Below are 144,179 nucleotides of genomic sequence, written 5' to 3' on the forward strand. Positions count from 1 at the left end.
CTTTTTGATGAAAATCAAGAGTACTGAATGGGGCTACTCAGATGCATGGTGGAGTCAGAATTTAAACACTGGCATGCTGGGGTGCCTGGGTGACTCAGCTAAGTGCTTGACTCTTGGTTTCAGCTCAGGTCATGATCTTGCAGTTTGTGGGTTCTGGCCCCACATCAGACTCTGCACCAACAGTGGGGAGCCTGCTTGGGATTCTCTCTTTTCCTCTCTCTCTCTGGCCCTCCCATCTCTCTCTCTCTCTCTCTCTCTCTTCCTCTCAAAATAAGTAAATAAACTTTAAAAACAAGCAAACAACAACAACAAAACAAAAACCCACTGGCATGCTGTTTCTCATAAAATCCCCAGCATCCTCTCCATCATCTATCTCCTGAATGCCCTTATCCCTTCAGATACCAGACTTCCTATTGTAGGACAACCCCCTGGCCTCCTGTCCCCAATTTTCCTGTCTTCCCTCCATCCCTAGATCTTCCCATCCCACCTTTCCAGGCCACACCCAGAAACTCCATTGTTTCTTGTATTGTATTACACATAGCAATTTAGCTGTTTCTTTGTCCTCTCATCAATTCCCTGAAATAAAAAATCAAAATGGTGCATCAGATCTATTCAGTAACAAAAGATAGCTCTTTTCTCAAACTAATTTTCCTGCCTTACAGCAGCAAAGTCTTTTGGTGGAATCTTAGTTGGGACAAAATTCAGTAAAAGTCCATCCAAAGCTTATTTTGTGGGAGATGAGGGGAGGGGAGGTAACAGGTTAGATTTAGATCAGTTACAGATGAGCCGCTGTGAGCAAAGCATAAGAAACTATTGCCTCTTATATGGCATGTTTTTTAAAACAACGCAAACCAGGGGCGCCTGGGTGGCTCAGTCGGTTAAGCGGCCGACTTCCACTCAGGTCATGATCTCACGGTCTGTGAGTTCGAGCCCCGCGTTGGGCTCTGTGCTGACAGCTCAGAGCCTGGAGCCTGTTTCAGATTCTGTGTCTCCCTCTCTCTGACCCTCCCCCGTTCATGCTCTGTCTCTCTCTGTCTCAAAAATAAATAAACGTTAAAAAAAAAAAAAAAAAAAAAAAACAACGCAAACCAGAAAGCATTAAGATCTACCAGGAAAACCTATTCAAAAGTGCTTCATTCTTGTTTTAAGAAACAAAGTTTCAAAGGTACTTCTGAACTTTGTGTTATTTTGAAAGATTTTGTCAAATGCCTCTTGTCCAGTGTCTTAGAGTTTCGATGTGACATTAAAAATATTTGTAGCTGAGGGGCACCTGGGTGATTCAGTCAGTGAAATGTCTGACTTTGGCTCAGGTCATGATCTCGTCGTTTGTGAGTTTGAGCCCCGTGTCGGGCTCTGTGCTGACAGCTCACAGCCTGGATCCTGCTTCAGATTCTGTGTCTCCCTCTTTCTCTGACCCTCCTCCACTTGCACTCTTCTGTTTCTCTCTCTCTCAAAAATAAATAAACACTTAACAATTTTTTTTTTTTAATTGTAGTTTACAGGGGTGCCTGCATAGCTCAGTTGGTTCAAAGCAACTGACTGTTGGTTTCGGCTCAGGACATGATCTCCCAGTTGGTGAGACTGAGCCCTGCGTCAGGCTCTGTGCTGACCGGGTGGAACCTGCTTGAGATTCTCCCTCTCACCCTGTCTCTCTCTGCCCCTCCCATGCATGTGCTCTCTGTCTGTCTCAAAATAAACAAACTTAAAAAAAAAGAGAGAAAAATACTTGTAGTTATATTTACTCCATATGTAGTTATGGAATAACTAGATATAACGTTACATAAATATATAAGAAATATATAAGCAAGAGGAAAAGAAGGAGCAGGTGTAGAAGCAGTGTTGAAGGAGGTACCACCCCGTGGACCATGCTGAGAACTCCTGACCCCGAAAAGAGGGGTCTGAACAAGTTACCTGAAAAAGGTCAGCAAATAGAGAATATGGATTCCGTATGCAAGGATGCTACTGCTTGTAGCCAACTAAGTAGATGGGAAGGAATGAATTTTTTATATGTCCTAAAAATACCCCCAAACTCAGCCTGTCCAGCTGCCCATCCTGCACAGTTGCAGAGTCCTGCTCTGTGGTGCACTTTTATTCCAGAAGCCTTGGGGGTTAGAGGAGCAGTTTGTCTGCCGCACACTCCCCAAACTCCAGAAATCTTGCTATTCTGAGCATGAATGCCCCTGTAACCTAATATTTCTATTGAATTTATAGACTGATATTATGAATACATGTTGGGTAGACAGGCACGCGGCTGGGTTAAGGGTTCCTCCAACTATTGATCTCAGCACAATAAAGAGTAAGTGGTGCCACTGGAAATCTGATTTTTATGTGATGGAAATGTGCTGAATCATCGATTATAGTTATACCCCATGTGTTCCAGGGACATTTATAAAGCTGTGGGGCTAAATCAAATCAGACTTGGAGTGTATAGAGAAAATATTTGCAGAAAGCATCAGGGGGTCGTCAAAAATATGACTTGAAAGAACGTTCAGGGCCTTTCTGGAATAATGCCGTGCAGACCACAAAGGCATTTAAAATCACTTTGAGCATGCTTGCATTAACTGAATTCCTAGGAATCAAATGCAAAATAAATTATTTTGGTAACGTACTATATCAGGGCACAAAATAGCTTACATGCTACAATGTCTATGAATACCTTTAAAAAAAAACCCAAATACCAGGCGAATAGAATATGTCCCTTACACCCTTAACACATACACCTCCTATGAAAGTTGGGAGGATAAAAGATAATTTGATGGGTTTGGGAACAAGTAGGTTTTAAAACATCCTTTTTTTGGTGGGAGGGGCGCCTGGGTGGCTCAGTTGGTTAAACCTCTGACTTTGGCTCAGGTCATGATCTCATTGTTTGTGGGTTTGAGCCCCACGTTAGGCTCTGTGCTGACAGTTCAGAGTCTGGAGCCTGCTTTGGATTCTGTGTCTCCCTGTCTTTCTGCCCCTCCTCTGCTAGGGCTCTGTCGCTCTCTCAAAAATAAATAAATTTAATTTTTTAATTCTTTTTTTTAAATTAAAAAAATTATTTACTTTGAGAGAGAGAGAGCACGAGTTGGGGAGAGTCAGAGAGAGAGGGAGAGAGAGAATCCCAAGCAGGAACTGCACTGTCAGCACAGAGACTGATGTGGGGCTCCATCCCATGAAACCTGAGCTCATGGCCTGAGCTGAAATCAAGAGGTTGGACACTTAACCCACTGAGCCACCCAGACACCTCTAAAAAAACTCTTGACCTGACATTATATTAAGCAAGAAACTACCATATGAATGCCAAGGTATGGAAATCTGTACTTCCCATGGAGTTCTTAAGTGATTGATGATAAGGTATAAAGCTGGCAATGGAGAAGTAGTTACTACAGGAATGCAGATATTGATGATATAAATTTCATTGAGTCCTCAAATGTTATTGGAAAAGCCACATGAAGAAATCTGGTTTTGTTGTGAATATTTGGTACCTGTGTTTCTGATCTGTCAAAGAAAATGCGGTGACGCTCGCATGCAGGCCGATTGAGGTGATGTAGCACATTGCAAAGCCTAGCCACCCAGCATGGTTGCAAACATATTGTCAGGAATTATGTTTCTTTCCTGGATTATCTCACTTTATCAAGTAATGTAAGACATCCCTGGGGAGTGACCATTACAGTGCATAAGGTATTGGACTATGAACCAAGAAATCCATAGTTTAGACTTCACTTTCTATAACCAGACATATGACCTTCAGCAAGCCGTTTAATTTCCCTGGGCGCTTGGACTAAGTAGTATTAATAATTCCAGTTTATTATATGCCAATACTCTGCTAAGCATACTTTCTTATCTCATTAATAACCCTTGTAAGTAAATATACTCTCCATTGACACAAAGAAAAAAACTGAGGTTTAGAGATGTAAGAAAATCACCCAAGGTTCCAGAGCTAATAAAGAGTAGAAATGGGATTTTAACTGAGACCTGTTTATTCTAAAACTTATGCCCTTAATCACTGTGCCATACTGCCTTCCTGAAGGAGTACACATCTTCCAGGTTAGCTTGGTCACATAATGGTTAAAAGCATAGATTGAGACCCAGAAAGCCTGAGTTTAAATCCCACGCGTGGACGCTTAACTAGCTTTGCGACTTTCAGTAAGCTACTTACCTTCTGTGTGTCTCAATGTTTTCATCTGTAGAATGGGGAAAATAATAGCATCTACATCTTAAAGTTGCTACAAAATGTAAGTAACACATTTAGAAGACTCTCTGATGTATAAGTACAATATTAGCATTAACTCCTATTTCCTGTGACACAAAATTTATAGATATACATCAAAAAATGTGAAAAATACAATTGACTCAGTGAACAAATATTTATTAATATTTTAATCTAGTTTATAAACCTGTACCAAGTGTTTTTAGGAAACCTAACGGTAAAGAAATATTGGCACAGCCCCTATTCCAAACAATAATCATTCCACAGAGTGAAACTCCTATCCTCCCAGAACTTCCCTTTAAAGTGTTAATGGCCATACGGAATTCAAACTCCATGGGAGAAAGTCAAGTTCCCAAAGGGTGTGCTTTACTCAGACACTGATCACTATCAGACTGCACTTTCTCCTGCCTTTTTTCATGTATGAGTATGATTTTAGGTAAAGAACAATTAAAAAATATTTATTTAAATTCAAGTTAGTTAACATACAGTATAGTATTGGTTTCATGAGTAGAACACAGTGACTCCTCAGTTACTTATAACAAACCAGTGCTCATCCCTATAAGTGTCCTCCTCAATGCCCATCACCCATTTTCCCCACCTTCCAACCCCCATTAACCCTCAGTTCTCCGTATTTAAGAGTCCCTTATGGTTTGTCTCCCTCTCTTTTTTTTATCTTATTTTTCCTTCCCTATATTCATCTGTTTTGTTTCTTAAATTCCACATATAAGTGAAATCATATGATATCTATCTTTCTCTGCCTGACTTATTTCACTTAGCATAATACATACACTCTAGTTCCCTCCATGTTACTGCAAATGACAAGATTTCATTCTTTTTGATCGCCGAGTAATATTCCATTGTATATATACCACATCTTCTTTATCCATTCATCAGTCGATGGACATTTGGGCTCTTTCCATAATTTGGTTATTTTTGATAACACTGCTACAAACATTGGGGTGTAGGTGCCCCTTCGAATCAGCATTTTTGCATCTTTTGGATAAATATCTCATAGGGCAATTGCTGGATCACAGGGTAGTTCTGTTTTTAATTTCTGAGGAACCTCCATACTGTTTTCAAGAGTGGCTGCAGCAGTTTGCATTCCCATTATGATTTTTCCCCAATTTTTTTGAGGTATTACTAATAACTCAGGTATTTTGAGGTGTAACTAATAACTCTGACTGTTGCTTTTAAATGTGTTCTTTCATTTTAAAGATATTGTGAGTCTGTTTATTCATTATGACTTTTTTCCCCCTTGTGGCCTGGAAAGGATGCATTAATACTTCACAAGAACTTCTTTATATTTATAAAGTTTCCAAAAACTAAAGCTTCAAAGCCAAAGATTTTGAACTGGGGACCCATGTGTTATAACAACCAATACCTAAAAGCCTGGGAAGTTAATTCTATTCCCTTAAGTGAAAAGTAGTTCTTACTTAAAATCAAGAAATTAGTAATTTAACAGGAGGCATTTTCCACACAATTATGGCTGAGGTCTGATTAGAAGTGAAAATTGTGAATATTTGGAACAGCTTATGGAATATATATCTTAGAATCCCAACATATTCTCCAATAAACAGTGCAGCTGAGATCTGTAACTTAAGTGCAAAATAAAATTAAGAGAAGCATTTCTGAACTTGCCCAAGGTCACAGACTGACCTGGAGAGAGAATCTGGAAATCCTAACTTGATCAAAGTCAAGTGAATCTCCAAAATCCACCTGGGTATCACACATTGTATATACTGTGAGGGGATTTACTGAATGCCAGTGTCTACCAGGTATTTTTCTTCTCGATTGTCGTAAAGCAATTTCAGAGCCCTGAAACTTATCACCACTTTTAATTTGAGGACAATAAAATCTGTTGGGTTTTAATTCAGCAAAGAGTCCCTCTCTTCCCCCTCCCTGTGGGTGAAGTATACTTTTCTACTACATTGATGTTGAGCTTGGCCATATCCTTGATTTGGCCAAAAGGTGTTGTTAAGATATTCTAGCAAAGACTTGAACTGTGCTCTGCATTAGAGACATCTCTCTTCTGCTTCTGTCACTGCTAGGGAGCACTGTAACTTTGGCAGTCTACCTGTCTCAGAAGAATGAGGGTTATGTTGAGCAGACTACCCTGGTTGATGGTCACTTGAAACCCCAGTAATGAGTCAACTTATTCAACCTGTAGACCAGAAGCTTAAAGCATAGCCACCCCAGTTTACCCAAAGAAACGTGAGCATAATGATACATGTTTATTGTTGCATGCCATTGAGTTTTGGGGGGTGGTTTTTTTTATGCAGCAATAAAATTTATTTGACTTTAGCCAAAGTCAAAGTTAATATTTAGGGAAAGAAGATTTTTGCTTCCGTATTGCTTACAATCTTGTTGGGAAAAGAAGATAAACTCAGACCCATGAACAATAATTGATAACTTAGACTGTATAATTTAGACCATATGATCTCACAAAATTTCCACAAAGGAATGATTAGTAAGAGTTGGCATGTAGACATAGCATTTAAAATTGTAACAGAATCTAATATCTCTGCTGAGAGCACTAGAACTGTTACTTTAACATATATTAAACAGCTCTAGATTAGGGATGGGGAAACACGTGGGAAAAATGCCCTCACTCCCAAATCTTGAACCAATGACATGGATTCCAAATCAGTATGATAGTTATAGTCTTTCCTGCAGTGCCTGGAAAAGGTCTCAAAATCCTTCTCAAAGCTGTAATGTAGGGAATGACAGCTAATTGATTAGAGTTGGCATATGAGCTCAAATCTGTGTCTCCCTTCATCCTGGCAGAAAATCTATTGAGAGATATTAATTCCTTCCCTTTAGAAGCTAATATTCTAAAGAAACTTAGTAGAAAAACATATTATATTAGCCAGAAGTGTGGGAAATCACTAGTTTGGCTGAGAAGAGGGATACTGATCCTTTTGTAATAGAGCAAGATGCCTCACCTGGACAGGTTTACTAATTAACTAATTAATTAGTTAGTTACAAGCCTCTGCTTGCTAAACACTGAAGATGAAAAGGTAAATAATTCACAATCACTGTCTTTGAGATGCTTCAAGTCTAAAAGCAGTTGAGTAAACCACACCAAAGCACAACAAAACATGACTTTAGCAAGTGATGTGATTATAATAAGACAAGAATACTCAGGGAAGCGCTTGGCAAGGAAAACAAAGAGGTGAACCTTCTTTCAGCACTTCTGGGCTTCACAGAATCCATAAGACACATGGGGCGACCTTCCTTGGCAGAAATGAGCAAGCGTGCTATACCTACAATCCGGCAAAGGACAGACTCAGCTGCCCAGTTTAGCTTGTGTTGTGGAGGTTGGATGAAATAAGACAGCCCCGTAAGCACTGCTCCAAGAAATTCTCAGAAGCTGTTTGTGACGAACTGGAAAAGCTCCCTAGCATTTTCAAACTAGTTAAAAAAAATCTTCAAGAAATCCTAGCTTCTAAAGAAGCTTGGCTCTCCTTTGAGATTGTTGTATTTTCCACGTACTCATTCTCCCACCTAATGCATATTTTAAGATCAGAGATAAGGTCTGTCTGATCCTGGGTCATTATCACTTCTTTCAAACCATTGTTCCTCTATCTTCTGTCAAAAAGTCCTATTCCTTTGAGTCTCAAACATGGCCTGTTCTACCTTCCTGTTGTCATCATTTGCTATCTCACCCATGAAGCATTTAGTCCCTGGTTCAGTGTCTCCTGCCCCATGCCAAGTCTTGACACCATCTTGGGAAATGAAATGTCTAACGGACTTTAAATTGCTAAGCTCCACATAGGAAGCATGCGTCCCTTCTCTGCTCTTTTGTCCTGTTTTCTTCCTAGTCATGTTCTATGTTCTGCTTAGGGTGTACCTTTTAACAGCAAGCACAATGATGATTTCACTTTTCCTACTTAAAAGCCTTCTATTCTTTCCATTGCCCTTGGTATGTAACCCCAACTTCTTGAGTAGCCCCTCCATGATTTAGCTCCCACCTCTGTACAGTCTCTTATCAAGCTCCATAGACTCTTACATTCTCTGCTCTACCTGCATTGCACTGTTGAGGGATTCAAATGTCCTCTACTCTCTCACCTCAGGGCACCTGAACACGCACTTTCCTCTTTCTGAAGTTCTAATACCTCTTTCTTTTCCCAGTTCCTCGAGCCACCTTCAACCTTAACACCACTGCCCTCAGAGTGCCTGTACTAATCCACTAGATAGAGATGGCCCTTTTAATGTTTCTAAACTATTCCTTATATACTCAACTTCACAGTGTGTGTCAGACTTTACTATAATGAGTTGCTTAGTTGTGTCTCCTTTCTACGACGCTGGAAGTTCATGCAGTAGTGACCACAGGTATCTTATTCATCCCGATATCTTCAGTTCTTAGCATAATACCTGGGACGTGATGGAACAAACGAATATTCATCAAACAGACAATTATACTAGCATAGCCTTGGTTAGTTGCACTGCAACAGACCCCGTGGCTTCACACCTTCTGGACAGGTTAGGAGGATTCGTTTTGAGTCATAGGATCTATGCGGGATGTCAGTAGCAAAGAGTTAGGAAGACAATTCGAGGATAAATAGTGAAGGGACTTGAGTCCTGCCATCACTGCTGCTGGCAGTAAAGGCGATACCCCTCAGAGCACACCTTTTCTGAAGTGCTTTCACCTGAGTGCCCTCTTTCCAATTTATTGTTGACTTCCTAGCAAGGTAAGTAAGGAGAGCTAGCGATTGCTTGTGCTAAATCATTTCTGACTCTGTGGCATCCAGACACAGGGTATCATCTGCAATTACACTGGAAACTAAATGGCAACAATTGGGAGAAGATTTGATGTAAAGAGAACAAAGAAACTCTGATCTTTACTGAGGATGCATATGCCGTTGCACTTAAAATGAAAGCATTCATTACTACCAAACTCCAAAGAGATGGCAGGAATTCATACTAAAAGTGGAAGGTTAGAATCTGCTAGGCTGCTAGCGTCACTCACAAACACCTCTGTGATAAGAGACAACACAACGTGATAACTAGAGCAGTATTCACATGTATATCTCCTTTCTTGAAGAGCTGGGGAACAAAAGTTCATGTTATTATTCCGGTTTCAAATTAAAGGTGTAGTATTTTGACACCTAAACCCATGGAGAGATGCCTGGGAAATCTGATTTTTTTTTTAATAAAGTCAATCCAGAAAGATGACATTCAACCATAATGACTCCATTAAATCTGTCTGTAGATAAATAGAAGAAAATGAGCTTGAGGACAGAATGCACTGATTCACATAACAAAAGGCATGATTTAAGTAGCTTTTTTGTAAGGAATGTTGTGCTTTATATTAAAAAAAACAAATAGATATTTGGTATTTGAGTATGAGATTTTTTTTTTTCTATTGCCACTTATTTGCCTCTAGTTGCCAACAGTGCAGAGAAAGGATTGGCAAAATATGGAGCACATTGATAGAACACTTAAGTAGACAGCTTAGATGTTATCAAGATCAGTTTGCTGTGAGGCATATTCATGACTTGTGTAACTGCTGCTCCCACCAGGATTATGAACCCTATGTAGCATATTCAGCCTAAGCAAAACTAAGGATCCCTTCAACTATCTTGCAAACACTCATAGATGGATTTTTAGTTGTGTTTGGTGATGGATTTCCTACCCACACAGTTATGAATAAAAAGATCAACGAATGACCAAAAACTGTATGTGTGAGAGAGAGAAAGGGAGAGAGAGGAAGGAAGGGAGGGAGGGAGGGAGGGAGGGAGAGGGGGAGAGAAGGAGAGAGATTGTCTGGCAAAACTCTAACATCCTGACACTCTGTGACTTTTCAGTGAGTCTCCCCATCTCACCACCTTCTTGAACGAGCCCTCTTTTGATTCATTTCTTTGACATTTCCCTTTAACAAATCTTCTCCCTCTTTGTTCTCAATTCCAAAGCAAAAAAAAAAAAAAAAATTTCTTCTCAACCCCTCAATAGTCATCTACAGTGAGGAAGTAGATCTATGTCATACCCACTTATCCCTAAATGAGGTCCTGGAATCCCCTTCATCAGTAATAGACCGGAGTGTTTGTTATAAACACATATTCCTGGGTCTTACCCCAGACTTATGAAAGAATCCCTGGGGATATGTCTCAGGATTGTACATTTTAGACAGCCTCCTTTTGTGACTCTGATACACTCGACAGTTTCAGAGTGCTATGATTTGATAATGAGAGTGTAGATATAGGCTGGGCCATAGATGAGGCTTGGCCTGTTACCCAGGGAAGAGTTAGATTAACTCATAAGTGAAGCTTGAATTAGACATATAACAACAGGGGTGCCTGGGTGGCTGTCGGTTGAGTGTCTGATTCTTGATTTCGGCTCAGGTTATGATCCCAGGGTCATGAGACTGAGCCCCTCATCGGGCTCTGTGCTGAGCATGGAGCCTGCTTGTGATTCTCTCTCTTCCTCTGCCCCTCTCCCCATTTATGTTCTCTCTCTCTCTCTAAAAAAAAATAAATTTTTACATATATATATATATATATATATATATATATATAATAGTGGCTAATAACATTTATTGTTTAACATATCCCAGATACTGTTAAATATACTTTTTTCCATTTATTCTTTACAACTTGACCAATGAGACAGATGCTATCATCATCCCCACCTGGTAAATGAGAACACTTTCAGAGTTGAGGGTGTTAAATAATTTGGGTAAAGTCATACAACTACTGAAGGCTAACTCCCAACCCTTTTTTAATGTAACTGTTTCACTCTACTGTCTCCAAGAAAAAAAGAAGTAAAGATTTAGCATCTAGCTCCATCTCAAAGTCCTATACAGTCCAATACGATTATGTGATCTCAGCCTTGTTAAATTAAATACGTATTTAAAAAGAAAAAAGACTGACACAGCCTCTCAAAGGGAACTGTAACCCACTAACTTTTCCAGGTCATCTCTTGACCTTAGGTCTGATTGTTAAATACTCTAAAGAAAATATTCTAGATCAAAGTTTTCTTGTTTTTTTTTTTTTTTTTTTTTTTTAAGTTCATTTATTTTTGACACAGAGAGAGAGAGCACGACTGGGGAGGGGCAGAGAGAGGGAGACACAGAATCTGAAGCAGTCTCCAGGCTCTGAGCTGTCAGCACAGAGCCCGATGCGGGGCTTGAACTCACGGACTGCGAGATCATGACCTGAGCTGAAGTCAGACGTTGAACAGACTGAGCCACCCAGGCGCCCCAAAGTTCTCTTGTTTAAAAATACCTTCTTCATCTGTAATATTATACTTACTAATTTTTTTTCTCTACGATAATTCTTTTTTTTTTTTAATTTTTTTTCAACGTTTATTTATTTTTGGGACAGAGAGAGACAGAGCATGAACGGGGGAGGGGCAGAGAGAGAGGGAGACACAGAATCGGAAACAGGCTCCAGGCTCTGAGCCATCAGCCCAGAGCCTGACGCGGGGCTCGAACTCACAGACCGCGAGATCGTGACCTTGCTGAAGTCGGACGCTTAACCGACTGCGCCACCCAGGCGCCCCTCTACGATAATTCTTTTTGACAATCATTTATAGAAATGATCTATGTACCCATAATGAGTGTTAACTATGTACCAGTGATGTTAAGAATAGTGATGGTCAACAGTTTTAGCCAACACACTCAAATAAACAAATATGAACACTTCCATATGATGCTAAGTACTAATAAAGGAAAATATGCAAGGCTGAGATTAAAAAACAAATCTTAGTGAGACCAATTTTAATTAAGATGATCAAGAAAGTCTTCTTTTTGGAAAATTTTTTTAATGTTTATTTATTTTTGAGACAGAAAGAGACAGAGCATTGACAGAGGAGGGGTAGAGAGAGAGAGAGGGAGACAAAGAGACAGAGCTTTGACAGAGGAGGGGTAGAGAGAGAGAGGGAGACACAGAGTCCGAAGCAGGCTCCAGGCTCTGAGCTGTCAGCACAGAGTCCCACGCAGGGCTTGAACTCATCATGACCTGAGCCAAAGTTGGATGCTTAACCAACTGAGCCACCCAAGCACCCCAGTCAAGAAAGTCTTCTTTAAGGAGGTGACATTTTGCTGAGACCTATAGAAAGGAGAACAGAAGGAAATCATCCCATAGAGGAAGAACAGGAAATTCAAAAGTTCTGACATGACAAAGACCTTGCAGGCCAGAGGACCTGAAAAAGATGAGTGGGGCTGACATTTAACCAGCAGTGGGGGATAGTAGATTAGTTCTGAGACAGTATTGTACAGGAATGTATAAAGAACTTGGGTTTTCTTCTGATTGAAAGAAAAGCTTCTGAGGGGTTTGGTGCAGGAGGGCAACACTATTTAATTTACCCCTTAAGAGGATCTCTTGCTAATATGTGGAGCAGAGATGGAAGGGAGTGATAGACACTGAGAAGACAGTGGTCTCTTGCCGTCGTTCAGATAAGAAACGATGATGGTCTGGCTAGGGGATGATTTTAGAAACAGAGGATGTAGATGACTCTGAAATATAATTTATACATGTAATGAACAGGAAATGAAAATGGATTGAATAGAGGGCAAAGGGAGAGAAAAGAATCAAGGATGATTCCTTAGTTCCTGAATGTAGCACCCTTGAAAATGCTTAGATGGAACATTTAAAAATAGGGGATATATCTGGGGACAGGTAGGAAGAGTGGGAAAACAAGATTATAATAAAATTTAATAAAATTTGAGCTACACATGAGAAAATCAAGTGCAGATGGCCATTGGATATGCAATCTTGAAACACAAAAGAGAATTTTATAATAGAAATATAAATTTGAGAATACATAAATATGGGATTTTAGCCCATGGATGTGAATGAGATCATCTGGACACAGAGAAGGATTTAGGAGGGAGCCCTGAGGGGCCCCAGTATTTAGAGGTCATACTGAAGAAGCTAAGACATCAAAGAAATTTGAGAAAGAGTGACCCTAGAGGTAAGAAAAGAAAAAGGAAAAGAGGATGTTGTCATGGAAGCAAAGATAGGAGTGTGTTAGAAAAAAAGAAAATGTGGTCAAGTATACTGAATACAGGTCAAGTCAAATCAAGACAAATAATTTGTATAGTCAATTTAGCACTATGGTTATCATCAATGACTCTGACAAAAGCAGTTTCAGTGAAGTGGAAGAGAGTAAAAACAGATTACAGAAGGTCAACGAGTAATGCAAACAAAGCATGCTTTCAGAAAACTCTAGCGTAATCCAGAGCACAGAGTCCACACATTTGTGTTGTATAAAATCAGGAGTGCCATTACATTACAGGTGAATGAGATGACCTGTGTAATTGTCACAGTTGGCAGTTCCAACATAGCTGGTAGTTTCAATGGTCCAGCTACATGAGTAGTCCAAGTCCTCATTGCAATTTGCCACCATGGCAGGTGTACGGTCTTGTTTAAGCACAGACAGGGATGACTTTGAATCCTACGGCTCCCTGGATGACTTTGAGTCCTATGGCTCTTTGGGGCCCCCAGGACATCTGCAGTGCTTGTGCTGTCTCCTGATATTATACTAATAGAAATTGTGCTGGGAGGAGGTGCCTGGGTAGCTCAGTTGGTTAAATGTCTAACTTTGACTCAGGTCATGATCTCATGCTTCGTGGGTTCAAGCCCCACATAGGGTTCTGTGCTGACAGCTTGGAGCCTGGAGCCTGTTTCAGATTCTGAGTCTCTCTCTCTCTGCCCCTTCCTGCTTGCACTCTTTTCTCTCTCTCTGTCTCTGTCTCTCTCTCAAAAATAAATAAACATTAAAAACAAATTAAAAAAAAGAAATTGCACTGGGAGAACCCTGGGATTTGGTGCCCACCCTCCACCATTTTAATTCACATCTTATGATTTCCCAGCCTGGATGCTCCTCCCATTGTCTATTTCAAAGTAAAGAACTTTAGCTCATTCCCCTCTTGCAACTGTTGGTTGGTCAAAAGACATGAAGTTGCTAATTGCTTTATATAAAATTTGGAGTCATTGCAAATTTTATTGTATATAAAAACATTTTGCTACAAATGGTGACAGCTGGACTGGAGTCAAGAGAAGGTTTCTCATTTGTTTATTTTATTATCATTATTTTTTAAAGATAGATCTAGTGTAACACGTGCGATTGCTGATGGAAATGATCCAGTAGATGGTCCCTTCCGCAGGGACACAGAACTGTTGATGGTAAGATAGGTAGCAAGGACTGGTCCCATTTGCCAAGATGGCAGCCTGCTTGTCTGGATTTAGTGCAGAATATCTGATCCTGAAAGCACAGAATTTGTTGGAGGTAAAATTCCTGATCTAGGAAAAATATGGGTGTCACACAAGAGCAAGGGCTTAGGCTCATGTAACAGGAAGAGATCCCAGTTACTGGAACTGGGAAGCAAAGCAGAGGTTTTAAGAAACAAAGCAAAAGTTCGGAGGAAATAGATCAGAGCCAAATCAGTTTGATGTTAAACTTTTGGCGATATCACAAGGTTCAGTCTGATGTTAAACTTTTGGAGATATCAATCATGATTCCTGTTTTGGAGGCAACATGAGAGACCTATACCCCAAGGAAGGGCTAATTCAAGAGCTGGTGATTCAATTATCAAAGAGGTGGGCAGTAGAGGGACCCTGGGGCAAGGTCACATTGACTGTCATTGATATAAATCCTAATTTAATATCTCCACTTCTCTGTGTCCTGAGTACCAGCTCTGTGTCTCCTACCTACTTAATGAGATATCCCTTCCATCACTTCCTGTTCAACAGCTTAAAATTTAAATAATCATTTTCTAATTTAAAAAAGAAAAAAGATTCATCTGTTTCTCTGTCTTTAGTCATCAGAACTCAAAATATCACTTAAAATTATCTATCAACTCTACTCTTTCGGATGAAGTTTGAAATATTTACCATTTTTTCCATGTTGCATTTTATAATAAAATTTTAATTTTCCATCTCTCCTTTTGCATTTCCATTACCAAAGATGTGCTAAACTGTAGAATACAGGTTTTGTAATCCTACACACTTAGGTTCAAATATTCAGTCTATGATTTACTACATTTGTGATATTTGTATGACTTAAAACTAAATATACATTTGCTTGTCTTAAAACACAGATAATAACTGATAAGTTTTTAATGTTTTCTAAAGGTAATTGGCAAGTTGTATGTAAGATATGTAATGTAATCTAACACATACTCAATAAATATTAGTTTCTTCTTCCTTTCACAATTTATTCAGCATTTATAAATGGAATCAATGGTGAAATTCTATCTGTTCTGTCCAAATTCTTTCTACATTCATAGAATGACTTTGAGTAAATTCACATGCTTAAAATACCTTAGTCAAATATTTAAAAGATCTTCCTTGTCAATAAGATAATTCCTAACTTTAAATCCCCCACAATCTCATGTAAATTCTCACATTCAGCCAGATTTAGCTACCCACTGCCACTTACAAATATCATGGTACTTGAGTGTTCCTCACTGTTTCCCCTGTTTGGAATGTTCTTCCGAATTCTCTCAATCCAACAGAGCTCTATCCATCAATGCCCAACTCTAGTGCCTTTCATCCACAAAGCCTTCTGATTTCCCTCAACTTTTAATGAATGTTTCTCTTCTAAGATTAGCAATTGCTGTTTTGATTCCTCATATGTCAATTATATGTAGGGAGCCCTATTTGCAATGCTTCATAACATTATTATTTCTTATCTCATTCAGTGCTAGATAACTAAAATTACTCCTTCCTTTTGCTATACTTCATTCAGTACTTGTTTTCTAGGACTAGGCTTGGCTAAGACAGTGGACCACCACTGGTATAACTCATTTATTTTAAGTGCCTGAAGATTTTATCCACAGAATCTTACAATATCTGGCCACGTGCCCAGATATAAGGGATCATCATGGTCTTTGTCACACACCTTACACATACACTCTTTGACTCTCTCTCCCCTTGGGAATCATTGTCTCCTTTAAGGAAAATGTTTTCGATGTCAAGGAAAGGGGGGGGGGTGCGAAAAGAGAACAAAGAAAAGGAGAGAAACTTCTGTCCATAACACATGATTCAAGGAATGAACCATCAAATATTCAGACACTTCTATACCTTTAAAAAAAAAGTGTTTTTCAATTTTACCATCAGCCTTGAAGCCAATAAAGTAATTTTGAAAACTTTGCTTACTATATAGAAAGTTTCATGGAGGAAAAAATAGAAAGAAAGAAAGAAAGAAAGAAAGAAAGAAAGAAAGAAAGAAAGAAAGAAAGAAAGAAAGAAAGAAAGAAAGAAAGAAAGAAAGACAGTTGAAATGTTCCTGGGTAGTCTTCATAGTAGATAAGTTAATTTAGGCATTTATCCATTCATCCATTCAGTGTGTATTTATTGATCACTAACTAGGTGCTGAAGGATTTTGTTACAGCCTAAGTACAAAGATGAATTAACCCTTTGCCTTCATGGCTATTGGGAAAAATACATATTAATCAAATTATTTTACAAATGTGAAACTGCGATAGTGACATGAGCTAGGGAAGAGAGGTACACAGTGCTCTGGGAGTCCCCATAGGGGAGTGTAGTCCTGGTAGGGGGAGCACGAAGACTTTCTTCCCTTCATGTTCACTACAGCATTAGCTACAGTAGCCAAGATATGGAAACAAACTAAGTATTGATTGATGGATGAATGGATAAAAAGAAAATTGTGGTATGTATATCTCATGTATATGTACATTGTGTATGTATATGCATGCACAATGGAACATGATATAGCCACAAAAAAAAAAGAAATCTTGCCATTTACAGCAACATGGATGGATCTCAAGGGTATTATGCTGCATGCAGTAAGTCAAAAAGAGAACGATAAAAATAATACAATCTCTCTGACATGTGATTCTAAGACAGACAAACAAACCACCACCATCAACAACAAAACCAAGTTTATAGACACAGAGAACAGACCAGTGGTTGTCAGATGCACAGAGCAATTAATAAATGAGATAAATGGGACGTGAGTGAAGGTGGTATAAATGTATTTAAAAACCAAACAAACAAAAAGCCTTTATTGAAGGCTTTGTTGTATTTGGTTTGCTAATATTTTATTAAGAATTTTTGCATCTATGCTTATTGGGGATATTGGACTATAATTTTCTTTTCTTTTGGTATCCTTATTTGTTTTTGCTATCAGGGTAATGCTCGCTTCATAAAATGAGTTTGGAAGAGCTCCCTCCTCTTTTGTGTGTGTGTGTGTGTGTGTGTGTGTGTGTGTGTGTGTGTGTGTATGTGGTGGGAGGGTTTGAGAAGAAATGATAATTAATTCTTCTTTAAATATTTGGTAGAATTAAGCAGTGAAGCCGTCTGGTCCTAGACTTTGTTGTTGGGAGATTTTTGATTACTGATTCAATCTCCTTACTAGTAATCAGTCTGCTCAGATTTTCTATTTCATCATGATTCAGTCTTGGTAGGCTGTTTTTTTTTTAAGAATTTATCCATTTGTTCTAGATTGTCTAATTTCTTGGTTTATAATTGTTCACATTGATCCTTCGCATTTCTCTGGTATCAATTGTAACATTTCCTCTTTCATTTCCGATTTGTTTGAGTTCTGTCTCTATATTTTTCTTGGGGTGTCTGCTAAAGTCTTGTCAATTTTGTTTATCTTTTCAAAGAAAATGCTGTTAGTTTTATTAATCTTATCTATTGTCTTTTTTTTTTCTATTTCATTTATTTCTGCTTTAATCTTTGTATTTTCTTCCTTCTACTAACTTTGGGCTTTGTTCTTCCTCTTATTTTTTTTCCTTGAGTTCCCTGAGGTGAAAATTTAGGTTGTTTATTCAAGACTATTCTTGTTTCTTGAGGTAAGTACAGAGTGATTGCTGTTAATTTCCCTTTTACAACTGCTTTTGCTACATCCCACAAATCTTGGTATGTTATATTTCTATTTTCATTTGTCTCAAGGTATATTTTTAATTTTTTTTTTCAACGTTTATTTATTTTTGGGACAGAGAGAGACAGAGCATGAACGGGGGAGGGGCAGAGAGAGAGGGAGACACAGAATCGGAAACAGGCTCCAGGCTCTGAGCCATCAGCCCAGAGCCTGACGCGGGGCTCGAACCCCCGGACCGCGAGATCATGACCTGGCTGAAGTCAGACGCTTAACCGACTGCGCCACCCAGGCGCCCCTCAAGGTATATTTTTAAAATATTTTAAATTTCTTCTTTGACCTATTGATTGTTCAGTAGCAGGCTTTAATCTTTACATAATTATGAATTTTCCAGTTTTCTTCATGAAATTAATTTCTAGCTTCACACCATTGTGGTCAGAAAAGATACTTGATACCTTTCTTAAACTAAGTAGGAATTACTTAGATGAAGAAGTGTGGATTTTTCTAGGCAGAGGAGATAGCATGTGTGAAGGCCTATGATAGGATAAAGCATAAAAACTATGATGAGCCAAATAAAAGTCAGTGACAGTGGGTGGTAACGATGGTGAAAGAGAGCACAGGGCAAGAGTAAGCTGGAGAAATCAATGCCTATGAAAAGCCTTTCTGGCCATGAGGTGGCATTTGCTCTTATCCTAAGATCATGGAACCACTGTTAAGAGTTAGTACCATTGGGCACCTGGATGGCTCAGTTGGTTAAGTATCTGACTTTGGTTCAGGTCATCATCTCACAGTCTGTGGGTTCAAGCCCTATGTCAGGCTCTGTGCTGACAGCTCAGAGCCTGGAGCCTGCTTTGGATTCTGTGTGTCCCCCTCTCTCTGCCCCTCCCCAGCTCACATGTTCATGCTCTCATTCTCTCTCTCAAAAATAAACATATTTTTTTTTAAAAAGTATATGCTATGTAGGAAAGTAATACAAATTGATTTTTATTTTCAAAATATTGTTCCACCCTCAACATGGTGAATAGAGGGAGAGAATCTGGGCTAATTATTAGAAAACTATTCAATAATTTAGGCTGGAACAGGTAATGATGGGAAAGGAGGGGTAAAGATTGAGGTAGAGACAAGTAAAGGCATCTGTGATATTTTTGGTTAATAAAAAAAAATATATCAAAAAAGACTAACAGGTTTCTGACTTGTACAGTCTTCTATAAAAGAGTGACAGATAAGGTAGGTTGATTTGTTTGATATCTTGAAAATTAAGAAGTTCCTAATACATTGTATTTTATTGGTAAAATAGGAAGCAGATAAAAGTAAATGGGCAGTTTGAAGAGATCAGAGAAGGATTGAAATAATCGTGGAGGGTGGGTGAGTAAGTTGACAGGGGAAATATGGTATGATGTGTGAATAGTGTTGAAGGACCATGTGAGGCTCTGTCATAAATTTACAATGGAAGCCAGATTTTTGTGTTTGCGTTTGGCAGTGTGGGCGATCAGCTGTTCAGTGATAGACATGAAGAGAGTATATAATTTGTGTATTAGCTGTGATTAAGATTTAACTGTGAGTAACCGATATCAAAACCAAAACCTAACAAGCTCACAATGACAATAATAAGCAATGGAGAAGTTTTTTGTCTTTCAACATTCATTAAATTTAGGGACAGTCTATGTATAACTGTTATTGTGCTTCACGGTGACCTATCTGATTCATCAGGTATGTAGTTTACTTTCCCAGAATCACTGCATGAGACAAAGGGTTTCTGCATTTTCAATTCAACCATATGGTCTACTTTCTGTTGTTGTTGTTTTTTTAAAGGTTTACCCATTTCCATTGGTTGATATGTCTTTTTTTTTTTTTTTTTTTTTTTTTTTTAGTTTTTGTTTTTTGACAGAGAGAAAGAGAGAGAGAGCATGTGCACAAGCAGGGAAAGGGCAGAGAGAGAGGGAGACACAGAATTCTAAGCAGGCTCCAGGCTCTGAGCTGTCAGGGCAGAGCCCGATGTGGGTCTCGAACTCATGAACTGCAAGATCATGACCTGAGCTGAAGTCAGAGGCTTAACGGACTGAGCCACCCAGGCATCCCCATATGGTCTACTTTCTAACAAGCTGGAAAGAGAAAATAACAAGTAAGGAACACACCATTCCTTTAAAGACACTACCTAAAACTGCACACTGTAGTCACATGTCACATGGTCACCACTAGATGAAGGAGACGTTGTGAAGTTTGGTACTTATTCCAGATGTCCGTGTACTAAGACAGCATTCAATTTTCTGTTTCCAGGGAAGTGGGGAAACACAGATATTAGAGGGAAACTAGAAGTCATTTTCAGAGTTAGAGTATTCCAGAAAGATAATTTTTCAAGGTGGGTGGCAGTGGTAGTTGCAAAAGCAGCAAACTGGATAAATAAAAAGGTTGTGGCTGAAATGATGTTCAAATTGGAGTTTGGGAGGTGGAACAGTTATGAATAATGAAATAGGCCAGGCATGGGGGAGAATTTCCTTGAAAATGAGGTGAGGAATTGAGAGGCATGTTTGGATGAGTCAGGGAAATGGATGCTAATGTTGTTCCCAATGAGAGCGGCACTTGGAGTGGGGAGGAAGCTTGTCCCAGGTACCGAAGTTCTTGATGAATGAGAAGGAGTTATGCACGCATGATAAATGATAATAGTAGAGAGCAGAAGGGAATGATATAACTGAATGTCATGAGCCTTGAAGGGATAGGCTTTTAAAATTATATAGGGAGGATAATGATCTGAAAGCAGCAATGAGTAGCAAGGATGACTCAAGATCCATCTCTAGTTTGGTGATGTGAGATTTGAGAAAATAAACTGCCCCCACCTCAGAGGGCATAAAGGAAGTATACCTTCAAAAGATGGGCGGGTATAGTTAAGGTAATGAGAAAGAAAGTTTAACAATTGTGAAGAGTCTGTTAGTCAACGAGCTCCCATGTCACAAAGGGAGGGTTTGGGAAGTTTGGGGGAAGGTAGAGAACAAGATAGGGGAGGGATTCCGAGGACTATGGAGATGGTCACTGGGGAGAGGACCAATTGAAATATCTTATAAAAACAGTGGGGAGAGGAAGGTGCATGTTTTTTCTATCGTTACTTGGGCTTGGTGGCCAGGGGACTTCTCAATCTGGTGAGGTGATAGTAGACCCAAAAGTCAGAGACTCCATTTGCTGCTTAGACTGAATGAGGGTAGATTAAAAACTGAAGCCTCAAAGGGTGCTTGGTTTGGGTGATGGTGTTTCCAGAAACTTGGAGGCATCACTCATTACTGGTTTACTGATATTAGACCCAGTGAAACGACTCCTTACAAAGATACTTTTTAAAAAATAAATTGCATTTAAAAGGTTTTGTCTTATTACTAAAGTTATACATAGTTATTTTTTAAAATACAGACAAGCATCAAGAAGCAATAGCCACTGGCATTTTCATCTTTCTGAGCAAATTTCTTTGAATTTATTAAAGAGGAGGACAAATGATTTATATTGAAATACAATATATGCTAAAATTAATACTTTTGTATAAAGGTAGTTAAGTTTATTCAAAGATTTACCTTTTATATTATTTTTGGATCTCTTGCACTATCTGTGAACACTGTACGTTTAAACTTCAGTTACTGGACTCCAAACACAAAAATGTTACTATATTTGGGGTGCCTGGGTGGCTCAGTCACTTAAGCATCTGACTCTTAATTTTAGCTAAGGTCATGATCTCACGGTTGTGAGATCAAGCTCTGCACTGGGTGGGAGTCTGCTTAAGATTCTCTCTCTCCCTGACCCTCCCCTGCCTGCTCATGTGCACACACTCTGTCTCTCAAAATAATAATAATAATAATAATAATAATAATAATAATAATTACTATTTTAAGTGATTACCAGGATGTAGGATTGGCATTTTCCAGGTTGTTTCTCGTGATTTATTTAATATAGAAATAATGGTGAGGAATGCAACATCAAGGGGTTCCATTTTCTTTATAGTGATTGACTTTATGATGCAGCTTCACGGAATTATAAAAAGATAAAGCTGAAGTTGAAGTTAGAAATCACTGGGGCACCTGGGTAGCTCAGTCATTCAAGTGTATGACTTTGGCCCAGGTCATGATCTCACAGTTCTTGGGTTTGAGTCCGATGCCAGGCTCTGTGCTGACAGCTCAGAGCCCGGAGCCTGCTTCAGAATCTGTGTCTCCCTCTCTCTCTGCCCCTCTCCTACTCATGCTCGCTCGTGTGCTCTCTCTCTCTCTCTCTCTCTCTCTCTCTCTCTCCCTCAAAAATAAATAAACATTAAAAAAATGATTGCCTAAGTCTCTGTTACCTGATAGATGAGGAAACTGAGTCTCCAAGCAGGGTATGCCTTGTCCTCAGTCACTGAGCTAATTTGTGGTAAGAATGAACGTGGAGTAAAGGTCTCTTGTTTACAAAGACATTGCCCTCCACAGTCCCTCACAGCACTTTCTGCTACCCGCCAAGTCATATTGCTCTGAGTGAGGGTCAGTTCAGGAACAGGGCCAGCAGCAGGCTTCTGTCTGCATATAACCATCCACATGTATCATATGTCCTTCCTCTATTGCCTCAACTGCAGTGTGAATTGTTATAGGCAGATCTGATCTGGTGCAGCCTGTGTTCCCTCAGTACCAAGTATACTGTCACAGACACGGTGGACCTTCAATAGCGTTTGATGAATGAACACATAACCTAATAAATCCACTCTCTTTCTCCAGTTAGGGTGGGATTGGAACTTTAAAAAGAAAAAAAAAGGTATATTACTTGACTTGAAGAAGGCACTCTCAGGGAGGAGTAGGGCCGCTTAACCAAGGCTCAGAACGACCACCCTCCATGGTGTCATTGCCAAGAAGGCAGTTGCCGAGAGGATGTGCACTGAGGAGGAGGCTGCCTTGCGCACCTGACGTCAGTTTAGGGAGGACTCATCTCATTTATACAGAGATGGGAACACTCAGGTTAGTTTGACATATCTTTGAATGTTTTTATTATCTCTGTGAACCAAAGTTCTGAAGTGTATCAGGACTCAAAGCCAGCCTTCCGCTATGAATAATGAACTGAAATGAGGCCTTTTGTGTTGATTATCTGATGATTCATTCTAATATAGCAGTCACTTCAGGCTGTGCTGAAGAAAAAAAAATACAGGATGTGTTCAGGTGGCATTTTTGATTCATGGCCTTTCTTTTATGATTTATTATTCTGAGATACTCAATTTGAAAAGCAAATAGTTTGATACTAAGTGATATATTATTTTTCTTTAGTGTGAAGAAAGCCACGTTGACAAGCCTGGAAGAGAAGCTAACAGCGAGGGGGAGGGCTTTCTTCCCTCGCGATCCATCAGGAAGTGGCGTTGACTCTAAACACAAGAGACTTTTTGGATAAAAGAATCTTTTGTTGAAGCCTTTTGTTCCTTTAATAAACAATTTTGAATGGCAGCCTAACTAATGTCAAGCCCTTTACTGAGCTCGGTGCAAGAATTGCAAAGTAGAAAGCAGTCATGGCTCTAAGTGGTGATATAGAGCACATTACAGGAAACTAGTATAGCCCAGTGAAAAGGCCTCATAACAATTACATACTGAAGTCAAACAGGAATATGCATGGAAGGGAGAAAGAGCCAGAAAATGATCGTAGAGGGATAAAATTTCTCAGGAAAGCTTCAGAGGAGAGCAACAGGCATTGGACTTCAAGGGGGTCAAGACATGCACAGAAAGCTGGACAGTGGGAGATCAGGTGAGCAGATGTGCTTGTAGAATCTCTGGTGTATTGAGGTCACTTTCAGGATTCTAGAGAGAAGAGAATCAAAGCGAAGAATAGAGAAAAGAAGAGAATTATACAATTGTATTTACAATGTTTTAAAAGATCGAAAAAAATGAAAATACCTATTATTACCATGGAGGAGAATAAATACTGTGATAATATAAATTCTAACTAAGTTCCCAAAAGTCTTTTATGGACTTGATGTGGACAAGATAATATGATTGTAAAATTTATTTGGAAGAGCAAAGGGCCAAGAGTAGCCAAAAATTTCTGAGTTTTTGGGGATGTGGGGAGGGTTCTTGCTTTACTGGATACCAGGACCTCTTATAAAACTCTCATAATGAAGAAAGGTTATGAATCCAGGGATAAACAATTGAGCCGAGGAATAGAATAGAAAGCTGCCATCCAATTCACATCTTCCAGTGCCCATGTCAGAGACAGCCTATAATGTTGATTTGGGACAAAACTGACTGCAAATAGCAATTAAAAAATAAAATAAAACAAAACAAAGCTGAGGGGCACCTGGGTGTCTCAGTTGGTTAAGCATCGGACTTCAGCTCAGATCACGATCTCACAGCTTGTGGGTTCAAGCCCCACATCCAGGCTCTCTGCTGTCAGCACAGAGCCCACTATGGCTCCTCTGTCTCCCTCTGTCTGCCCCTCCCCTGATCATGTGGGCTCTCTCTCCCCCTCCTCTCAAAATAAATAAACATTAAAAAAAAAAGTTGTAAGTATGGATCCCCTGTGTAATGAGTTCTACTCTCTGGTTAATGCCGCTGATATAGATGCCATTCATTTAGCCAACCTTTTTCCCAATATACATTTCTGAGTTTTAAAATTTTTAAATCATTTTTACTATTTTTTTCATTTGATTTTAAATACATCATTTCCAATTTAGAGAAAGTGGTGAATGGCTTTACTTTGGACATCTCTAAATGTTACCTCCCTGGTGAAACTGCTCCTTGACTCCCTGAGGCCAAACAAGCTACTGTGCTCTCTGAGTTTCCCCGCCGCCCCCCCCCCCCATCTATGTAAGTACTTAACATCATGGAGTCCTTTTCTTTTTCTTTTTCTTTTTCTTTTTTTTTTTTCTTTTTTTTTTTTCTTTTTGTTAAGTCTTCCAGAGAGTAAGCTCATCAAGGGAAGAGGCACTGTCATTTTTGTGTCACTGGGGTCAGAAAGACTATTTGGTGCTATGGTAAGTATGCAATAATTATTTTCTGAATGAATGCAAGAATGAATGGATCTTTCTAAGGTGCTTTAGATGAAGTGCTTTTGGGATGCAGGGACAGGGCCTGGAACGCTATTTAGGGAACCATTTCCAGCAAGGTTTTATAATTTAGTGATAAAATGAGAGCGGCGGATGTTAAAGATCATACAAGTCAAACAAATAAAATTCAACTCATCCAGAAAACAATTCCTTTGCAAATGCAGGCATTTTTAAAGGTACATCATTTATTCTCAGTACTCAGCTGGCAATTTCAGAATAGTAAGAAAAAAGTTATATTTTATGTTGCTGCCTCAGCACAAAACACATTAATTATTATTTGTGTGAGCAGGAATAAAAGGTATCTTGAAAATTCCAACAAACTGATTTCTCAACGACAAGATGTGAACCAATTAAAATCAGATACTGGAAAGAAAAGTTTGGCAACTGCTTTTCAATAAACAGTTTTGAGAGGGCTTCCAGGAAAATGATACATGTACATCATTTGTTCCAACCTAAATAAGCTTAGGAGAAATGGAGACCTGAGAAGAATTTGCATGAACCAAGCCATGAATAGCCCACTGCATTGGTTTGGGATACCTTGTGAATTTCCACAAGGGACTTCTCCTTCCTTTTTCACATCACCAGTTTATTCACTTGTCCATTTATACTCCTCTCTACCCTACTGACTATATGTTTTTATTGAGTGAATGTGATAAAAGAACAAACAAACAAACAAAACAACATTCAGCACATTCTGTTTTTAGGCTCTATTTTTCCTTTCTAGAAACTTTTATTACCCAGGCATTCACTCTTTGCCAAGTTAATAGCTTATTTTTATAATTCAAAGATATAAACTCTAGATATACATTCTAAGTCCTTAATTTAGATAATTGGTATAGTTTGGGTATTAATTACATTATAAAGATATTTTTAAATGGTAATCTTAATTTGGTATGTTTTACTTCTCAATTTGCTGAAACATATCTATTATAAAAACATACTATTTCATGACCCTTCTGGATATCATAAACTTCAAAAGCATTGTATGGGGATATGAACAAAAATTTTGGAGGTTTTTGTGTTCTGGGTTTGAATTCTGCCTGGCTTTGAATTCTAGCTCAGTTGCCCACCAGCTTTTTGAGCTTGGACCCATTACTTAACCCCCCTGTACCTCTATTTCCTCATCTATAAAATGGTAAACATGTTAATTAAAAACTATCTACTCATAACATTATTTCAAGGTTGAACAATGTATTCTATGTGAAATAAAGCATTTAGAATAGAACCTAGTCTGTAGGAAACTTTGTAGGTATTTCTTTATCATTATTATTTTCATTGTTGTTATTATAGGCTTCTGAAGGGTGCCATACTGCCTTAACACACATAACATCTTCCAGTCTACTCACTACTTAAAAGCTGTCCAGATAGGGAACAGAGAGAACTATGGTAAAATCAAACATGACTGACTCATTGCAGTGTATCTATTTGAATACAAAGCCAGTGTTGTATATGGGTCACAGAAGCATATATTAGAAAGACATAGAGGGGAAAAGGGATAGAAAACCACCACTTACTACTTTTTCAGTATCATTGTGGCTAACACCATATAGTAAACTTCACATGTTCTACTTTGGCAGATAGATATACAATAGAGGTCAGCAAAAATTTTCCACAAAAGTCAACAGATTTTATATGTTTGGCTTTGTTGGCCATATCACCTCTGTTGCAACCACTCTAATCATCTGGAGATGCATCATGAAATCAGCCACAAACAATATGTAAACAAATAGGTACGGCTGTGATCCAATAAAAATTTACTTACAAAAAATAAGCATTGGCTGAATTTGACTCACAGGTTCCAATTTGATGACATCTGATTCAAAACATCACAGATACTGATTCTAATTTCCATCTATTGTGTTGACTATGCTTACTATGATTTGGTGCCGAGTAAATGGACACTGATATCAGTCTTTGTTTTTTTCTCCCTTAAGTTTCCTGGTTCCTATCCATGATCAATAAATTGATAAATCCAACTATGGGATTGGATTTTTGTTGGCTCCCTTTGTTTGCCTCTCCAGATCCACTCTCCACACTTCTATGTTCTTGTTGGGTTGGCATGATCATAGAGGCAAGGAAGGATATTGGGACTACATGAGTGGATTCCCATGTCTTCTGGCTTTCAGAGGGTTCAGCCAACAGAGATCCCATTTAGAGATCAAAGAAGGGAGGAGGGTGGGGTCAGGGGTACTTCTCTTAACTTCCTTCCTACAATGGCCAGAAGGTGGCTGTGCTCTTCTAAATGAACACTAGTCCTCTCAAGGAGGGCAATAACACCATAACACTCCTCTCTGGTTTCAGGAACTATTTGTTCACCTTATATCTTTGGGCTTCTCAGAATTAAGCCCTAGGTTACTAAAGTCTGCCTTGTGATTTCCCCCTCCATACCCTTGAAAGTAGTACCTTTGAGGATGACTTCTTCTTGAAAAGTCCTAATTTGAGTGTGCCATCAGTTTCCTGTGGGGACCTTGGCTGAAAAGGACTCTGTTTTCCAGAACCAGTCCCACAGGAGCAGTCTCAGCCCCAACATGTCATAGATAGGGTTTAGCATTTAATTTGTTACCAATCATCTCTGCAATTTGGGACTGGAGTTTACTCATATAGGTAGTCAATGTTGACTATCCAAGTCTGTGAGTCACATGGCATGCTGGAAAAGAGCTTTCAAGGCTTAGAAAGGAAAGGGAGTTAACAGAAAGTTAGCATAAATGTAGAGAAATGAGGGCAGGGATAAAGTCCTTTGGAGATAACAACCAGTAATCCAAGGCCCAACTCAGAAAGATCAACTTCAGCATTAGGCCAGGCTTTCCTATGGAGAGGAATTTGATCAGGTGAACAGAGCAAAGAATACAGCTTTGGTCCTGAAACAGAAGTCCTGGAATCTCAGCCCCAATATCAGGTGTCTGTTGTAGCTGGGTGGCTGAGTTAGTCCACAGGTCTGTCCTTCTGCCTTGCCTTGGAGTTGGTACGAAAGTTTACAGATGTAGAACTGTCTTTGTGAGGTTCCTTCAGTCTATTGGAAGGAATTTCAGAGCAGTCTCTAGTAACCGGAAGACACTACGTGGACCCTTTCCAGTTCCCTACATAACTGTGTTGAATCTAAATTCTTCACATCCCCAACTACTGGCTGGGGTCCTATCATATTCTAATACATAAAAACTACGATGCAAGAATGTCTGTTTTGTAACCTTTTCCCTTCAATCTGAGATGTATTTTTTCTATGTCCTTTCATTCATATTGGATCTCCTACAACAAATCCATTACCTTAGACTTGCCAGTTGTGTTTGTCTAGGCCAATTTATATCACCTACGTTAGTTGTCCTAGGCCAATTTATATCACCTACATTAGTTGTCCTAGGCCCACAACCCACAGCTCAAAGAAGGAGCTCTGACGAGCTGGTATCATGTTGACGAACTTTATGCTGCCCTTCCTAAATGCTTTCCCACTCTAAATGCCTTCTATCTTGAAGTTCATCTAGCTGTGCTTCTTGACCTTGACCTTGAAAAATACACACATTTAGACACACACACACACATACACATGAAATGCAAAGTGCTCTTTGATTTCTAACTACATTTGGTTAAAAGCAACCCAAAGGAAGTGTGAAGTAGTGAGAAATCAGAAAAGCATCTACTGAGAATCAGGATGCTGAGCCAGTCATGGTTTCAATCTCTACAAGGAAAAAAACCAGGTCCCAAGTGATATATGAAGAGTGGGAAATGTGCAAACTAATGGGTAGCTGGTTAAATTCATCTTCAATAATTCATTGAGAAATGAGTAGCAGAATAAAGTCAGAGAAATCTCAAAATGTCAAGAAGAGAGACCTATTAAATGTTTTCCAACTGCTACCCAAGGTCAGGAGAAACATTAGCTTGAAACCACGAAAGTCCTGGCTCCCTGGTTGCAATTTTAACAACCAGATAGTAGACCTTGTTCTTCGAGGTGTAGTCTCCATTTTTAGGGGAGTGAAAAGGAAACAGACCCAGAGATAAATAAATTTAATCCAGATTACTCTGGCCTTATCTGTTAAAAGACATTAGTCTAGTAGAAGTGGCCGTAGGTGTGAATTATTCAGTGCCCATATCTTTCCCAACTTTAAGGATTTTTTTTAAAGCTAGGTATCAAGACCATTAATAATTGATAAAGCATTTGTAAACCCTTAGCAAATGAACAGTCAAGGGACACATTAATAAAACATCTTTAAAAATCTCTGTCTCGTGGCTGATTCTCATCACGTTGTCCCAAAGCAGAGCAAACAGTGCTGCTCCTCCTGCAACTCAAAGCAAGGCACAGCATGCCTGCTGACAAGGTGAGACAGAGAGGGCAGAGGGCAATGCCTTTTAGGAAACCAGGACGGTCCTTTATACTTATCTGCATCCTTCCAGCTGATTCACGGACTAGCACCATTCCCCAAATAAATAGGTTCTTGGCCAAATTTTTTTTCTGCTGGGTCACTAAATACACATTTATAAATAGACCTCTTGACATTTCTATTTGCAAAGCAAACATTCAAGATCCTGGGGGAATTGGAGGGTTAGGCATTTAGGAAGGGCCAATGAAAATCTTGACCTTGAGGTTATTGTTCACATTCAGCTCAGGCCAAAGGAGCGATCAGGGTCACTGAATGCCATAGCTTTAAGGCAGTTACATGGTTTGGCTCATCTTATTTTTACTGGATAATGCAAAGGAAATAAAAATGTATTTTACTGACATGGCATCTTTCTTTCTAGGAATGAAGAGTTGTGCCAACCCAAGAAAGAACCAAGTATTTGCATATCTACCTGTCATTGCCCTGGGGCAGACAAGGGATTGTCAAAAATCTCAGCATAAATAAGATCAATGGACAAGAGTCAGGATTCCAGAGCAGGAGGGCAAGTGACAAAATCTCACAGAGAAAACTCCCCACCCAGGTATGAGCTGAGATTACCTAGTGAGGATATCTTCATCAGGTAATTTCCCCCCATCAAGTTTCTGAATGGTCCCTTAAGGGGTGGTGAATGATTTTTCATCAGTAGCACCCTCAAACATTAACTGAACACCACCTATGCATGACCATCATAGGCATTGAGAGTATAAGGATATTTTAGGACCCAGTCTATGCTTTCCTGAATATTTCACTCAGTTTGTGTGGCAAAGTTCATAGTAAACAGAAAAAGGATTTTTTTGACATGGCACAAAATTTCAAGATTATTAGGGTAGAAAAGAATCCTACTGGAGCACCGAGGTGGGTGTTTCAAGGGTCTATAATGGAGATAATTAGGGACATTATAGGATAATAAGACATCGATGCTCTCGTTCCTATACTTTATGGCCTAATTTATTTAGCACTGCACCTGCCTGGATTCCCATTTGTTGGTTCAGTTCTGCTCTGGCCAGGAGAAGGAGAGCCTTTTATTTGGAAGAATGCTAGTTGAGACAGAGTTTGTACTTTCTGCTCTCAATGCAGTGCAGAGTCTTTGGTTCATTTCTAAAAATGTACAGTGTTGTTAAGCTTCAATCAGAATGTCAAAAGGAAAATAAGGCCTTTTTTTTCCAGTATCATTTCCCCTGTTAATCCCTCTAGTTTGTGGTAGGGTTAGGGTTTGGGTTTGGGTTAGAGTAAGGGTTAGAGGTAGTGTTGCTTTACATTTTCCTTGTTTATAAAAGGAGGTTTCCACAATGGAGACATCTCCTCATTCTAGGATGCCCTCCTCTTCGTTGCATTGTTTTAATCACCCATTTATTTGTTCAACAAAGATCAGAGATAGATGCTCTCGTCTCCTCTAGCCCAGACCCATCCACTCTTACCTGGACTGAGGCCTCATCCTCATAACCGGTCTTTCACCCATCCTTCTGACTCTCCTACATTTCTTTTCCACACAGAATCATCTTGAACAATGAAAATCGAGCTGTGTAACCCTTCTGCCTAAGATCCTCCTTCCCACAGCCCACCGGGCTTGCATGCTCTGCTCCCTGGTGCGCATGTTCCAATGAAGCCTAGCTTCACCCACCACAGGCTTTCATTGTGGTTATAGTGCATCCCCAGCTAGTGACTACCTAAGGGGCTTGCTCTTTCTCTTTCTCTTCCCTAAAAACACCTGATCCCAGATATTGGCATCCTCTATCATTTCTTGTCATTCAAGCCTTGGCTCCAAAATCAGATTGGCCTTCCCTGCCACTTCAATCTACTGCTGCCTGCTTTCCCTCACATAAAATCCCTCTGCCTCAGGTCATTCTCTGTCATCGCCCTATTTTATTTTTTTTCCCAGAAATTACTGCTGTGTGCTAATATGTTTATTTGCTTCTTTATTTTTTTCTATCTTTCTCATCCCCACTTCCAATTAGAAATAAATCCCAAGAGATCAGGACCTTGTTGAATGGATGTTGGATTTGTAGACAGTGCACTTAAGACAGAGTTCCTATGCTTAAGAAATATACGTACCAAAGAAAATAGGGAGCCGACAAAAATAGCTTTGTCAAAGACAATGTGCGAAACGTATTATAGGTGAGGTCAAGCCATAGATTATTGGAGTTCAAAGAGATGGCTTGTAGCTGGAACGAATAGGGAAAGCTTGGTGATGCAGGTGATCTTTTGGTTAATTTATGGAAGGTCTGAGATCTGGGGTGATTTTAGAGGAGAGTGCTCCTCAGGGTAAAGCTTAGGCAAGTATTTTTCAAAACATGTAGATGATAAATCCCAAAATACTGTTGCATGAGTGAGGGAAGGGATACCAGACAAGGCAGCTATGGATTTTATCATTTCTGAAGATTTTATCATTTCTTTCATTATAAGGGGGGGGAAATGTTCCTCATTATTCAAATGCAGAAATACAAGGCACATTTTCTTGGGAATTGCAAAATAGGAAATAAATAACTGATTTTGAGAAAGTATATCCTTCTGTAAAAGGAGTAAGAGCACATGGCATCGATCTATCTATCTGTCTGTCTATCTTCTGACTACTGTGATAAACCATAATTTAACTTTCCAGGGACAAGAGATCATCTCTTAAATGACATTAGGGATAATTTCAAAGAATCTTATATCTGATTTTTTTTTTCCTTTCATCTTGCCTCACCCCAATGACAACATATATACTATTTAAAAAAAGTTTTTTAATCTAGAATAAATACATAATATCTGTGCTTATATAAATTAAAAAGCCTGGAAATTATTCTTTGCTACACATAAAGTTAAAACAAAAAGTGATCTCTCCTCCTAGATGGTGTTTAAGCCCCACCAGGATCCTGATCACTCACTGCCTATCCCTCACCCAGACGTTTGCTCGTGTAATAATCTTCTTCTTCTTGTAGCAACACAATTCTCTCCAACAGCCTCCTATATCCTTGTAGGCAATGGACTGTGTCCATCCCTATCGGCACAAAGGACACAATGAAAATGATCCAGAGGTACAGCATCTTCGTGCAAAGCCAAGGAAAGAGGTTTTGGCAACGACACAGTTCTAATTAGTTATGAGCACTGTCAGATGAATCACCCAGTTAGGCCCCTACTGCCACCTTGACTCTGTGCTGCTGTGGCCCAGTCATTTCCAAGGCAAAGTCCACCCAGACATTAAAATGAATAAGGAGGTGAATACTGCCTTTCAGTTGCCCAGCAGAAGAGTAAATTAAGAACGTAAACACACACACACACACACACACCAGAACCAGTGGTATTGAAGATTTCATCAGCTGTCTGACAAGAAGACATTTAATTAACTCTTGTACCTGTTTCTCCCTGCATGAGACAAACAAATCAAGGAGCTTTGGAAGAATAATTAATTCAAGATGTAAAAGTAGCATCAGATTAAAAAAAATAAAGAAGAAGAAGACGAAGAAACAGCCGAAAAAAATCCCCCCCAAAAAACCCAAAATGACAGACAGAAGCAGTAGGAGTCTAGAGTGTTTAAGTATCACACACGAGGAGCCGCAGGCCCCTTTGCCAAGAGTTTTGCCACCAAGCACCCTTCTGAGATCAGGACCCCGTTGGTCCCAATCCACCAAAATATATACACTAAACCTCAGAGTTCTAACACAGGGCCGCATCAGAAGGCAGCAAGTGTTCCATTTGAAAAATGCATTGGAGTCTAATAGTAAGTCTACTATCTCACCTTTGAAAGTGTGTGCATTGAGAATTATTTTCCCAATGGTGTGAATGGGTTTGCACTATTAGAGAACAGCCTTTCTCACTACTATCACATCAGTGATGCGTGCAGAGGGCCTGAGCCTCTTCCTCCACCTTTTATCAGTCTGTACATGGGAAATGAAGGAACTTATCTGATTGATGAATTTGGAAAATGTACCTGAGTGTGCTCAGTTCCACCCTCCTGCTTTCCACTTTTACACTGAACCTGTAGGCAGGAAGCTTCTATTTTCTGCTAGTCAGACCACCACAGGGGAAGTATTTGATTTTTTTCCTCCTATGATGGGAATAAAACATTAACAAAATCACTGTATCATAGATATTATATCGCATTCTCCAAATTGGTTTTTTTTTGTTTGCTTTGCTCTTTGTTTTTGTTTTGTTTTTCAGTATTAAAGCTACTGTTTGGTTCTCTTTGATGTCTATGTCTTTCTTTCAATTATTTTAGAATTTGGACACGGAGGATGAATGTATTTATTTAGTACCTCAAACACCCCTTTCCCCTACTGGGAGGAATGCTTACATACCATAATGATAATTTCAACAATTTTCTGTTTCCCTTTGTTACATTAATGGGGTCTTAATATCTTTTCGACTTAAGGCAAACCAGGGTAAAGTTAAAAGGAACAGTCACACAGCCAGAAATTATTCTTTTTAATATGCGTCAATTCGAAGTGACAAAATTGGAGAATTGTCTTAGGGGAGAATTCTCACACAGAGGGATGTGGGTCAGAGAGCCCTAGACGAATTTACAAGAAATGTCAGACAGAGAACAAGTTATTTTATTTCCTATAGTCTCCATCTATTATATTTCCATCAATAATAGTTTGGAGATTTTTTTTTTTCCAAAAAAAAAAAAAAAAAAAAAAAAAAAGAGCACACTAGCCAGGTCTCCTGCAATGAGAATCATTGCTTCCCTTGTGATCAACTTTAACCAAAGTTTGTTCTCCATTCCCTGAAAAGGACTTCACTCACTGTGGCCTCAGACTCTTCTGGCTCTGATTTTTTTTCTCCTCAAACACCCTGATTCAACTGGCTTTGCTGATTATGCCAGGCCATGTTTAGCTCTCTTTGTTCTCCTCAATAGATTTAGTACTTTGAATTGCCTCTTGAGTTTTAATCTTTCTCAGTTGGGGATGTTTCTCCCCCCCACCCTCATTTTTTAAAAAGTATATTTAGGGGCGCCTGGGTGGCTCAGTCGGTTGAGCGTCCGACTTCGGCTCAGGTCACGATCTCACGGTCTGTGAGTTCGAGCCCCGCGTCAGGCTCTGGGCTGATGGCTCAGAGCCTGGAGCCTGCTTTCGATTCTGTGTCTCCCTCTCTCTCTGCCCCTTCCCCGTTCATGCTCTGTCTCTCTCTGTCTCAAAAATAAATAAATGTTAAAAAAAAATTTTTTTAAAGTATATTTATTTATTTTTGAGAGAGAGAGAGAAAACAGAGAGAGAGAGAGAGAGAGAGAAGGAGCAGGGGAGAGGCAGAAAGAGAGGGAGAGAGAGAATCCCAAGCAGGCTCCACACTGTCAGCATGGAACCCAGTGCAGGACTTGAACTCACCAACTGTGACATCATGACCTGAACCAAAACCAGGATTGGTCGCTTAACCAACTAAACCACCCAGGCACCCCCATTTTTTTCTGTTTATGCACCTGACATGGACAGCTGGTAATAATCTACCCTGGAATGTAGCTCAGGTGAGAGTTTAGGCCTTCTATGTGCTTGGAAGTTTGCACGACTTTTACCAATTACCAGAAACTTTAAAAATATTGTAAAACTTCCAACAATACAAAAAGGCATATGTACAAGGTTAATCTTTATGAATGTAAAATATTGGAAACATCCCAAATGCCCATGCATATGAGAGGGATTAAATAAGCTATGGTGTATCTTCTAATAGAGAAGTATGCAGTTATCAAAAAGAATGAGAAAGATCTCTGCAAAGTGATATAAAGAAATGTTTTGAATAGATTGTTAAGTGAGGGGGGAAAAGAACACATGAATACCTATGGTATACTACTTTTGTGTAAGAAAGAAAGAGATATAAGAAAATATATATGCAGCTGATCATTTGTGCAAAAAATAAATACAGAAAGGATAAACCAGAAACTAGCAAGACTGGTTACCTAAAGGGGGAGAGCAGAGGGTGGGATTGGGGTACAAAGAATAAAAGGATGAGGGGAGAGTTGCACTTCTCTGAATATAGTTTTTGTTATAGTTCTGACATTTTGAGAATACCTGAAAATGAGAGAGAGAGAGAGAGAGAGAGAGAGAGAGAGAGAGGAAGGAAGGAAGGAAGGAAGGAAGGAAGGAAGGAAGGAAGGAAGGAAGGAAGGAAAAGAAAATCAGATTGCCAGAGGAATCCAAAATGGAATACAAACAAACGAACCCAACGTATTACCAATAAATGACATAGGTGCACTGAAATAAGTAGGGGAAGAAAGTAACTAATTCAAATAATTTGGAAAATAGCTTTTTAATTATATATCCTATAAGACTAAAGACAGAAATATACACAAATACTGCTCTCTATTTCATAAATTTGATTTTCACAAGAGTGAAATTGGTCTAGCAATTCCAAAACAGTTTTGTATATATCCAAAGATTGAACAAACAAGTGGTTATATTGTAACTAACAAGCACCACACTTCTCATTGTTCGAAAAGGGAGTTACAAATAAGGAAAGGCAAAATGTTAAGTTGAACTCTGTGGTGCTGGAATGGAGTTCCTACTTTAGAGGACAACAGAAATCATCACGAACTTGTATTTTTCTTTTAAAGATAAAGATGGACACATATAGTAATGTACATGTGTAAATGCAGAAGATCTATAGATAATTTACATATAATATGATTATAAAATTAATATATTAATTATATATGATACATTAATAATATATATAATTTCCTAGCACTATCTGCTGAGAGTACCTAGAAACAATTAATATATTAATGCATTAATATCATTTATATATTAATTCTATGCAATATTAGTAATTATGTTATAGTGCACTATAGTATAGTGTATATATATATAATTTCCTAGTGCTATCTACTGAGGGGACAAATACATACAGATATTGACTTGTAAATGCCCTTTTCCAACAAAAGGGACCAGGGGTCCTTGGAGAAATAACTGATTTCAAGGCTGGGGCAGGAAAAAAAAAAACTACAAATTGAGCCCAGAATACTCCTTTGTAGCATGAGAAAGTAAGGTAAAGTTGAAAAAGGTGAGAGCACGCTCAAATAGTACAGGGACTAATAACATATTTCCAAGGCCAAGTCTTGGGTAACTGAGCTACAAAATAAACAATAATAGCAAAAGGATATTAATTACAAAAGGAAAAGGGTAAACTTACAGTGGCAAAATGTGGGCCCCCGCCTTAACCAAATGATCAAAATTAGTATCACCAGTAATAATACACACTAATATCATGGGGCTCCTGTTACGATGCATTGAGACGAATACAACATCAGATTTGGCATTCTTGCTGAAAATGTATAACCACAATCTAATCATGAGGAAACATTAGACGACCCAAATTGAGGGATAGTCTAAAAATTAACTGATTAATACTATTCAAAAGAATCAAGGTCGTGAAAGACCAAGTCTGAGAAACTCTCACTGAATGGAGCATGTTAAGTAGATTTGAAGAGTAAATGTAATACAGAATCCTGAATTGGATCCTACACCAGGAAAAGGACATAGGTAGGAAAATTGATGACTTTTGAATCATGTGTTATAGATTAGTTAATAATCTCTGAATTTGAGTTGTCAATGTAAATTTCCTGATGTTGATAATTATACTGGGTTACAAGGTGTTAACGTTAGGGGAAGCTGGATGAAGGAACTCTGTTGTTTTTAAAGCTCTCTAGTGAGTCTGAAATGAAATAAAATTAAAAATGCTATACTTAATCCTCTTGTTAACACTATGTATAGATTCTATCATTCCCAGCTAATAAATGAAGATGGAAAGTACATATGTTTTTCTTTGTTTTAATTTTTTTAATGTTTATTTTTTGAGAGAGAGAGACAGACAGAACGCAAGTGGGGAAGAGGCGAAATGAGAGGAAAACACAGAATGAAGCAGGTTCCAGTCTCCAAGCTGTCAGCACAGAGCCCAACATGGGGTTCAAACTCATGGAGCGTGAAATCATGACCTGAGTTGAAGTTGGACTCTTAACCGACTGAGTCACCCAGGCGCCCCATAAGTACATTAACATTACTAAACAAACAAGGCTTAGACCCAAGTCTGCCTGACTAGTATCAACAAACTTTCCCAACATGGTAAATGGCTAAATCTTTCCATGGCTGATGAATTCTAAAATTGGATAAAATAACCATCATCTCTGTCCTGTCCTGTACCTATGGCTCGACATGCAATGGAGGGTAACATGTTCTTCCTTTGGAGGATGACAGGAGAAACCAGGAATAGTTGTGTAATATTGCAACAAAATGGAGATTGAGGAAATAAATACTTCAATATTTACCCCAAATCAAAAATCAACTAACCAAATTAATCAAAGGAATCTAAGTGCTCTACGTTAGGGTCAACAACTCCTTTTAGTGCAAGGGAAGTGGCTTGCCTACCTGACCTTGAAGAGCTAGCATTTTTTCAAGAGTCTGCATATGCTAGACCCTCTTCTTAGAGCATTATCCACAGTCTTACATTTCATCTTCACAATCCTCTGTGGCTTAGGAACGAAGCAGGAGTACATGTGATGGGGGAGGTAACTTGTCCACTGGGAAATTTGAATCCAGGCTTTCCATCTGACTTGCTGCACAAACTGCACAAAATGCTCTGTGTAAACAGAGAATGAGTGCATCTGACTATAACATGTTGCCCTCATCTCTTCTTCCTGTGGTCTCTTTGGAAACTCAGGATGCTTTTAGTACAAAATTATGACTGTGGATTTCTTGAAAAGGTCAGGCGGCACCCCTCAAGGTGCATTTTCCCATCCGACACCATGCAAGCATGTCTCTTCCAGCTCTGTCATTTGCTGCTATAGATTTCCTATATTTTCAATTATGTTCTTTTCTGGGAAGGTCAAATCAGATTTGAGGGTAATGAAGGGTTAATGAAATGATCTTGGCATAATTACTCAGTATAAAACATCTCCTTTTTAGTGGGTGGCCTTCGATGATTTTATTTGGGAATAAAAAAACAATCTCCTGGGGCGGCAGAGATAGAGCAGGGTGATAAAGGAAAGGAGAACTGCCTATTCTTCAGTGATTTTGATCATACGAGGAAAAGCATGTTACTTGTCAAAGGAACTGTTAGGGAACTCACTGAGAGATGAAAAGTGGAACCAAAAAGCCCCAACAACTACTTTGCTTTTCCTATTGCTCGGGAATACTTGGTATTTGTTTATTTAAAATAACAGCTTGAAGGGCGCCTGGGTGGCTCGGTCAGTTGGGCATCTGACTTCAGCTCAGGTCATGATCTCATAGCTGGTGAGTTCAAGCCCTGTCAGGCTCTGTGCTGATGGCTCAGAGCCTGGAGCCTACTTCGGATTCTGTATCTCCCTCTCTCTCTCTCTCTCTGCCCCACACGTGCTTGCTCTCTGTCTCTCAAAACTGAATAAACATTAAAAAAAAATTAAAAATAAATAAAATAAATTTAAAATAAAATAAATAAAATAACAGTTTGAAATGTAAAAAAAAAAAATCCTGGGTGATGCTAGACTTTGTTTTCTGCTCTATGCTTATTGTATATGGGGATCCTGGTCCTCCACTCTTGCCAAACCAACTTCTCCCCTCCTCGAAAGTGGCTTGGTAGTGATGAAACCTAGAACCCATGTAACTCCAATAAAGTTGAATTTTAGTTAAAAGAAAAACAGTAAAGCAGAAGGAAGATGACAATAATATGTGGGTTGTCTTGTACCCAAAGCAAAATGGATTTGCTCTGTCCTTAAGCTTTGTTACATAGCCATTTTGTGAAGGTTGTTCTGGTTGATGCTTTGCTTTTCTGAAGCAAAAAGAATCTATATAACTCAAGCTGCGAAAATCATTAGGAAAGACAAGTTTTTGGGGGGTTCTGAGTGTTTTTCCCCCAAGTATACAAACATGGTATATCATCACCAAAGGGGTGGATGGTAGAGAAACACTGGGTTCTGCCCTTAACTTGCCCAGACTCTTGCCAAGCCTCTTGCTACTTTCTTGACCACAAGCCTCAATGCGTTTCAGTCTTTACTTCTCACAGGCCCTATTGTTGTCTTCCTAAAAAGCAAAACTAATTATGACACTTCTCTGTGCAAAAGCATCTTTTGATTGCAATCCAAAGAATTAAATGAGAATTATTCAGATAGACATACAGGACCCTTGACAGCTATATTACAAATTTCCTTTGGAAAGCCTGTCATCTGAATAGAGTCTCCTAGGATTGACCCACCTGTTATCTTTTCCTTAGAAATGCCTTGAAGATGGACTAGGTTGAAGACCAGTAGCCTCTGACATGGCTTGGTAGGAAAAATACTGCCCGCATGTAAATGATGATTATTAGGTAAGCCAATGTGACTCCTTTCCTAGAGTTTGTGTTAGAAAATATATGAGAAATCACCAAATTGTCAGGAGAAAAGTAAGTGGACAGAGAGGCAGATATGATTTAATGGTAGAGGGCTCGAGAGATCTTTGGCTTTGCCTGGGTCTTACTGGCTCTTGGCCAGGTGGCTGACATCCTTGTCCATTTATTCCCATGTGTATCGTTAAACTCACCATAATTTAAGGTGACTCTAGAGAGCTGATTGTTACCCAAACAACACCATCACTACCAACTCCATATCCACCAACAGAAACGAAACGGTAATCTGACCTTAAAAATCACTTCACCTGGCACACATTTGTTCTTGCTTAAACTTCTAGAGTAAATGCCAGGTCCTTTGGTAAACCACACAGTTCTGGAGGCCAGAAGTCTGAAATGAAGGCGCTGGTAGAGCCATACTCTGTCTGAAATCTGTAGAGGGAGAATTCATCTTTGCTTCTTCCAGCATTTGCTGGAAATTCCCGTGCTCCTTGCTTGTAGATGTGTCACTCCAATCTCTGTTCCATCGTCACATAGATGTTTTCTTCTTTGTGTCTCTGTTCTCTTCTTACAAGGACACCACTTGTGTTGGATTAAGGGCTCATCCCCCTCTAGTATGATCTCGTCAACCACCTTTTTTCTAAATAAGACATTCTGAGGTCTTAGGGGTTAAGACTTCAACATATCGGTTTGGAAGGAAACAATTCAACCTGTAAGAGGAGTCAAAATCCCTGGGTAGAGGTTTTCATCCCCACCACCTTTGCCACTGTTCAGCTGTGTGCACTGAGATGAGTTAGTTTTACTCAGCCTCCCTTTCTTTTTCCCTAAATTGGGAATGCCTGCCCATTTGTAAACAGCAAGTAAAATTCTTTATCTAGAGGTTTCTCGTACATAGCAGATATTTAAATATTTTGGTGAAGACAGAATTAGTACAAGTGAACTTTATTTAACCCCCTTTCTTAACAATCCAGTATCTAGAAGGGGGAAGGAACTAGCATGAATTTAGGACCTACAATGTACGAGGCTCTTTAAGAAATTCCTTACATGTTATTTCATTTACTACAGTGTTGTAAAAAGAGAAAGATATTGTTACTCGTTTATACCTCCCAAATCAATCTTCAAATAGCTAATATCCATGTGGTACACACACACACACACACTTATATGTGTATACAGTTGGCCCTTGAACAATGTGGGTTTGAACTGTTTAGGTTTACTTACAGGTAGGGTTTTTTTTTTTGGATAAATAAAGTACAGTACTGTAAATGTAGTTTCTCTTATGATTTAATAATATTTTGATTTCTCTAGCTTACTTTATTATTATATACTGCTTTAAGAATATATCATATAATACATAACATTCAAATATGTGTTAATTGACAGTTTATGTTATTGGTAAGGATTCTGGTCAATAGTGGGCTATCAACAGTATGAAGTTTTTGAGGGGTCAAAAGTTATACACACATTTTTGACTTTGTGAGAGCTTTGGTGTCCCTAATCCCTATGTTGTGCAAGGGTCAATGGTATTTATTAAGATATCCTGATTACGTAGCATACAATTGGAAGTACCAAAATGAAAATGTTATTTCAGTTTCTAAAATATTTTTGTATTCCAGTTTTGTTCCAAGTAAGTCATTTGAGAAACTGTATAAATTCTATTCTGTTTATCTTGTTTCACTAAGACCTTAGAAAGAAAGAAACAGAATCCCAAAACTTTTGTTTGGTTCATGGCTCGGTAGAAAAATACAGCCAAAGACAAAATCATCTGAGCTCAGTTTTGAACCTGGAGTATCAGTGCCATTTGTGATGGATTTTACTTCACCGTGTGGCCCATGGAAGTCCCTGCAATTATTATAGCCCTTTCAGTTGTTGTAAAGGATGGGTGATTTTCCTGTTACAGAATGATTATTTATTTGCCCTATTACTTAGAGAGACTTGTGGGTGTAGCAGTAAATTGAAATCAAAATAATTTAAATGTCCTCTTTGTTGTTGATTCATCTCCAACTTCCAATGGACTGTGACAAGCATCGCAAAACCATTTGTGCCTCCCACATTTGTGTACATCCTCATGAGAGACAAATGGCCCTGACTATCTGGGTGGTTATAAATTGGATCTTTGTGTTAAGTGAGAAGGTAGGGACACAATATGGCCTAAGACAACAGCAGACTTGTACTAGATGTCTGGATGAAGCTAGAATGGTAAAAGCATTGTTTTATTTTCAACAAGATGCATGTGCATTGCACATAAAGCATTTTTTGACAAAAGATCATTTATGAAAGGCATTGCACTGCAGAGAATAAATAGCACAATAGAAGGAAATGAACCTGTCTGAAGTGCTAGTGTCTGTTTTTCCCCTTTAGAATATAAGAATGTTAGTGCAGTTGATTTTTAGACCAATGGGAGCTTGGCTTGTATGTTAATTTCACAATTACTCAAGTTTTTAAGAATCATAATTTTTAAAAGCTTCAAAAAAGTTCCTTTTGCTCATTTTCCTTTTCTGATGTCATAAAAGTCAATTCAAAATGTAAGCAGTAAGCAGTATATATCTCACTGGGCTTTCTCCTTTGTTTACATTCCCTCGCTCTCTGTGGCTATTTATATCCCATTCAGCAATTTCTCATTCACTTTTTATACCCATTGGTACTTTGCTTTCATGATTTCATATTCCTTCCTTCCTCAGGTTTCTCCTGCTGTAGACAACAGTCTCTTTCCTTAGCCATTTTTAGTTTATTATTCCTACCTGAATCCCTGATAATTTTTCATTCTTATCACTATACATGTAGTAGTTGGTTTTCCATCTGTCTCCCTCTTTTCCTCTTTTCAGGGCTTCCTAAAATCTCATCAGATGCTCATTGGTGAATTATTACCACTAAGAATTAAGGTGGAACACCCATAAATACCAATTGGCATACAATAAAAGAAGTATGGTGGGAGATTATCAGGGCTTCTGGTTAATTCTATCCCTCTTCATGACATACAAATTCCAACAAATCATCTGGTAAGAAAAGTCAGTCTCAGGGGCACCTGGGTGGCTCAGTCAGTTAAGCATCCAACTTTGGCTCAGATTAGGATCTCAAGGTTTGTGAGTTTGAGCCCCATGTCAGGCTCTATGCTGACAGCTCAGAGCCTGGAGCCTGCTTCGGATTCTGTGTCTCCCTCTGTCTCTCTGTCCCTCCCCCGCTCATGATCTCTCTCTCTCTCTCTCTCTCTCTCTCTCTAAGAATAAATAAACATTAAAAAAAGTCAGTCTCAGAATCTCCCAGGCACTAGGTAACGTTTTCAATAGAAGGGAATGGATGTGTTAAGCCTGCAGGTAAAGTGCTTGTTGTATTGGGAACTGAAAGCTACGGGGAGAAACAGGGCATAAAGCTACAGAGGTGAGGGGGCATATCTTGCAGGTCCTTCCAGGCCATTGGAAGTTTTGAATGGGTTCAGAACAAAACAGGAAGTTGTTAAAAGAGTGTAGGTAGGAGAATGATTTTACCTAATTCATTGCATTTTCAAAAGATTCTCCTGATGGAGAGGAATGATAAGATTAGAAGCCAGAAGATAGATGGTCAAAGAAAGTTAAGGGGTGTGAAAGAAGATTATGTTCATGAGTATTTGAAAGTATTTGCAATATAGTCCTAAAACTTTTTCAAACCAGGAAGTGTTTCAGGTATTTCCAGGTGTTTCCTTCCTTCCTTTCTTCCTTCCTTCCTTCCTTCCTTCCTTCCTTCCTTCCTTCCTTCCTTCCTTCCTTCCCTCCTTCCCTCCTTCCCTCCTTTCCTCCCTCCCATTTTTCCTGTTTTGGAGGACCTACTATTGTTATGAAGAGAAATCTCCAGAAAATTTGGGAAGCTGTAATGGTTAAGTGTGTCTCTTTTATATTCCCCAAGACTTGATGTCCTGCAGTTGGGTTATAACGATGTTCTCCTATGAACTTCATATAGATTACCAGTTCCAGGACATTGCTACTGTATTAACTACTATCTATGCAGCTTGTATTTGCTCATATAGTTTTGTTTTCATATTTGCTTTGATCCAATGTGGCTACTTCGGGCGTGCTGGGGAGACCTGGTCCTTAGTCTCCATACCTTTCCGCTGCAGCCCCCAGGCAGCATTGCTACTGCTTCCTGGCTTCCAGGGTCAGACCTGTTCCTTGTATGACTTAGCTCCTCCCACCTAACAGCACTTAGGAACCTGTATCTCTGTGTCACTACAGTCCTGTCATCTGGAAACTATTGGTCCAAACCATCCAATCTAGGTTTAAAAAAAAGGATCAAAGAGAAAAATCAGAAAACAAATCGCAGAGCAGATGTTGGAGGTGTTATGTGCATGAGCATAGTCAGGTTGACATCCTCCAGCAGAAGGTATACATTTCCCTATGATTATTCAGACAAACCATTCACTTCTTTTTTTTTTTCTTTTTTTTTTTTTTTTAAAGTGTTTTTTTTTTTTTTTCAACGTTTATTTATTTTTGGGACAGAGAGAGACAGAGCATGAACGGGGGAGGGGCAGAGAGAGAGGGAGACACAGAATCGGAAACAGGCTGCAGGCTCTGAGCCATCAGCCCAGAGCCCGGCGCGGGGCTCGAACTCACGGACCGCGAGATCGTGACCTGGCTGAAGTCGGACGCTTAACCGACTGCGCCACCCAGGCGCCCCACCATTCACTTCTTTATAGAAGCTCACGCCTTTCTTATCACCTCTGTTGAGTATGCCTTCTTCTATAATTTCCTTTTATCTTCATTGTCTTTCCAACGATCGCCAACCATAGTTCTTTATGAAAACTAGATCCACCTATCTTTAAATTCTCTTCCAGTGAAATTATTCTATTTCCTTGGAAATATCTAGAAGTTACCGATTTATATCCCAGTTGTATCCTTCCTGAGTCTTCTGCTTCAGTGTTTTACCTGTTGATTATATCTTGGCTAACTTAAGAGGACATCACAGATAAAGGTTTCGAGAAATTTTTTCATCTCAGCTTCCTGACATGTGATTTTTCTGACTTTTTCCCCAAAGCCTATTCTAGATCCTCCCTGCAATGGTGCAGATCCAATATACTGCAATAAGCTGTTTCCTTGGCATGTGTTTATTTATTTTTTTAAGAAGAGCAGCAGGTGTAAATCTCAAGTCTCATCACCATTGATGCTGCCATTTTCTGTCCATCTGTCTAATTGCTATTGACCATGGGAAAGGAGTTTTTGATTGAGACACAATGTAAAGTAATATTGATTACAGTAAATGAACTTTTCTGCAGTCACTGAGTCAATTAAGGAAAAAATATCTAGAGTTGCATCTCATGTAACAAAGTCCAATTTTCATGTCACTGACTCATAGCTCTGGTTCCTTGGCCTGGACCGGGATATCTGAAGTAAATCCCTTCTTTTGTTTAATATCAAAATCCCATTGCTCTGAGCAGAAGGATAGTAAAAAGAAGTCTGCACTCCTGCTGTTCAAATAGAACAGAAGGAAATTAGAACAAAAACAGATTTTACTTTTAATCCTTCAAATAAGAAGCTTTTCCACATGCATTTTTTATCAAAGCAATATACATTTTATTCTAGTTTAACAATCAAGAAATCCATATCAAAAGGATATCAGCGGTTTGCAGCTGGCGACACACTAGAAGGAGGCTCAACTCTGATTTTGCTGAGATGACTGATCATGATAGCATTGTAGGTGGATGAAGCACCTTTCCCCCTGAAATGCTTTATAGAAATCACTCCTGCCAGCTGTGACTGCTGCTGCTTAGGCCTCTTGGGACTTAGATGCAGTGACAGAAATGCCACATGGAGAGGGAATGTCAGGATGGAAAGCACAAGGCCACAGGACAAATATAACCTTATGGCGAGAGGCCCATTCAGGAGCAGGGAGAAGTTCTTCAGTTATATGTTACTTTGGAGACTTGAACTTGGGGAGATGAACATTTCCAACCTTGAGGTCTGCTACGTTAACCTATCTATAGAAATTCACATTGGCCTTTGATCCGGGCCCTCAGTGTCCCTGGGTTATAAAGGAAAAACCAGCAGGTTCAGACATAATATATCTCTTCTTCTATTTAAGTTTTATTAGATTTCTGTAGCAATTTATGCTGTGAAAACAAAATATAAATGAGTTAGAAGATTACAGTGCATTTGGGTACTCAATGCCTAGCAAATCTGTAGAGCATTATTACGTAAAATGTGTAAATCACTTTTAATAATGTATTGCAGCTTAAGATATTAGATTATCTAATTTTTTCATTTGAGCCCCAAGCTGTTAGATGAGATGGGAAGGCACGTTGCTATTATTATTATTTTGTATGTGTGTTATAGAAGTAAAAATTGAGGCTTGTGGAATTTAATCAACTTGTGCAAAACTGTGTAGGTAGCAATGATTGTTTAATACCAGATCCAGAGATGACTTCCTTTAGAAAGTGTCATCCATGATTGAGGTTAGTTACATTTTTGCCGACATGTGTCACCAAAATATTTCCCATGGAAAACCTTTCACTCCTATGCCAATGAGCCTCAAACTCCTAAGTGCTAAATATCTCCTTTCAAATACAGATTTTCTTGGTAATTGGTATCCTATGATTATTGGGATTTAATTTATTTTTTGAGTTTGTTTTAAAGTTCACATTTTATTATTTGAGTGATTTATATCATCTTTACTAAAGAATCCTATGCCAACATTAGTCAGGCAAGCTTTTAGAAAAATATACTCCTTGATATATCTATTATGTAGATTACTCAGTGAATTTCAGCTTTCTGGTTGCCAGGCCAAAAGTACTGGCAACATCTTAATTACATAATTTTATTGCTACTAATTTATTATAAGACAATAATTAGCATAATTATATCATCCTACTGAATAAATCAGCCACAAACCCCCACCCCAACTTTCTGCAGATATAATACGTGCCATGGTTCTAATATGAGAGTGTTCAAGCCTTTTACCAAGGCAATACATTATGTACTCTTGAGCACTGGGGGAAATAGGTTTAGGTAAAAAACTTCTCACTCACCTCACCACCTCTATAACTCTCTTATGAAGACGAAATCATGGTCATAAAACAGGGCTGTGTGTTTTTTTTGTGCTTTACGCCTCAGCACCTCTTTTGTGGCTACCTCTTATGTATGGTTGAGCAGGTTGGACACTGGGAAACTATACTTAAAAACCTTGTACCTACAGTGGTGAGAATATTAATTAATGTCATTCAAACACTAAGTGCTCTTTATATATTTTCTTTTCTAAAAATACGAAAGTAATTAAACAAGATAATCTAGGTGTTTGTTTTCATAGAATCAGTATTTTAGTGTGTGCGTGTGTGTGTGTATGTGTGTGCATGTGTGTTGTGGCTGGAGTAGAAAGATGTAAATAAATAATCAAGAAACTATTTTGGTAGTTAAGTGGTATGGTTAAAGTAAAATGGGATGATGTGAGAGTGTGACTTGAAAGCTCCTTTAGACTAAGTGTTCAGGGAGGGCATCTCTGAAAATGTGCCATTTAAGTTGATCTCTGAATGACAAGAATTATCCAGCCAAGCAATGATCTGGAAAAGAGCATTTCAGGCAAAGGGAAGAAGAAGTCCAAAGGCTGCATGAAGAAAACATGTGTGGCTGGGTGGCTGGAAGCACACTAAGTAAGAGGAACGTGATACTAGATAAATCCAGGAAGCAGAGAGGAGGAGCAGAATGTAGGTGCTCACTGATAAGAGTTCAGATTTCATTTTAAAAGCATGAAGGGGGGCGCCTGGGTGGCGCAGTTGGTTAAGCGTCCGACTTCAGCCAGGTCACGATCTCGCGGTCCGTGAGTTCGAGCCCCGCGTCAGGCTCTGGGCTGATGGCTCGGAGCCTGGAGCCTGTTTCCGATTCTGTGTCTCCCTCTCTCTCTGCCCCTCCCCTGTTCATGCTCTGTCTCTCTCTGTCCCAAAAATAAAATAAACGTTGAAAAAAAAAATCAAATTTTCTTCTAAAGTTGCTGGGAAGCATGGAAGAATGACCATCTGCTTTCCCTTTTAGAAAGAATCCTTGGAGATTAGTTAATCATTATGTCAGTTTTCCACTAATGTGTAACAATAATCACTAATGTGAGGACTTAAACAGAATTTGTTAACTCACATTTCGGTAGGTGAGAAGTCTAACTGGGCTTGGCTGGGTTTGTAGTGTTGGCTCTCACAAGGCTAAAAACAAGGGTTGTCCAGGATAAGCTTTCATCTGGGCGCTCTGGGGCATATCCAAAGCTATACCTCCTTGAGTAACATTATCAGAAGCTTAACATCAAAAGAGAGAAATCTATGTCACTGAGGTAATGTCACTAGCACTAAAGAAATAAATAAGCAAATAACAATAACAAGCCCTCAGCACTACTCAGAGTTGCCACAATATCTTATATAAAACATCCAGTTTCCATAAGAAAAGATGGCATATGCACAGAAACAGGAAAGTATGACCAGTATGCCAGAAAAACAAACAACAAACAAAAATCATGCAACAAAAACTGCAGGGAAAAGTGACCAGATGCTGTCTTTAAGAATTAAAAAAACAAACTTAAAAGTATAAATATATTTAAAGAATATTGTATTTAAAGAACAAAATATAATTATATTTTATATTTAAAGAACAAAAGGAAACATAATTAAAGAAGTAAAGAAAGGTATGATGGAGGGGCGCCTGGGTAGCTCGGTCAGTTAAGCTTTCTTCAGTGCAGGCCACAGTCTCACAGTACATGAGTTTGAGCCCCTCGTCAGGCTCTGTGCTGATAGCTCAGAGCCTGGAGCCTGCTTCAGGTTCTGTGTCTCTCGGCCCCTGTCTGCCCCTCCCCCACCCCTTTCAAAGATGAGTAAACATTAAAAATTTTTTTTTAAAGAAAGGTATGATAGGTGGGAGCAAAGCTGAGATAGTAACCTGAATCTATTAGAAATGTTATAGGCACCTTGGTGGCTCAGTGGGTTGAGTCTGACCCCTGATTTCAGCTCAGGTCATGATCCCAGAGTCATGGGATTAAGCCCCTCACTCCATGCTGAATATGGAGCCTGCTTAAGATTCTCTCTCCCTCTGCCCCTCCTCCACTTATGCTCTCCGAAAGAAAGAAAGAAAGAAAGAAAGAAAGAAAGAAAGAAAGAAAGAAAGAAAGAAAGAAAGAAAGGTTATAAAAGGAAGTTAATATATCGTAAGTCACAAACACATACCCTTTTCCCACTTGCTTTAAAAGACAGATAATTGGTGAAGTGATCATTATAACAGTGTATCATTCAATTTGTAGCATTACTAGATGTAATATGTACAATTATCCCATAAACAGGAGGAAAATGAATACAGCTATATAATAGTAATGTTTGTGTCTTACTAGAATTAAAGTACTGTAAATTTAAAGCTGATTCTGATTAGTTAAGATATATATGGCAAACTGTAGAGTGACCACTAAAAACCTAAATTTAAAAACAAGTGAAAAATATCACTAAAGAAATTTAATAGAGAATATTTGCTTAATTTAAAAAAAAGCAATAGGTCGTAAGAGAGGAACAAATAGACACAAGACACATGTAAAGGAAAAAGTAAAGCATCAGGAATGAATCCAACACTATAAAAAATAATGTTCAGTGTGAAAGCATTAAACAAAATCCAGTCAAAAAGCAGACTTTGTCAGACTGGATTAAAACAATAACAACAACAAAAAAATCAAAATCCAATTGCATGCTGCCCAGAAGAGCCACACTTTAGATTCAAAGATAAAAGTAGATTAAACGTAAAAGGCTAGAAAAATTGTAGCATGCAAACAGTAACCACAGAAAGATGGAGTAGCTATACTAACGTGAAACAAAGACTTCAAAATAAAGAATGTAACTAGAAATAGAGGGAAATTTATAATGATAAAAGGATTAATCTGCCAGAAAGAGAGAACAATTAAAAACACCTAAAAACAAAGCATCAATATACATGAAGCAAAAGCTTTATAGAATTGAGGGGAGAAATTGACAATTTATCATTCTCACAGGTGTAAGATCTCATCGTGATTTTGATTTGCATTTCCCTGATGACTAGTGATGTTGAGCACCTTTCCATATACCTGTTGGCCGTGTGTATGTCTTCTTTGGAAAAATGTCTAGATCCTTTGCACAGTTTTTAATTGAATTATTTTTGTTTTTGTATCTGAGTTGTGTGAGTTCTTTATATTTTAGACATTAACCCCTTATCGGATGTATGATTTGCAAATATTTTCTCCCATTTTTAAAAAAACATTTATTTATTTATTTTGAGAGAGAGAGAGCGTGCACACATGTGCATGAGCAGGAGAGGGGCAGAGAAAGGGGGAGAGAAAGAATCTCAAGCAGTCTCCGTGCTCAGCATGGAGCCCGATGTGGGGCTCCATCTCACGATTGTGAGATCATGACCTGAGCAGAAATCAAGAGTTGGATGCTTAACCAACTGAGACACCCAGGTACCCTTTTCTCCCATTCCTTATATGGATGGATTATATGGTATACAAATTACATCTGAATAAAGATGTTAAAAAAAGAAAAAAAGAACATATTTAAAAAGGGGAAGGAATAGTTAATGCTGATTCCCATGAACACTGAGTTCTAATATTTAGGATTATATAGAAAATTATTTAAAAATAACAACCCTTAAAAATTACACAGCTATAATTTCATCTAACTATTCCTTCTCCTGTGTGTTTCTTTGAACCTTCCTGCTATTCTGATCTATTTTAAATGGCCTCCAGACTATCACTAAAAAATTGGTGCCCAGAGTGAACACAATCATCAGGGTGGAACAAGTCTTTTCCTTCCCTTGTCCTAGATAATTTTCTTTTAAAGATACACTCTATTATCTCATTAGATCCCTGCTTCCTTTTCTAAATGCCCACAAAACACCCTTTCACAGAGTAGTTCTGAACTGTGGACCAGAATGCACATCAAGCTCATTGTTAGCAATTTAAATAAATTCACCTCTTCCACTTCTTGAAAATTGTATTACACATCCTCAATTTTCATGCATTCTCAAAGTTTCTTGCTTATATATCAGAGGCTTCAGTACCTTGGTTTCATTTAGAATAAAAGATGTTCTCAGTAAAACATTTTACTTTTCTAAGACTCAAATTCCCTCTTATCAATATGTATTATCAATATATATTTATTTTATCTATCTATCTATCTATCTATCTATCTATCTATCTATCTACTCATTCACTCATTCAATTAGCTTGATGATCATGTTCTTTGGAAGTTAAGGGCGAATTGATGAATTTGTCTTTATAACTTTTGTCCACTGTCATTGTATAATCAATGCCAAGCTGAAGGTCTTTCTTTTATCTTTTCCTTCATAAAATAATTTTTAAAGCCCCCCTTTGTGTTGGATTTAGCTAAAGCTAGAACTCATGTGGGCTTTGACTTTCTTATGCCATTTTATAATAATTATATAACATTATTTCCATCTTATTATTTTGAAAACCAGGTTTCTCCAAAAACTTTCTGTATAGTTTCCCTATTTTATTGTTGCCTGAGTTGTGACCTTTATCAGACTAGCTTGTCCCACTGCAAGCTATCTTCCTCATCACCTCTGGCTGAATAACGAGTAAGGACAACACTAGGTAACACTTATGTAAGGTACAATACGTGGTAGCTTCTTTCCACCGCATTTGATATGAACTATCACATTTAATCATTACAGCAAACACATAAGATAGGAGGAAGGGTGGGGTCATTGTCAAATTGGTAAATAGTTTGTTATACCAGATAAATTAGTTCTAGAGACCCACTATATTGCCTAAAACCCATAGTCAAAAATATTGTCTCTTGCACTTATGCTAAGGCTGAAAATCTCATGTTAACTGTCCTACCACAAACAAAGAAACAAGTGACCACAACTTTTGGGGACGATGGATAAGATGTCTACTTTCTTGATTGTCGTGATGGTTTCATGGGTGTATGCATACATTCAAGCTTATCAAATTGTATACATTACATATGTACAGTTGGGTGTAGATCAATTATACTGCAGTCAAATTCTTTAAAAATAAAGAAAAGGAGAAATGGTGGGAGACAGTTTGGATGTGGCCATAAGTAAGAGGGAAGAGTCAGAGATGACTCCAAGGTTTCTGTCTCATTCACAAGACTGGAATATATAGAAGTATAGAGTCAAACAGAGGAAAGCAATGATTTTAAATGTATTCATATTGAGCCTGAGAAAGAGATACACCAAATATTCAGACCACGAGGTATTGGGTTAAAAGTAAAGGTTCATATTTGTCTTGTTTAGCATCTAAATTTTATATAGTAGCTGAGGATGTAGGAGTAGACAACATGGACAAGGAAAATAGTGTAAACTAAGAGGGAAGTGGGCACATAGTACCTAACTATAGAAAGTATGACATTTAAGGGATGCTGGGTGGCTCAGTAGATTCAGCGTCCGACTCTTGATTTCAGCTCAGGTCATGGTTTCACAGTTTGTGAAATCAAGCCCCGTGTCAGTCTCTGTGTTGACAGCGGGAACCTGCTTGGGATTCTCTCACTCCCTCTGTCTCTCTCTGCCCCTTGCTCTCTTTCTCCCCGCTCTCTCTCTAAATAAATAAACATTTATAAAGAAAATATGATATTTAAAAGGTGAGGAAGAGATAGCTGATTATTTTAGTATAATTGATGAGAAGGTAGCTTTTTTTTTTTTCAATGAATGCATTGTATATCTAATGGTGGGACTGGAGACTTTATGCCCCCTCCCCAAACCATCTAGCCTCTTGGTGGGGAGTCAGAATCTGTGCTCTCCCTTATATCTTTGTTATATGCTGTCTGCTCTTGCACATAGGGGCCGACACAAATTGTGTTTGAAAGTGTGTCTGAACTAGTTGATTGCCTGTTCAACATTACTTATCCTGGACTTTTGAGATGTGATATCCTTCCTAAATTTGGCTGGAATAAGTTTAATTCCAGGATTTCTCTTTTAGCCATCTTTCTCTCATACTGGTCTATTTTCCCTGGCTTAAAAAAAATGCCACCCTATTTTAGTTCTGTTAAACTCTGAACATACTTTTTAGGAAATTACAGAGAAAGATTAATCTATTTGATTCTATTTTCTTGGAATTAGAATCTCTTGATTGCCATATGAAGATTAGTGTGTACCCGTCAACTTTGCTACAGGGTGACTGTGAACAATAATAACAAAACTGACACTAAAAATGGATGCCCTTAATCTTTTCGGTCCTTCTAGTTATTCCAGATATAAATTAGGTAAGTGGACTTGGAGCGTCCTTGAGATTCTCAACTGGTGACCTTCTCACTGAGCATAAAGCTTCCCGGATGACTGCAGCCACATTGATCTTTCTCTGGCTTAACTCACTTTGTATTTATTGTTAGCACAGCACACCTGCCAGTTACTCTCTGTAGTTCCATTCTTTAATTGCTCTGGTAACTCTATTGTCTGTTGTTGCTTCCTATCATGACTCATTAATTGTTTTATGTGTGTGTACCATCTTTTGCAACGGTTAGCATAAAATCTTCTTTTGAGGAAGAAGGATGTTTTAGACTTCTCTTGAATTCCAGAGTTTCGGGCATAATGCTGAGATAGGGTAGATACTCAATAAAGCCTTTTGATTTATCAATTGATGCATTGATTATCTACTACCATTATTGTAAGTCTATAGAAGGTCAAATAGAAGTACTGGCGATGTCTTTGCCCGCCTCATATGGTGCTGTGAGGATCAAAGCAGGTATCGGAAAGGAAATTACTGCAACGCTACACCACTATTATGAAGATAGATTTGATGATTAAGAGGAATTCTGTTGAAATTTTTCTTTATATTTTATAGAAGATGCGTTCTTGCCTCCTGCTTTGGAAATTCATCAAAGCAATGAAAAGAAACAAGTAAGTTTGAATGAGAACAAGAATAAGCAATAATAAGGGGCACCTGGGTGGCTCAGTCGGTTAAGCGTCCAACTTCAGCTCAGGTCATGATCTCACATTTCGTGGGTTTGAGTCCCGCATCAGGCTCTGTGCTGACAGCTCAGAGCCTGGAGCCTGCTTCGGATTCTGTGTCTCCCTCTCTCTCTGCCCCTCCCCTGCTCATGCTCTGTCTCTCTCTGTCTCAAAAATAAATAAAAACATTTTAAAAATTTTTTAAAAAGAATAAGCAATAATAAGAACAAGAATAAGCATTGAATGATTTAGATCTAGTTAGATGACTTTGGAGTTTTGTTCCAGAACTCCGGTCCAGACCTGAAGATATCCATGCAGGCTGGTTAGGAAATTGTTAACTGAAAATATAAAGACATGAAGTTTCTTTTATTTGTTCATAATTCATTAAAATACAGAAGGGAGCTACTTTTGATTTTGTTTTCAGGGTTTAGACACTTTCCCTTTATCATCATTAATAAAAATAAATCTTCCTTTAAGATCAAAGCAAGGACCTCGATCTGTGGATCCCCAAACCTGTGCAAAAGTGGCAGAAAAACACCACAGTGAATTGACAGGAGCATAATGGGATATTTTAAATGTTCAAAGTAAACACAATAATAGTTGACATTTATTGGACACTGTTTACTAGCTAGAGTTATATCACAGTTTCAACACAAAAGCAGGCTACCTTCTGTTCAGTGGCGTATATCATATATCCTTCATTTTGGCATGTATAAAAATCAAATACGGTGTGATAACTGGCATGAAAAGAAATGAGGATGGCACTATGAAATCTGACTCCAAGGTCTGAGAAGTTGTGTAATGCCCAACATGGGTACACATCCCATTAGCCAGTACTGGAGTTAAGAATGAAATAAGTGAAAGGATGCCCGGGTGGCTCAATTGGGTAAGTGTCCAACTTCGACTCAGGCCATGATCTCACAGTTGTGAGTTCAAGCCTGCATCGGTCTCTCTGCTGTCAGCACAGAGCCTGCTTCAGATCTTCTGTCTCCCTCTCTCCCTGCCCCACTCTCACTCACACATGCACGCTCTCTCTCTCTCTCAAATTAAAAAAAAAAAAAAGGAATGAAATAATCTTTTTGTCATTCATTCCATGTGTGTTATTTTTTCAGCTAGCTACTAAGTTGTTAAGGATTAAATACTAAGTTTTTTGAAACTACAATCTTCTTTTCTCTTTCCTTCTGTCTTCCTAATAAACTGAACCCATAGGTATTTTTGTTTGTTTGTTTTGTTTTTGTTTTTGTTAACATTTTGCCCAAGAGTATCACAGAAAATTACTGAGACATTAAGGGCACTGAGAACCAAGAAAGATTGGGAGCCTGTGGCCCTAATGCAATAAAATATGTTTGACTTGTTTATCTAGCTAAGTACTCCATAGCAGGTTCATTTTTTATTTAATTTCTTTACCTTCGTATGAAAGTTTTGAGAGATTTTTCACATGATCTATCTAAATATAATAAAATCTTTTCCATGTGTTCCTTATAAACCATCTGTGGAGGGGGTTCTGGTATATTAGGGTCACCTTTGGATGAAGAAAGTCACATCACCAGTGTTGGCCTTACTTTTCCATCTGCGAATGAGAGCGTGGATTATTCGATAACCCCAGTCTCTTTCTAACCTAGCATTGTATGATGCTTCAGATCTGGATGATTCTTGAAATACAATGATAGGATCATGCAGGTAACAGAATGAAGACAGCCCTCCACCTGTGGTTTAGGTAGAAGAGAAGGTCTTCTGTCCAGAAGCAATCACCTGCAGTTTGGATATATGTGAAGGTCGTACTGGTGGAGGTGTGTCCAACATAATGGATGCCAGAAGGAGGCCCCAAGTAAGTAGGTACTGATACCTAGCTACTTGAGATGGGGACAGCTGGACATCGTGGAAGAGGCGATTGTTTTCTACTTGCTAACGTGGCTTGGGTCTTGGAATTGCAGGAAGTGTTATGTACAGTGCAAGAAAATCACCACACTACTGACAGCCATCTACTCAGAACGCAGTCCTGTTCTTCCAAGCATGCTGCAATTCACGTCGTATGTATGAAGAAAAAGTTCAGAACCATGTTCCTTTGATATCTGAACACAAAGTCCCAGGGTACTTCCTTCCGGGAGGTAGATAACAGTTGAATTGTGCATGCAGACAGTCAGACAGTCAGGGTTGGCTCTCTAGATGTTTAGAGATAAAAGGGTCCCTGACCTTACTTTCCTAATATTGCGAAGGCTGCCTTTATGCACGAATAAACTCTTAATTACAAATTTGAAAATGCCTTTATCATCCTGTCAGTGCTACCTAAAGCAATTTTGAATGCTTTCTTGGATTTTCCCCCGCTTTGGTTAAAAACAAAAACAAAAACAAAAAAAAAAAACTCTGCCTGGGTGCAGTGTGCATTTCCTACCACGCCTCTGTCACCTACCATCCCTCTTTTACGCTTTGAATGGTTCTCTCATGCCTTCTGTGTATTGTATTAATATCTGTCACTTACTCGCCTCCTTTATCCTTTTTATCTCCATCTTCTTGGTTCCTCTGTGGGATGAACTTTAAATGATTGTTCCTCTTTTATTTTCCTCGCTCTGCAGTTTCTCTCTGATGTTTCCCTCTCGCAGTACTGTAATGTATTTATTGTTCCATGCACAACCCTTCTTGTTGCCGTGTTCATTTATTTTCCAGTAATCTTTATTAGATCTTTTAATTTGTAATTTTTTCCCAAGTCTTTTTAATCCCGTTTTATGCAAATTCTTTTTATTTAATGCTCTTAGCTTGCCTCCTCTTTGATCTTCCTTTGACAATTATATTACAGTTTCTTCTCATCATTTTTACTTTGTTTCCCCTTGATGTCTCTAAAATATGGTCTCTCTACTTTTCTTTTACTGTTTCTGTGATTCATACCCTCTGTCCCATCCCCCATTCTTGGCCTTGTAGTTTTAAATAATTTAGTCTCTCAGCTAATTGCTTTGACTCACCTACCTTCCTTTGTTTGAAAATAGTCCAAGACAATTGGTGACCCAGAATGGCTTTCTTAGTTATTTAAAGATCAAACTGATGTCCCTCAGCACCTAAAGCAACAGGCAGGGCCAATCCTGGGACAGAGATGGAGGTCACCTATGTGGGTTGAACAAGTTCAAGACTGGTTCAACTGCATGATTTTATAGGTCACCTTGTGGTGTATACCTTCAGTGGTTCTCTGTAGTAGCCCAAGAAAATTCACCCACAGCTTTCACATTCCGTCTCTCCACGAGAAGCTAAAGTCCCAAGTTTCTGACTCAGGCATAAGACCTGTACTTAACGTGAAGTCAGTATTTTCTCTGATCTCTGCATGAACTAGTTTGGGATAGAGAAAAACAAGAAAAAGCAACGGGCGCTTTTATATTCTATTTTTCTCATCTATACTTTTAAGGCTTGGCTGTGGCTTCTGTGTGATGCAGAATAAGTAGAATGCCAATTTGTCCCCTCCTGTAACCGAACGGTCCCTGAAGAATGTATAATTAGTTAAGAGCAGTCCATGAGTGAGTGTCCTCCAAGTAAGGGCATTGACCATTTTCCTCACCACTTCTAGGTGCAAAGGATAAATGTTCTTTGGGATGAGATGCCCAGAAAAGAGTACCACTCCTGGGTCCTAGGGGCTGGGAAGCTGATCCAGCCGTTGCTGAGTAAGAGTGGTAGAAAAAAGGACAGGAAATATTTGCTGTAGTGCTAATGTTGCAGGATTTTTTACCTCAGTACCCAGGGTTCACTGTCTCGCCAATTTGAAGAATGAAGAGGTGGACACAAAATGAACAGTAGGCAAAAGTTATTAGAGTATAAGGTCAGAAAGGAAGATGAGTACGAAATCTCTCTTTACAGACAGGGGGCATTAGAAAGTGAATGTCCATGACTCTAGGCAAGGGTCCTTGTTTTATAAGGTTCTGGCCAGCCCTCTCTTCCCTTCCGCCTCATTCCTTCTCAGGTCCTACCCTTATTGGCTGGATAACTGTAGGTGCTGGGTGGTCCATTCCTGATTGGCTGAATTCCATTGTATGAGGGGTGGTCTATGGCCATATCATTTCTTGTGGGTCATACATTTTATGGTCTACTTATTTTTAGTCAGGTCTTTTGTCAAATTCCAGAGGGGAACCTGAGGGGGGAAGTAGGTGGTGTGTTACATTCTTAAGAGGAATCTTATGCCTGAGGGTTTTTTCTGTGGTCAGACACTCCCAGCATTGTTCCAAAATAGGTGTTTTTCCCCACCCAGGGACCTCAGGTCCTAACCTTTCCCTCTCTGCCTATTTTATCCTATCTTCTATCATAGCATGGTGGTTGCTGCTGAGGCTCCTCTCAAAACACAAGGCACTTCTGGCACAGCAGCTTATTATGAGCCTGATAGTCTGAGTTTCTGCCTGAGTTACCGGCTGGGGGCTGTTGGGCGACACCTGTCATTTCTTTCTCTCTCAGTTTTCTCATCCATAAGATGAATTGGTTGCACTCAGTGAAATCTAAAATCCCTTTCAGCTCTTTCTCCCCTGTCATAATGCTTCAAATTCCACCATTAAACATTGATTTCTTTTGGTTTTTAAGGCTTTTAGGTTTTCAAGGATTGCCATTAAAATGCATACCTTAAGGGAGGAATAACACTTTAGAGTGTTTTTAGCCCATATGTTTGAAGGGTTTGATTGATATCCTATGGGACAGGTTATTTGGGAATAAGCTCTGGGTTGTGATCAACCAGGGAAAGGGGGTGCTACCAGGATCAGGAAGAGGTACAAATGGGGTGACAGAGGAACTGGCAACACACGAAAAGAATAACTAAGTGCTAGTTTCTTTGATGTACATTTCTCAACTCTTGCAGAGAACCTGGGATATAGTCATTACTATGTATACTTGAACTGAAGTTCAAAGATATGGAATCGTTGCCCTACAGACACATGGGGAAGAAGAGGAATGAGCATGGGCACCGAGATTGTAGGGTACCAGAGTCTGTGCCCAATATTCCCACTGCAGGGTGTTACTTGTTGCTTATTTTTTATAATGTTAGCTAGAGTGAGGACTGAAAACATAAAGTACTTCACACGGATTGTTGCATTCAGTCCTCAGTAGTGATCATTACATCTCCCAATCTTTGGAGCAAGATTCTGAAGTTCAAGTATTTAGTAATCTGACTAACAACACATAACCAGTATATATCAGGGAGAGATAAAATAGGTATATAATACATGAAGTATGTTTTGTAAGTTTTAACAAAGGCCCTAGCTCAGTACCACACTCAATCGCAATTGCCCCAAACTATTCCCTTCCATCTCTACTGATTAATCGATAGCATTACTCATAACTAATAATCTAAACATTAATCAATTAATTATGTTACTTGCTCTTTGGTACAGAATAGTATAAAGTAATTTGTCTCTTTCCTCATCCTTACTTTTCATCAGCAAAATCATTCCTTGTGGGCCTCTGTCAATTCAAACTGCCCCAATCTTTGATTTGGAAAACCAGGTTAAACATTCTGATTTGTTCATTTTCAATTTTATCAATTCAAAATTTAAAGAAGTGCTTTTTCAAGGGTCACTTGTCAAATATAAGTTCCTCAAACACTTGTTGATGAAGACCTAATCCATCTTTGGAGCCAAGTTTTATAAAGTTTGCTTGCTTTCAATATCACTGGATGGTACTGGATGAATTATGTTACTTTTCTGAGAACAATTTTCATAACTGTAAAAGGAGTTGTACTAGACAGTCTTTAAGATGCCCTGCAGCTCCAAAATGGCATGCTTTTCACCAAGACAAAACCTCCATTATTTATTTGAAAGATATTAATGGGAGGCCTATAGTTCGCCAAATACTGTGTGAGGCATGGTAAATACCATCATTAGCTCTTGTGTTATGGAACTGAGAATCTGCTGGAGAGCTCATTGTAGTTGAACAACAAAATAATTATCTATTCGGGTTAATATGGTGCTTTACATATTTTTTAACTTTATTCAATTTGAGAGAGAGAGGGAGGGAGGGAAGAGTATGTGTGTGTGAGCAGGGTAGGGGCATAAAGAGAGGGAAAGAGAGAGTCCTAAGCAGACTCCATGCTGTCAGCCCAGAGCCCGATGTGGGGCTCAGTCTCATGAACGATGAGATCACGACCTGAGCCGAAATCAAGAGTCTGAAGCTTAAGGGACTGAGCCACCCATGTAGCCCTCTTTACATATTTTTAATATTCATTGTGTTCCTTCCGTTGTCTCACACTGTTCATCCTATAACAGCATGTGTTTCCGCTGTTCCTCCTTCCCACAATCAACAGGCTCACCCTAAATCTGCACACTCTACAGGCTTCTCCAGTGCCCCCTTTCCAGACATGAAATCATAGGTAGAGGTGGACAATTGCAAATGGAATAGATGCTTGAATCCCTGATATGCATTGAGGGGTTTTCTGCTTGAATTTTATTTTGTATTATTTTTACAGCTTTTCAAGAAATAGATAACACTATTTTTAGTTTGGGAGTAGATGAGCTGGGGGAAAGTAATAGACAATTGCTGCAGTGAGAAATGGGGTGTTCTGGTGTGATGGACATATTCATTCGAGGTCTTTGGTTCCTCTACCCGTCACACTTTTGTACCATTTTAGTCTGATCACCATTAATTGGGATATAGTTGTCAGCTCGTTTAGAAATCTATAAATGCTGGGGTGCCTGGGTGGCTCAGTCAGTTAAGCATCTGACTCTTGATTTCTGCTCAGGTCATGATCTCATGGTTCATGAGTTTGAGCCCCGTGCCAGGCTCTGTGCTGATGGTGTGGAGCCTGCTTGGGATTCTCTCTTCTCCCTCTTTCTGCCCTCTCCTGCTTGCTTGCATGCTCATGCTCTCTCAAAACTAAAAAAAAAAAGTCCATCAATGCCTTGATATTTGCACTGTTTCCATTCCTTTATGAACCAGTTTTTCACTTAACATCCTTGATGCACATTCTCCAGGTTCCTTTACCTCACTTTTTGTTTCTTAGTAGTTTCTCCACTAGATTCTCCTGCTTTCCTTAGAGGGTCCCAGAGTTTAGGATATGCTGATAATCCTAATTTACCTCCCACCACCACCAGCACCACCCCTCCTAATATATCAAACTTCCTACTTAACATTACTACCTGAATGCTTCATAGGCATCTATTAGCATATATCAAATGCCTAACCCCCTCACATTCATCCTTAACTAGTGTCTGCCATCTTAGTTACCACCCTTTCAATCTAATTGCTTGGGCCCAAGATCTAGGAGTCTTCCTTTTTTCTTACTGTTCTCCCTCACTTACCACATCAAACCCATTAGTAAGTACCGTTGGCTCTACTTTCAAAAAAGATTTTGTGGATAGGATATATGACCACCTACCTCCATCTCTCCCACTCTGGTCCAAACCATCCTCATCTTTATCATGGACCAAAGGCAACAGCCTCCTAAGTGGTTTATCTAGAGAACCTATTTTTCTCATTATAGCCAAAGTAATATTTTAAAAGTCTATCATTTATTAATTGTGTCCCTTCTTACTCAGAACCCTCCAATGTTTTTCCATCTCTCATGGACTAAAATATGAAGTCTCTACCGTGGTCTTCTGGGCCATGTATGACTGTGCCCCCTAAGTGTTTCTTCTATCTCACGTTTCATTACTCTCTCCTTGGCTTGTTCCACTCTGACCTTACTGGTCCTTTTACAGTCCTCCCTATATGTTATCCCATAGTAACGGCTAATTAATTGTATGTATCCACTTGGCTAGACTATAGTCTCCAGTTACTCAAATGTTAATCTAGGTGTTTCTAGGAAGGTATTTTATAAATACATATCTACATATCTACATTTTATAAATTCATATCTACAATGAATTGACTTTAAGTAAAGTGCTTTAGCATTGATAATCTGTGTTGGCCTGGTTCAATCAGTTGAAAGGACTTATGAGCAAAACTGAGATTTCCCTGGGGAAAAGGAAATTCTATCCCTTTGTGGACTATAGCATGACTCCTGCCAGGGTTTCCTAATGGCCTGTCCTATGAATTTCAGACTTGCCTAGATAGACCTCATGATGCTATAAGCCAATTCTTTCTAATCTCTCTCGCTCTCTCTTTCTGTGTGTGTGTGTGTGTGTGTGTGTGTGTGTGTGTGTGTTTCTCTCATGGCTTTTGCTATTTCATCTGCCTAGCATGCTTTTTTTCAGATATTTATCTCATGTCCTTACTTTATTCAGGTCTTTGATTAGTTGTCACCTCTTCTGGGTGCCTTCCCTATTGACCCTGCTAAAACTGACCCAAGTGACTCCACACCAATCATATTCTACTTCCCTTAGTATTTTATTTTTATACTACTTATCACTACCTGAAACTGTATATTTATATCTTCACTAGGTTGTAAGCTCAGTGAGGGTGCAATTTTATCTGTCTTACACATTGTTATATCCTCAGTATCTGCAACAGTCTTGGGCACTGGAATATACAACAAATATTCATTGAGTAGGGAGGGACTGACTTACTCAAGTCAAAATGGTGGCCCCCAGATTAAGGAAATACCTAATAGAACAGAATGAAACTTTATTTATTTATTTTTTTTAATTTTTTTTTCAACGTTTATTTATTTTTGGGACAGAGAGAGACAGAGCATGAATGGGGGAGGGGCAGAGAGAGAGGGAGACACAGAATCGGAAACAGGCTCCAGGCTCTGAGCCGTCAGCCCAGAGCCTGACGCGGGGCTCAAACTCACGGACTGCGAGATCGTGACCTGGCTGAAGTCGGCACTTAACCGACTGCGCCACCCAGGCGCCCCAAGAATGAAACTTTAAAAGTAAGTGTTACTTCTGCCAAAATTTCAATCTTATAATGCTTTGCTTTCTGAAAATATGAAACAGGGGTGCCTCGGTGGCTCAGCCAGTTGAGTATGTGACTCTTGATTTCTGTTCAGGTCACGATCTCACAGTTCATGAGTTCAAGCCCCATGTAGGGCCCTGTGTGGGAAGTGAGAAGCCTGCTTGGGATTCTCTCTCTCCCTCTCTTTCTGCCCCTCCTCTGCTTGCTCTCTCAAAATAAATAAACTTAAAAAAAAAAAGAAAAGTTAATCTCTGCACTTTTCTCCGTGTTGTTTATCTACCAACTTTTATTTAGTAAAAATTTATTTAGAGCCTAGTATATGTTAGGAATGGTTCTAGAAGCCCAAAATAACCAACACAAGGGAGGACTTCTCAAAGGAAGTGACTTTTATTTATTTTTTTTTTTAATTTTTTTAACGTTTATTTATTTTTGAGACAGAGAGAGACAGAGCATGAACAGGGGAGGGTCAGAGAGAGGGAGACACAGAATCTGAAACAGGCTCCAGGCTCTGAGCTGTCAGCACAGAGCCCGACGCGGGGCTCGAACTCACAGACCGCGAGATCGTGACCTGAGCCGAAGTCGGAAGCTTAACCGACTGAGCCACCCAGGCACCCCAGGAAGTGACTTTTAAACTGTGACAAAGTCAAGTAAACAAAGAATAGGGGAAGTTGAACCAGAACATGCACAGAGGTCTGGAAATAAGAAAAAGCATACTGTTTGAGGAAGTACAAGAATATGAACTGGCTAAAGTATCGATGTTGAGAAAATGTATGCGTGAGGGTTATGGGGGAGGTGAATCTAATGAGGTAAGTGTCCACTCATGAACACACTTTAAACTTAGAAACAACTTTTTATTTTGTGGAAGATGAGAAGACAGTGGAAATGTTAAACAAGACTGATATGGTCACATTTGTAATTCAAGGAGATATCTTCAATAGAAGAGCAGAGATAACTAGTGTGATATAGAGTTTTTGCATCTGTGGCTGCTTTTCCTTAGACTTCTGATCATTAGTGGTGTCTTTGAACAATTTGTCCCATGGGTTTTAACCTTAGGTAATACAGAAATATATAATAATACCATATTCACCAACAACCAACAGAAATAAAGATGGCACATTGATTTCATGCAGCTGGATTTTGCCTCACCATTATTTATTCTAGCTGGAGATGATATAGTATATTTATATATTTTAAAAAAATACATGAAAAGGATTTGGAATTAGAATCCTAAGGTTGAAATCCTAGCTCTGCCTTGTGTTGGCAGATTTGATTAACTTCCCTCCTACTCCTCATGTATTCAATACAGCTTAGAAGAATACCTTCATCACAGGATAATTTTCAAAATTAAAAAATGGCAATTTACCTAATGAAAGACAAAATTCTTGTGAATACACAAGATATTGACATCGAGTAACCACCTTGTCACAATGGAAGCTATTGCTGACAAAAGGGTGTTTAATAATATCACACAGGGTGTCTCAGAGCACTCTGAAAATGGAGAGTCCAAGCAGGAAGTGATACTACCTGACAAAAGAGGTTTAAAATGCCACTTGTCACTGCAGGAAGCACTGAGAATGTTGGCTCTCCAGAAAGAGCAGGACTACCACAGGGATCATAGACTCTGATCATTCTGGTGTGGATTAGAGAGCTACAACACATCATGCCACTCCCAGTATGTTGGTGGTTGTGTTGGAAGAAAGTAACCCCTTCCATTCATATCAAGTGCAAATGAATTGGATTGTAAGAAATTTAGCTTGAACAAGTGAATGGAGCTCACTGGCAGAGGTCTGATACAAGTTCATTCCGGGGCACAGGCAATAAGGAACGGGCAAAATGGAAGACCTACAGGTAGAGTCAGACTGTTCAGACTGTCAGACATGTTCCTGAGTCAAGCCTGACCAAGTGGCTCTTGGCTTCCTGGTGAGAAACATCTGGAAAGTGACCACACACACACACACACACACACACATACACACACAGGATTACACTCACTTTATATCATTCCCTTCTATATTACCATTGCAGAATGTGAAGTTATTCACTTCTCAAAACATTTGATGAACTTCATGAAATCATATGGCAAAAAAATCCCTCCAAGAGGAAAAATCAGAGGAACATTTGGGGGTAATGGAAATGTATATTTTATGAGAGTACTGTGTACACAGGTATGTGCATATATAAAAGTTACTCATGCTGTTCGTTTAAGCTTTGTTATGTTTAACAGAATTTTAATTATGGAGGATAATTTTAAAACAATATCATTCTCTCTAGGTATTAAATGTATGGCTAGTTCGTTTGACTTGCCAGAACATACCTACTAAAGTCAAGATTCTGGTCCTCAAATGCACTAAACCAAGCAAGACAGTTCTCTGCTGCAACACTTACCTCAGCGTTATAGGGTTCTTGCTATAGAAGCACATTTGTGCTTGTGTGTGCATTATATCACACATGAGAACAAGATGTAATAGAGCCTTGAAAGTCTCCCCTTTCCATTTGCTTTTGCCCAGGCTTTCAGCATTTGTTAAGAGCTGCAGATAGTCTTTTTCAGCATTTCATAAGGCTCCCTTCCAATGGCCGGCTTCCTACTTCTCTTTTGATCTTGGCTGCCACGAGTGTATGCACACTGGTGCTTGTGGTTAAGTTGCTGCTACTCACACCTTCAAGTACCAGAACGCATGGAGAGCCTCGAGGGCCCCTGAGTGCCAGTGCAAAGCCCTTCCGTGATAAGTCTCCCTCTTTCCCAGAAATTCTTTTTCTCTTTCTTCAGCTCTGCCGAGGCCAGCTCAAGGCCAGGGCACTTGTGCACTGATGACAGATTGGATGGAGAGAGAAGATGAGAAGGGGGGATGGCAAAGAAGATGAACTAAGTTCCAAAACAGTGACTTTAATTGCTTTCACCTGTCAAAATAGAGCCGTGTGGAGGGAGAGCCAGGGTAAAAATGAACAATGCACTGTGTGTTCCCGAAACCAGCCCAGCAGCATCTAGTAATGGAATCTTTCATGATTTGAATTATTTCAGATTCTTCCATAAACTCCCCCAAATTATAACTTTGCATTGCCTAAATGTTTATTGAGGTTTTATCATGATAATGACTAACATTTATCTTGCACCTATAACACCAATGAGTCTCCAGGCAGTTCCAGAATGAAACATAAACTCTAAAATATAAACTAATTAGAGAAAATCCTCTGTCCCAACCAGATCTAGAGAAGGAATAAAAATGTACAGTAAATGTGTCAAGTTTAATATAGTTGGCAAGAAAAAGCATAAATACAAAATAACACCAGTACTTATAATGGGGGAGGAAAAAAACCTTACAAAAATGTAGTGTCCTCTCATTGTGGCTGTTAACGGACTGTTTAGGAGTCATCTGGTGGCAGATGTAGGAGTCGCTGCAGAGGAAATGCTTGAGGAGTGGTGTGGTGGAGCCGTGAAGCAGTCACAAAGTGGTGTATGCACAGTGGGTAAGCCATGGGCTTTGGATTTAGACTGGCCCGGTTGGCTGCTTTTCCCAGCCTCACTCCTGTCTAGTGCACTGCATTTAGAAATGTCACCTCCGTCTTTGACACTGGGTGTTATATGCAAGAGATGAATTATTGGGTTCTACTACTGATGCCAGGAATACACTGTATGTTAACTAACTTGAATATGATTAAAAAGAAGATCACCCAGCTCTTGACCATTTCACAGGTGGGGAAATGGTCAGCTTCCCCACCTGTGAAATGCCATCATTGTTAAGGGGTGTGTGGGAATTATGTCAGTGTCAATAATTACTTTTATTCTCATTCTGCCCCCTAACATTTGTGCCAAGCCCATAGAACCTTGAATACATTTCTCTTACTATACTAATCACATGTTCTCCTAACTGACTACTTTTATGTCTGTCTTCCATATCATACGGGGAGCTCCTTGAGGAAAGGACTTGGTTTTATGCAAGTTTGTATCCTTTGTGGTGAGAGCAGTGCCTGCTATGTGGTAAGTAATTTGAAAATGTTGGACCAAGAAAATTATTTCATGCCTAAATTGTTTTAAATAAGTTACTCATTCAGTTAATTAGTCATTTTTTCAGAGTCAAAGGAATCAAGATAACAGAATAGTTAATAGGTTTTATTATAAGAATTGATGAGCATATAAGTTTGATTAGAAAGCAGTCCCATTGGATGATGAAATAGTGGGGCTTGAGGGAGAACCAGAATGCTGCTAAGAGCTCTACACAGTTCTGGGGTGCCTGGGTGGCTCAGTCGGTTAAGCATCTGACTTCGGCTCAGCTCATGATCTCGTGGTTCATGAGTTAGAGCCCCACATCGGGTTCTGTGCTGACAGCTCAGAGCCTGGAGCCTGCTTCAGATTGTCTCCCTCTCTCTCTCTCTGCTCCTCCCCCACTTGCACTCTGTCTCTGTCTCTCTCTCTCAAAATAAATAAATAAACTTAACAAACAAACAAACAAACAAACAAAAAAGAGCACTACACAGTTCTGATGACAAGCCATCTTGTCATTCTTTCAGGACATCCTGTTCCCCTGACTCTGGACAAGGCGGAACTTTCAGAGCCACATCTAGAAATGCCAGCCTTGCGATGTTAAGACCCAGTTCTTTTCAGGGTCTACCCATTTCTAAGCTGAACCTACCCCCACCAGTGCTAACAATTGGAAACTAAAATAGATCACAAACAAGGCACAAGGCTAGAGATTTCCATTTGCCTCATCTAATGATATCCTCCAGAAAATTCCATGATATGGATATTATTTTCCACATTTTATAAGTAGAAAATAGGCATAGGAAGATTTAGTAAACTTCCTGAGTTTACATATGAAGTAAATTATAGAACTACAACTCAAATCCAGGTCTGACAGATACCAAAGCCCACATATACTCTTTTCTTAGTATCTTATTGTTGCCTCAGGGTAAATCAAGGCAGGTATAATTTATGAAAGGCAATGCTTTCTATAGAATACATTATTTTTGCAATGGGTATAAAAACTCATTCACCAAGTAAAGAAATGCAACTTTATTTTTTACATAACCTAATTTACATTAATTGAGCCCTATGTGTCACCAGTGGCAAAAACTAAATCCCAATTATTTCAAAGCCCCATTCATCTGATTACCCACCAACCCCATCTCTGAGGCTTCATCTTATGGTATAGGGTGGGGCCAAAGAGTTTATAGAAAAAGCTTGATTAGGAGAATGCAGCATCTGGTCCTGTGTTACTGGATATCTGTTACATGCACTGAGATGGCACTATTCATATTTGGTGTCTAAGTGGCAGTCCATAGAAATTAATCCTGGGGACTTCTTCATACCCCACACAAGACCTTCTGAATCTATCTCTCCCTCATTTCCTTTTATGTCTTCTTGAGCTAATGGGACACTTTTAGTTCTTCCTGTATCTCACTGCAATTGGGGAACTCTGGGAAGTCTCACATCTGTTGGCTTAGCTACTAACTCCCATCCAGCTGTCTCTAATTCATCGATCCCACACTAGGTTAGGCCTAAGGAACTATATGGGGATAATTATATAGCAAAAGGCAGTCTGGGGACAAAGGCTTGAATCGTCTTTTCACTTAGTTTCTCCCAGTCAATCTAGGATTTCCATCATTTCACCTTCACAGTGGGAACATTACTCAAGATATAAAAGGCAAAGATAGCAAGTCTGAAGAATAACAGATAAGGTGGGTACTTCTAAGTATAGTTACATTGTGCCCATTTAGATATAGAAAAGAAAGGACCATGGGGTAGCTTGGAGACAAATAACATAACATTCTCACCCCAACTACCCCCTGCTGGCCAATATGTATGAGGAGTAAGTGATCCTCAAGTGGGAGGGATCTCCTAGATCATGGATTCCTAAGCAGGAGACTACATTTTGGCTGCCTTGAGTCTTATGGGTTCATGGAACTATTACATAGCTTGTTCCCTGAATGTGGAGGATACCTTCTACTTTACATTTGGTCCTGACATCTAGAGCCTCATCTGAATGCACAACATCCTTCAAAATAACTAGGCAATGGGGTGAGATTTGGGGAAAAGGCTGACAATTTCCCCACAGCAAGGCAATTTAGCTATTACTGCCACCATCTTTCTTCCCTTTCCAAGTGGGAGCATGAGTTGGGATGAGGTTCAACTCTTGTACCCACTTAAGACAGCCCAGGAAGGGGATAGCCTAGACTAACATATCCTAAAGAATATATCTGCATCTTACAACCTGACACCAAAAGGCTGGGTCATTTCATTTCATGAAGGTAGAACATGGTTGATGATTAAACTTGGAAGTGGAGCTAATGACCATTTCATGTCAAATACATCCATCTACCGCTATTCTAAGCAATCCTCAAGTGGGAGGGATTACCTCTGTCTTTTTCTTCTTCCTGAGATCCTAAACCTATACGTTTTCATCTTTAAAAGTTATAAGTACCATCATTCATTTATTCACTAATTCTATAAACATTTATTGAACTTTTATCCCCCTGGATATTGTTCTTGGAAATAGAAATAGAGTGATGAACATAAAAGATAGGAGTCCTGCTCTTGTAAAATATATATGGTAGTATGGAATGGATATGAAACAGATAAAAAAGGATGAGATATTTTCAAACAATAATAACTATTATAAAGAAAATAAGCCTGGGAATTGGGATAGAAAATGAGAGAAATGGTGGTGTACATCTTTATATAGGGTAGTCTGGAAAGTCTTCAACAGTCATTATATACTCACAGATTTTCAGTGAATAGTGTAGTCACCTTCCAGAGGCTCTATGGATTTTTTTTGGAAATATCAATAGATTCTACTCCTCCCTGGACTCTTTTACCTTATTTACAAAACACTATCAAATATTGGTAGCTCATCTATGATTCATTTTCTGACATTTAATTATTGTTCATGAAATTATTTACCTGGATAAAGGGAAATAATGTAAAGGGATCTTAGAAATATTTTCTTTTGATATAATTATTTATTGGTAATAACACAAAGTCTGTCAGTAAATAAAAGAATTTGGAAAACACATTTGAAAATGAAAACAGTGAAAATGATAAAACAAAAATAGTTGCAGCTACCACTTATTGATCATTTATTAATGTCGAGCTCTATTGGAAGTTGATACTTTTTCCTGATGGTACAATAACCCTGCAAAGGAAGCATTGTACACACTTTATAGATGAGAAAACAGGTTCGGAAAGGTTTTGTTGTTTACCCAGATCCACACAGTAGGCAGTTGAAATGTTTTTATTCTCCCTGACACCAAATAGATGATATCTTTTCTAACACCAACAACCAATTCTCTGATATCAACTAGGTATCTAACAATTCAATTCTCATACTAACTATCTGGAATTAGTCCAGGTTCCCCAGTCCCATAAGACTCCCCTACTATCCACAAATGGAGTACCCAGGCTACCCACATTTCTGCTCAGTTTACCACATATTTGGGTTTTCCCGTGACCACTGCATCTGGTTCAATAATTTGCTAGGATGATTCACAGAACTCAGGAATGTACTTTAACTACTATTACTGGTTTATTATAAAGGATACCCTATGACTCAAGAACAGCCAAATGAAGAGATGCATAGATTTCATCTATGCTATGGAGTGATGTGAGGGTAGTGGGAAAGATCAGCTTCCGTGTCCTCTCTAGGTGTACCACCTTCCCAGTACCCCAACGTGCTCACCAATCTGGAGGCGCTCTGAGCCCCATCATTTGTGTGATTTTATACAGATTTCATTATCTAGGCATAGTTGATTGAATTATTGGCCATTGGGGATAGAATTCAATCTCCAACCCCTCTCCACTCCTCTGAGGTCCGGGGATGGGGTTGGAAGTTCTCATCAAGGCTGGGTCTTCCTGTTGACCAGCCCCCTCCTGAATCTTTCTTGGGACACTGACAAAAGTCACCTCATTAGCATAAACTCTTGGTATGATTGAAAGTGCTTGTTGTGAATAAAAAAGATGCTTCTATCACTCCTACCACTTGGGAAATTCCAAAGGTCGTAGGATTAGCTGCTGTTTGCCAGAAACCTGAGACAAAGACCAAATATATATTTCCAACTATATCACAGTGGTGAAGGCGGGAACCAAAGCCAAATACTTCTTCCACATTCTCCTTAGCAAACACACTGAGGGAGGCTGGGAAAAACATCGTTCACAAAAAGTATTGTGTTGCGCCTTCAACTACCAAAAACAGATTTACAAACTAATTGAAAGAAGCTCATTAATCACTTCAAGCAAGGTCCACACAAGTAGCAAACTACTCTAAAACTTAGTGGCTTAAAACAACCACATTGATTTTCTCCCAGTTTCTATGGGACAGGACTCCAACACAGGGTCCTATGTTCAGGGACTCCCACAGGCATGTCATCCAGGTGACATGGCGGCTGTAGTCATCTCAAGGATCAACGGAGGAGGATCCTTTTTCATGCTAATTCACCAAGTTAGCCTCAGTTTTCACTGGCTGTTGCCTGGAGGTCACTCTCAGGTCCTGGCCACATAGGCCTCCCCATAGGGTGGCTCACAGCATAGTGACTTTCTTCATCAGAGCAAACAAGAAGAGCCAGAGAGAATGTAAGCAAATGGCGGTCACAGACTTTGACAACCAAGTCCTAGAAATCACTTTTGTTCTACCATATATGTTAGAAGAAACTTACCAGGCTGGCCCACACTCACTACAAGGAAGCAGAGATCATCTTAGAAGTCTGCCTACTGCAGCATCATGTTTTTGGCCAGTAATTCTGTAAACCTTTGTCTCCTATTCTCATTTCCAGATATAGGACAAAGGTCACTGAGAGAGAATTGTTAGGAGGATAAACATCAGCATGACAGACGTCAGGAATCATGCTTCCATACATACTGTCTACTTAGAGGTGATAATAGGGAAAAAGATGCCCAGAAATGCTGACCTGACAGACTCCATTTGAAAACTTTTCTTTTTCTCTCCAGTTGAATTCGAGTAAGCAAAAACCGCCAAGTGTCTTCCAAAGTGCTTGAATTTCCCTCACAAATCACAGCTTAGACAGTCATTTTTGAAGATTGTATGTTTCTGATGTTTCTGTGTTGTATTTAATATGTCCTCACGCTATACTGAATTCTTTCGTCTTTTATTCTGTGGGGGAGGGGCAGAGAGAGAGGGGAATAGAGTTTCTGAAGCAGGCTCTGTGCCCACTGCAGAGAGCCCCACGTGGAGCTCGAACTCATGAACTGTGAGACCATGACCCGAGCCGAAGTCAGACGCTTAACGGACTGAGCCACTCAGACACCCCAATTGTGATGTCTTAACAAGAAATTAATCTCAAGTCTATGTCATTCTACTACGCTTTTCAAGGAATCTACTGAATTCTCTCTGCCACTGCCTGAAGAACAGGAACATTTTCCAGTATTTGATGGATACCCTCCTACCTCCCCCAGCTTAGAAAAGAAAAAATGTTAAAGCTTTCCATTCTATCCACATAATCAAATGTCCTTTTACTGATGTAATTACACCCTCTTCTGCTTGACTTTGACCTTTGCCTCTTTGTCATTCTCATTCTGAGAACTGAAAGCAAAACAAAACTGATGTAGATGCTGCTTTAGGATGTTGGGAAATAGTTCTACATAGTTCTAAGCCTGTCTCATATCTCCTTTAGCAATGTAGTATAGTAATTACATCTAAAAATCCACTGAGAAATAAAGAAAAAGGAAGTGATAGAGGGACAAAATCCTGAAGGGGTTGCTAGTTAATTGTCCTATGTTTCTCAAATGTCTCTTAAGATTTTTGAAAAGCCTCTGTCCCTAACCAAATCTACAAGACAATGTAAAAAGAAAGAAGTTCCTAAAAGACCTTTCATTCATTGTTTCATTCTTCAAATTTTTCAGGTCCCTACACTGGACTGTTCAACACTCTGTCCTGGGCATTAGGGATAGAGTGCTGAATGAGACAGATCCCTGTAGTCTGGAAGCTTCATACCAGCAGGAGAGTGCTTAGGGAATATCCCTCCCAAACAAAAAAGAAATATGTCTTGCCCCAGATAGTAACACCTGGTCAGGTGATCGATATTATACATACATACATATTCATATATCTGCCATGCAGCATGTTACATTATCTTGTTTCATATTCATTTAAATCTGGTGAGTTGGTACTCTTATTCCCTACAGTTTAAAGACAAGAAATGTAAGACTGATTTAAGTTGAGTAAATTCTCATAATCACTCAAAAAATTAAAGAAACATCTTAAGATACTTTAACCTCTCTTCTATGATTCCAAATCTCTTTCTTTATCGTGTGAGAATACCTTTGAGGAAAAGAGTATGCAACAAAAATTAAAATTATTTAAAAAAAATAAAAGAAGGAAAGAGAGAGACAAAAAAGATAAACTATGGCAAACAAGATTTCCTCTTTTTTTTCTTTTCCCAAAAAGCTATGTTGTCTCACCCACCAATTTTTTTTCCTAATAATGTCACCCATTTTCTTACCCACAAAAAAATTTGAAAATTTTCTCTCTAGAATTTCCTTAAGGAAAGAAACACATACACGACAGTCAAATGTTGGAATAAGTGTAGAGCTCATCTGTGAGAGAGGAGGGAGGAGGTACACATATCTAAACATCTGGCTTTCTTAGCATCCTTGGTTAGCAGCTTGTCTGCTGAAACCATTCATGATGTTTCCTAGGTATGGATTTAGTAATATAAGAAGGCAATAGAGAACTATCCTTTACAAAGTGAGCAAAAAACATATTTCCCTTGAAGAAAGGCTTCTCCTGAACCAACACAATGGGAGAAGTTCCCATCTTTCAAGACCCTGATAAGCGAAATGCCTTTGAACTCTCAACAAGCCTCAGCTGCTTTCAATTGTTTTGAGGACCCAGGCTGGAGCCAATCTACTACATCACCTCTCCTCTTTGGCCAAACCACTGAATATGGCAGCAATGCAGAATTCTAAGTAAAATCTCCAAATGACTGAACCTATGGCAACTAGAAGCAAGACAGAAAGTCAGGAGGGTTTCAAAATCACTCTCTGAGTGATGCTGGTAGGGGTTAGAGAATAGAGAGGATATATCAACTGCTAGTAGTGGTTAAGATGGTTTGAGCAATATGTGACTTCAGACAAGCAAAACATGAAAAACCTTCCTTTGATACTGATGTTTCTAGAAGCAGCTAGACCTCAAAGTCAGATAGTAGTCGCTGGAGTTCACAGAATCAAATTTACATATCAACTCATTGAATAACAGCATTTAAATTTTTTTAATGCTTATTTATTTTTGAGAGAAGAGAGAGACAGAGAGGTGCATGCATAAGCGGGGGAGAGAGACTGGGAGACATAGAATCCGAAGCAGACTCCAGGCTCTGAGCTATCAGGACAGAGTCTGATGCAGGGCTTGAACTCAGGAACCTCGAGATCATGACCTAAGCTGAAACTGGATGGCTGACTGAGCCACCCAGGGGCCCCAAATAACAGTATTTTAGAGGTAGAAGAGTTTTTGGTGATCACCTGATGTAGTGACTTTTTTTTAAATAATAAAATTTTTTTTCTTGATTTTTTTCAACATTAATTCAGCATTTAGTTTGTGTGGAGGGAGGTACTATTTTATTTAAAAAATATTTTATTGAGGTATAATTAACATACAGCGTTAAAATGCTTTCAGGTATACATCCTAGTAATTCAACAATTCCATACATTACTTACCACCCATCAAGATAAGTGTACTCACAATCCTTTTTGTCTATTACACCCATCCCCCCACCCACTTCCTCTCTGGCAACCACCGGTTAGTTCACCTATACGAGTGTTTTTTTTTCTATTCTTCATTTGTTTGTTTCTTTTTTTTTTTTTTTTAATTTAAATTCAAGTAGTTAACATACAGTGTAGTATTGGTTTCAGGAGTAGAATTTAGTGATTCACTTACATACAACACCCAGTGCTCATCCCAACAAGTGCCTTCCTTAATACCCATCATTCATTTAGTCCATCCCCCCCACTTCCCCTCCAGCAACCCTTAGTTTGTTCTCTATATTTAGGAGTCTTCTTATGATTTGCCTCCCTCTCTGTTTTTATCTTGTTTTTCCTTCCCTTCCCCTATATTCATCCGTTCTGTTTCTTAAATTTCACATGTGAGTGAAATCATATGTTATATGTCGTTCTCTGATTTATCTATCTCACTTAGCATTACACCCTCTAGGCCCATCCATGTTGTTACAATGGCAAGGTCCCATTCTCTTTTTATGTCTGAGTAATATTTCATTGTGTACATATTGTGTATATATACCACCTCTTCTTTATCCATTCATCTATCAGTGGACACTTGTGTTGCTTCCATATCTTGGCTATTGTAAATAGCGTGGCGATAACCACAGGGGTGAATATATCTTCTCAAATTAGTTTTCATTTTCTTTAGGTAAACACACAGTATTGGAATTACTGGATCATATGGTAATTCTATTTTTCAATTTTTTGAGGAACCTCGATATTGTTTTCCACAGTGGCTGCACCAGTTTGCATTCCCACCAACAGTGCATGAACGTTCCTTTTTCTCCACATCCTCACCCACACTTGTTATTTCTTATGTTTTTGATTTTAGCCATTCTGAAAGGTGTAAGGTCATATCTCATCGTAATTTAGATTTGCATTTCCTGTTGAGCATCTTCTCATGTGTCTGTTGGCCGTTGGTATGAATGCATTTGAAAAATATCGCTTCATGTCCTCTGCCCATTTTAATTGGATTATTTTTTATGATAAGTTGTATATGTTCTTTATATATTTATTTATATTTAACCCCTAATTGGATATATCATTTGCAAATATCTTCTTGTATTCAGTAGGTTGCCATTTTGTTTTATTGATGGTTTTCTTCACTGTGCAAAAGCTTTTTACCTTGGTAGAGTCCCACTAGTTTAATTTTGCTTATGTTTCCATTGCCTTAGGAGACATATCTAGAAAAATGTTGCTATGACCAATGTAAAAAAAATGCTGCCTATATTTTGTGTTTTTGTTGTTGTTGTTGGTTTGTTTTTGGGTTTTAGGTCTTCTGGGATCTTTATGGTTTCTGGTCTCACATTTAGATCTTTACTCCATTTTGATGTTTATTTTTGAGAGAGAAAGACAGAGAATGAGTGGGGGAGGGGCAGTGAGAGAGAGAGAGAGAGGGAGACACAGAATCCTAAGGAGGCTGCAGGCTCTGAGCTGTCAGCATGGAGTCCCACGCGGGGCTTGAACTCATGGACCATGAAGTCATAACCTGAGCTGAAGTCGCACACCTAACTGACTGAGACACCCAGGTGTCCCAAGATCTTCACTCCATTTTGAATTTATTTTTGTAGAGTGTAAGAAAATGGTCCAGCTTTATTCTTGTACATGTAGCCATCCAGTTTTACCAAAACTATTTGTTGAAGAGACTGTCTTTTCCCCATTGTATATTCTTGCCTCCTTTGTCATAGATTAATTGACCATACAAATGTGGGTTTATTTCTGGACTCTCTATTATGTTCCATTGATCTATGTGTCCATTTTTGTGCCAGTGCCATACTGTTCTGATTGCGACAGCTTTGTAGTACATCTTAAAATCTTGGATTGTGATACCTCCAGGTTTATTTTTCTTTCTCAAGATTGATAGGGATTGCATTAAAGGTGTACATTGCTTTGGGTGGTATGGATATTTTAACAATATTGGTTCTTCCCATCCATAAGTGTGAAATATCTATTTATTTCTGTCATCTTCAATTTCTTCCATCTGCATTTTATAGTTTTTGGAATACAAGTCTTTTACCTCCTGTAAGTTTATTCCTAGGCGTTTTATTATTTTTGGCACAATTGTAAATGGGATGTTTTCTTAATTTATTTCTGTTACTCCATGGCTAGTGTAAAGAAATGTAACATATTTCTGCACACTAATTTTGTATCCTGCAACTTTACTGAATTCATTTATTAGTTCTAGTGTTTTTTTGTTTTTTTTTGTTTTGTTTTGTTTTGTCTTGGTGGTCTTTAGGGTTTTCTATATATCATATCATGTCATCTGCAAATAGTGAAAGCTTTACTTCTTCCCTGTCAATTTGGATGCCTTTTATTTCTTTTCCTTGTTTGATGGCTGTGGCTAAGACTTCTAGTACAATGTTGAGTAGAAGTGGTGAAAGTCGACATCCTTGTCTTGTTCTTGATTCTAGAGAAAAAGCTCTCAGTTTTTCACCACTGAGTATAAATATCAGCTGTGGGTTTTTCATATATGGCCTTTATTATGTTAAAGTATGTTCCCTCTTAACCTATTTTATTGAAAGTTTTAATCATGAAAAGATGTACATTGTCCACTGCTTTTTCTTCATCTATTGAGATGATCATGTGGTTTTATTTTTTTCTTATTAATGTGATATATCATACTGATTAATTTATAATTTGAACCACCCTTGCATCCCTAGAATAAATCCTACTCAATTGTGTTGAATGATTTTTTCATGTATTGTTGGATTTGGTTTGCCAATATTTTACAGTTTGCCAATTGTTTTGCAGTTGTTTTTGTAGTTCTTTTCTGTTCCCTTTTTCTTCTCTTGCTCTCTTCCCTTTGTTGCAGGCTTTTTTTACCACAACACCAGGGATTTGTTGTCTTGCCACTTTCAACAATGAAGAGGTGGATGCAAAATAAGCAGCAGACAAAAGTGTATTAGAATATAAGATTAGAAAGGAAGTATAGTAGGAAAGCTCTCGTTACAGAGAGGAGACGTTAGAAAGTAAATGCCCGAGGACTATAGGTAAGGGTCCTTGTTTTACAAGGTTCTGGTCTCCCATTCCCCCTCCCCTTCCCCCTGTTCCTTCTCAGGTTCTACCCTTCTTGGCTTGATAGCTCTAGGTACTGGGTTGTCCATTCCTGATTGGCTTGTTTCCATTGCATGAGGGGTCTGTGGCCATACTTAGGTCTTGTGTAAAATTCCTGAGGGGAAACCTGAGGGGGAGTAGGTGTGATCTGTTCCATTCTTAAGTGGAACCTTACACTTGAGGGGGTTTGATGTGGTCAGACACTCCCAGCATTGTTCCAAAATAGGTGTTTTTCCCCACCCATGGACCTCAGGTCCTAATCTTTCCCTCTGCCTACTGAATCCTATCTTCTCCTGTCATACCTTGTTATCTGATGGCTTTCTTTAGTGATATGCTTGGATTCCTTTCTTTGTCATTTTTATTTTTTATTTTTTGTGACTATATTACAGGGTTTTTAAAAATTTGTTGTTACCATTGGACTTATATATAACATCTTATGCATGTATCTGTCTATATTAAGCTGATGGTCACTTAGGTTTGAACCCATTATAAAAACACTAAATTTTTTGTCCACCCCATCCAGGTTTTATGTATATGTTATGCTTTACATTCTTTTGTTTTGTGAATATCTTGACTGATTTTTATAGATATAATTGATTTTACTGCTTTGGTAAGTAAATAATCTATTACTTTTATTATATATTTTCATTTACCTGTGAAAATTTTTCCTTTCATAATTTTCTTATCCTGACTATAACCTTTTTCTTTCCACTCAAAGGATTCCCTTTAACTTTTTTTTTTTTTAAGTTTATTTATTCATTTTGAGAGAGAGGGAAAGAGAGAGAGAGGGAACAAGCAGGGGAGGGGCAAAGGGAAGGAGAAACAGAATCCCAAAGAGACTCCACACCATCAGTGCAGAACCCAGTGTGGGGCTCGAACTCACAAACTACAAGATCATGACCTGAGACAACATCAAGAGTTGGATGCTTAACTGACTACACCAGCCAGGCACCCCCCTTTAACTTTTTTTTTTTAAAGCCAATTTAGTGGTGATGAATTCCTTTAACTTTTGTCTGTCTGGGAAACTATTTCTCTTTCTATTCTCAATGAAAACCTTGCTGGGTAGAGTTTTCTCAATGGCAGGTTTTTTGTTTTGTTTTGTTTTGTTTTCCTTTCAGTACTTTAAACATATCATGTCACTCCCTTTTAGCCTGTAAAGTTGCTGCTGAAAAATCAGCTAAAAGCCTTATGAAGTTTCCTTGTATGTAGCTTTTCTGTTCTCTTGCTGCTTTTAAAATTGTCTCTTTGGGGTGCCTGGGTGGCTCAGTCGGTTAAGCGTCCGACTTCAGCTCAGGTCAGGATCTGACGGTCCGTGAGTTCGAGCCCTGCGTCAGGCTCTGGGCTGATGGCTCAGAGCCTGGAGCCTGCTTCCGATTCTGTCTCCCTCTCTCTCTGCCCCTCCCCTGTTCATGCTCTGTCTCTCTCTGTCTCAGAAATAAGTAAACGTTAAAAAAAATTAAAAAAAAATTGTCTCTTTATCACTGCTCTGTCATTTTTAATTATTATGTGTCTTGCTGTGGACCTCCCTCGGTTGATTTTACTGGGGGGTTCTCTGCGCCTCCTGGATCTGGATATCTGTTTCCTTCCCAGATTAGGGAAGTTTTTAACTATTATTCTTCAAATAAAGTTTCTGCCCCCTTGTCTTTTCTTCTGGGATCCCTATAATGCAAACGTTATGCTTGACGATGTTGCCGAGTTCTCTTAACCTATTATCATTTTTTGTTATTCTTTTTCTTTTTTGCTGTTCTGCTTAGTTGCTTTCCATCATGTGTCTTCCAGGACACTGACCTGTTGGTTCTGCATCCTCTAATCGGCTATTGATTCCACCTAGCGTATTTTTAATTTCAGTTATTGATTTCTTTATTACTGATTGATTCTTCTTTATATACTCTGTCTCTTTGTTGAAGGTCTCAGCTGAGATCCTCTATTCTTTTCTCAAGTCCAGTGAGTATCCTTATGACCATTACTTTGAATTCTTTATCAGGCATTTTGCTTATTTCCATTTCATTTAGCTCTTTTGCTGTGATTTCGTCCTGTTCTTTCATTTGGGACATATTCCTCTGTCTCCTCATTTTATTTAATTTTCTTTTTGTTTCTATGTATTAGGAAAGTCAGCTATATCTACTGATCTTGGAAGTAGTGGCCTTACGAAGAAGGGATCCTGTGGTGCCCTGTAGTACAACACCAGAGCCGGGAGCTTCAGGTGTGTCTCTAATGTAGGTTGCATTCACACCTCCTGTTGCTGAGCCCTGTTGCCTTCAGTCCAGTTGGCTGCAACGGCCCACTTCGACTGTTCTGAGCAGAGAGGACACTGTTTGGTCCCTGGGCTGTTAAGGGAGCCATTCTGGAGCTGCCACAGGCTTGTGCTTGGGTGGTGTCAGCAGTCAAACCAGGTGCTTGCCTTCAGCCCATCTGCTGGGACTGCAGTCACACTGAACTGCAGGGCCCTCTCCCTGTACAGCCCCCTGAGAGGCCTTTGTTGGTGGCCGGGCCCTGTAGTTAGATCAGGTGACTGTCTCCAGTCTGAGTGTTGGGGCTGAAGTTGCTCTCACCTGCAGGGTGCTCTACTTGCCTTGTCTCCTGAAAGGGTTTGTTGGTGGGCAGCAGTGGCAGACAAGATGCCCGCCCCCAGTCCATCTGTCAGTGCTGCAGGCACACCAAATGGCGAGGCTCTTTTCCCATGTTGCCCACTGAGAGGTTGACCAGATGCCTGCCCTCTGTCTGTCTGCTTGGGCTGCAATTACACTGATTAGCAGGGTACACTCTCTGTGCTGCCAGATACGGGGTCAGCTGCTGGGGCTGCAGGCACACCGGTGTGTGTGGTTATTTTCCCCTCTCCCCAAGGCAAGAATCGCTTTGGAATTATGCTGGTCTCTGCCTATGCCGCTCGCAGGGTGTATCAGGGCAGGAGCCACTTTGGAGGGATGCCTGCCAAATGCAGCTGGTTGGTTGGGATGGATCCACAGGAAAATGCAGGAACAGAGAACACCATGTTAGCAAGGTGAGTGGAAGGTGCGCACATTGGTTCCCACAAGGCTGTGGCTATGTAGGCTGGTGGGGAAGAAAGACACGGTGCCCACGAGCTCTTTTGTTCTTAAGGAAGTTTCCCTTCCAGTGCATGTTCTGGGATTAGTAAACAAATCTCCTTCATGTATACCCCAGGCACTTTCAAACTGCTACTTCTATGCTATATCTAGGCAGGTATTTGTTATGCTGGCTCCTTAAGGGTGGGAACTCAGTTTTCTATTGCCCTCTGGTTCTCCCAGAGCTAAGGCTCCTGATTTGTAAAGTACCTGGAGGTAAGCCCCGCTGATTATAAAAGCTTGTGAAATTAAGCCCCACTGGTTCTCAAAGTCAAGTATCTTTGAGACTTCTCTTACCAGTGCAGGGCCCCTGTGCCTGAGGTACCTGGTGTGGGGTCTGACCCTCTTGCTTTTTTGTACTTGTGGTGGCCTTCGCTTTTGGAGTTAGTCTTCGTCGGGGCTTGGTTCCCAACTCTTCTCTGCCCTTTTGGATGTGTCCTTCTATCTACAAATAACTGTTGAAAGTCTGTTCTGCCAGCCTTTGGGTCATTTTCTGAGTTAGTTGCACTTATATGGCTGTTATCTTGGTGTGTCCATGGGACAGGGTGAGCCTAGGGTCCTCCTACTGTGCCATCTTCCCAGAAGGAAAGGCAATAGTTTAGATGCCTAAGATATATCAATGGAAAAAGGAGTCAGTGAAGCCTTTCAGCATTAAGCTTACATCCTATCAAAGGTATGTGGGTAATAAGTAACAGACAACAAAAAAAGTATGTCAAATAAAGAAACGAATGATGGATAAAGAGAGAAGCGGTGTCGGATAAAAGGAACAGGATGTGCTGGAGCAAGTCATGGGTTGGCTTTTAAATCAGGTGGTCAAGGTGGGACTCATTGAATAAATGAAATGTTAGAAAAATATTTCAAATACTTTTTTTAAAAAGCCATATAGAATATTTGGGAGCACCTGGGTGGCTCAGTTGGTTGAGCATCTGACTCTTGATTTTGGCTCAGGTCATGATCTCACAGTTCCTGAGATCAAGGCCTGCATTAGGCTCTGCACTGAGTGTGGAGCTTGCTTGGGATTCTCCCCCCTTCCCCCCACCCTCCACTGCACCTCCCCTGCTTGTGCGCTCTCTCTCTCTCTCTCTCTCTCTCTCTCTCACTAATTAAATAAATGAACTTAAAAAAAGGGGGACACCTGGGTAGCTCAGTAGGTTAAACGTCCGACTTCAGCTCAGGTCATGATCTCACAGCTCCTGAGTTTGAGCTCTACCTCGGGCTCTGTGCTGACAGCTCAGAGCCTGGAACCTGCATCGTATTCTGTGTCTCCCTCTCTCTCTGCCCCTCCCCAGCTTGTGCTCTGTCTCTCTCTGTCTTGAAAATAAATAAACATTAAACAATTTTCAAAAAAGAAACATGGGTCCTGCATTGTTACATGAAAAAATTTGGAGGTGATTATATGTTTGATTAATGACAGAATCCATTAAACTCAGGCCTCTTGCCTTTCAGTCCGTTGTTCTTCCAGTAGCTACTAATGGTTGCACATTGTGTTCTTTAGAACTCTCTTGTTCCTAGACTTTGGCTTTGGTGGACCAGTTAAATCTCAAGAATCCTTTCAAGTTCTATGAGAGTATTACTAAATGCTAACTGGTCCAAGTAAGAATCTCTAAAAAAAGGTATATATATTTATATCTCTAAAAATTTTAAGAAAAAACCTGACAATAAAATAAAAAATATAATAAAAATAAAAACCATGGGGCGCCTGGGTGGCGCAGTCGGTTAAGCGTCCGACTTCAGCCAGGTCACGATCTCGCGGTCCGTGAGTTCGAGCCCCGCGTCGGGCTCTGGGCTGATGGCTCAGAGCCTGGAGCCTGTTTCCGATTCTGTGTCTCCCTCTCTCTCTGACCCTCCCCCATTCATGCTCTGTCTCTCTCTGTCCCAAAAATAAATAAATGTTGAAAAAAAATTAAAAAAAAAAAATAAAAACCAAAGAACAAAGTTATAACAACCAAAGAACACACACACACAACTACGGTCACCATTAATTCTAATAAACCATATATATTATGGAATATATATATTCCATATGGAATATATATATATATGGAAATAATCATAAGAAGTCAGCAGTGATTTAATCTCAGAATGAAGGACAGTCCTTAAGAAAGGACAGCTGGCAATTTGACACTGGCTCTTCTACATACGTATCTAAACTTGTGAATGTGTATGGCCCTTATTTTTCGAGTGTTACTTATCTCAGCAATGCCATAACAATGTCCTCACAAAAATTTTTACTTGCAGGGTTCTCTAAGCCATGGGTTTCTACTAAGGTGCACATGAGAAGAAAAAAAGATTGATATAACGTATCTTGCTTAGCCCAAGGATGCTTTCCTTCTCATCTTACACATCCCTCTTCTTCGGGTAGATCTACATCATTTTCACTCTGAAGAGGGAGCAGCTGTGTCTCTCTTGACAGCCAAGTTGGCTACAGAGAACAGAATGGTTGCCCTGGAGGCAAGAATGAGTGAAGCACCATTCCCTTGCGATCTCACACGGGCACCCTGCCATCATCCTCAACTTTAGAATGCTTCCTAATCTTTTACACTCAATTGTCATGACTAGTTGTTATTATTCAGTTCAATGTAATTCAAATGGGTTCAGAAGAATCCAATCACCAAGTGTTGCATGCCAGCTGTATCTCAGATGCTATACCTGACACCAGAACTTCTGGAAACCCCTTCTATTATGTAAATCATGCAACATGCTAAAAGAGGTCAAAGAAATATATATGAAGTGTTTGAAGAGCACAGAAAGAAACAGCTAATGTTTTGGTTGGGACAATAAGCACTACAGTGTTTGTAGTTGGTGTGGGTGACAGGAAGCATCGTATGAGAGAAGGTTATAGACGGGAAGGTATATCTGAGTTGGAGTTTGAAAGATAAGTCAGTGTTTACAAGACAGAAACACCTGACAGGACCAAGACAAAGCATGAGCAAAGGTGAGATATGGAATGGCACATGTGGGAGAAAAGAATAATCTGGTTTGTCATTAAAATGGCTGGAAAGGAGACTGGCCCCTGATGGTGAAGGCATGTCCATGTCATGCAAAAGAATTTGAGTCTCAACCTTGAGAATTTACTTTTTTTTTTTAATGTTTACTTTTGAGAGACAGAGAGAGACAGAGCATGAGGGAGGAGGGGCAGAGAGAAAGAGGGAGACACAGAATCCAAAGCAGGACCCAGGCTCTGAGCTGTGAGCACAGAGCCTGATGCAGGGCTCCAACTCATGAGCTGTGAGATTATGACCTGAGCTGAAGTTGGACGCTTAATGGACCAAGCCACCCAGGCACCCCTCATCCTTGAGAATTTTTAAGCAGGAGGGTGATGCAACCTGATCATTTTAGAAAATTCATTCTGGTGGCAAAGAGCGTGCTGGGTTTGGGGTGAGACAGACTAGGGGCAGGGAGAATAACTAGAATGCTGTTAAAGTCACCTGAGCAAGACACGTGAGGGTTCTGACGTAGGCAGTGTGGACAGAGAGGAGGAAAAGGTTCAAGAGGTGTGATCTTTTAATCAGCAAAGAGTAGCTGTAAAGGTCCAATCACCATGCCCCTCTGGCACAAGCTCCATTCTCTTGAAAATAGCAGTATTAATTTTGGTAAAGCAAAGCACCCTAGTAAAATGTAAAATATGGGCAACCACCTAAGGCTGCATCCTAGAATCACTGTGATGGGCAGTAAAAGCCATCCTCAGCCTAAGTCAGACTTCATAGAAATTCTTAACAGCAATAATAAAAATAATACAGCCCTCTAGAAAGCTAGAAATGTATTTGAACACACAGATTTTATTAGTCCCACAAACTTTCCATCAGGCTTCCCACATTGGATTTGTCAGAGCAGGGATGTGATGTGTCAATAAGCAGAGAATGTCATTAAGGTGAGAAAGTGGGTCTGAAGCTTGGTGTTTCACCCTGAGGTTTACTGGCTGAGATCTTCATGTTTATCCAAAACACCCTGGATTTTGTCTTGAAATAGGATTTGCCTTGCGTGATTTTTCTCTAGAATATTAAAGCTGTATATGCCAGAAACGCAATCTAAATCTTTGACTCCTTTCCATGCCCTCATTGTGTCCGTGAACATGAGATGCCAGGATTACCAAAGTCCCATGCCAAATGAGGAACAGTGGCAGCTGTCCCAACTCTCAATCTAGTGACTTTTCACTATGCTCTGCTGTCTTTTCAATGAATTCCTTCAAAGAATTTCCTCCCTTTGAAGACCCCAGCTTTTATGTCAGGTGCCACCCCCACCTTCCCAATGATTTAGTACCCAACGTGCTATTTCTGTTTCCACCCTAGTATTGTCTCCTATACATTCTTGCTTTAATTTAGTTATACTCCCTTAGGTTAGTATGGTTTTCCCTTGGCCTTGTCCTCTCCATGTTCATTTTCTCTATTTTGTTTGTTTGTTCATGTTTTCTATTTTGTTAAGAGGACCTGCTTTTTTCTCTAGCCCAGAGGCACTTCTACTGCATAGTGTTTACTACTTACAAGCACATAATCAGGACAAGCCCTCTGTGTTCTGCTAATTTAACAAGGCAATCCCTGATGGGATCTCTGTCCAAAGGTTTTATGTCACACCTGCCATTCTCTGTTCCCTTCGTCTTCAGGTTTTTCAAAATCAGAGGTTCTGGTCCCAGTGAAACAACCTAGACAGAGAGACTAATATTTCACTTTCTCTGTAACTTGAGAATAGGTCTCATTCCCTTCATTCAACAAATCATTTAAGCACCTACTATGTGTTAGGCATTGATCTAAGTTAAAGGGATATGTAACTGATGTAGCTGAACAAAATAGATGCAGGTTTGATTTGTTAGTGGGAGAGGTAAGAATTAAACAAGTAATGGCACAAGCATATGATTACAAAGTGAGAAAAGTATTATGAAATGTAACCAACATGTACAGGATAACTAACTTGGTTGCAGTACGGGATTCAGGACAGAGAGAAAAGTTTAAGGGAAGGTTTGTAAGAAAATAATATTCAAGTAGAGACCAAATGAACAATCCAGCTGAAGGATGGGAGGCAAACATCAACACTACAGGCCAAGGGAACAGTGTGTGTGAAGACACTGTCTAGGGCACAGTCTGGTTGTGTCTGAAGAGCAGAAAGCCCAGAGTGGCTGGAACCTTGCATAGATGATACCAAAAAAACACGCAGGACTTGGATGATGCAGGGCCTTGGTTGACACAGTAAGGTCTCGGGGTTTTATTCCAAGAATGGAACATTTACTGAGGGTTTTAAGAAGGAAAACAGCTAGATCAGTCTTTCGTTTTAGGAAAATTACTTCTAAGTTCTTCATGGAGAACGCAGGAGCAGATTAAGTAGGATACTGAGAACAGTCAAGAAGATACTGCTTAAGTTCTCTCAAGAGATAAGGGTGTCTTTGCCAAGGAAGAGTATCTTCATTACAAAATAGAAGAGACACTGACTGTGTATGCACGATGGTGCCCAGAGGAGTTTTGCAAAAAGATGGCCTACTTCTTTCCCCTCTCTTTTCTCTCTCTGCTCCTCCTCCTTCTTCCTTCTTCCTCCTCCTCCACCTCCTCCTCTTCCTCCCTTTCAATGTTGTAAACTGATTCCTTTTATACTTTGCACGTATTCTAATTCTACCACTGAAATAATCCATATGGTATTTAACCAATGATCTGAATGCAATATGGCTTTCAAAGATCGTGGGATAGTGGCACCATCCTGTGGCATACATCTTTATTCAGTGTCACACGTTACTCTAATTCTCATTTGATCCACAATTTGAATTTTGCTTTCAAATTATTATTATTATTATTATTATTAGTATTAGTATTAGTATTGGAATTTACCATTAGAAATGTATGAAACCTTTCTTCATGAAACCAATAAAATCAACAAAACACATGAAAACAAAAGAAACCGACAAATCCACAAAACACTGAGGAGGTTTCCCAGAAGGAACCTGTGATGCCAGTGCTAAAGTGAAAGTTATTTCAGAATTATTTATAAGACAAAAGTATGGAAGAGCTAGAAGACAGTTTAGAGGTCATATCCATGTCTTATTCTTAAAGAAGAGGAGACTAAAGTTCAAAGGAGAGTGACTTGCCCCAATCTCACAACCAGAAATAGCAAATTCTAGAATAAATATACATGTTTTGATTTTTGGCTAGTATTTATGTAACTATAATTCATTTATTTTTTTTGTTTGCTTCCTTCCTTTTTTTGTCTTTCAAATCTCTACCATTTCCACAAACTGTCACTGTTTTTCAACCATTGTGATTTCCACTGCAAAAATCCAGTAAGATAAGCAGTGCAATTTCTAACTAGTTGGCTAATGTTCCAGACTAATAACTTTTCCCATTATCAATTGAACTGAAACAATAATTTTCCTACACCAAGCCCAGCATTGTATTTGTACAGCCATATTTGACCATAAAGAAGGTACATTCAGCTGATTAAGATCAGCTTATAAATCCTCCTGTCGTCTGCTATTATTTACACTGAAAGGAAAGTATCGCTCGTTTCCTGTTCACCCCTCTTATTGCACACATGGATAGAAATATCATTCTTGTAGTCAATGAGAATTCAATTACACCAATTTAAAGACTTGTATTAAGAACGTAATGGACTGTTTTCTCCCTCTTATTCTGGAAACTCAGCTCATTTCCCACAGAAAATATAATGTGCTTTGTTGTTATTTGACAAGTGGCCTTTGTTTTAACCTTTAAACTTTACCCTTTTCCCATGCATACTTAATCTACACTTTTCCATTTAGTCATAGAAATGCTTCAAGGCAAATCTTTCCTTTGTTTTTAAGCCATAATTACTACTTTTCTTTTTATTAGCAATGTGCCAAAAATATAAACTGCAAAGATACATATATTGGTGATCTGGGGTCCTTGTTGCTTAGAAACGGGGGGCCTTAGCTGCCAAAGGCATGAGTAAAGGATCGTGTGCATTTTTCTGTAGTACAAGCCAACTGACTATAGAATTTATAGCGCTCACATCTTGCCCCTGCCCATGAGCTGGAAAGAGGAAGCTAAGAATCTTGCATGCTGCCTAGTCTTAGCAGTCTTTTGAGCAACAAACATACAGGTAATTTTTTGTTAGGTGTTCAAGGCAGCCTAGGCTACAGCTGACCTACCAGGCTCTCAGTCTGCAGCAAACAAATCGTCACTGTATCTCCATACTCCGTCGGCTCAGGTCGTGATTTAAAGGCATTTGATACACTCATCATAAAAGTTCAGAAATCTTTTCATGAGGAAATGCATACAATAGCTAGGCAATCAAACAGCCATCAGGAATTTGAGAAGGTTTAATTGGGATTTAGGACTGAAGGTGTTAAGGTATCAGGTGAAAATAATGGAATTGATCACAGAGAACCCTTACCTCATATCTAATCTTGGTTCCCAGTTGGTGTCTGCTGCCATATTAGACAGGGAATCGAAACACAAATCGTAGTACTGCCAAAGATGTATCCTCGCCGGCTCTAGTCCCTGTCCTCCCTGGCTCTGTCACCAGCGCCAGTTCCCTGTAAATAATAACAGAGGAAAGAAGCTAAAGTTGTATGTGGTGAAAAAGGAATGTGTGTGTATATGGGGATGCACAATTGGGAATATATTGAAATGAGGAAGAACAAGTGTATAGATTATGTTAATATGTAAAAAAACAACTGAGTAGGGGTGCCTGGGTGGCTTAGTCAGTTGAGTGTCTGGCTCTTGATTTTGGCCTAGGTGGTGATCCAGGGTTGTGGGATAGAGCCCTGCATTGGGCTTCACGCTCAGCATGGAGACGCTTGGGATTCTCTCTCTCCCTCTGTGCCTCTCTCCCTGCTTGTGCTCTCTCTCTCTCTCTCTAAAATAATATGTATATAATATTATAATAATTTATATTATATATAAATTATATAAATAATTTATATTATATATAAATTATATAAATAATTTATATTATATATAAAATTATATATATATATATATATATGACAGTAAACTGATTTCTTCATTGGTTATTCTTCAAGCCTTTTTAAGCCCACAAAATTTCCACTCCTGTAGAATTATTGTAACTCAGACAGAATTTTACACCCTGGGGATATACCTATGCTAGTGGTGTGGACTCTCATTCTTGTAATATATATATATTTCTTTCTTTTGCATTTCTTAGATTCAAGGTCTGCACATATGGCTTTTGACCATTTCCTTTTTTTTAAAGAAACCACATTTCCAAATCTAGAAAGTTAATATGAAGATACCCATTCTTCCCTTCTCCTTTTAAAATATGTAGTTGAATTTAAAAGAAATGAAATGCTATGGTTTTAAAAAGTGGAATACAAATACGAAAATGAAATTGCTTTTTTCTTTCAACTTGATTATTTCCAAAGCTAAGTCTTAAAAAGGACACTATGATGGAGACAAATTCATTTGCTTGCAGAATCAAATACAAAACTAAATATATCCTTTATCTAAATTAATATAGATTATTTACAATTTGTTCAAGTCTTAAGAGGAAATGGGGCTACTTTCCCTAAGGGACAAATCTTTACTTAATGTGATCTTGGTTTCTATTGCAATTGATTTCTGTGTTTCTGAGATTGCTATTAACCTGAAGCATCTGAGAAAAGGAAGGCAGAATATTATTTCCATCTTTGCCTTATCATAAAATGCCACCCACTGAGTAGATAAATAGATGAACCAGATCTAGAAATCACAGGTTTCAGAAGGCAGTGGGGGTTTTAGGAGTTATTTATTTCTTTTCTTTTTCTTCCTTGTGAGAAAAGCATTCACTTTTAGTAATTCCTCAGGTAACCTGCATCCAGGACTAAGGAATTGGAGAAAACTGTGTACTACAACAATCCCTTAAGTTTTCCATCTATAAATGTTGACTTTCCATGAGTAATGAGTCCCTGAGGCAATGTCTGCGCAGCAACTCAATATCACTTCGAAAGTTCAAAGAATTAAATAATGGAATTGATCAAAGAGATGCCCGTGCCTCTCACATTCAGTCCTAGTGCTTGTTTTCACTGAAACCTGGATTTTCATACCAACCACTTAGTTCTATCATTTTTCACCCTACGTTATTGTTAAAGCTGTAAAACATATGAGACTGCTTTTCAATCATTTGAGATTTCCTTGAGACAATGCTTCTGCTCATTTTGGAGCAATTCATTGAGAGGATCCAGCCTTTGTTGTCAAGCAGTTAAAAAGTGTACTAACGTTTATGGGCTGCCTGGGTGGGTGGCTCAGCCAATTAAGTTCCAACTGTTGATATCAGCTCAGGTCATGATTTCATGGGTTTGTGAGTTCAAGCCCCACATAGGGTTGTGCACTAAGATTGTGGAGCCTGCTTGGGATTCTCTCTCTCTCCCTCTCTCTCTGCAACCACCCCCCACCCCCCACTCACATACTTTTTCTCTCTCAAAATAAATAAACTTAAAATAAATAAATAAATAAATAAATAAATAAATAAATAAATAAATACTAACATTTAACTAACTCTCGCTATGTACCCATTTGGGGCGGAGGTTTATCATCTCATTTAACCTTCACAGCAATTCTAAGATGCAAGTATGTTATTTACATTGTAAAGATTAAAAAACAGATATTGAGAAAATTTGCAGTCTGCCCAAAGTCACCAGTAATTAAGTGGAGGACTATGGATTTAAAGTTAGGACTTCTAGGTATGGAATTACAGATTTTTTGTTGTTGTTGTTGCTTGTTTTTGTTTTTTTTTTCTTTTTTCTTTTTTTGTTTTGTGCATGTGTGTGTGTGTGTGTGTGTGTGTGTGTATGGTTTAAAGTTTCTAAGTTGAACACGTTGTAAATTAAATATAAACTACACTCACATGTTTGTTTTTTTTAATAGTACATGTTTTACTCATGTTTATTAGTGGTGATGATGTACAAAACTATATATCTATTATCTTTAAGGGTCCAGTGAGAATGCAGTGACTTTCCAGTTGCAAAAGTATCAATCAGAACTATTTCAGTGAACAAATCCCTTTCTCCTCCCCTCCACTAACTTCCCCTTCTTCCTCACTCCCCGTTCTTCACTTGCTTGCTTTCTTGCTTTCTCTCTCTCTCTTTTCTCCCTCTTTCCTGTACTTCCTACCCATCCTTCCTCCCTCCCCTTCCTTCTCTTCTTTCCCTTTCTTCCTTTCCTCCTTCCCTTCCTTCCATTATTTCCCTTCCTTTCCTTCTTTTCCTTCCTTCCTTCCTTCCTTCCTTCCTTCCTTCCTTCCTTCCTTCCTTCCCTCTTTCCTTCCTTCCTTCATTTCTTCTTTCTTTTTGTGGCACCAAAAATCTCACCATTGCCAAGACTTAAACTCTGATTCAGACTGGGTGATTCCAGCAGGAGAATAACAGACGATAATGTCTGGCCTATATAACTGAGCATTTCCAAGAAGTTCTCAACTTAGAATATTATTATAATAATGTATGTAAATAAGAACACAAATTACATTAATGGGCCTGTGTATGCACACAAGTGTAGAATAGAAGGGCAGTACTGTTTGCCATGCAACACTATTGAAATGCAATACTTAATTACCCACAGGTCAGGATTAGAGAGAATATTATTGAAATAAACAAGAATTTGATATCATTGTTTAAATATTTTATTAATTATTTAATAGGGCTTGGAGAGTAAGGATAGATGATTTTGCTGTATAATTACCAAATAATACTGAAGATTAAATGTGAGAAAAAGCTTACAAAACTCTCAGAAGGGTTCATATTTGCATGGGGGAAAGAGCTTTATTATTTCCACCATGATGTGCTTTCTTTTAAAAGGGGGAGTGGGGCGCCTGGGTGGCGCAGTCGGTTAAGCGTCCGACTTCAGCCAGGTCACGATCTCGCAGTCCGTGAGTTCAAGTCCCGTGTCAGGCTCTGGGCTGATGGCTCAGAGCCTGGAGCCTGTTTCCGATTCTGTGTCTCCCTCTCTCTCTGCCCCTCCCCCGTTCATGCTCTGTCTCTCTCTGTCCCAAAAATAAATAAACGTTGAAAAAAAAAAAGGGGGGGGGAGTAATTTCTTTTAATTTTTCTGCAGATGATACTGCCTAAAAGGACTAAGAGAAATAACTTAGAGGTATAAAACTTTCAGCTGAGATTATTAACATAATTTTAACCCCAGTTAATGTGATTCCAAATATCTTAACTGTTCTATATCACTTTTTTATATTTTAAAAAGGTACTTAAAATTCTCAATCAATTAAGAATCCAATTATCTTTGATTAAAGTGGTAGCAGGAATCAATGCATTAAATTCAATTTGTTTATTTACTTTTGATAAATTCAGCCTTTCAATATTGGGTGAGTTTTTCCAGAGTCACTGAGAAACATTCAGCCAAAGTCATAATTCATATTGTGTACTCCTTTCCCATATTTAGGAAAATGAGGATTTCTAAGGCATCCTGAAAGTTTTTCTGTCCCAGAGAATCTCATGGAAAGGTGAAAATAAAAACAAAAAAAAAAAGTAAGATAAAAATAAAAACTTTATGCTAATGTATCGCTTCACTTTTCCAAAGTAACATCTTGTCTTCACATTTTCTAACACTAATCATGTTTCTGTATCAGAAAGTCACAGACTGTTAGATCAGTTCTCAAAAAGAATTTCCATGGAAATGTAAAATCAAACTAAGTATGCTACCCAGAAAATCAAATCTGGTTCAGTTTTTTCCTTCTACTGTTAGGAAGGCAGAATCTTTTTTTTTTTTTTTTTAAATATATGAAATTTATTGTCAAATTGGTTTCCATACAACACCCAGTGCTCATCCCAAAAGATGCCCTCAGGAAGGCAGAGTCTTGACGTGACTTACAAAATGTCACGTTCCTACTTAGAGGTAAATCTGAGTTTAGAAAATCTCTTTTCTTAAGCTTTGTATGTCTTCCCTCTTTCTCTTTTTGCTTCCTGTGCCCTCAGCAATCACTCCCTTCTCTTATCCTGTAAGGGGTCCCATTTTGTTCCATCTCCAGGCTTGCTTTAGCTATTAGACATTTCAAAGGGCCCAGCCCTCAGAGACTAGCTTGCCTATTGTCCTAGTCATTTGTGGCTTTGCTTTTTATCTGAGATTGGTGACAAAGTCTTGTGATAGTTCCTAGTGGGTCCCTCGAAGTCATATCTCATGCTGTACATAACAGCTCAACTACTTCTGTGGTCACCTAGAACGAGACATCCATTGAGGGCAAGACTCATGGCAGGGACAGAGGCTAAATGGACTTTCTCTCATCAGTTCTAGCCTGTTTTTTGACACACTGAGTATCTAATGTGCCACCGGCAGTGACCAACCATGAGCCTTTATGTAGTACCATAACTTTCAGGAAACAGTTAGGTCTCTCATAGCAGGTTACTTAAATTGACCCCTTCCATCACAAAGAGGGCATCATTTGCTTTCACAGAATAGATATTCATTCTAGATCTTTTAATTGTTATTTTTTTAATTAAAAAATTTAATGTTTATTCTTGAGAGAGAAAGAGAAAGACAGAGCGTGAGTGGGGGAGGGACAGAGACAGAGACAGAGACAGAGACTCAGAATCCGAAGCAGGCTCCAGGCTCTGAGCTGTCAGCACAGAGCACCACACAGGGCTCGAGCCCACAAAGTGTGAGATCATGACCTGAGCCGAAGTTGCACGCTTAACTGACTGGGCCACCCAGGCATCCCTAAATTAGTTTTTTAATGTTTATTTATTTTTTAGAGAGAGAAAGAGAGAGAGACAGAGTATGAGCAGGGGAGAGGCAGAGAGAGAGAGAGGGAGACACAGAATCTGAAGCAGACTCCAGGCTCTGGGCTGTCAACACAGAACCCGATGTGGGGCTCAAACCCATGAACCGTGAGATCATGACCTGAGCTGAAGTCAGAGGCTTAACCAACTGAATCACCCTGGTGCCCCATATTAATTCTAGACTTTGACTTTCTTTTTCTATCATTCATCTTCCAGCACTATCATATTAGAGGATGCTGATGGAAACTTAAATTACACGGAGTCCTACCAAATGACTTAATTTACAGTGAAAGAAGCTGAACAATCATTGGATGCTTCTGGGATTTGTAGACCTTACTTAGTATGTCATCACCCAGAGCAGCTGGTCTCACAGATTGGTGGAAAAGCCTATTAAAGACACTATTGTGACACCAGCTGGAAGACAATACTGTGAGTTTGTGATTTACCTATAGCATCTGGCATAAGACGTGCAAATGCCACCAATATACACTGCTGTTTTCCCACAGCCCATTCACAAGGTCAGAGATAAAGGTCACAGAAATGGGTAGAATCTCTCCCAATTATGCCTAAAATTGACAAAAATTTACTTCCCATCTCAGTGACCTTGGGCTAATGATTAGAATTTTTGGAACCCATTGGAGGAGTACTGTTATCAGGGAACGTGTTAAGGATTCCAATGGAATAGGAGACCGCTCTGCAATTGAAGTCCCTTCATGCCACTGGTGGAAAGAGAGTGAAAGAGTCGTGCTGTGGGTTGTATAGATCCGACCTGACAATCAAGAGGAAATAACGTAGCGCCACTCAATAAAGGCAAAGAGGAGCATGACTGAACCCAGGGGAATCTTCTGCAAGATTTCATATTATTTTATGCAAGGGCAAATGTGCACGGAACTATGCTGTGACCTCAATTAAAACACAAAGGCTCAGGTTCCTTCAAAAATAAAAGTTGGGGCCACTCCACTGGGTACATAACTCTGATCATCTGAGACACCAACTAAAGACAGACATATTTAACAGAAAAGGGATGGAATAGATGTCATCAACTGCCTTGGGTCCAGTCACAGAACTGAGGACTGTCGTCACTTTCTGTGGGCTGCATCACTGTGATGGAGGAAGCAACAGTCTGCCTGAATGGCACCCGGGTGTACTACTCTTTCTGTGCGTCATTTTTATCCCCTTTCAACTGTGGATAATGATACCTACTTCTTATCATTGCTAGTAGTATTATACGGGATAGTGTAGAAACAAGCACAAAATTAAGTGCTTAATTAATGTTATGGAGTAACTGAAATAACTATTATTATTGTTGATTGGTACTGTTTCTCTTTTGTTCCTTGCAATATCATCTATTTATTTACATACTTTAACAACGCTCTCTTTTTTTCTATTCCTTTTCTCTACTATTCAGGTGCCCCTCTCTACTATTCTAAAGAGGGTTTATGGGTACTATTTACTCAAGAATGCTAAATATTGATGAGGCAACAGCAAAATTAGTAGAGGAATGGACATCTAGAGATTCCAGACTTGAAGCTATATGTAGTAGATGGTGAAATTTTAGGTTGCCTCCCTTTCAGGGAGGGGGTATTATCAAGCAATGGGAGAATAGTTGCATTTGAGAACTGTTTTTTATATACTTAAACATTTTTAGAAGTGTAAGTGTAGCAAAAAAAGGGATACATGTAGATTTTTGACTGTAGTGGATCTTTGCCTTTTTATTTGATCTCCAGCATTCCATTCCAATTCCTTTAGGAGAATTTCCTCTGTGAGTGTGTCTCACACACTCGTGGGGCTCGTGGAAGCCTAAGCAGCCAGAGAGTCCTTCTTGTTGTCTGCAGGGAGGTATCTATCTGTGACAGAGGCGTAGGTAACTGGTTACTCTGACCTAGAACTCTGACTCTTCTGAGAATGATGCAGATATGGGGTTTGTCATCTTACACTGGTTGTAGCAACTGCCCTGCCCCCATGGCTTGCTTCTTCTCACCAGACTTTCCCTTCAGGCAACTGGGGGATGGACATGGGGACAAGCATGGGAAGAATGAAGCCAGGGGAAGACATCAGCCTCCGGGGACTAAAGGGTCAAAAAGGGAGCATGCCCAGAAATTCCATAAGCCAATGGGTAGATTAGTATCCTGACAGAAGGAAAAAATGATTGACAATGAGCAGGAGAGGGTATGAGGGAGGGGCAAAGAGAAAGAAACACCTTCCCTTTTACATGTATGTGTATGTATGTGTGTGTGTGTGTGTGTATATATATATATATATATATACATATGTATACACACACACACACACACACACACACACACACACACACCTGTTGACCTTTCACAGTATCTCCAAAAGATGACTAAGATATAAGGGAAACACAAAAATGAAAACAGGATTTTTTGAAAGAAATATTTAAAGGACACCAGGGGAGGAAGAAGCCAACCTCAGAAACAGTGGCAAGGAGAAGAAGAGATGTAAGGCTCATGCATGAAAAACACCTCACCTCTCCCTGGAGTGACTTCAGAAAATACATGGGTCCATCGGGGAGCTAGGTGGTGAACAACATTTGACTCCCTTAGAAAGAACTGCCCCGAAGGCAGGTATTTCTAGAAGTAGACAGCAGAAGGAAGCTGAGAAAATCAAAAGAGGTCAAGTATAATTTATTGCAATTAACCCAACAGGTAAATGTTTTCATGTTGAATGGCTCATTTGAGGGTCGGCTTTTAACACAACAGCAGATACTGTGAACAGAGTGCTGGCTTGGTTTTTAGAAGGCATATGAGCAGTTGGGGTTTGGTTTTTCTGCTAGATTATGTGTTTTCTGTAGTCCTCAATTTTCTAATATATAAGATGAGTAGAAAAACTGTGTCCTACCTACATTGCTGGATTGATTTTTACATTAAATGAGACAGTGGAAGTGATGAAAATGCATGTATTTGAAAGCTATATAGAACAAAACGGTAATTCCACTTATAGGTATGAAGTTCCTCAAACCTGACTAAGCAGAAGTTATTTATCCATAACAATCACTCCACAGTCTATGGGATGCATGTGCCCTATGTAGCTTTGCTGGAGTGGTCACAACCTAATCTCAGGAACAAGGGGATACACCTATTGAAATGATTAAAAATGATCTTCCTCATTCACATTCTCACTTTGAGGAAACTCTTCTAAACTGAGTTATTCTAGCCACCTCCCCTGCCCCAGGGCTGGGCACAGGCTATTCTGTAGTTTAGAAATGGAAAATAAAGAACGGTCAGGCACTGTCATGGTGTTCATGTCTCTGGTTCTAGCTTATGTGGACCTGGGTACAGAGGTCAGCACTTCACTATCCTTCACAGCTCCACAAAGCCCTATAAAACAAACCAACAGTTTAACTAAGAACCTCTCTGGGAGGAGAAAAAAAAAAAACAGCAAACAACTTAAACCCTCTTTAAACATTTCTATTCTTTTCCAAAGACCCCTTTAGCCACCAGTCCTCAGAGTTCACTCAAGCATTATGTCCCTCTCTTCTCCCCACGCTCTTCTTCCCCTCTCTATTCTGACCACCAGTGGTCCCACTAGCCCTAAATGAATAACACCTTTGTAGATTCGTACTCTTCAGATTCAATACCTATGCAAATACAGTAGCCACATTTTAAGTGTTCCTAGGGTTAAAACAAAACAAAAACCATTCCATGGCAGTTCCAGATGACTTACCCAGGTATTAATCTCATACCATAACCTAACTCTGCTGTTAGAAAAATAAACTTCTCCACAAAGAGAGAAGTTTAATTTCAATGAAATGTCTCTGTAGTCACACAGCTGCTCCACCCAGTCCTTGGGCGCAGCATTGCCAAAATGTCTGTGACCTATTTTGAACCTATGTGGGTGCTGCATACCTGGGAGAGTTAAATTTCCGAATCCTTGTTTGCTTTGGGTAAAGCCATATGTCTAGCTCTAGCCAATGAGCTTTAACCAGAAGTGATGAATTTGACTGAGCGTTTACTTGATGGTACTGCTACTCTCCAGAGTCCTGTTTTTTTCCCCTCTGCCACCACAGTGGTCTTAGGTGTAGATGGAGATACGGATGGTGAATAAGTCTAGGTTCCAGGGTTATAAGGTGTGGTGTGTAGCCCCCAGGTGGCAATTGGTGGAAATGAAGCATAAGAGATTAACAAAACAATTTTTAAAACCTTTAGTCGTATAAACCACTAATAATCTGAGGGTTGTTTATTGTAAAGTATAGCTTCCTCTCTCCTGACTGCTACAGTCTTCAATCCCAGAAAGGCTAAGCCCCTCTATAACAGCTTTTTCAGTTGTCCCTGATCTGTTGCTGACTCACAGCAATTGCCCCCCCCCAACCAGACCCCAAATTCCTCCCTCAAACCCTATGACCCTTTGAAAATAGCTCTTTTCTCACAAAAATGTGTTGAAAGGCAGAACATAAGATAGTGTAAAACTCATTTTGTAGTTCTTTCAATTTTCATCTCAAAGAAAATCCTCCCCTCTTGTGTTTTTCATGTTCTGAAAAAAAGAAATTTTCTGAAGGACAAAAAAATTCCTATGAACAATCTACTTTTCCTAAACCCAAATTCATGTAAAACTATGGTTCATTGGTAGTTTATGCTGTTTGGTTCTTTAGATAGTAAAGAGGTTGGAGTCCAAGGTTTATAATGGGAAAGGAGTGGGTCCAAATTCTTGCTTAATAAATTTTAAGAGAATGAGTTTGAGCATGTTATATAACATGCCTGAGCTCTAATTTCTTCTCCTGTAAGATGGGAACCATTCTAAAACTCACCCTCAAAAAATATTGTGCAAATTAAATTATGTAGTGTAGTTTAAATCCTAATTATGGGATGGTAAATGTGCTGTCAAATAGTAAATGTTCAATAAATGGGAGCTATTATTATTATCTGGAAGTTCAGTAGATAGCCTGATATACTGAAATAGTCATATGATTTTGGACAAAGAATATTATATTTACCTAGGACAATTATATAGATAAAACGTGTGGGTGTTTTAAATAAATAGCATTGTTCTTATCCCAATACTCTGAATGAATAATATATTTATAGATTTGTACTTTTCAAATTCAACGTCTATGCAAATATCATAGCCACTTTTATAGTTTTGTTAAAACAAAACAAAAAACGTGCCACTGGAAACTAAAAGTAATCTTTCTGTACATTTCATACACAAGTGGAAGATAATGTATGTGAATTTTTAGAAAAGCATACACATGGGATTGAACAGATCATTCTTTTAGAGAGGACACCTGTTGTTTGTTGTGAAAAGGTAGCTAAACGGTCTTTTTTTTTGCCAACATTTTTTTTCTCTAAATAGCACTTTCTATATCTTTCTGATCTTTTTCCTCATATCCCTTCCCCTGATCATTACAACCACCAACTCGCCTAAAGACACCTGAAGGGAAAGAAATAAGGCAGAAAGAGGAAAAGAGGAGAGGGAAAGAATAAGACAGACTGAAAGAGGGAGACAGAGAAAGCATCTATTAAGCAGCAAAATATCATAATTTTACTGGTACTTTCTATTTGTTAGATATTTAATATTCATAGCTATCCTCTGAAATATGTATGTTCTCCCTTTTGTGTAGATGGGGAAGCTGAAATCTGGAGGGAGGGAAGAGTTCCCAAGTTCCTGGGACCATATGTTTATTTTGAGCTAGTGTTTCCATGGGAACCCAGGCTGACACTGAAAGCCATTTTACATTGTTCAGTGTTCACTATCTAAGATTACTAATGATGATATTAGGGTCAGAATAAACCACTCTCTTCTCAACTGTGTCTGCCATCTTTGCCTTAGAACTGCCGTGGAAAGCAGTTCTCCTTTAAGGCAAAAAAGAAATTGTAGGATTTGGCAGACTTTCATGTTGTCATGATACGGCAATCATCGTGAATTTCTCCAGGCCAAGTGAAGCCTTCATTGGCTTTAACACAGAAAGGTAGATTTCTGTGTTCCACCAAAAGTAGGCATTGTTTGGTCTTCTCACTTAACTAAGTCATTGCTACTTGAACACCTAATATGCAACTCTAAACAGTCAACCTTTTGCATACCTCCTCTACAACAAGTTTATCTTGCTATACGTACACATATACTTTCAAGGTGTAGTCCCCCCTTTAATCAAAGTTTAAAAATCTTGATTATTTCTTTTATCTGGCACCAAATTAATTATAAAAGCTCTATGTTAATATTAATATTGCTTCACTGTAGATCAATAGCTTGTTTTACCTTTGAATCAAACGTTTCCATTTTATAACAAAACTTCACAGTGCAATTCAGAAAATCCAAGCATACAAATTCATGTAAAGATTTAAATGGAAATGTTTTATCTTTTAATCATTCAACCAAGCTCCAGTTCAGTGGCATAATCTGCTTAAGTGCACAAGTCCTCACATCCACGGGAATCAAATGAAAGCAAGGTTTATGACATTTTTCTCTCATTTTCACCAGTAATTCCCCTTGATGGATTGTTGGAATTCACAGGGCTCGGGGCGGGGGGAGGGGATTACTGCCCCCAGCCATTCAGCCAAATCTAGAATGCATTAGTGCAATTCCAGGATGACCCTCTTCCTTCATGACCGTGTGACAGCAAGGATCAGGAGTTTCCCGTGGATTCATCATATTGTTCTCCCAGAAGGAGAAAAAAAAAACAATGCTACTTTAAATAAATGTAATCTGATGTACAACCTGACTCCATTTCAAGACAAGCAATATTTTATTGAATAGTCAGAGGTGGATTTTCCTGTATGGTTCTTAGTTTAAGGAATGTTAGTGACAGCATGGCTCTGCGGAGGCCACTTCTTTTGTGGGCACCAAACCCTCAGAACGACAGGGATGGATTTTATCCTCTTTACTTTTCTGTTTTTGTTTTTGTTTTGTTTTGTTTTCTATCCTTGCATTTATTCCTTTTCTTGTTTATCTTGTATCCAGTTTGGTTTTCCTTTTATTTTCAATCTCTTTATCCTTTTTGGCCACCACATGGGAGTTTTATGAAACATTCTTTTTCATTATAAAGCTACACGTATATTTTTGTTCGTTTTTTAAATTTATATTTAAATTTATTTATTTATTTTTGAAAGAGAGAGAGGGAGAGACAGCGGGGAGGGGCAGAGAGTGAGGAGAGAGAGAATCCCAAGCAGGCTCCTGATTGTTAGCACAGAGCCTGATATGAAGCTTGAGCTCATGAACTGCGAGATCATGACCTGAGCCCAAGTCAGATGCTTAAATGACTGAGCCACCCAGGTGCCCCTATCTTTGTTTCTTTTGATGGTGACAAAGAATGTAGATAGCACAAAGAGCTTTTGTCTCACTGAAGGTCATATGGCCAGAAACTAATTTTTTGTAAAGAAAAATTTGAGAATTTCTGCTTTCGTCTCTGTATTTGGAACCCTTCTCTTTGGACACATTCCTGAGATTAGGTTTGAAGACTGTGCAAATTAGTTCCAGTGTTTTAATTGTGAATCTGTCATTTTCAACAACAAAAACAACAGTAATGGATGCACAGGTGACAGCATACAAAGATCACTTTGGTTACTAAGGGTACTCTGATCCTTGATTGAGCCGCTTTAGTAAGAGTGCAGTTGGGTTTCACATGCAACAGTATGGGTTTCACATGTGTCTCCCTACTGATCAACGTATCCCTGTTCGTAGGCTCAGTTCCTTCTCATGAAACTGGTATTTGTGGCCTCTTCTTTGAAAAATAAGTACAATACAAGAATATGTGCTCTGGGACATAGACATTCCACTATTCTGGGGAAAGAATATGAGGCAGGAAGTATATTTTCAATATGGCAGAATGAACACCCGACTGCCATTTAAAACTATTTTGTTGGTGTAAGTGATGGATTTGCCATTAACTAATTTGGAGAAAGACAATTCATCCTTTTAGGCCTCCATTCCCTTAGTCATGAAAGGCAGTGATCAGAATAAGTCATCATTTAAACTCCTTCTAGCTCTAACGTTCAGAATCTAATGGCAAACTACTATGTACCCCGGACCGTTATAACTTCACCACTCTTTTAAGGCACCAGGTGGCAGAGACTCTGAACGCTCAAACTCATTTCTCTAATGTTTTGACTGTTCATCAATACCATTGTGAAGGAAAGTTTTCACTCAGTTACTTTCTATCTTTACTTGGGTCATGTTCTTGGTTTGGGCTTACATTTCAGAGCTGTATACATTTTGCAGTACTTCATGAGTAGAGCATAATTAAATTGAATATATCTGTGAGTTAAAGGTCAGCTAACTCAAGATTATGATAAAACTGAGCAGTAGAGCCAAGCTTGAGACAAAGCTGCTTCATTTCAACACCCAGGCTATACGTCCCACCGTTGCTAGATAATTAGCTCTCCTGCTGCCTGTGGGGTCCTGTTAGGCTTAGTTCCTAATTGTGGGTTGTTCTATGTATCTTTGAAGAAACAGAACTAAGAGCCAAGCTCTATGTAAAGAAAGGCATCTCCATTCTTCAGCTGGAGGCCAGAATTGGACAAATGAAATCAGAATTCAGAATTGCAAAAGTGAATTGCCACACCTCTTCCGCTCCAACTGACACATTGTTGCTTCCACTCCTACTCTATTGGTCAAAGTCAAGTCACATAGGGAAATCCAAAGCCACTGGGTCCTGGATGTCTGCTTTATTTGTTGGGAAAGTATGGCAAAGAGGGTGGATAAAACAAGCTACTGGAGGCAAGGAACAGCTGAGAAAAACAATTTGTCTATTTTATGAAACCATGGGATAGGTTGGTGGGGAAGTTTTAGAACCTCTTTTCTTCAAGATTACCAAGGAGAAGAAGACTCTATTTTGTGAAATTCTAACTAAAAACAGGGCTATATAAGGGCTTTACCATGATCATGAAATGGATATCTTTCTTTTGTACTTTCAAAAAAGGAAATATCATATAGGCATTCATATTCTTTACGGGATATATACATAATTCTCTCTTAATTCATTCATTTTCCAATGGATCATCACTATTTCTAAACTAAATACATCCTTTTAATGATCACGTGTCGGATTCTGTGCTATACATAGTTTACCCGCACAAAAGGCAAACTACTGTTGATGCTAGAGAAGACGAAGTTCTCACTGCTCATAACTATCACCATGGGACAACTTTGTTTTTAAAATAAACATTCTAAATCCAAACAAACCATACCTTGTTCTCTCCTAAAATCTTGCAAAGTATTACTTTTCTTCCGTGTGTGTGTGTGTGTGTGTGTTTAAAGAAGTATAGTGGAATCTTGACTGTTGATTTCCGGCAAAAGCTTAACTCTAATGAGCTAACTTTGCACAGTAAGTTAACAACGAAGTCAAACTTTAAATTCCCCACTCTTGTTTTCACTTTGGGTTTTACTTCCTTTCATCTAACTGCAAAGACACCAAGAGACATATTGTAGCTTCCAGGGAGACAGTGCACATTAAAGGTCTGCACAGTTGAACTTGTTAATGTCACACAAAAGTATTTGTCTCTCGGCAGCAAAGAAAGCCACCATATTGAGATCACTCTAATTATTCACCTGCATGCAGGAAACAGTCTTCCAAATGGACCTTTTCCACCTCTCTTTAATAATGATTTGTTCTCTAACACTTAAGGGATTAAATCGAATGTGCGAAATCAAGGTAGAAAAATGACAGCCTTAAAGTGCATTGAGCCAGTGCTTAAGGAAATCATGATGATAGTTTATCTTTTACCATGAATAAGCTAAGAATTGAGCTAAGAATTTAAAGAGATATCATTTCTACCATTTTAAAAGCTTAAAATCATAGCTGCTTCTTATGCCACCAAGTATACCAAAGAGTGATGAAACAGACTTCTTTTATGAATTATGAAAGACAACTTAAGCTACAGAGAGGTTGCAAAAATTTTTTCAGTGGTATATACAGTGACTGTCAGGAAGACTGGTGTTCCAAAAAACAAACTGCCACTGTGAAATATCAATAACTGTTCTTAATAGTAAAAGGTACTTCACCCATACAAAGTTTTAGGATTATAAAGCTTTTTAAATTGCATCATTTCATATGATCCTCTTTGCAACTCTGGAAGACAGATATAACTATAATATTTTTTTTCAAATGAAGGAATTAGTAGCTCTTTTCACATAAGCTGACTTCTAATATCTAGTATCTATAAGTTTCTATAACAATGTCATAGAGAAGTCAAAATTTGTGAGAGTTTGAAGTGGTCTGTTTAAAGTTTGTGTTTTCTTTTAACAGATAAATATATTTTCCTTCCTAAAGAAATGAGTTTATCAACAAGACTGTTAATAGAATGGTTAAATTACCTCTCAGAAGGAACACTATTTAACAAGTGTCTTAAAGTACTTGAAAACACTCATTGACTACGCCAAAATTCACGGGCCAGTTGAAAATTATACTAATTGATTGAACAGACTAGTTTTTGCTAGTTGTTGTTTTTTTATATTTCCATTAAGATATAAGCTGTGTGAATGTTTTTCTACTATTTGGACATTTTAGGAATTCTATTCATAGTGTTATTTACTTAGATATCAGTTAGAGATAGTTTTGCATGCATAATATTAGGACAAAGAATTATCTTCTTGATTACCAACAGCCCATAGAAAAATAAAAATTAAACAACCTGTTTCCACACTTCCTACCCCTTGTGTGATACACCACTAACTCTAACCATCATATCATTTGACTTTTGTTTGGTTCACTGAGTGATATGACATTTTTAGTGTGTCATTATCACAACAAACAAAACAAAACTCCATTTTGTCCACAATCTTCTTTCTTTCTTATTTTAAACTGATACAGAGATTTCCCTTATACCCCTTGCCCCACACATGCATAGCCTCTCTCATTATCAACATCTACCACCATATTGGCACGTTTGTCACAATTGACGAACCTACATTGACACATTATCACCAAAAGTCCACAGTTTACATCGCACCTCACTTTTGGTGATGTACATTCTATGGGTTTGGACAAATGTATACAGATATGAATCCATCATTATAGAATTATTACTCTTAAAAGTAAAATAGCCAGTTTTTTTTTTTACCAGCAAGTTTTTCCCCCCAGGAATAGCACAGGTGATTTAATTTTAGCTATTCTTAATTGCGTATAATGGTATCTCCTTGTACTTTTAACTACATTTAATGATGTAAAAAATCATTCCGTGTGCATATTACAATACCTATATCCTCTTTGGAGATATATGTGCTTTGCTTTCTTATAACTACATGATTTTCATTTTATCTATTAATTATTTTACCATTGAGTTTTGAATACACACACACACACACACGTATCCATGAATATCAGGGATATACATAGCATACATACATACATATGTGTATATGCATATATATACACATTCTAGATATTAGTGTTTTGTCAGATATATGGTTTGCAAATACGTCCTCCCACACTTAGCTGGTCTTGTCATAGTCTTAACAGGGTCTTTCACAGAACAGTTTTTTTAATAGGAAAATATTTTAATGATATTTTTGTAGCACAAAAAATTAAACTGACATTAAGAAGAATGTGAGGGAATCTACAAAACATTAAATTATGTTGCTTTGTGACATTTAGCATGAACAGGTGTCCTATGTGTAGAGGTTCCATTTCTCCTCTCAAAGGCAGAGTCTGGGTGACATATTAATTATGATCAAGTCCAATTTGTTCTTTTTCTTTTTATGAATCTTGCTTTTGGTATTAAGTCAAAGTACTCTTTGTTGTGTCTTAGATGTTGAAGACATTCTCCTTTCCTTTTTCTGAAAGTTTTATAAAATTACATTTATGTCCATGAACAAGTGTGAATTAATTGTTGTATAAGGTGTGGGATTTAGGTCAAGGTTTTTTTGTTCATTTGTTGGCATTTGGATGTCCAATTGATCCAGCCTCATTTGTTAATCTTTCAGTAAATTATTTTTCCTCTAGTAAATTACTTCTCCTTCAGTAAATTACTTTTATACTTTGGTCAAAAATCAGTTGGGAATATTTGCTTTGGTCTATTTGTAGATTCCCTATTGTATTTCATTAATGCATATTTCTATCCTTCCACTGATAGCAAACTGTCTTGATTACAGTAGCTGTATAAGTCTCAAATTGGTAGTCTGATTATTCCTAATACATTTTTTCAAAATTGTTTTAGCTATTTTAATTCTTTTAACTTTCCATGTAAATTGTAGAGCAATATTGTCTATTAATACAAAACAAAAGCAAAAACCAAAAAGCAAAATCTTTCTAGGGTTTTGAAAAGAATTTGTCAATCAGTTTGGAGATAGCAGACTGTCTGCATTAGCTTTTCTAATCTATGAACATGGTATATCTTTCCATTTAGATCTACTTTGATTTCTCTTGTCAGCATTGTACAGTTTTCAGCATGCAAGTCCTGTACATGCTTTGATAGATTTACAATTAATTATTTCATGTTTTTATCCACTGTAAATAATATACTTTATTTTTAATTTTTTTAATGTTTATTTATTTTTGAGGGGGAGAGAGAGACAGACAGAGCATGAGCAGGGTTGGGGCAGAGAGAGAGGGAGACACAGAATCTAAAGCAGGCTCCAAACTCTGAGCTATCAGCACAGAGCCTGACGCAGGACTCAAACTCACAAACTGTGAGATCATGACCTGAGCTTAAGTCAAACACTTAACTAACTGAGCCACTCAGGCACCCTGTAAATTTTATATTTTAAATTTTAGTGTCCATTTGTTTATTACTAATAAATGAGACATAATGTTTCTATGATAATCATATAACCTATCTTGTTTAACTCAGTTATTAATTCTAGGTTTTATGTGTTTTTTTTTAATTGTGAAGTTTTTATCTAAGCAATTATGTTATCAGCAAATATGAGCAGTTTCATTTCCTCCTTTCCAGTCTGTATCCCTTTTATTACTCTTCCTGCCTTATGGTACTGGGCAGACTTCCAGGACATTTTGGAACAAAAGTGGTGAGAGTGACCATCCCTGTCTTCTTCCTGAATTAGGAGGAAATCCTTTAGTTTTTCATCATTAAATATAATGTTTGCTGTATGATTTTGTAGATGCTCTTTACCAAATTGAAGACATTTACCTCTCTTACTATCTTTATCATGAATGTGTGTTAAATTATGTCAAATGCATTTCTGCATTGATCAGTATAATCATTTGGTTTGTTTTCCTTTAGCTTATTAATATGTTGAATTACATTGATTATTTTTTTTAATACTGAGCCAGGCTTGAATCTGTGGAATAAAATCTACTTAGTCATGGTATATAATTCTTTTCTATGTTGCTGAAATCTATTTGTTAATATTTCGTTAGGAATTTTTTGTTTAAAACTGTAGTAATCAAAATAGTGTGGTACTGGCATAAAAATAGACACACAGATCAGTAGAACCGAATAGAGAGCTTAGAAATAAACCCACAATTATACGATCAACTAATTTTCAACAAAGGAGGCAAGAATATCCAGTGAGAAAGATAGTCTTTTCAAAAAATGATGTTGGGAAAACTGGATGCAAAAGAATGAAACTGGACTACTTTCTTACACCATACACAACAATAAACTCAAACTGGATTAAGGACCTAAATGTGAGACCTGAAACTATAAACATCCTAGAAGAGAACACAGGCAGTAACTTCTTTGACATTGGCCATGGCAACTTGTTTCTAGATATATCTCCTGAGGCAAGGAAAACAAAAACGAAAACAAACGATTGAAACTATTTGAAAATAAGACACTTCTGCACAACAAAGGAATCAACATGTGGGAGATGCAGGAGAGAAGCATCAAAGGAAAAGACTTCTAAAGGGAAGGGCTGGAGAAGGTGCAAGGCCTTAGGACATGTTTACACAGCTGAAAGAGGCTGCTGCTTGTAAGGAATACCTAGAGCCATTAACATTGTCCAGGGCCTGTTCCTCCTTCACACCTGACCCTGACTAGTGTTATGGAAACTAATTAACTCGAAATTCAACCTTGAAAAGCTAAACCATTAGATTGATTAACACACTTGCTTAGCTGACTTTATGCACGTAGTCTTTGGCAATTATCCTAATAAAAAGAAGCTTCATTCTGGAGTCAGGGCCTCATTCCGACTCAAGTTTGAGGACCTTCACTTAACTGCATTTTGCAGACTCATCTTTTGTGACTCCGGACATACTCCCTGCAACATCAGCAAAACTAAAGGCAATGTGCAGAGTCAGAGAAGATATTTGTAAATGATATATCCAATAAAGGGTTAGTATACAAAATATATAAAGAACATATACAACTCAACACCAAAAGACCAAGTAACCCAATTTAAAAGAGGGCAGAAGACATGAACAGACATTTCTCCAAAGAAGACATCCCAGATAGCCTACAGACACATGAAAAGATGCTCAACATCACTCATCATCAGAAAAAGGCAAATAAAAACCAGAACTAACTATCACCTCACATCTGTCAGAATGAATAAAGTCAACAACACAAGAAACAAAAAGTGTTGACAAGACTATGGAGAAAAAGGAACTCTCCTGCACTGTTAGTGGGAAATGCAAACTGGTGCATCCACTGTGGAAAACAGTATTGGGGTTCCTCAAAAGGTTAAAAATAGAACTACCTTATAATCTAGCAATCACATTGCTGGGTATTTACCCAAAGAATACAAGAATGCTAATTCCAAGGGATACATGCATCCCTATGCTTATAGCAGAATTATTTACAGTAGCCAATGTATGAAAGCAGCTCAAGGGTCCATCAATTGACAGATGGATAAAGAATATGTTATATATATATAATGGAATATTACTCAAGCATAAAAAAGAACAAAATCTTGCCATTTGCAAAGACATGGATGGAGCTAGAGAGTAAACTGATATGCAAAATAAGTCAGTTTTATATATGATTTCACTCATATAAAATTTAAAAAACAAACGAAATAAACAAAGAAAAAAAAAGACAAGCAAATAAAAAAAAAAAAACCCACAACTCTTAAATACAGAGAACAAACTGATAGTTACCAGAAGGGAAGTGGGTGAGTTACCAGAGAGGAGGTGGGGGGTTGGGTGAAATAGGTGAAGGGGATTAAGAGTACAATTAGCATAATAAGGACTAAATAATGTATACAATTGTATATTGTACACCTGAAATTAATATAACACTCTTAATTACAATGGAATTTTTAAAAATCCAAAGTTAAATAATAGAAATTATAGCGAATCTATTTTCTGACCACATTGGACTTGATAAGAGAAAGATAACGTAAAAATCTTCAAACACGTGGAAAATTTTAAAAGTAATAATAATAAAACTCTTTTACATAATCCATGGATCACAGGGGAAATCTCATGGGAAATTAAAAAACATACATTGAACAGAATCAAAATGAAGTTAAAACTGTCATATTTTATGGGACATCCCCAAAGCCATGCTGAGAGGGAAATTTATGCCACCTAATGCACAAACTTAAGGGAAAAAAATGAAAATCTCAAATTAATAATCTAAAGTCCCACCCCAAGAACATGTAAAAAGAATAGCAAAATAAGCCCAACACAAACAGAAGGAAGGATAAAGATCAGAACACAAAACAATGATATCTACAACATAAAAACAATTTTTAAAAAATCAGTGAATCAAAGGAGTGGTTCTTTGAAAAGATCAGTAAATTTGATATCCCTCTAGTAAAACTCTCAGAAAAGAAGACAAAAATTATCAATATCAGGAGTTCAACAGGGGATATCACTACAGATCATGCACAAGTAAATAGGATAATAAGGGTGTACTAATACAACTCTACACATATTAATTTGACAACTTAGAAGAAATGGATAAATTCCTCAAAACACACAAACTACTATAACTCATCCAATATAAAATAGATAATTTGAATTGACCTGCAAATATTAAAGATATTGAATTCTGAATTTAAAAGTACCCAAAAGAAATTTCCAGCATCTGATGATTTCACTGGAGAATTCCATTCAATATTGAAATAATAATTAGCACCATTTCTACACAATCTATTTCCACAAAATAGAAGAGGAAGGAAATCTTCCCAATTCATTTCATGAAGCTAGTATTACCTTGATAACACAACTAGAGAAAGAGTATACAAAAGCTAAAACTACAAACCAATATCTCCCATGATATAAATGAAAAATACTTTTTTTAAGTTTTTACTTCATTCCATTAGTTAACATACAGTGTTATATTAGCTTCAGGTATACAGTATAGTGATTCAACACTTCCTTAAATTACCCTGTGCTCATCACATTAAGTTCACTTCTTTTTTTTTTTTTTTTTTTTTCAACGTTTATTTATTTTTGGGACAGAGAGAGACAGAGCATGAACGGGGGAGGGGCAGAGAGAGAGGGAGACACAGAATCGGAAACAGGCTCCAGGCTCTGAGCCATCAGCCCAGAGCCCGACGCGGGGCTCGAACTCACGGACCGCGAGATCATGACCTGGCTGAAGTCGGACGCTTAACCGACTGCGCCACCCAGGCGCCCCAAGTTCACTTCTTAATCCCCATCACCTATCTGACCAATCGCACCACTCTACTCCCGTCTGGTAACCATCAGATTGTTCTCTAGGATTAAATCTGTTCCTTGCTTTGTCTCTCTCTTATTTTTTTCTCTATATTTTTTTGTTTTTTAATTGCACATGAGTGAAATCATATGGTTTGTCTTTCTCTGACTGATATCTTTTGCTTAGCATTTTACTCTCTAGCTCCATCCATGTCTTTGCAAATGGCAAGATTTCATTGCTGATTTTCTGTCTAGTTGTTTTATCAAGTGCTGACAGAGGTGCTGAATTCTGGCTGAATTGTGGCTTTGTCCATTTCTCCTTTTAGTTCATATATGCTTCAAATACATTGCAGCTCTGTTTGGTTCATTCACATCTGGCATTTTCTATCTTCTTAGTAGACTGACCATTTTATCATTCCATTGTAACTTGCTCTGGTATTTTTTTCTCTGAAGACTACTTTCTTGATATTAAGATAGCTATTTCTTCTTTCCTTTGATTAGTGTGTATATGAGACATCTTTTTACATATTTTTACCTTCAAGTGCTATATTGTTATATTTGAAGTAAATTTCTTAAACACATAGACAGCATACTGTTGGGTTACATTTTCTAATCCACTCTGCCAATCTCTAGCTTTAAACTGGTACATTTAGACTATTTCATTTTTAAGTATCTTAAGGCTAACATCTGACCTTTTAATTTTCCTTTTTTCTGTTTGTTCTGTTTTTCATTTCTCTATTTTTATTGTGATTCAGTAGGTTACTTGAACAGACTTTAGTATTCCATTTTAATGTGCCTATTGTGTTTTTGCATATATTTCTTTTTATGACATTTCAGTAGTTGTTCAAACACACAAAGATGTATGAGAGAGAGGGAGATCAGAATTTACTGGTAAAGTATTTTACCATTTTAGGTCAAGTATAGAAACCTTATTTTCTGTAATTATTTCCTAGGGCTGCCATAACAAAGTACCAAAAATGTGGTGGATTAAAATAATAGATGAACATAAGTTTATTCACTCCTAGTTCTGGAACCTGGAAGTCTGGTTTCAAGGTGTTGACAGGTTCATGCTCCCTCTGATGGCTTCAGGGAAAATAACTTCCTTGCCTCTTAGAGCTCCAGGTGGTGGTTGGCAATCTTTGGTGTTCTTTGGTTTGCAGCAGCATAACTCCAGTCTCTGCCTCCATCTTTATATACTCGCTGCCATTCCCCTTTGTTTGTGCATTTCTGTTTTCTCTTCTCATAAGGATACTTGTCATCAGATAGAGACCATCCTAATGCAGAGTGCTCTGTTTACTTTACAAATTATATCTGCAAAGACACCATTTCCAAATAAGGTCACATTATGAGGTTCCTGGCAGACACGAATTTGGGGAGGACATTATTTAGTTCATGACCCCTTCCTTTACATTCTTTTTTCCTCCACAAATTATAACTGTTTTAATATTTTTTTCTAAATTTAGAACCCCATCAGACCATGTTATATTTTTCAACCGTCAAACATAATTTAGTAAATTCAAAAGGTAAAGGAAATGCTATTGTATGTATGTATTGAAGTTACATTATGTATACATTTTATTTCATATATTTTTATGTGTATTTCATTTCATTTCATTTCATTTTTCCTTTCTCATGTTCCAAGGTTCCTTCTTTATCATTTATTTTCTGTTTAGAGAATTTACTTTAGTTATTTCTTTGTAATACATCTACAGATGACACCTTTTTTTTTAGATTTCCTTCATCTGAAATGTCTTTATACCCCCTTCAATCCTGAGGATGTTTCCACTGGGTATAGAATTCTGGGTTGTAGTTTCCTTTCAGCACTTGAAAAGTATTCTGCCACTTTTTTTATTTGTTTTTATTTCCATGGTTTCCAAATGCAGCATCATTCCAATTTATCTTCCTATGTAGGTAAAGTGTTGTTTTCCTCTGACTGATTTCAAGATTTTTTTCTTGTCTTATTTTTCAGAAGTTTAATTATACTTGATCTTGGAGTGACTTTCTTTAGGTTCTATCCTATTAAGTGTTTGCTCAGTTTCTGTAGAATTATATATTCTACCAAATTGGAAAGTTTTCAGCAAATATTTTTTAAATTACTTTCTCAGTAATATCTTCTTTCTCCTCTTCTTCTAGGGTTCTAATGACATGAATGCTAGCATTTTTGTTATAATGTCAGGTTCTTAAAGCTTTGTTCACTTATTTTTCCAACATATTTTCCCTCTGTTGTTCATATCACGTAGATTTCCTTGTTCTGTATTCTAGTTTGCTGATTGTTTCCTCTGGTTCCACCACTCTACTATTGAATTTATCAACTGAATTTGTTGTTTTGGTTTTGTTTTGTTTTTTTGACTATTGCCTTCTTAAGCTCTAAAATTTCTATTTTTGTTCTTCTTTATATCTTGTATTTATTTGCTAAGACTTCCTATTTATTTGCTGAGGTTTTTTAGTTAGTTTGTCTCGAGCACATCCAAAATTGCTTGTTTCAGCATTTTTGTCTAGACAGCTTTAAAATCTTTGGCAAAGGGGGTACCTGGGTGGCTCAGTTGGTTAAGCAGCCAACTTTGGCTCAGGTCATGATATCATTTTTCATGAGTTCGAGCCCCACGTTAGGCTCTGTCCTGAAAGCTCAGAGCCTGGAGCCTGCTTCAGAGTCTATGTTCCATTCTTCTCTGCCCCTTTCCTGTTCACACTGTGTCTCCCTCTCTCTCAAAAATAAATAAAATAATTTAAAAATAAATAAATAAAACCTTTGGTAGATCATTCTGTCTGTCATCATCTCACTGACGGCATTTATTGATTGTCTTTTTTCATTCCATTTCAGATTTTTCCCAGTCTTGGTATGAGAAATGATACTCAGTTGAAACCTGGTCACTTTTCATTATGTATGAAACTCTGGATCTTATTTAAATATTCTGTTTTAACTGGACTTTTTTGGACACTATTCGGTTAGGGGAAAGTGGGCCCCACCTTTTTACTGTCAAATGGAGACAGAAGTCTAGATTTCCCAATTAGCTATTGTTTATAGTCAAGGGAAGGCAAGTCTCCTGATTACTACTGGATGTGAGTGGGAGCTCTGGCTCCCCATGTGGCCTCCACTGACACTACCATGAGGATGGTCTCATTACTGCTGGTCAGGGGTGAACATACTCTCTACTAGGCCTCCTTTAGTATCAAATCAGAAAACCCAGGGAGCTCAACACCATGTGGATCCTCATGCCCCGAGGTTCCTAGCCGGCATGCTTTCTCTCCACTTTTCAAAGCATACTTATGCTTGTGATCATAATTTTTAGTTGTATGTAGCAGAAAAAATAGGGGGAATTATGTCTTCTCCATCTTCTCAAAAGCAAAAGTCTTATCCATCATTTTTTTAAAAATTTCTGATTGAATGTAATATTTTGAACCTATGTGAAAACTTGCTTTTAGTTGTCTTTTAATATCAGAGTGCCTTCCTTTTTAGTGAATGTTTCTGCCTTTTCCAGGAACTAGCTAATAGTTTCCAGCAATTGCTTTTATAGCTTTTTTATTATTTTGTGTTATATTCAAAAGAATATTTTTTGATGTTTTGTTGTTATGAAGTGTTCAAATAAAATTCAGCACATAAACATTTTTATTTCTCTACCTAGATAAACTCAAGTGATGTGAAATGGTTTTAATATTAGATTTTCTTGTGTTGTTTTTGCAAAGCCAGCTCTACAGCATAGCAAAGGCTATTACTGTTTGGATTAAATATAAGTCAGGGAAGCCAAAGTGAGACACTATTTAAGGTATGCATACTTGTGATCAGATGTTAAGTGCTTTTAATATGCTCTAAAACATTATAGTTAATTAATTCAACAACTTGTTTGCTCTAAGTGTTGACAATATATGTGAGCTTAAGCTTAAGTGGTGCTTTTGGGGCCTCTTTGATTTTACATGACAAGTGCATTCCTAAAATGTTAGGATTATTGGCTTACGAACTATTAGAGCTGGAAAATCACTCTAAAATTTTGGTACATGTGTATGGGCACATGAGAGTATACCTGGATTATGTAAAATCAAAATATTGACAGAAAATAGTTTTACATGGGATAAATTATGTCACAAAATATGGAGAATAATATTTTGAACTTTTATGTTCTTACAAGAACATGCTACTCTGTATAAGCAATATCAGAAGATACTGTTTTTCATTTTGTCTTGTCTTTTATAAAAATATTTTTTAATGTTTATTTATTTATTTTGAGAAAGGGGAGGGACAGAGAGAGAGGGAGAGAGAGAATTCCAAGCCAGCTCTGTGCTGTCAGTGCAGAGCCTAATGGAGGGCTCAATCTCATGAACTGTGAGATCATGACCTGAGCTGAAATAGTGTGACACTTAATAGACCGAACCACCCAGGTGCCCCTATTTTGTCTTGTCTTTAAGTATTGCTGTTAATCTTCCTTTTAAAAAAAGGTTCAGGGGACACCTGGGTGGCTCAGTTGGTTAAGCGTCCAATCTTAATTTCAGCTCAGGTCATGATCTCACAGTTCGTGAGTTCAAGTCCTGTGTCAGGCTCTGCGCTGACATTGGGATTCTGTCTCCCTCTCTCTCTGCCCCTCCCCTGCTTGTTTGCTCTCTCTCTCTCTCAAAATAAATAAACTTAAAAAGTTATTTATAAAAAGGCTCAGAAAATTGAACTGGTGTATGTAACTTCAGCTTTTGTGATAATTTGATATCTTGTTATTTTGATGCTAGATAACAGAATCCATTATTGCTGGTGCTTCAATCTGTTCAAAGCAAATAGGATTGATACTGAAGTGAGAGTTAAGTATGTTGATGTTACTTACAAACAGTACTTATTTGTGACCTTATATACATGCCTTACATATTTTTTCAAAAATGTGTCATCTTATGAACCACCGCTTATTTACTTTGAGTTATTAAAAAAAATCTTACTCAGATTATAATACCATGTGCACTCAATCGCATCTTTTTATTTGTTCAATTATGCACTCAGTCCTTTAAAAATATTTGTTTAATGTCTATTTTGTATCAGTAAGGTGCTAAGCAATAAGAAGAGAGTTATAATGAGGAATTACATGATTCTGCTCTTACCAGACCCATTGTCCCAAAGTGAAGACAAATATACAAACAGAAATATAAATTAGAATGTAAGTTATGGGAATTTACAGTAAATTATTGGCTTTCTAACATGTAAATACTAAACTATTTGTTAGGTGATTGTTGGTGAAATCTGCATATGTGTAATGACAGTTTGTACTTTTTGTCATTTGCATGTTTCAAATGTATCAATTGTAAACTACATTTTCTACAAGAAACATATATTTTTGTATATAAATATAAAATACGAAATACAAAAATCTAAGCGAATAACAATCATAATGAAAAAAATTTAGAACAATATGAAGTCAATTAGTGGAACAGGAGGGGTTTTCCCTTAAAAATCTAGGCAATAAATCTTCCAGTAGAAAAAGTTACATGACCCTATCCAGTTACTGGCAAATAGCTGCAGGTAATCCAATAATTGCAGATTGTACTTAAATACTACTACGAGAAAGTAACTTTTTTTTTGTTATCACTATGAAAATGAACCTCTTCTTTTGTGAGTAAACCCTTAAGTAATAACTCCATGAGACGATGACACTTTTAGAAATGTTCAAAAAAACAAAATGAAAGTGATGGGAGAAAATTACCAGATTTTTACAAATAAAAATAAAAAGCTTTGTCCAGGCACAATATAATGAAAAGCAAAATTAAATAAGCAAGTGAAAACATGATTGAACTCCTTTCAAGGTTTTTCAGGCTTGCCCTGGGAGGTGAAGCTTAGGTAACTGGAGAAAATTTGGTGATGACTTTAACTACAGATACCCAAGTCTACTTTTGTATTAAAAGAGAAAATCAGAAAGCAAGAGTATGGAAAAAAAAAAAAAAAAGAAAGAGTGAGTATCATATCTCCACCCCCAAAATGTACTTTTATAGAATAGGAACTAAAATAAATTATTTTAATGAGCCTTCAAGGATTATTTAGATAAAGGATTATTTTTATATTTAGGTAGTAAAAACCAGGATATTTAGAAATTACCACAGAAAAATGTTATTCTTGCTAAATTTTATTGGTTTTTTCCATTCTGTTTCTAAATATGTTGCTATATTGTTCATGAAAAATGCATTAATTGCAAAATATTTCATAGAAAATTACTAGTAAAATTTTTTCTTTGCAGGAAAAGTGAATGAACTTGTGCAGAGGTGGAGCCAATTCTGTAACATAAATCATTAAGTGTGACACCTTTGCATCCTGGAATAGCAAATCCTGAACGTGTGAACAACCAACCACTACATTCTTTAAGGCTGCCTTTCCTTAGGGAGTCTTCCCCTTACCGGAGCGCTCAGTATTGCATCAAAATGGCAAATTTCTTAACGTGACCCATTTGCCAAAAGTCTATTTAGTCTCTAGGTAGAAAGTATTCTGGTTTTTCTTCATTTACCACTCCAGATCCGTTCTCCACATTTTCTTTCCTTCCTCTGAACCTAGGTAACTGTTCCCTACATCTTTCAAGCTATCTCCTCACCTGTTTGGGGGGGAGGAGGGGCAGGGGGTATTTAGCCAGTCATGGTCAGTCGGATATGTTTTCATCCCTGCTTACTCTCTGCCTTTTATACTGCAACTCTGGCACTGGTGGTGTTCTTCTATCCTCACGGCACCTCCTGTAAGTCTCCAGCTCACACTGGGCTTCAGTAACACCTTCACTTGTGCACAGAGTCTTGCTAGCTAGTGTCTGCATAATATAACTGACATCCCTTTTCTTTCTCCTGTAGTACTCCCTTTATGCAAGTCTCTCCATTTCAACACTCTCACTAGGATTGTTTCCTGCTGGGTTAATGACAAATATTTAACTTTCCCAATTATATATGGAGGAAACTGTTCACTGAAAACAGAAGAGTCTTTAACCTTTCCTACAGGATAAAGACAATCTGATCAGTCAGTGAGCACACAAGAATCAACATTCATTGAATGTTTACTGTATGTGAAGGACTGCTCCAAACACTTCACATATATAAATTCTTTTTTGTGTGTCAAATAGCCATATATAGTGGATGTTATTATGCTTGTTAATTTACAAGCAAGAGAAGTGAAGGACAAAATGTTTAACAACTTGACAAGAGTGGTAAACTTGGTGAGTGCTGGAGTCAGGCAGTCTAGAATAAGGCACTTAATTTTTGTGCTATGTTACTTCTAACATAACTTAGCTAAAATCTTAGCAAGATGTATTAATCTATATTTCTACCAACAGATGTGTGAAAGTATTTTACCCTCATTGCTGAACCACCTCACTGGCTGCACTAAATAGGACCTGAGAGATAGAGATAAAACTCTTGCTTGAATTGGCAGGTGTCCTGTAACAGACTTCACCAGCATTATGAACTTTGGCTATCAGAACACATAACTCATTTATCACAATGGCATGCCCAATTGCCCTCTCCTCCACTACAGTTGACTCTTCAGGGGACAGGCATTATCTCTGTACTGTTCACTGTTGTGTTTTCTTTTAATGCCTTTTTATGTATTTTGAGAGAGAGAAAGAGAATGCGAGCAGGGAAAGGGCAGAGAGAGAAGGGAGACACAGAATCCCGAGCAGTTTCAGTGCTGTCAGCGCAGAGCCTGATGTGGGGCTTGATCTTACAAACTGTGAGATAATGAGGGACCTGAGCTGAAATCAAGAGTTGGATGCTTAACTGACTGAGCCACCCAGGCCCTCCTCACTATTGTACTCTTAAGGCCTTGCAAAGTGTCTGGCACATTTTAGGCACTAGATAATTTACGAATTATACGAATAAACAAATGTACAAATTTGCATATCACTGGGGCCTCACAATGTCATGATTATAAAAAAAGAAAAACATATTGCAGGGTTGCTAAACTAATAGAAGTGCTACAACTTTTAGAGGTTAGCCTAATTTCCCGAAATTGATAGACACTAATGCAAGAGATTTTCTCATTAACTCCTGTGGTAGGTAGAAAACTTTCTTCATCGATCATGGCTTATAATTTTAAACATTTTTTTTCATATTTTAAACAGAGAAATATAGATTAGAATAAAAAACTTTCCTGAACTTTTCTCTTACAAAGGAAATGTTTCAAGTATATAAAGGTTGAAAGAATTAAACTTGATTTCACAATGAACATTTTGCTGTTTTCCTTATCACAAAACTATCTCTCTTTCTCTCTAGTCCTTCCCCCACACTCTCTTTTTAGTATATATAATAGTAGATTGCTTTGCACGACTAGGCATTTATCCAAGAGATACAGGTATGCTGTTTAGAAGGGACACATGCACCCCCATGTTTATAGCAGCACTATCAACAATAGCCAAAGTATGGAAAAAGCCCAAATGTCCATCAATGGATGAATGGATAAAGAAGATGTGGTTTATATATACAATGGAGTATTACTCGGCAATCAAAAAGAATGAAATCTTGCCATTTACAATATGTGGATGGAACTAGAGGGTATTATGCTGAGCGAAATTAGTTAGTCAGAGAAAGACAAGTATCATATGACTTCCCTCATATGAGGACTTAAAGATACAAAACAGATGAACATAAGGGAAGGGAAGCAAAAATAATATAAAACCAGGGAGGAGAACAAAATAGAAGAGACTCTTAAATATGGAAACAAACAGAGGGTTACTGGAGGGGTTGTGGGAGGGGGGATGGGACAAATGGGTAAGGGGCACTAAGGAATCTACTCCTGAAATCATTGTTGCACTATATGCTAACTTGTATGTAAATTTGAAAAGAGAGAGAGAGAGAGAGACCCCACACCTTCAACACAGGCAAAAAATAATAATAATAGTAGATTGCTATCATTGAATCATACCCCTAACAACTTTGGGGTACTTATCATTAACTAGAGTTCAATATATGTTTACATCTTTTAGGTAAAATTTAAAAATAAAGTAAACTGGCTTCACAAGTGAATTCTACAACATTTAAAGAAGAGTTAATACCTATTTTTCTCAAATTCTTCCAAAAAATAGAAGAGGAAGGAAAGCTTCCAAATTCATTCTACAATATCATTCATTTGATATTACTCCAACATCAAAAGCAGATAAAGACACCACAAAAAAAGAAACATAAGAAAGCATCATATCTCTGATGACCTTAGATGAAAAAATCCTCAACAGAATGTTAGCAAACTGAATCCAACAATATATTTTAAAAAATCATTCACCACAGGGGCACTTGGGTGGCTCAGTCAGTTAAGCATCTGACTTTGGCTCAGGTCGTGATGTCACAGTTTGTGAGTTCAAGCCCCACGTCAGGCTCTGTGCTGACATCTTGGAGCCTGGAGCCTGTTTCGGATTCTGTTGTCTCCCTCTCTCTCTGCTCTTCCCCTGCTCACATGCTGTCTCTCTCTCAAAAATAAACAAAGATTAAAAAAATTTTTTTAAATCATTCACCATAATCAAATGAGATTTATTCCAGGAATTTAAGGACGGTTCAATGTTTATAAATTGATGTGATATATCACATTAATGAGAGAAAGGATAAAAACCACATGATCATCTCAATAGATGCAGAAAAAGCATGTGACAAGGTACAATATCTATTCATGATAAAAAAAACTCTCAACGAAGTGGGTTGAGAGGAAACATACCTCAATATAGTAAAGGCTATATATGAAAAACCACAGCTAGTATCATATTCAATGGTGAAAACCTGAGAGCTTTTCCTCTAAGGTCATAAACAAGACAGTGATATCTACACCCTCACCATTTGTATCCAACATAGTACTAGACGTCCTAGCCACAGCAACTGGACAAAATAAAAGAAGTAAAAGGCATGGCATCCAGATTTGGTAAGCTTTCACTCTCTGCAGATGGCATGATGTTTTATATAGAAAACCTCCAAAGACTTCACCAAAAAACCACTAGAATGGATCAATGAATTCAGTAAAGTTGCAGGATACAAAATTAATATATAGAAAACTTGCATTTATTTACACTAACCATGAAATAACAGGAAGAGAAATTAAGAAAACAAGCCCATTTATAATTAAATCAAAAATAATAAAATACCTAGGAATAAACTTAACCAAGGAGCTGAAAGACCTGTACTCTGAAAACTACAAAACATTGATGAAAGAAATTGAAGATGACACAAACAAATGGAAAGATATTCCATGCTCACAGTTTGGAGGAACATATATTGTTAAAATGTCCATATAACCCAAAGCAATCTGCAGATTTAATACAATCTGTCTCAAAATACTAAAATTAAAATAAAAGACAGTGTACAGATATCAAGTGTCTCATTTGATGAGTTTTGACAAACCATACAACTAAGTAACCCACCATCAATTCAAGATACAGTACTTCATCATTGCCCCAGAAAATTCCCTTCATGACCCATCTCTGGCAATCTCCACCTCCAGCCACTTCCAGAGTGAGATAGATATACACACACACACACACACACACACACAGACACACACACATACATATATAACTGATAAATATATATAATTTAATATTCTAATTTTTAATTCAATTTTTGAGAGAGAGACAGCGTGAGCAGAGGAGGCACAGAGTATTTTTATTCAATTTTTGAGAGAGACAGACAGACAGACAGCGTGAGCAGGGGAGGCACAGAGAGAGGGAGACATAGAATCCAAAGCAGGATGCAGGCTCTGAGCTGTCAGCACAGAGCCTGATGAGGGGTTCAAACTCACGGACCAGGGGATCATGACCTGAGACAAAGTCAGATGCTAACCGACTGAGCCACCCAAGTGCCCCATAGTGATTGATACATATTTTTTCCACCAGAGTTTAGTTGTGCATATCCTACTGTCTCAACAGCAATTCTCAGTATTTCCAAATCAGAATGTTAACTTTTCCTGATGGGAATTTTACCTGTCTTCAAAATAGCAAGCCCTTCACTGCCTTCTCTTTTTTCATAGAGTCTCTGACTTCTGGTCATTCTAATGGAGGTTCTGAAGTGTCTTTAATGGCTTCAGACAGTTATTTCCCAACTAATAATTGAAGTTTGTAGTATCACCTATTTCCTAGTTATTCTGTGTATGTATAAGCTTGTGCAGTTTAATTTTCTCACCTTGTTGATCTGTGGTTTGTGAAGGATGTCTGAAGAGACTTGAGTTTAGACAGTTGTATTATCCAACAGAAATTTTCCTGTGTATATCTTCAAGACCTGTGTTATTTTCTGAAAATAAACATGTTGGAAAATTAATAGTTTTACTGAGGTAGAGGTCTCCATAATGGAGTGCTTGCATCTCAGAGGAAGTGAGACAAAAATTTTAGAAATTTTTGTACCCATTTTCTTTCTTACTCTAAAACATAAGGAAGGTATTAAGCTTTAGTAAGTGAACCAAGAATTGTCTATACATATAAATTAATGAACTCAAATTTCCATTGATATATACTATAAAAATGGAAAATAGTGGCATGTGGCTATTATGAAAAGTTATATTCAGAATTTCTCTTCATTGTGAATAATATCTGTTCTTAAGTCAACTTTTGATACATTGGTCTTTTGAAGTTTGTGTTCTCTTGATGTAAGGGTACCTCATATGCTGTTTTGCTATAGCTGAGGCTTGTTAGATAAATATTTTAAAATAAAGAACTTGGGGGGGGGGCGCCTGGGTGGCTCAGTCAGTTGAGCGTCTGACTTAGGCTCAGGTCATGATCTCGCGGTTTGTGAGTTCGAGCCCCGTGTCGGACTCTGTGCTGATGGCTCCCTGCTTCCTGCTTCGGATTCTGTGTCTCCTGCTTTCTCTGTCTCTCCCTCCCATGCTCATGCTCTCTGTCTCTCAATAATAAATAAACGGTAAAAAAATAAAAAAAATAAATAAAATAAACAACTTGGCCATCTAAACACCACTGATTATTCATGCTCAAGAATAAACATCAACCAAAGGGGAATAGCAGAGCTAATATATAGCGTATTAATACATTTTTTCTTTGTGTCAAAGAATATCTGTTAATTGACAAACTTGAGACCATTTCTATTGGCATAAAATGACCATAATACCTTTGTTTATTTTGAATAGCTTAATCACTGACATATATCTTCATGCTTGATGGTTCAATCATTCACGTTGATTCCACATTGATATGGAAAGTAATGTTATTTAAATAAATTGACACTCTAGCCCTTTTATAATTGCCTGATTTACAGAGAGACCAGTTCAAGGTCTTAGTTAAAGATGAGTTATTAGGTACAGACCACTGGTTAATTTAGTGAAAAGGGTAGCAGGATTCGGTAAAATAGAAAGGAAGGTGGGACCTAGTAATAGTGCGGGTAGAATGAATTTGTTTAAGATTTCCTTAAAAAAGGATTGGCTTGGGGAAATAATAATGGCAATAGATACATGACTCCTACACTCTCTACTTATTAACATTGTTGCCTGATACTTCATTCCATGTAGCAATGTTTTCCAAGTGGGAAGCGGTCCTGGATGCATCTTGGTTAGGCTAGCATTATCTCTGTAGAGACTCAAGACAAAGTACAACACTGGGATGGCGAATTTGTGTCACACATTCTCCGTGCTTAATGAAAGGCATTTTTTATTCATCAGAGCACTCTTCAACCCTGGACCGTCACACACCTTCTCATCACAGTGTTCCCAAAAGACAAAGTCAATTAACTGAAGTTATTAGTTGACATCAACTTTTCGCCTTTACAAGAAGAAGAGGCAGAAGGAGAAAGAGGAGGAGGAGGAGAGGAGAAGAAGAAGAAAGGGAAGAAGGAGAATTAAAAAGTATGATTTTATACAGAATAGTCATCTTTGACCTAGCTTTCTGGCAACATTGAGGCTACAGGAACAGCCTCGGGAAGATCATTTTAGAATCTGTGAAGAATGAGCCTCAAACGTGGCACTAACTTGATTCAAGAGCAGCTAGGACTTGCTATGATGTGAGCAGAGATCAAGTTAGGTTAGGAATAATATAATTTAAATAGTGGAGCTAGGATCTAAGATGATATGAGAGTTGGCTATTAGTTTTTATGTTTTGGTGGTAGCCATCAATATGGAAAATTTAAAGACTGAAGGTTTTAGCGGCCATTCTGATTTTCCACATTGGTGGCATTGTAACACCCAAGAGCTCTTGGAAATTTGCTGGGTAGGACAGCAGGAGTTACATGACCCACAGATTTGTGGCTTGGTTGAGGCTATAGAATAGTCCCTGGGAGAGCCAATGGTTCTACCTGGTAGAAGCCTTCTTCCATTCCCTGTCATAACCTTCACATTACTAAAACAAAGGCCTTGGTTGGAGATATAAGAAAGAGATACTACTCGTTCTGATATTTAGTGCTATGTGGCTGCTTGCATTAAATTCTAAGCAGGTTTGGACAAAACATGACATAATTTCTAACCTGTGAATGGCTATAGCACCGGAACCAAGCCTACGGTTTGCAGTTGTACACAAATATATTCAATACTAGGTAGGTTCTCTTTCATTACTACTATTTTTAATGAAACTAGTTATTTTTCACTTGCCTAGTTTCATAAGTGATACCTCTTTCTAGACAAATTCTGGCTGTGATCAGCAGTCAGAAACACAGAGAACTATAATTTTATATAATCTTCTCCCACCTTCTTCACCCACATCCTACATCCCTTCTCATTTTTTCTTTTGGACATAAAGCAATTATATAATCCCCACCCATACATCTAATTTGATAAACATAGGAAAGGGGGAGAAACAAAATTATAATCTGGCTAGTAAGATAAGTAGTAGCTTTTATACCTCCACATTGACAGAGAATACAAAAGGAATATTGCCATTAAGGTTTAAATCAACTGGTGTGTGTGTGCATGCAGTGTATACATTTATATATTTGAGTTACTTTAAACAATGTCTTAATTTATTTCAAAGTGGTAAATTACAGTGGTTGGTAAGAGGTGGAAATTCTTTTCCATAAGCAACTTTAGTTATTGTGAAACATTTTATTTTACTTCAGATCACTGTCATGAATCCTTATATCTGAAAAGAAAATTCACTACAAACATTTCTGGTGGGAGCAGGTGTGTGAGCTCTGATGGTGGTACTGACTCTCCTCAGTTGCAGTGAACATAGTCTTCTCACTTACTCAACAGCAAGATGACAACTGTTGACATTTTTCAGTTTCCAATTAATTCAAACGTATCTTTCTCAAAGATAAAAATACTGTTTCAGAAACAGCTTTTCAAATATTTGATAAAATTTCTGTGGGTAAGCAAATACTAAATGGGATGGGATAGAGTGTCTGAGAAAAACAATTAGTCACAAAATGCCACGAGTTGAGATTGGAACTCTAACAAATCATTCTCATCATAGTTGAGGTAGCTGAAACCCCACACAATACTTTTCGTGACATGAAATTGTCTAATTTAGACATTCATGTTTACAAAATTGGGCAGAGGTGGAGGTGTTATAAAAGTAGCAAGTTAGAATTTAATTTATGGACATTTCAGGAAAAAAAATTTTTAGTACTTTTGCTTCAAACTACTCAATTTACATATCTTCACAACTCTCATGAGTTATACTAAGAATGACAATATGGAAGAAATGAAGCTTCAGTGGTCTAACAATCAAGAAATGTGGATTCTAGTGCTGACTGAGACATCAACAGTCTATGGGGCAATGAGGTTAAGAAGCTTGAATCTTATGTTTCGCATCAGGATAATATGAAAGTTGGATTTGATGGCCTCTAAAGTCATTGGAGATTTTGATTCATTAACTCTAGGGGTAAGACCAGAAATATTATTTTTTATAAAGTACTTCCAAGTGTCTCTGATACATAGCTAAATCTGGGACCACTGGTCAGATTTTTTTCTCTTTTTTATATTTGATGATTTATGATTCAACTTTTTGACAAAGTAAAGTCTCTGTACTATAGACTGAATTTTATGTCCCTGCCCCCAAATTCATACGCTGAAGCCTTAAGTCCAATGTAAGTATTTGGAAATAAGGCTTATTAGGAGGCAATTAAGGTTCAATGAAGTTTAGAGATAGGGCTATTACCTGATAAGGCTGGTACCCTTGTAAAAAGGAGGAAAAGGCACTAGAATTCTTCCTCTCCACCATGATAACACAGCAAGAAGCCTGCTCCTTGAGAGCTCTCATCAGGAACTGAATTGGCTGGCATCTTGATCTTGAACTTCCCAACCTCCACAATTAATTTGTTATTTAAACCTATGATATTTCCTGTGGCAGCCCTAGTTGACTAGTATACTCAGCAAGTATTTGACAGATGATGGTAGTGAGGGAGGTTAAAACTGTAACAAAGAATCCTCAAATCTCAGAGGCTTAACACAATAAAGTGTATTATTTACTTGCATAACATCCTAAGGGATGGAAGAATGAAATGTTCCATTCAGTTATTCAAGGACCCCAAACCCTTTGTATCATGATGCTATCATCCTTGACATATTTCCTTCCTGGTCATAGCAAAAGGGAGGTTTCATTTTTTTAATTGTTCAAGTCTGGAAGTGACATACATTATTTATGTTCAATATACCATTGGACAACAATAGTCAAATGGCCCAACCCAACCTAGATACAGAAAACTGAAAAAATGTAGTTTTTCTGTGTTTCTAGGGAAAAATAAAATGATTCAGTAAATATTTAGCAATTTTGTCTGCCTTGGAATGGACACACGAAAAGCATACCCATTTTTTTTACCCATTTTTTTCTAAATAGAACAAAAATAAAAGCATCGAGGTAACATTACTAAACCTATTTGAAAAAACTTTTCAGATTGCCTCTTACATTCAAATTGAATCTATTTTGCTTCCAGTAGAAATTTTTCCTAGGACATAGAGTCCCAGAGGGAGACTAAATTTGATTGATTTATAGGATCCTTTTCTTCAGTGGTAGGCAGAATATTGCACCCCCCCCCCCACACACACAAAGATATTCACATCCTCATCACTAGAACCTGTAAATATGTCACTTTACATGGCAAAAGGGAAATAAACTTGAACATGAAATTAAGGTGGCTAATTGGGTGCCTTAAAATAAGGAGCTTATCCTGGGTTATGTAAGTGAGTCCAGTGCAATCACATGGACTCTTAAAAGTAGAAGAGGAGACAGAATAGCTGGTCAGAGAGACAAAGTGATGGAAAAATAACAGAGGAGATTCAGTGAATAAGAGGAAGTCAACTCACCATTACTGGCTTAGAAGATGGTGGAAGGAATCATAAGCCCAGGCATAAAGGCAACCTCTAGAGAAGCTGGGAATCACCTTTAACTGACAGCCAATAAGGAAATGGAGACCTAAGTCCTACAAGTGCAAGAAACTTAATTCTGCCAATAACTTGAAAAAACAAAAAAATGGATGATCTCCTAGAGCCTCCAGTAAGAAACAACCCCACTGACAACTTGATTTTAGCCCAATAAGACCCATGTCAAACTTCTAACCTACAGAACCCTAAGACAGTAAACTTGTGTTGAACTGCCCAAGTTTATGGTGATTTTTTTACGGCTGTATAGAAAACAAACACACTCCCTATCACCATACGTATTCCTTTTCTTCTTGCTTTCTTCAAGCATCTAGGTTCTTGTGGTTCCAGAAAAAAAGAAAAGAAAAAAAAACCTGGAAAATCTTTTCCACAGTAAATTAATAATAACTTCATGCTATGACTGTTATGATAGTATGTGTATTTTAAAACTAAACTTCCTGGAAGTGATGAAGCATATCCAAATTAAAATCGTGGTCACAATTATGATCAAATTCATTTATGGTAAAATATTTTTACAAAAGTTAGGTGGGGCTACCTTCTAAGCAGTTCTCCAACTATATTTCTATGAGAATGTCTATATTTTGAGCATAGGGCTAAATGAAGCATGTGCTCTAAAAAGATGCACGTAACACCTGGATTAGGATGAGAAAGAATAAATCAAGAAGGGAGTAGAGAATGCGAAAATGATTACGTATCAGAAGTAACTGAGGGGATGTGTGGTGTGAGGGAAAGACTTGGTGGGATAGGGTAGCTATACTCAGTTTTTTTTCCTGTTATTTCAGAAGTCATATTTGACAGCCACCAATAAAACTTATTAAGAATAAGATGAGAATAATATTTGCATATATTAGTTAGCACAGCTTTCCCAGACAAAGCTGTCTTCTTATTACCATGTGACTCTTCTTTCTACTCAGATTTTAGGATATTTGCTATTATGTCCCAAAAAAAGGGTTATAGAGGATAGGCTAAAAATAGAGATACAACTGCTCAGCTGTGGGGCATCAAAAAAGATTTTGAAAAATGTGTAAAAGATAATACTTTTGAGCAAAAGCTTCCGAACTTCAAAAGCATTGATTTAATAGTATCAAAATCCAAACCTTCAAGAGATTCACAGCCTAGAAAGGCTGAAGGAGATTAGAAAAACACACATTGGTTCCAAGAGTACAAATAATTTTGAAAATTGGAGAAGAAAATAAACTATGAGATGAGATGTAAAGCAGACTACTGTGTTTGGGATGAAGGAACACAGAGGGCAGAATGAATCAGCATATACAGGCATCCCAGCCTTTTAAACAAATGCAGACCATTCATTGCCCCTGCCAGAGAGTCATGTGGGAATAGATTCAACACCCACCATTTTCTGGTCTTCATGTAATTGAGCATTATAATTCACCTATTGTGAAGAGTTTTGATAATTTGCATCCATTTTGGCATCTACTCTCTGTCATGGAAAACAATAATCTTGTTCCTCATTGACCATCTAAGAGGGATTATGCTCATTTGAGAAACTTTATTTTTTTTTTTTTTATTTATTTTTTTTTTTTATAATATATGAAATTTATTGTCCAAATTGGTTTCCATAAAACACCCAGTGCTCATCCCAAAAGGTGCCCTCCTCAATACCCATCACCCACCCTCTCCTCCCTCCCACCCCCCATCAACCCTCAGTTTGTTCTCAGTTTTTAATAGTCTCTTATGCTTTGGCTCTCTCCCACTCTAACCTCTTTTTTTTTTTTTTTTTTTCCTTTTTTCCTCCCCCTCCCCAATGGGTTCCTGTTACGTTTCTCAGGATCCACATAAGAGTGAAACCATATGGTATCTGTCTTTCTCTGTATGGCTTATTTCACTTAGCATCACACTCTCCAGTTCCATCCACGTTGCTACAAAAGGCCATATTTCATTTTTTCTCATTGCCACGTAGTATTCCATTGTGTATATAGACCACAATTTCTTTATCCATTCATCAGTTGATGGACATTTAGGCTCTTTCCATAATTTGGCTATTGTTGAGAGTGCTGCTATGAACATTGGGGTACAAGTGCCCCTATGCATCAGTACTCCTGTATCCCTTGGATAAATTCCCAGCAGTGCTATTGCTGGGTCATAGGGTAGGTCTATTTTTAATTTTCTGAGGAACCTCCACACTGTTTTCCAGAGCGGCTGCACCAATTTGCATTCCCACCAACAGTGCAAGAGGGTTCCCGTTTCTCCACATCCTCGCCAGCATCTATAGTCTCCTGATTTGTTCATTTTGGCCACTCTGACTGGCGTGAGGTGATACCTGAGTGTGGTTTTGATTTGTATTTCCCTGATAAGGAGCGACGCTGAACATCTTTTCATGTGCCTGTTGGCCATCCGGATGTCTTCTTTAGAGAAGTGTCTATTCATGTTTTCTGCCCATTTCTTCACTGGGTTATTTGTTTTTCGGGTGTGGAGTTTGGTGAGCTCTTTATAGATTCTGGATACTAGCCCTTTGTCCGATATGTCATTTGCAAATATCTTTTCCCATTCTGTTGGTTGTCTTTTAGTTTTGTTGGTTGTTTCCTTTGCTGTGCAGAAGCTTTTTATCTTCATAAGGTCCCAGTAATTCACTTTTGCTTTTAATTCCCTTGCCTTTGGGGATGTGTCGAGTAAGAGATTGCTACGGCTGAGGTCAGAGAGGTCTTTTCCTGCTTTCTCCTCTAAGGTTTTGATGGTTTCCTGTCTCACATTCAGGTCCTTTATCCATTTTGAGTTTATTTTTGTGAATGGTGTGAGAAAGTGGTCTAGTTTCAACCTTCTGCATGTTGCTGTCCAGTTCTCCCAGCACCATTTGTTAAAGAGGCTGTCTTTTTTCCATTGGATGTTTTTTCCTGCTTTGTCAAAGATGAGTTGACCATACGTTTGTGGGTCTAGTTCTGGGGTTTCTATTCTATTCCATTGGTCTATGTGTCTGTTTTTGTGCCAATACCATGCTGTCTTGATGATGACAGCTTTGTAGTAGATGCTAAAGTCTGGGATTGTGATGCCTCCTGCTTTGGTCTTCTTCTTCAAAATTCCTTTGGCTATTCGGGGCCTTTTGTGGTTCCATATGAATTTTAGGATTGCTTGTTCTAGTTTCGAGAAGAATGCTCGTGCAATTTTGATTGGGATTGCATTGAATGTGTAGATAGCTTTGGGTAGTATTGACATTTTGACAATATTTATTTTTCCAATCCATGAGCAGGGAATGTCTTTCCATTTCTTTAAATCTTCTTCAATTTCCTTCGTAAGCTTTCTATAGTTTTCAGCATACAGATCCTTTACATCTTTGGTTAGATTTATTCCTAGGTATTTTATGCTTCTTGGTGCAATTGTGAATGGGATCAGTTTCTTTATTTGTCTTTCTGTTGCTTCATTGTTAGTGTATAAGAATGCAACTGATTTCTGTACATTGATTTTGTATCCAGCAACTTTGCTGAATTCACGTATCAATTCTAGCAGACTTTTGGTGGAGTCTATCAGATTTTCCATGTATAATATCATGTCATCTGCAAAGAGCGAAAGCTTGACTTCATCTTTGCCAATTTTAATGCCTTTGATTTCCTTTTGTTGTCTGATTGCTGATGCTAGAACTTCCAGCACTATGTTAAACAACAGCGGTGAGAGTGGGCATCCCTGTCGTGTTCCTGATCTCAGGGAAAAAGCTCTCAGTTTTTCCCCGTTGAGGATGATGTTAGCTGTGGGCTTTTCATAAACGGCTTTTATGATCTTTAAGTATGTTCCTTCTATCCCGACTTTCTCAAGGGTTTTTATTAAGAAAGGGTGCTGGATTTTGTCAAAGGCCTTTTCTGCATCAATTGACAGGATCATATGGTTCTTCTCTTTTTTTTTGTTAATGTGATGTATCACGTTGATTGATTTGCGAATGTTGAACCAGCCCTGCATCCCAGGAATGAATCCCACTTGATCATGGTGAATAATTCTTTTTATATGCCGTTGAATTCGATTTGCCAGTATCTTATTGAGAATTTTTGCATCCGTATTCATCAGGGATATTGGCCGGTAGTTCTCTTTTTTTACTGGGTCTCTATCTGGTTTAGGAATCAAAGTAATACTGGCTTCATAGAATGAGTCTGGAAGTTTTCCTTCCCTTTCTATTTTTTGGAACAGCTTGAGAAGGATAGGTATTATCTCTGCTTTAAACGTCTGGTAGAACTCCCCTGGGAAGCCATCTGGTCCTGGACTCTTATTTGTTGGGAGATTTTTAATAACCGATTCAATTTCTTCACTGGTTATGGGTCTGTTCAAGCTTTCTATTTCCTCCTGGTTGAGTTTTGGAAGAGTGTGGGTGTTCAGGAATTTGTCCATTTCTTCCAGGTTGTCCAATTTGTTGGCATATAATTTTTCATAGTATTCCCTGATAATTGTTTGTATCTCTGAGGGATTGGTTGTAATAATTCCATTTTCATTCATGATTTTATCTATTTGGGTCATCTCCCTTTTCTTTTTGAGAAGCCTGGCTAGAGGTTTGTCAATTTTGTTTATTTTTTCAAAAAACCAACTCTTGGTTTCGTTGATCTGCTCTACAGTTTTTTTAGACTCTATATTGTTTATTTCTGCTCTGATCTTTATTATTTCTCTTCTTCTGCTGGGTTTAGGCTGCCTTTGCTGTTCTGCTTCCATTTCCTTTAGGTGTGCTATTAGATTTTGTATTTGGGATTTTTCTTGTTTCTTGAGATAGGCCTGGATTGCAATGTATTTTCCTCTCAGGACTGCCTTCGCTGCGTCCCAAAGCATTTGGATTGTTGTATTTTCATTTTCGTTTGTTTCCATATATTTTTTTATTTCTTCTCTAATTGCCTGGTTGACCCACTCATTCGTTAGTAGGGTGTTCTTTAACCTCCATGCTTTTGGAGGTTTTCCAGACTTTTTTCTGTGGTTGATTTCAAGCTTCATAGCATTGTGGTCTGAAAGTATGCATGGTATAATTTCAATTCTGGTAAACTTATGGAGGGCTGTTTTGTGACCCAGTATATGATCTATCTTGGAGAATGTTCCATGTGCACTCGAGAAGAAAGTATATTCTGTTGCTTTGGGATGCAGAGTTCTAAATATATCTGTCAAGTCCATCTGATCCAATGTCTCATTCAGGGCCCTTGTTTCTTTATTGACCATGTGTCTAGATGATCTATCCATTTCTGTAAGTGGGGTGTTAAAGTCCCCTGCAATTACCACATTCTTATCAATAAGGTTGCTTATGTTTATGAGTAGTTGTTTTATATATTTGGGGGCTCCGGTATTCGGCGCATAGACATTTATAATTGTTAGCTCTTCCTGATGGATAGACCCTGTAACTATTATATAATGTCCTTCTTCATCTCTTGTTACAGCCTTTAATTTAAAGTCTAGTTTGTCTGATATAAGTATGGCTACTCCAGCTTTCCTTTGGCTTCCAGTAGCATGATAAATAGTTCTCCATCCCCTCACTCTCAATCTAGAGGTGTCCTCAGGTCTAAAATGAGTCTCTTGTAGACAGCAAATAGATGGGTCTTGTTTTTTTATCCATTCTGATACCCTATGTCTTTTGGTTGGCGCATTTAATCCATTTACATTCAGTGTTATTATAGAAAGATACGGGTTTAGAGTCATTGTGATGTCTGTATGTTTTATGCTTGTAGTGATGTCTCTGGTATTTTGTCTCACAGGGTCCCCCTTAGGATCTCTTGTAGGGCTGGTTTAGTGGTGACAAATTCCTTCAGTTTTTGTTTGTTTGGGAAGACCTTTATCTCTCCTTCTATTCTAAATGACAGACTTGCTGGATAAAGGATTCTCGGCTGCATATGTTTTCTGTCTAGCACACTGAAAATCTCGTGCCAATTCTTTCTGGCCTGCCAAGTTTCAAAAGAGAGATCAGTCACGAGTCTTATAGGTCTCCCTTTATATGTGAGGGCACGTTTACCCCTTGCTGCTTTCAGAATTTTCTCTTTATCCTTGTATTTTGCCAGTTTCACTATGATATGTCGTGCAGAAGATCGATTCAGGTTCCGTCTGAAGGGAGTTCTCTGTGCCTCTTGGATTTCAATGCCTTTTTCCTTCCCCAGTTCAGGGAAGTTCTCAGCTATTATTTCTTCAAGTACCCCTTCAGCACCTTTCCCTCTCTCTTCCTCCTCTGGGATACCAATTATGCGTATATTATTTCTTTTTAGTGTATCACTTAGTTCTCTAATTTTCCCCTCATACTCCTGGATTTTTTTATCTCTCTTTCTCTCAGCTTCCTCTTTTTCCATAACTTTATCTTCTAGTTCACCTATTCTCTCCTCTGCCTCTTCAATCCGAGCTGTGGTGGTCTCCATTTTGTTTTGCATTTCATTTAAAGCGTTTTTCAGCTCCTCATGACTGTTCCTTAGTCCCTTGATCTCTGTAGCAAGGGATTCTCTGCTGTCCTGTATACTGTTTTCAAGCCCGGCGATTAATTTTATGACTATTATTCTAAATTCACTTTCTGTTATATTATTTAAATCCTTTTTGATCAGCTCATTAGCTGTTGTTATTTCCTGGAGATTCTTCTGAGGGGAATTCTTCCGCTTGGTCATTTTGGATAGTCCCTGGCGTGGTGAGGACCTGCAGGGCACTTCCCCTGTGCTGTGGTGTATAACTGGAGTTGGTGGGCGGGGCCACACTCCGACCTGATGTCTGCCCCCAGCCCACTGCTGGGGCCACAGTCAGACTGGTGTGTGCCTTCTCTTCCCCTCTCCTAGGGGCGGGATTCACTGTGGGGTGGCGTGGCCCGTCTGGGCTACTTGCACACTGCCAGGCTTGTGATGCTGGGGATCTGGCGTATTAGCTGGGGTGGGTAGGCAAGGTGCACAGGGGCAGGAGGGGCAGGCTTAGCTCACTTCTCCTTAGGTGATCCACTTCAGGAGGGGCCCTGTGGCAGCGGGAGGGAGTCAGATCCGCTGCCGGAGGTTTGGCTCCGCAGAAGCACAGAGTTGGGTGTTTGCGCGGAGCGAGGAAGTTCCCTGGCAGGAACTGGTTCTCTTTGGGATTTTGGCTGGGGGATGGGCGGGGGAGATGGCGCTGGCGAGCGCCTTTGTTCCCCACCAAACTGAGCTCTGTCGTCCGGGGGGCTCAGCAGCTCTCCCTCCCTTTGTCCTCCAGCCTTCCCGCTTTCTGAGCAGAGCTGTTAACTTATGACCTCCCAGACGCTAAGTCGCGCTTGCTGTCGGAACACAGTCCGTCAGGCCCCTCCGCTTTTGCAGGCCAGACTCCGGGGCTCTGCTTGGCCGGCGAGCCGCCCCTCCGCCCCGGCTCCCTCCCGCCAGTCCGTGGAGCGCGCACCGCCTCCCCGCCCTCCCTACCCTCTTCCGTGGGCCTCTCGTCTGCGCTTGGCTCCGGCGACTCCGTTCTGCTAATCCTCTGGCGGTTTTCTGGGTTATTTAGGCAGGTGTAGGTGGAATCTAATTGATCAGCAGGACGCGCCGTGAGCCCAGCGTCCTCCTACGCCGCCATCTTCCTGGAATCTCGAGAAACTTTATAATTTTCCAACATCATTGAACTTGTGTTTCATATGTTTTTATAAGCCCATTACAAAGCCATCTCCAACAGTTAGGATAATCCAGTAACGGAAAGTGAAAAGCCATGGAATGCCTTGGTATTAGACATCTCTTAGTAGGAGCTAGATGTAATATAAAAGATGCTATGTGGGGTGATACATAGAACTTATTTGTGTTTCACAATGTTTGGTGGAACACCAGTACTTCTCAACTTATTGAAATGTGCCCCATTTAAAAGGAGTATAATGATTATATGCATTTGAGAAATACTCACTTATTGTAAGATTTTACAAAGCCTTTGATATCCTAATATATTCTGCAAGTCTTTGGAAGACAAAAGCAGTACACAGAATTTCTCAAACTTAATTAATACCAGAAACTCTTTATTTACTCTTTATTTTTAGAAAAATATCTATTCTTATCTTGCAGACATTATTTTTTTTAATAGCCAGGAAATTGTGGACCAAATGGCCACTAAGTTCCACTAAGTTCTGAGATTCTCTGACTCTTTGATCATGTATTCTTCTTGAGCTTAAGAAAACAAAAGTGAATGAGACATAGCAGAGGAGCATAGATAACTCAGAAAAAGGCATTTGAATATATAAGATTTTAATATATCAAAGCTAGAAATTCAAAAGAAGGAAATTCAATTTCTACAGCTGGACAATTTAATTGGCTCTGCAGGGGAAAAATCAGTTTGCTTTATATAACATAGTAGTTGGAATGAAGAATAAACTACTGTAACAAATAGCCCCACTACTCCAACAAAAATAAAACAATCAGCTAAAGAAATGAGGACTCATAATTTTTCCATTGTCCATCTCCTGGAGTTTTGTCCTTACTCGATTGACAAAGCTTGGAGTATTAATATTCCTACATTCCCATGTGCTAGTGCATGGAAAGGGAGAAGGATGCACATGAGGAAGAATGCATTCACAGATACAGGAAGTTTAGGTATGGCACCCATCACTTCCACCCATCTTCCATTGGTAATGACTTATTCACACGGACAAACCCTGATGCAAAGCACACTTAGAAATGGATTCTCTACTTGAAAAGCTATGTGCTAGCTACAATTACATTAGACAGTGGATATGGGTATACAAATAGCAGTTTCCACCACACACATATCAAAATATTTTTCAAATACTCCAAAGAATTAGCAACACACACACACACACACACACACACACACACACACACACACATTTTTAAATTAGAAGAAATATGTGATCAACCTGGTCTTTAAATGGGGGGAGGGGGAGGAAAGGAAAACTTTTCAGTATAAAAGTAATGAAACATTGCAAATGAGAGCATTGCTTTTTAAAATTCCTTAATGCTCTAATATATTTTTGATTATTTGTCATTCTTGTTCCTGAATTTCTTTTTCTTTTCTCATTTATTTTTAATGCTATCACATTATGATAAAATAACATGGTTTATAAAATCTTTACTTCTAAATATTTGCTAGCATATTTTTCATGAATTATGTGATTCATATGTCTTTTCAGAAATATATGTAAAAGTATACATTTTCTATTCAAGATACAAACATTCTCATTAAATTTAATTTGCTAATATTTTCATTCAATTTGTCTATTTTTCTCTGTTTGGTTTTTCATTACACCTGACAATTCTGAAAGAGGTGTTTTGAAAACTACCAATACAATAATATTTTATAATAATATAAAAATTTAGAACATTCTTTTTCTAATTAGTAGGTTCAGCTCAAGAAAAAGAAAGCATGTCAGGTATTTCAGATTGGGCAAGATTGAAGAAGACTACTTGGGTATGGATACAACTATTAGAAAGAGCAAAAGTCAGGGAACCCCTAATAACCTCTCAGCTGATTGTTGGTTCACAAAGGCTTGAGAAGATTCACTAACTTCACAAAACCCTTGGTATTGACCACAGATACCTCCAGGACCAAAGCAGATGTTTCTTAAGAAAGTGTAGAAAGGCCATGGGAATTCTCATGCCTTTGAAGCTGAACAGAAACAATGTGACTTCAGCTTCCTTTCTCCTTTCAAACCTTGTCTGTTTCTTGGAAGGAAATTCTCATACTACTGCCTCTGCAAGTCAGAGGAGATCCTAAGGGAAAGAGAATTCTGGAGAATTATAAAGAGGGAAACTGTCACATTGTGACTGCATTTCCATTAGTTTTAAAACTTATATTTAGTTGCTATGTGGTTTTAGGTGTACAGTTTTAAATATATTTTATATTCTTCAGAAATTCTTCTCTGATTATGGCATAGTTTTCTCTTTATTCTCTTTGGAGCATTTAACCATAGATTTAATCTCATGTGATTTTAACATTATCATCTTGAATTCCCCTTACTTCCTCCCTTCCTTTTTTGCATTTCTAGGATCTCTTTGGATACCTACTTTAAAAAGAATTTTTGTTTTGAAAAAGCTTCACATTTACACAAGAGTTGCAAAAATAGAAGACAGTTCGTATATACCTCTCTCAGATTCCTACAACGTCAATATTTTATGGATTACGGCATATTTAATGAAACCAAACTAAAAAATTAACACTGTCACAATACTTAACTAAACTAGAATCTCCATTTGGATTTTATCATTTTTCCATCACTTATCATCTTCACATTCCAAGATCCAATCCAGGATACCATGCTGCACTTAATTATCAGGTGTCCTTACTCTCCAATCTGTGACATGTTTCCAGTCTTTCCATGTCATTTATGACCTTGCAACTTTTGAGGTGTACTGGCCAAGCATTTTGTGGAATGTCCCTCAATTTGTGTTTGTCTTATATTCTCCCATGGTTAGAAGGACTTACTGATTTTTAGAAAGAATGCCACAGAGATGTAACATCATTCTCATCACATCATATTAGGAAGTTCGTGACATCCACACAACTCACCGTTGATGATGTTAACATCGGGTGAGATAGTGTCTGCCTGATTTCTGCACTAGAAACTTACTTTTTCCCCATTCCATATTCTATGTATTATATTTGCGTTGCTAAGCCTAGTTCAAGTTTAAGGGAAGGGAAATTAAGCTCATTGAAAGGGAAGAATAACAAAGAATTCATAGATATGTAATAAAACCCTCACAATAATGAAAATTTTGGGGCAGTTACACTGGGGCAGGGCAAATATTGTTTCTCTGTTACTTTTACCCAATAATTTTGGCACACATTGTTGATATTGCTGGAGTCCCTATAACCGGTGTTCTAATTGTGATTTTCTATTTCTCTCATTGTTTCTGCATTATTTGGAAATAATCCATAAAAAACATTTCTTCCATCTCTTCCACTTATTTGTACAATCATTTATTTATATTAGTACATGCTCATCAACATTTAATTTATCCTTTGAGTTTTAATCCAATACTAGATTTACTCTGTTGCTCAAATCAGTCCAGCTTTGACCATTGATAGCTCTTTCAAATTAGCGCCTGTGCCCTTTTGATATTCTCCCTCCCTTTTATTCAGCACTTTCTTATTTTCTGGAACTACAAAAAGTCTCCAGGCTTATTCTCCTTTTCCAATCCTAGAATAATCTATGTCTCCAAGGAGTGCTGGCTTATTCTATTGGGAAATGGAAATTAGTAACCAATATCTGGACACTGGTTATGTTCATTACTATCAGACATCTCGGTGGACAGAAATAGAAAATACGTATATGCATACTAACTCATGTATAATCTTCCTCCCTTTTTCCCTCCCTCTCTTTTTTTCTTTCCTCTCTCTCTTCCTATCTCCCTCTCTCTCATGTGTGTGTATGTGTGTGTTAAAATAAACAAGAATTTATACTAATATGTCCAATTTTACTCCGACATCATTTCAACATATGAATTTTGGAAGGACACAATTCAACTTATAATGCAAGAGAAATATGAAGAAATCAATAGCTTTTTAAAATTTTGGTAGTATGATGACATAGAGAGAAATTATTCCTTTAAAAATAACAAAAAATATAAAATATTAGGAACAAACAATAAGTAACATAAATGACCTAAACAAAAAAATAATTAAAAACTTACTGAGGTATAAAATTATTTGAACTATCAGAAAGAAATACTTTGTTTTTGAGTGAATTATTTCAAATTCATCCAAAATTGCTACCTAAATGAATGCAATGGTAATGGGTTGCATTGCATCTCCCCAAAATTATGTCCAAGTACTAATTCCTGTTACCTGTGAATGTGACCTTATTTGGATATAAGGCCTTTGCAGATATAATTAAATTAAGGATATTAAGATGAGATCATCCTGGGCATCCTAAATCCAATGACTGGTGTCTTTATGAGAGAAAGAAGGAGATTTGACACACATAGAGAAGGGAAAGCTGGGAAATCCTTGTGAAAATGGAGAAGAGGATTGGAAAAATGTTTCTACAAGCTCAGGAAGGCCAAATACTGCTGGAACCACCAGAAAGTTAGGATAGAGGCATGGGAGGAATTCTCTCTCAGACACTAGGTATGGAAACAACCCTGATGACAATTTGATTTAGGAATTCTGGGCTCCAGAACTGTAAGATAACAAATTGCTGTTGTCTTAAGCCACCAAGGTTGTGGTAATTTCTTACAGCAGCCCTATGAAACTAATATAGTAATTAGAATAGACACAGAATTAGATGAATTGGATAAAATTATATTAAATCTTATGTAAGAATAAATTCCCAAGAACAACAAATATTATTATGAAAAAGTAGTGTCATAAAGCACCACATGCCTTACCAGACATTACAAACTATTATAAAGCACTTGTCATTAAATAATTACAAAATAATTATGATTGTGACATAGGTATTTTTCATAGTACATGAATTTGAAACAGACTCAGAATATATGAAAAAATATATGTCTAAGGTCCTAATTGGGTTCAGAGACAAGGGTAAATTAATTTGCAAATAATGCTGGAGGAACAGATTTTTATCTACAGAAGATAAAATTTGGACTCCTATCAAAACTAGGCCATAACTGCTGAGTGAAATAAGTCAGTCAGAGGACAGATATCATATGTTTTCACTGATATGTTGATCTTGAGAAACTGAAGAGCATGGGGGGGGGGGGAGAGATGGGGAAAAAATAGTTACAAACAGAGAGGGAGGGAGGCAAACCATAAGAGACTCTTAAATCCAGAGAACAAACTGAAGGTTGATGGGGAGGTGGGGGAGAGGGAAAATGTGTGAGGGGCCTTGAGGAGGACAGTTGTTGGGATGAGTATTGGGTGTTGTATGTAAGCCAATTTGACAGTAATTTTTTTGATAAAAAAAAATCCACAACAATTAAGATATTGCAAGAGTTTTAATAAGGTTATAGGAAACAGGAAAATGTTTTCTGAATGTCAGCTTGATATAAAGCAGCCATACCTAGAATAGATATGGTAACAGCAACTCTGTGGTACAGCGGTTGGCAAATACTTTGTAAAGGGCCAGACAGTAAGTATTTTAGTCTTTGTAGGCCATATGTCTGTCACAATTACTTAACTCTGCCATTACAGTGCAAAAGCAGTCATAGACAATATGTAAACAAGTGGGCATGTTTGTGTTCTAATAAATTGTATTTACAGGGGGGAGAGAAAAGAACTATGCCAAAAGTTAAATCCAGATGTAGTGTAAAGATGGAAATTTTTAAAATTTCTGAAATAAAGAACTCTGATATTACACATAAAATCTATGACACTGAGGGAAATAAGCCAAAAATTCCAGCAGCCATCAAAGAAAATATTGACATTTTTGAAGATATGAAAATTTAAAACAAATAAAAACCTTTGTATAGCTGTAGACACTTAATAAAGTCAAAAAATATTAAAATATTATTGACAAAGCTCCTGGTTGATAAAATTGTCAATATATGTAATATTCATACTTATTGTCTTAGTAAGACAAAATAATCTAATAGAAAAATGGGCAATTCATGGAAGAGAATATTTATTTTAAAAAGCTAACAATTTATGGAAAGGTGCTCCAATTTTCAACTAGAAAATGCAAAGATGAGTCATAACAAGATAATAAGGTATAATCATGAAGCTAGTAAAACAAAAGATCTTAAAGGGCAAAAATGCTATTGCTGCCATCAACAGGGGAGATTGTAACAGTTTCACTGGAAATTTGATGAGATATGATGAGTACTGGGTGTTGTATGTAAGTGATGAATCACTGAATTCTCCTGAAACCAATATTGCCCCATATGTTAACTAAAATTTAAATTAAAAAAAAAAATCTAAATTAAAAAAGTATCCCTTGACTCAGAAAAATCATTTCTTTTTTTTATTTTTAAAATTAAAAAAAAATGTTTCTAATGTTTATTTATTTTTGAGAGACAGAGACAGAGCATGAGCAGGGGTGAGGCAGAGACAGAGAGGGAGACACAGAATATAAAACAGGCTCCACGTTCTGAGCTGTCAGCACAGAACCCAATGTGGGGTTCGAACTAGGGAACCATGTGATTATGACCTGAACCAAAGAGAGACGCTTAACCAGCTAAGCCACCCAGGTGCCCCAGAAAGATCACTTCTTAAAAATCTATCTCATATATATAAAATCTCCTGTATAGGAGGGAAGGGTGTCTTTATTTCTACAGTTTCAGAGTGGCAAGACACCGGGATAAAGTACATGTCCATTATCATACAAGATAAGTGGTTTAATAAATCATGATGTATTTCTGTTACATAATACCACACTATAATTTTAAAAGAATATGGTACAACCATGACTGTAGATTTAAGTGACTGTCCATGATATAATACTAACATCTTTAAAACTTCAAAGGTACATATCTTTATATGAGTGAGAAGAAAAAATGGAAGACATGATTTTAGGAAAGTCATGTGAGACAGGTTTTTGAGTAATTGGAAAAGAAGATAAAGAGGATAGCAGGAAAGAAAAGAAATACAAAAGTGGGGAAATAAAGACTATGTTAAAAATAAATGCAAGCTTCTTTCATTTAATTACATAGATGGGTACATTTGCAGGAGAAATTTAAAATAATCATCTGTAAACCTGTAGGGTTGTCCATAAAACAGTGTTAAGAGAAAAAAATAGATGCAGATGGCAGATAGATAGATGATATAGATATAGATATATAGATATAGATATAGATACAGATATAGAAGATAATACTATTCAGTTTTGTTTAAATTACATGGGCAAACACCCTGCATATATGCATATATGTGTGTATGTACTCGTATCAGAAAAAAAAAATTGTGGAAAGAACAAGAGGTCATTAATATGGGAGGTAGAACACAATGTATTTTGTCTTCATACATTTTGTATTGTTTATTACATGCTGGGACTCAGGACGCACTATCACCAAATACGGCATCTTGGCATATGGAACATCTTAAGCTAAAAAAGTTTGAGAGAACAGCAGAAGCAAAGAAATCAACTTGAATCTCCTTCCCTGCACATCTTCCTTGAAACACTTCATGTTCTCCCATGTGGAACATACCCTTCTTGTGCCAGGAGGAAAGAAGACATCCTTATCACCAGAGACAGGGAATTTAGGGCTGAGAAGGCTGTAGAAACAAACTATGTTAAACAAACCTTTTCTTCATTGTTACTTCTTCACCATTTACTACCCTTAGCCCAAACTCCTTTGTCTTGTCAAGTCTTCACAAATTTATTGTTTCCTTGCCTAAAAGAAGTTTCCCACCTCTGGTCGCTTCTTCAGATCTTCATTCCCTTGTGAAGGCTCCCATGTGCCCATAAAAATGCAACAAATGTGTCTGCTTTTCTCCTATTAATCTGTCTTTGTCAATTTAATTTTCAGACCAAGAGAGAGAACCCTAAGAAAGTCAAAGAAAGCTTTTCTCTCCCCTGCGTTATGCATATGTTTCAGTTAAAATGATGAGAAAAAATATCTCAAAAAAAGAATTAATTTGATTACATAAACATTTTAAATTACTTACATGAAATATCAAAAAAAACACCCCACAACAAAATGCAAAGAAAAGTTTGCTGCAAATAAAACAAAATATTAAAATTCTTATTATTTAAGGAGTCAAATTCAATATGCAAAATGAGATCAGCCATAGATAAATCAGAAAAAAATCCATTTTCTGACAATTCAGAAAAGAAATACCTACGTAAATTGTTCAAATTTATTATAAATCAGAGTAATGCATATTATAATACAAAGATATTACTTCTCACCTTTCTAATTAGCAAAGATATTAAAAAATATATTGGTGAGAGCACAGAATGAAAACACTATAATATTCTGCTGATAGAATTATAAATTAGTAGTTATTTTTGGAAAAAAATTGCAATCCATTTTAAATAATATAAAATATTAATATTCTATGACCAAATGATTTTAACTTGAATATATATATATATATGTGTGTATATATATATATATATCTTAAGGAAAAAACCAGAATGTAAAACCAAGCATGAGTAAAGCTAGTGAAGAATTATACAACCACTTTGTATAATTATAAACAAAAAAAGGCAATAATGTAGTCATAAGGAAATAATTTCTATCCAACAACATAAACTATACAACATTAACAGTGATATTTCACAGTTTTTAATGACATGAACAATTTTATGATAAAATTAGAAGCATATAAAATAAGGTAATTTTTTGTGTACTATTTTGATTTTAGTTATAAAATATTGATGATTACTGAGAGTAAATGTGCTTCAATATCACTGGAGTTAGAGATGGAATGTTCTGTTTTATAAACTTCTATATATTCTATTTTTTCTTAATGAACATTTATTGATTTTATAAAACAAAATAAAATAATTTGTAAAAGTAAAATTACTGCTTAAATATGTATTTGCTTTTTATGGTGTTTACTTATATTAACGTCATCTTTGAAATAACCCTAGTTGATTGGTGTAATGATTATTGTTTTCTGAGTCCAATAATTAATATATATTGGATGCAACTGCACCCAGGTCTCCTAGGTCAAATCCCATGCTCTTTTCTTTCCCCTTCACCCTTTGTGTGTTGATTGGGCAAGGACAACTCCTTCCCCGTGTATGTGCACACGTTGTATTGCAATTAAAATCTTTATTCTGTTATGCCTACCTGCTTATGGTTATGGATTAAATCACTGCTCCTAGGAAGGCAGAATTACCCTTGAAAAATGGAGACATTCACAATATCAGTTTTTCATGAATGAGGTAAGAGGTTTTTTTTTAATACATTTTTGCTGGTTACATGAAGAAACTGATCAAATCTTTTGCAGTGGGGAAATATGGACATTAGGCATCATTATAATTAGGGCAACTTTTCATGACTTTAGAAATTAAATAATGGATCCCAAGTCAAAGGCTACCACAGTAAAGATAAAAACAGAATGTGTTTTTAATTTTGCGAATTGTATGGTGTGAAAATTACATCTCAATCAAACTTCTTCAAAAACAAAACACAATGTGTAACTTTTTAGCAAAGACAAAGAACCATGATTTGGCAATGGAAATGAAGAAAGAAAGTAAACAAAAATATGAAAAATGTGATGGCAGAAATAAATTCTAACATAGCAGTTAGTGCAAAAACATAAGTGGAATCAAAGGCAGTATTTCTCAGATTACATTTTAAAATAGAATATTCACTATACAAGGAATACTTTTAAAAAGAGACCAAGTTTGAAAACTAACTAAAAAACTGTATGAGGGCAATGTGCCAGAAGTCTTATATTCTGTCAAAATAAAATTAAGAATGAAAAATATCATAAGAGGCAATGAATGATGTGATATACAGTCACAAAGAAATATACCACTGTGAACATAATCTCATGGTACAGCCTCAAATTATATTGAACAATTGACAGAACTACAGAAAAATATATAGATCAATAAGTTTAGCTAAAAACCTCAATTCATCTTTCTCAGAAGCTGAAGGAACAAGAAAAATAAAAGTAAGCAGAGGAGACTTCTGGATTCAGCTCTGAAATGTAAAAAGCTTGGGAGCTGTCACTCCCAATCTTACAAGAAAAGGCTGAACCAGATCCATCAATGGCTTTTCTTAGACCCATCAGGGAACTGAAATTGGAGGGTAACCTGCCACCACAAAATCTGCAGAGAGAGGCAGACTCAGAAAGCCACAGCTGATAGTGACTTATCTGGAGCAGAAACCATTGGAGCATAAGCTAGTAGGAACACTTGAAAGGGTAATTTTGACAAATCGCTGGGGACTAAGTGTAGACTAGCATCAAAGTAAAAAACTTCTGGGGAGCCTGCAGCATTAGAAGAGTCCCAACACTTTCTTGGGTTTTATCTACATTATCCCTATCAGATTTTCACATTGAAATGGTGAGAGATTTTATCTGGTTCCAAAGAGAAAAATGGCATTGGCTGGAGTGGAGACATCCATAACAAAATCATATTTTCCAAGAGAAAAGATTTCAACAGCTTTACTCCATTAAGGAAAGAGTTCTCCTAATATTCAAGCTCCCTTATAGCCTTCTTGTCTCACCTAAGCAGAGTGGAGCCATACCACTGACACAGGACCACTAAAGGACTGGGATTTTATCTTAAGATTTTATGATAAGATCATAGAACTTGTTCCCTCCTCCACAACTTTACAACCAGACCAAAAGGATCCTAGAACAATAACAGTGGATTACAGTTGAAAGAGCTGCAAGATGCAGATCTATCTGAGGAAAAGCATCAAGGAGCGGAGACAAAAACAAGGACACTCAAGAAATGTGAATTCTCTGGTCCCTACAGCTACAGCAAATGTACTATACAGCACAACTCAGCTAAATTAACCTCTACACACTAAAGGCCTATTACCTGATACCTGATACGTGACCAATTTTCTTTTCTTTTTTTAATTTTTTAAGTTTATTTATTTGTTTTGAGAGAGACAGAGACAGTGTGAGTAGGGAAGGGACAGAGAGAAGGAGAGGGAGGGAGCGAGGGAGGGAGGGAAAGAGAGAGAGAGAGAGAGAGAGAGAGAGAATCCCGAGCAGGCTCTGCACTGTCAGCGCAGAGCCGGATGTGAGGCTTGAACTCAGGAAACTGCAAGGTCATGACCTGAGCCAAAATGGAGAGTCAGACGCTTAACCAACTGAGCCACCCAGGGGCCCCTATGACCAATTTTCAACATAAAATAGCAAAGCTTAGGAAAATGCAAGAAAAGAAATATCTGAAGAGATATAACAAACATCAGAACTAGACATACATATAACATAACTGTTGGAATTATTGGTTAGAAACTTAAAAT

This window comes from Leopardus geoffroyi, chromosome B1, assembly GCF_018350155.1.
Source record: "Leopardus geoffroyi isolate Oge1 chromosome B1, O.geoffroyi_Oge1_pat1.0, whole genome shotgun sequence".
NCBI classification, from domain to species: Eukaryota; Metazoa; Chordata; class Mammalia; order Carnivora; family Felidae; genus Leopardus; species Leopardus geoffroyi.